General features: G+C 32.8%; 1 protein-coding gene across 1 annotated transcript; it reads left to right on the forward strand.

Moving 5' to 3' along the window:
* Positions 1-20,427: 20,427 nt before the first annotated feature.
* LOC140444644 (alpha-2C adrenergic receptor-like) lies at positions 20,428-103,192 on the forward strand. Its single transcript, XM_072536407.1, has 4 exons — positions 20,428-20,579; positions 54,699-55,073; positions 91,289-91,532; positions 103,052-103,192. The coding sequence occupies exons 1-4, from the start codon at positions 20,428-20,430 to the stop codon at positions 103,190-103,192; spliced, it is 912 nt and encodes a 303-aa protein (XP_072392508.1).
* Positions 103,193-114,625: the final 11,433 nt, after the last annotated feature.

Here is a 114,625-nt window from a genome sequence, read left to right on the forward strand (position 1 = left end):
TTATCAATGGCGGTTATTGTTTTCGAATACAAAAACGATGCGATAAGTTGAAATGTTCGTTTATGTATTTCATTACTGAAGATAATAACTTTTTAGTAATTTGAGCAGTTTTTTTACTTTCAACTTAAATTACTTTACTTGATGTTTTGATATACTTTGAAAGCGTTGATATAAGCTATTAATCATTCGCTGCATTTTAAATGCAGTACAAAAAAATAAAAAAAAAACTTTTGTAGAGATAATTACGATTGGGGAAATTCTAAAACTGTTTTTTTATGGCATGTTTACACATTAAATACTATTTTATATGTGATTAAACCTTTAATAATTGTAATGAGTATTATATTTTTTGATTGTTTTGATGTTTATCAATTGGCTCTGGGTGGTAAATCAAATTTTACAATTGACTTACTTGCAGACCTTGAGACCTCAATATTAAATATTAAGATCTTCCTGCATATCCTGCATGAAATGTTAAGCATTAGAAAGCTGTCTGTCTGCGCGATGAGTACCACGTTTGCTCATGTTGAAATATGCCACCTCGGGGGAATAACTAAGGGTCTAATCACCTTCTGATATTCCCAAGTGCTCTGTAGAGGGCTTCAAATATACTGTCGAGAGCTCCTCTACTTAAGTCCATTTTCGGGTTATGGACTTGGAAAATATTTATCTTCGGTGTCTTGCCTTGAAAAAAGCAAGATATTTCTTACATGACAATTTGTTCGTCGAAATAAAAAACACCAAGTTAAGTTGAAACAATTCTCAGCCACAGAGTATGGAAAATAAATGCAGGAAGTAGAGTCCCGAGAGCACTAAGCTCTCGGAGAGCCCGTGAGGGACTGACTTGGCTGACCTGAAAATCGCCAATATTTATATGCGCTGTTCGAGCGATAAATAGGGATTTCCAGGTCAAGAGCCAATGGGAAAATTCAAGGCGGGGCGATGTGCATCGAAATGCGTACTAGTCCACAGACTATCGCATTCGATGACAAATAGACCCCCTCACAGCAGCGTTTGCACTTGTTTAAGCTTAATCTGGCGAAGTTACTGTATCGTTTTGTGATCGTTTACCAAATATGGATCCACTGGTATACACCAGAGACCAAGGAACAGTCCAAACAATAAACTTCACGCGGACAACGTGCTTCGAAAAAGACAAAATCTGTTGTATCGGGTGGACAAGTATTTTTTTATGTTTTCTGTGATTTAGAAGGTATGATATACATCCGCTACCCGGAGAAGGGCAACATGACAAAAAGTGGCCTTACAACAAAACAATGCACTATTGGTTGAATTGGGCTACGAACTGCTGATCCATCCACTGGATTCCCCAGATTTGGCCCCGTCCGATTTAATCCAAATTTAAAAAAGTCACTAGTCGGGCAGAAATTTGACTCGACTGATGAAGTCATCGCCTTCGCAGAGGTCGACTTTGCATACTTCGAGAAAAAGTATTTTTCCGACGTATTTCGAGGGAGAGAAAACGGTTTAAAAAAAGTTTGAGCGCAGGAGACTATAATATTGAGAAATAAATCGTCATTTATGAAAAATTTTAGGATTTTGGAAATACCCACAAGATAACAAAGAGAGACTGGTTAAAAATTAGGCTACTTATAAGAAATTAAAGATTGTATCAAATAAATAAAAGCAAATTCAGGCGCTGACATAATAATTATTATATTCTGAAAATTTTATTAAAAATCCTTTATAAAAAGTATATAATTTAAAAAACCCAATCGGGCTATATCACAAAACGTTTTCTGAATCCATATTCAATCATCAGTGCACCTACAAAGCATATAACTACAAAAAGAACGTGAAATTTAAATTTTGACCAAGGTTAATACAAAATGTGGTTAATACTTACTAGGTATACATATATTGAGCCACTAAATATGTGGGTAAATATGTCCTGAGACGATGTGTCTACGAGGACTTGATAAAAGCAACTGATTGAAATGACAATCTTGACAAGTTAGGACGGAAGTCCAAACAAAGCAGTCAGTGTAACTTTATGTGTTAGTCTAGTTAAGACAGAAGCCAACGCTACTTAAAAAATAAATGAAATGAAAAAGTTAAAATTAAAATAATGTAACAGTAGTAACCATCAATGTTGTTGTTTTAAGTTGTTAATTTGTCAAATTAAATAAATATATAAATATAATATAAATATAATAAATAATTAAATGTAAATAGGAAAATAGATATATTTTATATTTGAAGGTGGTGTTGAGTGAATAAAATAAAAGCTTGTGCAAAATAATGTTCATCTAATATTTAACTTATAACTTAAGCATAGAAGGCCCTGTATGTTAAAAAGCAACATTTGGTACCTGGTAAATGTAAAACCTTTTAAGTTACAAGTTTATAAACGTAAATAACTGATTAGGTGTTCACGGAAGAAGTTGGTTAGTTGTTTTGTGTGTGTTGACAAATATATGAGATGAACAAAAATTGATGGTTGGGACTTGGTTTTTGTAATATGATGATCGTACAGTACTCAACTTATAACTTAGAAGAAAAGGCCCTATCAGTTATAAAGCAACACTAGGTACATGAGAAATATAAACGGATAAGTTATAAGTTCATGAGCTTAATAGACTATTGGTATATCTTGACACGAACTGTTAAAACGAAATGGTTGTGGGTGGCCCTGTTAAATTTAAGTAAAAAAGAAAGTTGTGATGTTTTTAAAATTATGAGAAGAGGAAAGACTACAGAAGGCTGAGGTCTCCAGAGATCCGAAACCAAACCCTGAGGGTGATCTGTGGATAAGTAAAATGAGAACTGAATAGTTTAGGAGGGGGATGACGAATAATCTACTCTGAATTTAGAGGTGTCGAAAAAAAGCATGAAAAACATTAGGTATAGGGGTCAGACTTGAAGTTTAGGTTGGATAGAAAGAAGTGGGGAAAGATTTAGAGTATGATGTATTGAAAGAGAGGTTTTGGAGTGAACTAAGGAAGATGTATAATTAACGAACGAATAATAATAAATATAGATTTTGTTGTAAGAATAAATTATGGATGTGGGTTATAAAAATATTTGGCGATGGAGAGGGAGGAAGTTTCGATTGAATGTGACATGACGATTAACACAATTTATTTTTTTTCTTTAAGAATTTTAAGGTCTTCATATAAGTCTAGTCTGAGGAAGTTTTTTGGGGGATATTGTGAATAAGTGAAACGTCTTCTGGGATATTCAGGGTGTCGTTGTGTTCTTTGAGATGTTGAGAGAAAGTGGAAGTGTTTTCTCTTTTTGTGTGCTCTAGAGAGCATGAAACCAGTGATCTACATGTTCTACCTATGTAGGTGACATCACAATTTGAACATTTTAGTCTATAAACACTACTACGGTTCATATAATTGATGGGATCTCTGGAATTATATATATATGCTGACCCAAATTATTGGGTACTTTAAAGGAAACATGGATATTTTCAACCGAACGTTGAATAAGATTTCGAATATCTCCAGAAAGACTTTCGTGATGGTACGGGAGTGAAACGTAATTGGGTTGGGTGGTAAGGTCTCTGGGAAACGCAGTCTCCTGCCAGGGTCTTAAGGCGTCTTTTGTTGATGAGTTTGTTAATGATGTTGTGATCATATCCATTGTTGACTGCTATTTGTCTGAGTATGTTAAGTTCTTTTTTGTAGTTTAAATCTGAAAGTGGAATGGTTTCTAGGCGATGAATGTAACTATGAAAAGCTGCGTAATTGTGTGACATAGGGTGGTTAGATGAGAATGGTATTACGTGTTCAGTCTGTATGGGTTTTCTATAGATACTGAAGTCGGTGATCATTTAATCTGGTTGAATTATCTACGAGTTCCGTTCGAGTTCGGGGTCTCAATCTGCCTACTCCTCTCACTCGTGAGGTACCAGTATCGGTATCATGTTCTGTATAGATACAAGGACCGTCAAGCGGTACTGAAGTCTCAATCTTCCTACTCCTTAGTGTCGAGTAAAATACTAAGACATAAAATTTTTGGATAGAAAGAGAGCTTTAAGAGTGCTATTAAATACGATTTATTAGACATAAGTTGTAAAATCGAGCCCAGTTCCTTAGTTTAATTTAGAGTTGCTGTTCTTCTTTAACATTAATTACAAAAATTATTTGTAGTAAATGCAACCCTGTGTCACAACTATAAAAAAGTACTTAAGCCGACAATACATGAGATAACATCGGTCATTAATCAAAATCTGGTTTGAATTTTAAATAGTTGCTTAATGCTCCTTCTTTGTTAAGATACTGTCTAAATTGGTTTACCTCTAATAAATGAAGTAATGTATACTGACTTACAGAGCTTTTGAGTGAACTTCCATGCAGAAACTTCAGCAACCTTTTCGAGTAATTTTTCAACTTTTATTTCTCACTCAAAATTCACCTAACTTAAGAGCCGATGTTTTACTACTTTACTGGTTAACTACCAGTTCAAGAATCTGTTTTAATCTTGTAGTACTACTATTTTTCCATTAATGTGAAACAAAATTTTCCCTGAAGTGTTGATATTTTATTAAAGTAACTACTAATTTACAAGCATGCTAAAATTGGTTAAACATGTTTTAAATATTATATTATAAAGTTTGGGTTTACAACTAGTAAGAAGAAGTAGCAAGTAAGAGTACAACATCAAAAGAAGTGTGCAAAAAAAGAAACAAAGTAGTACGATTTAACAATAAAAGAGCAAAACAAGTACAAAAAAATATACAAAATTCTATGCAAAATGCGGTACTACGAACAAAAGAGTTTAAATCTAGGGAAAGTTTTTGTAAGGATACAGAAGGAAATATTCTGACTGATGATGAAAGTATTCTAAGCAGTTGGAAAGAATATTTTTATAAGCTTATAAATCATAACTTCTTGTAAGTGTTTATTCGCCAATAACTTTGTGTGGTAGATGTGAATTATTGTATGTATAAAAAAAATTGAAACCTATTTTTTTAGAAGAAGTTATTTGTTTCATATATTAGAAATTCTGTATTTAATATTACCATATTTTTCGTAAAATTGTTAATATAATGATAAAGTTGTAGCCTGCAAAATCACAACTCATGTGTAATAATCATATAATGCACAATTTCTAATATTTGCAGTTAGTAATAAATTTGTATAAATGTTTAATAATAAATATGTTTACACAAACATAGAAATTTGCATTGCATGTATTTATTTTGGCATATATCATTGTTTATTATGAAATAAAAAATTATGTAAATGTGTTCAGCGAAAACCTTTTAGCTTTTAATAACATTATTCGAGTAGAAAAAATATAGTTTATTTATACAGTGTGCTCAGGTAGGTACTAATATAGTTGTTTAGGCAGTTATATTTGTTAACATTTATGATTAGCACATCCATTTTTATATACAATGTTTATACCATATTTGAAGTAAGACATAACGTCTCGTTCTATAACTAAACAAGTTCATCTTCTGGTATAGGTGCCCTGAATTCTGGCTGTCATTATAGTATATGAATCTCCATTTTGTATGATTTTTAATGTAAAGTCTGTAATTAGTATCTAAATGTGTATCTACGTCTGTCTTGTCTCTTACGTTTTGGGCTGAGAACATTTTATTTTTCCAGTTTTCTCTCAATATTTTTAATTTCTTGGTTTGGCGGTTTGTTATAAATAAAACACACAATTATTGATTAAAATTTGCCATTTTGCCATGGCCATTTGCTATTTTTGATAAGCACTTTAATTATATTAACATTACATAATACACTTTATATTTTTGATGTCTATACTATTTGGTGGTTTTACATGGAATGCAGGAATGGTATTTGGCCCTGAAATACATATAGCAGGTACTTTAAAATACGAGTAATTCAGGATCGTATTTTAATTATCTGCCATGGTATATTTAAAAAACAAATCAATGTATTAAAGTGTGATACATATTGGAAAGATCCTTGATGTCAGTCTTATTATTGATGGAATTTGGATTTTTTATGCAAATCATCTCCAATATGCATTTTTCATTGTAGTTTTATTATTTTTCCAAAATCTGAACATTTACAAAATAAAAGAATCTATTTGCCAGAAAATGCTCGGCCAAGGCTGTTGTGTTTGATTTGTTGGTTTGTATACCATCTTTGTGTGCAACGACCCTTCTATAGAGATATTGGCGTGTTTGTCCAATATATGTTGAATTGCAATCTTTACAATTTATTTTACAAATACTATTTGACTGATCTTTATTAACATTGCGTCTACATTTAAAACAATATTTTTTGGAGGTTTTTGACGATTTATGTCGAACATTTTTATTATATTATAACTTTTTCGACATTTGTTCAGATAATCCGTTAATATAGATTCGGATTTTCTTTTTTTTTATTACCAGTGGTCTCGTCTAACCGACAAGACGAATCTCCAAGCTGAAGGCTGAGTCTCAATAAATCGCAGCGTGGAAACTGCTCTACCAGGTACAACACCCTGCCAGGTACGTAAGTCGTCTACAGACAATTCCAAGTTCCAACATCGAAAAGATTATAATACCCATGTTCGTCCGTCTAAAGATCTGGTCTACTGGCAAGGATCGATCCCACCGTAAACCGATAATCTCAACGGAAATAAGGGCTCGTGCGACAATTGTAGCGAACTACGATTGCCTAGTAAAGTCACATTGTTTTGAGCCTTTTGACTCTCGGAACTCCAAGAGATATCGTTGCCACCTTTGACTAGAAAGGATACGGCCTTAGAGGCGTTACTATCGCAACGACGAGTCATCAGTAGGGTAAAACTAACCTGTCTCACGACGGTCTAAACCCAGCTCAGGTTCCCTGTCTATGGGTGAACAATCCAACGCTTGGCGAATTCTGCTTCGCAATGATAGGAAGAGCCGACATCGAGGATAAAAAAGCGACGTCGCTATGAACGCTTGGCCGCCACAAACCAGTTATCCCTGTGGTAACTTTTCTGACACCTCTTGCTGAAAACTCTTCAAGCCAAAAGGATCGATAGGCCGTGCTTTCACAGTCCCTATGCATACTGAACATCAGGATCAAGCCAGCTTTTGCCCTTTTGCTCTACGCGAGGTTTCTGTCCTCGCTGAGCTGGCCTTAGGACACCTGCGTTATTCTTTGACAGATGTACCGCCCCAGTCAAACTCCCCGCCTGGCAGTGTCCTCGAATCGAATCAGGCTGGAGGTAAGTTGACGCTCGAAACGAAGCACACGAACGCTAGCCGGGTATCCGAAAGACCGGATTTTTCTATATCTTAGGGGGGTTCCCAAACCTTCCGGTCCCCGAACTTTTTTGTAGTATATTACTAAATTAAAAACGAGACGGGACGTCAATATATCGAATTTTTTTGGTGTGATTAGGCCGGCCATCTAACAAATTTAGAAGGTTCTAAAAAAATAGTTCTGTGAAAGAGTCAATTGATCTATAAATGCAAAGAATGTATAAATTAAGATTCTTATTATAAACTAACAAAATATAACTTTTATTTAACAGAAAGTCATATTTTGTTACTGGAGAGAATTCCTTATTTGTATAAAGAATTAGGGTGCCACCAATTGTGGTATATTTTTCTGCAAAAAAGGCTCGTTGACTTCAAGTCAGTGCTATATAACCACAACTATTGGTTGAAATCCTAATTTTTATAAAAATAAAAATAATTTATCTGTTTTATATAATAGAGATCGAATACTAATTAGAACCATGCAAAAGTTGTCTCTTTTAGCTGTTTCGTTACCCTGAACATTTCTCTTCTATTTACAGAATCGTGGGCCGCATTGTAGTCTATAAATATATGATATGTGTCTATGCCAAATTCCAGTGTTTTTTCTAAAATTTGTCTTAGGATTTCAATCCAACGAATTCTCTATTTATTACTTCTAACACCAGCGTGGTATATTTCTGTTATTCGTTCTGCATACGATGCTCTACGGTGGTACAATTTAGTGGAGAATATTATTCCTTTTCTAAAATTCTTCTGTGGTTAGAACATTCAAAGATATCTCATTTTTTGTGTATAGTGCATAGTATTTAAACATTTCAGTCACTGTAAGTAAAAACGACGTAATAGAGCACCAATTTACAGCTAACAATAATGAAATTTGAAAATAATCGACAAAATTACATACCTTAGATGCAGCCAAAATAAGAAATGGGATCACTCACATGAAATAAGATGTCGTATATTAAAGGCGACAGCTGTCTTCAATCGCCTCGGGAAGATTTTATGTAATATGCACCTGAACATTGATATAAGAACACGAATTTTGAGATGCTATGTATTTTCTACCCTTTTATATCTAGTCGAAGCCTGGACCTTGACGGAGGAAATATCCAAGCGATTAGAAGCCTTCGAAATGTGGTGCTTCTGCCGCATGCTCAGAATTTCCTATATCCATCATGTTACAAACAACATTGTGATCCAATGTATGAATAAAGATCTGGAAATTATGCGTATCATGAAAATCAGAAAAATGACATACTTTGCTCGATATGATAGGAGATGTGATGCGCAATGAGAAGCATCAACTAATTTTACAAGGCAAGATGGAAGGCAAAAGCTCTCAAGGGCGCAGAAGCACGTGGTTAAAGAATATCAGACAGTGGAAAGGAATGACTACCATACATCTATTTAGAGCAGCTCCCAACAAAGTTGTATGGACCAACGTGATTGCCAACATCCACAGAGGATGTAGCGTTTAAAATTTTTCTTTTAACTACGAAATATTAATATGTTAAAAATTTCTAAAAACTCTCCTGTTTGTTTGTTTGCAACGAAGTTAAAATTCCCCATTTCGTACATGTTATTTCTAACTATAATATTTCAAGATTTTTTTGTCGCTGAACAAAGATTTGTTTACATTCAAATCCCCCAAATCTCTGAATACATTGTGAGGTAGAAAAATCAATATAATACGTGTTATTTCTTCATATTGGGAAGTAGTTTGTTTGAGGGTCGCTTTGTAACATATTTGAGGCCTGTTTTAAAAACAAGAAATTTATGTTATGGACGTAAGAAGGGTCGCCCACACTAGTATTAGATTTAGGTCAAGAGGGGAATTCAAGTTAGGTTGAGAAGAGCAACGAAGCAGGCAGGTTGTATAAGGCAGCTCGAGTTGAACATAGCCGGTAATTTTGTTTAATGGGTTAATAATCAAGACCGGTAAAAAGTGGAAATCTACTCTCTGTAATATGGCAGATTTATAAAAGAGTAACCACTTGAATAGTTAGAAGATTTGTGTAGTATACCAGAACATGGTACAATTTTAAAACAGTACATAGGGTGTGCCACCAGCTTCGTTTGTCGTCTGTTTGCCCCAACCTCGTTCCAATCCAGGATTCCAGGCTATAGAAATCGCCTTCCTTCTTTCCCGTTGAGAACTTGTCCAAGTAGCTTTCCCATAGATGTCTAGCAAGTTTCAAAGTTAAGTGTAAAAAATGTGAATTATAAGGTAACATTCAGTATATTAATTTTAAAGTAAAGACAGACATTTTTTTGCTAAAGGGATTTTGTAATAAATAATAAATTGTAAATTTTATGGTTTAACGTAGCTGTCATTTTAATTGTTTTTTTTTAATTTAATGTTAACATATGGCAGCTAGCCTTATTTGTTTTGTTTGTATAAAAAAAAGGTTAATCTCTGTGCGATAACATTTGTAAGTTTTTGTAGTATCTCCAACCATTGGAGTTTGTAAACGGGCACATTTTGTAAGTTTTTAATTCTGTATTTTGCAACTATTTATATAGTATATTTTTGGTGCAATCTGTATTTTTGATAACTGTTTGTTAGAGACACAAATAAATGTTTAATTTATTACTCCAACCATTTTGTTTATTTTAGTTTAGAAAAATCTCCTAGCCTTTTTTGTGTGTTTACTTTTTAGGAAGGAAGAGCCCTTTTCTTCTTTCCTCCAGCAAGTTTAGGATCCTTCAAAGCGGCGCCCTTATTATAAATTGCTAGAAGCCTTTCCTTGTTGTTTTATGTGCCCAGTTGCCCAGGAGATTTGTGTAAGTACCCCTTTATTTCATTTTTTGTGTAGCTGCCCCAATCCGACCCCTTTTCTTTTACTTACCCACGACCCCAGCTCTCCAGCAACCCCCTGAGTGCCGTTCGCATACGTAACGATTGTTTTGCTTGCCCTATCTTCGCCCCCATAGTTTCTGTCCCCAATTTTCTACCCCCATAATCTTACCTTATGGTAGGCAAAATAATTTCGTTACAAGGATAGGCATCAAAAGAAGAAGAATCTTATTTCTTTTTGATCAAAAATAAAATTGTAAGGTCCATTTAAAAGAAAATATATTTATTTTAGACGTAGTCATATATAAATCTGGCTTAACCTGAGTTAAATATTAATGTGTTGTATATAATTTATTAGTGTAGCGTACATAATAACATATTGTCTTTAGAAAATATTTGACTATATTCTAGTGTTCATTTTAAAGTAGATCTTTTGTTAAATACAAACATAATAATCTAAGATAAAAGATTAATGTCAAACTAACTTTGTTAGTATAACGTAACTTGTTTTAGTTGCGTAGCGAATGTGTAACTACTTCAGTTTTGTTAAGTAAATACTGATTAAAATGTATCGTTTTAATATAAGAAATGCTTTGAAGATTAGTAGATTCATTGTACTTTTGTGTATTAAATTAAACGGTTTAAAAATATTAACTCTTATTAAACTTTAAAAATATTAACATTTAATCCACTTCTTCTTCTTATAGTACCGTGCACCTATAGTGCGTTGGCGAATTATCTTAAGGCCAGACGTCTTCTGCGGCATGCGGCATCCACAAGCCACAAGATTAAAGAAATAAAACAACAAAACACCAAAAACGATCCAGAAGTACTTAAAAGGGATTTGAAGACCGCTAATACCATATGTAAAGGACGCATTAAAAAATAAAAAGGATGGGGAGTAAATATATCACAAGAAAATCCAAACTAAACCAACTCAATGAGATTTAAACAAGAGAAATCATAAGATTTCCTACTTGGTGAAACTTAATTCAAATATTTACCACTGTGCTTTCTACAAGTTACAAAGCAGACAGATTGATGAAATAGTCGGCAAGGGAATTTAAAATATGTACTCTAAGCAGAGTAAAAAAAAAATAAAACATAATGATGATATTAGATTTCTGTTTCGATGTAGGAGCACCAGAAACTGAATTCACTACGAATTTTGACAATGATGAATGGCATGTGAAATGTATATTTTAGATTCCCTTGCTGACTAATTCGGATAGATTTTGTTTCGATTCAGAGCAGCAGCATAAGCCGCTTTGATGAGACCTAAAGAGGTTGAAATACGTATAAGCGGCTTGCCACTGCCCTGCATCGTAATAAAAATCTAATACCGTCATTATGTTTCATTGAGATTTATTTTTTCCAAAACCAAATTGAACAACACACAGGAAAGATCAAAGAACTGTTACTATAAAATACCTTGTGAATGCAACAGTTTTTATCTGGGAGAAACTTCAAAACCAGTTAGTGTTAGAATAAATAAGCATGAATCATATAATAAAAACAGTGACCTTAAAAAATCCCAGATGTTTTGTCTAAAACTAGAGGTCACTGGTTAAATGAAATTAAAATAATAATGAAGAAAATCCAATATTTTGACTGTAAATAAATTAGCGAAAATAGCAAATATTAATTGTGAATAAATTACAATAATTAGCTGGCTTTACTTATTACTGTTATCTGTACAAAGAAAAAGACTTATCTCTGAAATATTGGTGTATTAATCGTAGCCAGTGGCGTAGATTTGTATTTGCCGTCGCCCGTCGATCAACTGGATGATTACTGTACGCTGTCTCGATAGGAAGTGTCTTGAGATGGTCAGAAAAATCATCTGTCCGTTTTTATTTGGTCTATGGGACAGGTTATCCCCCATATATCAACGCTACTGTATGGCCCTTTTGAATGGCAATAATCTAACTTAATAAGTCAGATTTTTTAAACTTAAAAATAGACACATGTGTTTAAGAAAGTTTAACAATGAAATTTTACTGAATAGAAAAATTAACAACGCCTATAATGCCATCAGTTAAAAAGAATAGCGTCGAATCAGTAGAATTTTTGGATCTACTAAAATAGGAAGGCTGTGTCAAGCAGAATACCGTTGGCCACTTTTCCTGTAACAATTCCGTGGGTTGCGAAACAGATAATTCAATATTGTTATTAATTGGATGACACTTACATTTTGACAATCGTTGCGAATGAAATCTTTTATTGAAAGATATTTTTTTAATTTTCTACTTCTCATTTAATACCCATATTTTGTTAATCATTTCTTATGTAGTTTTGAATTGAAACCTGCTTAGAATAAAATATAATGACTGGAAACGAAGTTATCGAGAGTATTAAATCAATGTGAAGCACCACTATTTTGTGACGTTACCCGTGACGACGCCATTTTGTAACGCTAGTTCCTTGACGCTCACCTTAGCTTTTACTATAAAGAAAAAAAAGTAATACAGCTCAAGTATAGAAGTTTTGATTCAAAAACCTTACTCAAATTTCTGCACATGTACACGCCTCAATGCTGTGCACTAATTTGTCCTGTTGTATTATATTAAAAGAAGATTTACCCGATTGAAAAAGTTAAAAATTTTTTGTTTTAAATTGTCTCATATAAATTACATTTTCAAGGAGCCTCTAAATAGGATTCATTCTTCTAAGCATTCACCTATTTAAAAATTTTGCCACGAAGCAGATCATGTAATCAATTTAGGGTAACAACAAAGCCTTTAGATTGAATAGAAGTGGAGGTTTTATTATTTACGAACGAAGAGTTTAGAGTAAATGGGGAATGAAACATTCCTTGAAAGAATGGAAACAAGTCGTGAATGACAAAAGGACGATAAAGACTTGAGGTCGAGGATTTCCAGCGATGCCATGATCAGATAAAGAAACTCTGTTTAAATTGTTGGCAAGAATTAATACGGAGACATTCTTAAATAAAATCGTGTCGTTGTAGGTTGAAAAAGATAAAGTAGGGTCGATTTTTTGTTACGCGATAGACGTAAGTCAAGATTGTCTAGACAATCGAAAAACGTTATAATAAATGATATTATTTTTCATAATTTATAAAACAGAATATTTGATCGTTTAATGCGGGTTTTTATTGTTATTTCTACTTTTTATTAAGTACGCAAAGAATTCTACCAAAAATTATATGAGGATGTACCAAACTTTATACAGAATAGCTACAAAAATAGGCAGAATCCTGTGAATTGGATTTACATTGGATAATGAAATAAAATTAGAATTAATTTAACATAATACTATTATATTATATACAAATATAAAATTTATAATACATGGTTTCAATAATGTTACCGTACTTGAGGAGTTTGGTGTAAGAAAGATGCAGCTCCATATTTAGACCGTTTTGGGTGAAAACATATTCCATAATTTAAAAAAAATTGGCGGATTGACTGGTATGAGAATGATGCAGATCCGGTAATAAATAAAGGAATAATACGTCTTTATGGATCTGTCTCCTCACTCATTTGGTGCAAGAATGGTGCAGCTCCGGACCTGCATTCTTTTTGCACCAAACGGTTGTGAATGTTTGGTGATTTTCGTGAAATGCAAGGTCATCTTCTATTGGCGCTGGGCCGTCAGTGCAGCTGATTTGTTTTGACTTGTTAATCGCTATCATTATTGCGTGGCGTGCGTTTTCATGCGGTTTAATTGTTCGTGTAAAAATTTAACGTCTTGTAAAAATGAGTGGAACCGAGTCGGATCCGTTTAGCGCTAGTGAGTCAGACTATGAACCTACAAGCTCTGATGAATATTGTTTTAATAGTGATGCCCCAGGACATTCAGCTAGGAGAGCCCCCAGTTGTTCGTGTAATCAAAAATAGAAAAAGTGCCAACCCCACTCTTTGGAAAAGAAATATGAAAAAAAAACTATTGAACTCCCGTCAATTCTATTTATTTCCAGATCTAAATGTAAGGAAGATGCATCAACTCTATTTGGAACTTTACGAACCAGAAAGTGTTAGCAATCCTAAATATAAACCCAAAGTTTCTTATGACTTCTACAATCAATACTTCACAGAGAACTTTAACTACAGGTTTGGCTCACCTCGATCAGATAAGTGCAAAAAATGTGATGTCTTAGATAACAAACTCAAAGATGTGACCCTCAACGAAAAATAACGAGAAGTTTAAGCAGCGAAAAAGAAGTTTCAATAAATTAAGGCCAATTTAAGCTTTCTACAAACGCCAGTTGTGGACATACAACTTCTGTGTCCATTCTGGCAAGACCAATCAAGCACACTTTTATATGTATGATGAAACTACGGCTCAGAAGTCACCAAATGAAGTAATGTCATTTTTCTACCACTGTATAAAAAATATACTCTATAAAAATGTTAAACTTTTATACCTTGTCTCCGATAACGCTGCTGCGCAAAACAAAAACTCAGTAATGATTCAGTTTCTTATTTGCTGGTGAGAGCTAGGTCTACTGACAAGATAGAGCACCGCTTTCCTGAGCCAGGACATAGCTTTTTTTCCCTTGATCGCTGCTTTGGAGTTATTGAGAAGTTTTTAAGGCAGAAGGACTACGTTTTTGGTCCCCAACAAGATGCTGATTTTGTTAAACAATCATCCAAACAGTTTATTTCCATTCTGGTAAAACAAAATATGATTCTCAACTTTAGTGGTCACTATAAAGGACATTTTAAAGCAGTTATCTCAGACGCAGAGAAGCAAAGATACCAGATTTCCAAATACCGAATTTTCCAATACAGAAATGAACATTTAGATGGTATTAAAGTCAGTATATCTACTGGCCTTCCGAGTTTTCACTTATTCCAAATTGTGAGAAACCTTGACAGCGACCTCTCAGTTTCTTCTGATATTCCTGTCTATTGCAATCCTATACCTGTCAAAAATGCCAAATATGCAGTAATATTGCAGTGGGCAATACTATTCGTTCCTATGGACCAAATAGCTTTTTACACCCGTCTCAAAAGTGATGTAGCCATGGCAGAGAACCAGAAAAACGAATCATTTGGAACGGATGATGACGACCAGGTAGATGAATGAAGGATGTATTTGCCTGTGTGTGTAATGTTTTATTTTTTTTCTGAATGCTATTTTTTTGACACCAACCTCTTCCTTTTTACAGATTTTTTCGTATTTGTGTAGTAGGCAAACCATAGTAGTTTGATAGTTGTAACCGAATAAAAGAGTTTTTGTTGGGAATTTGTTTTTTTTTCTCAAAAGTGATGGTAAAGAAGCATTATTTGACGTGTTTGGTGCAAGAAAAATGCCGGTCAAACTTTTTTCCATTTTATTTCTTATTTTTTCAAAAATTATTTACTTGAAATTAGTCTCAAGTATTGACTAAATCTGTCATCGATTGATATTATGTCTTTCATGTTAATATAAAAACTTTTATTAAAAAACAGTTTTTTTCAATTTTACAACAATTATCAAATATGGAGCTGCATTATTCATACAGTAAACTCCTCCATTTTGAAATTATCCTCATAATTTTATTTACAGTAATCAATAAAATATTAAATGGGTTTTCTATACAAAAATTTTTCAAGAAAATAAGTAGACTCTATACTGCCCACACTGGCCACGAAATTGCACAAATACCAAAGTCTCACCCATCCTAGAATGCGACAGAAACCTATATAGTGCCTAAAATGTGTCCTAGGTATCTTAACAGATCACTTTGATGTTGGTAAATGAAGCTCTGACGTACGGTAATACCCAAAGTAACTTTAGATGGTGCTGAAAACCTAACTTGATTTTTAATAATTTTTAGAAATTCCTTTGTCGTCGCAATTATTCCAACAAAGTTTTAGTTCTTGACATGCGAAGCATTGAGAAATTTTTTAAAACAACTAAGCCGCATTTGTCAACAAGAATCTTTTGTAAGAGAAATTAAATCATCAAAAACCAAAAAATTGGATCCCTCCAATAGCCTGTCTACTTTAAATCCTTTATAGATGATTTCAATATACTAATAGTTGGGGGACGCTTGGATAGATCTAATTTTAAGTATAATAAAAAACATCCAGCTATTCTTCCAACAAATCATCATCCCACTCAACTCTATGCCAAATTTAAACATATTGCCCTTCTTCATTCTGGACCTCAACTCACATTATTTGCAATTCTTGAAAAATTCTGGATTATAAATGGATGAAATTTAATTAAACAAATTGTGCATAATTGTATTCGATGTTTTCGTTTTAATGCTTAAACTGTCAAATATCTGATGTTAGACTTACCTATTGATCGAACACAACCTTCTCGCCCGTTTTCGGTATGTGGAAATGATTATGCAGGTCCATTTAAATTAGGCGATAAAAAAACTCGCAATTATATAGTGTTAGAATGTTATATTATTTGCCTTTTCGTCTGTTTTAGTACAAAAACCGTACACTTACAACTGGTAAGTAACCTTACTACTGAATGCTTTATAACCTCACTTTGTTGCTCTAAAGCACGACGTGGTATTTGTACAAAAATATTCTCAGATCATGGTACCATTTTTTAGGTTGCAAAAAATGAATAAGAAAGGTTCTTTGAAGTCAATTCAAATGAAATTCTAAGTAAACTTAGCCTGTGATTCATTCCGCCTATTTCTCGCACTTCGGCGGACTTTAAGAAGCCGGTTTTAAATCGGTTAAGCATCATTTGCGCCATAGTATCGGCGAAAGTATTTTAACCTTCGAGGAGTCCTCAACCCTGTTAACTCAAACAGAATCTTGTTAAAACTCCCCTAATTTCTCCCCTATCTGATGGCCCCAATGAGCGTAATTCTTTAATACCTGCGCACATTTTAATAGGAAAACGACTTTTGTCCATATCAGACCACAATTGGCTTGATGTCACTAAAAATCGGCTCAACCGATATCAGTTTATCCAACAAAGACTTCAATTATTTTGGAAGAGATGGTCCTTCGAATACAGATTATAACTACAATCCCGAAACAAATGGAAGAAAGCAGAACCACAAGTACTGGTCCCAGATACACTTGTCCTAATCAAGGAGGATGGGCTTTCTCCCCTCAGATGATCTTTAGGTCGTGTAAAAACAATCTTTCCCGGACGTGATGGTGTTGGTCGTAGTGCAATGGTAAAAACAGCAACTGGACTAGGGATGGGAAAAACCTACCGGTTTTAACCGAAAACAGGTTTTTTTACTTCGCAATAACCGGTTTTATCGGTTGTTTTTTTGTCCCGGTTATAACCGGTTTTTATTTTTAAAGTAAAAACCGGTTATTAGGTTTTTACGGTGATTAGGATTAGGTTAGGTATTATTTTGGATCAAAATCATAATTATTATTCTCAAGTAATTATTACAACCATAATTCAAATTTTATTTTATTTTATAAATACAGAAGCAAACTGAAAGTGCAAACTTCTAACCTATCGGATTAAAAAAACCGAAAACCGCTTTTTGGAAAAACCGGTTTTTTTGGCCGGTTATAACCGCCAGGTTAAACCGTAAACAAAAAAAAAACGGTATAACCGAAAACCGGAGTTTTGTCAAAACCCGCCATCCCTAAACTGGATTTACTCATCGTCCACTAGTTAAATTGTGTGTATTGCCTTGCTCTTAAAGGCATATTAGCCTTCAAGTGAGGCGGCTATGTTAAATATTGGATAGTTAGTTTTATCAAAAGCATAGCAACACCGAATCATTTCACGGAGCAATCAACCGATGACAGTGAAAGAAACATGTCCGATGATAGCGACGATTACTAACAATTCGCCATTTATACAATATACTTGTACGTCATAAAAATTGTAATATACATTCAACAAAATAAAGTCTTATAGTTACATAATATCTAAATTAATAGTCCTTAGGTGGCAATAAAAACAAAGATTAAAAGGATACAATTACAAAAGCTGCTGGACTGAACCCTTTTATTCCCAGACAGATCTCCAAATGCATTGCTAAGTTAAATCGATTTTATGGCATAACATAAATAGCGGTTTGATATAGCTAATATAGTTTAAATCATAATGAACACTGATAAACACTCAATATTTTTACTATAACCGGAAATATTACTAAAAAGGAATGCATAATAATAAAGTGATATGTTCTATGGCTGTTTATCCGAATATCAAAACGGAACTCTTTATCCATACCTGTTTAATCTGCATTTATGTAACGATTTCCTGTTTTGCGGAAATACCACTTTATGCTCACTAAAATCTAAATGCATCCATAAAGCAGACCGTTCGGTGGCCGCTGAAAAATTATTTTTATTTGTGATTTCATGTTTGATAGATAAACGTGGCAGGTTGCGTCGACAAATTGATGCGGATGGTTTCGAATAGACGATATTTATGATGAGGTAAGGCGTACAGAGGGATTTCAAAAATTTTTTTAATGCAAATTGAATGTTTTCGGGTCGAAAAATTGCTTTCAGATCTAAATTTAAAAATACACACATTTATTCGCTACAATATCGATAGTATTTAAATAAAATTGAATTCGCAACATTGAAGTTATTTTTGGTAAGGGTGTTTAAACGTTATTGGTAATATTGTTGCGAATTTGTCATTAAATTTTTACGATTAAAAAATTTACAACCACGTGTATTATGAAAATTTGTAATAAGTGGGTGATTCAGAGAAATAGTACTGAAATTTTTTGTACTAATCCAGATTTCGAGAATTGAACACAAATACACAATAATTCAGGACTGTTATGCAAAGCAGTATTAAGAGAAAGTAAACTATGTAAAAAGAACTAGAAGTTGTAATTTACTAGTTAGCAGAAGCACTTACAAGTGCTATTGATTAACTCAACTGATTTTTAACTCTGCGCTTAATGGTATTTTGGAAGTACATTAACTCGTTTCCGGGATTAAAATTATTAATTATGCTATAGTTATATAGTTATAGTGGGTAGGTATAAACAGAACTGTTCGCGGTCTCCAGAAACATTTAAAAAATAAAAATATAAAACGTGCAGTGAAGCTCAATATATACAATACCTTAATAAGACCGGTTTTAATATATGAAGCTGAAACGTGGACCTTCTCTCAAAATGATGAAAGACTTTTTGGTATTTTTAAGAAAAAAATTTTCAGAAAGAAAGACTAAGATGGGCTGGACACATTACTAGGATTTCTGATCACGAATACACGATTAGATTTACATTTTTAAAACCAGAGGGCACAAGAAGTAGAGGACGACCACAAAAGAGATGAATTGATAATGTGAAAGAAGACCTACAGATTATAAGGGTCAAAAGAAGGAAGGAAATTGCCAGCAATCGACAGGAGTGGCAACTTCTTTGTGAGTAGGCCAAGATCTACAACGAATTGTCGAGCCACGTATGATAATGATTTTCCAATTTCACTATTTTTGTTCCTGTAATCAGGAACGAGGACCAGATTTTGCCTACTATTTTGAAATTTGGGAAAACTGTTCTTATGTCGTGGTGAATGGCTATTTCAAAGTCTGCCACAATAATTTCTGGGTTCAGATTGAATCCCAAACTTATGATTTTAATTTGCAAAGGTTTAAAATGATTTGTGTAAGAACATTCCTTCTTCTTTGTTATTAAACAAAAAGAAAGTGGAATCTAATATCCATTTTCCAATATATAAAGCTTGAACAACTGCAAGAAATGATCTGGACAGTAGCGGAATGTACTATTGAAATAAAGGGTGATTCATTTAGAGGTACTTTTTTGGTGGGGATTTGATTGGAAATCGTGCATGAATACTGTCAAACTGACATTTCGCTTTTGTTCAGTATTGTTTGACATTTCATGATGGAAAGACTTAGCCCGGCACAGCGTCTAGAAATTATTAAGTTGTATTTTGAAAATGGGAGTTGTGTGAGGAATGTGTTTCGTGGGCTTAGAGCAATTTATGGTCCACATAATCAGCCTACCAAACGTACAATTCGCTTTACGATTATTAAGTTTGAAAACCAGTTTTCATTATTGGATAACACACGACCAAATAGACCACATTCAGCACGTACTGAAGAAAATATAGCGGTGGTAACGGATAGTGTACTCAAAAATAATGAAGAATCGATTCGTCGTCGTTTTGAATAGCTTGGCTTGTCATACGCAACAACTTGGCGTATTTTACGTAAGAATCTTGGTTAAAAGCATACAAAATTCAATTAGTGCAAGAGTTGAAGCCGACCGACTTTCCGAGTTGTCACCGTTTCAGTCGATGGGTTCTTGATAAGCTTTCAGAAGATCCAGTGATTTCGAGAAAAATTTTGTTTTCAGATGAGGCCCATTTTTGGCTTAGTGGGTACGTTAATAAACAAAATACCCAAAAAGGTTTAAGAGTAGCAATTACAGCCTGAAAAAACAACTGTTTGGTGTGGTTTATGGGCTGGTGGAATCTTTGGTCCATATTTCTTTAAAGCAGAGGCCGGCCAGAATGTTAATGTAAATGAAGACCGTTATCATGCTATGATAACGGACTATTTGGTACCTGAAATTGAAGCTCGTGGTCTCGGCGACATTTGGTTCCAACAAGATGGCGCCACTTGCCATACAGCCCGTAAAAGCATGGCTTTCTGCGAGAACGATTCGGTGAACAAATTATTTCACGCATTGGACCAGTGAATTGGCCGTCTATATGCTGTACATCTTACCTCTAGACTCTTTCTTTTGTGTCTATCTAAGATCTAAGGTCTACATGAATAAACCAGATACGATTGAGGCAATGGAAGCCAATATTACTCGAGTCATTGGTGAAATACCAATCGAAATGCTGGAACGAGCCATCGAGAATTGGAACTTCAGAATAAACCAACTTAATCGTCGTCATTGCCAACATTTAAAAGAAATTACCTTTAAGAAGTAATTGTAAAGAATGGTTCTTTTATATGATAATAAATATTTTCAAATATAATTTATTTTTTTCATTGTTTTTTCTTGTTAAAAAAAGTACCTCTAAATGAATCACCCTTTATAATTTGCTAACTTTGCAAGGCAGGATAACATTTTATTAGACATGAAAATACGATAATTTCTTCAATATCGTCGGTAATGAAAACAAAGTTTTTATCTTTTATTTTCTTGTAATATTGCTTTGTAGTTACGTCTATAAATTAAATAGTCATTGTGTTTATAGACGTTATACCGTCTGTTTTACTTAATTGTAAAACTGCTAGAGTTTTTATTCTGTTCCTATAAATAGTGTTGCGAATATACTGAATGTCTTTTGACTGTTAAAGTCTTTAACTGAGCAAGATTTTGTCCTAAAAAAGCATATATATTACCTTGCAAGGCTTCTTACAGATCTCATCGGTTGCTTTATGTTTAATACCAACACTCACTATCTGCCTATTTAGTTTTTTAAATTTTTATTATAGGTATGTTCCTTCACTGCTCATAATCAAGTAAGTTTTTGGCACCCACAGTATACATTTTAGCTTTATAGCTACACCCTTTGTCACTTTATAGCTCTTTATGTCTTGTAAATTTCTGAGGGTTTCCTATTAATACAGGTTTTCCACGTTCACTAGAACTTTTAGAGCATTCCATAATGTTTTGCTTGCAACTAGTTCTTACAAAATGAAAGTAAAAATAAATTTAAATTTTCTTAAACTCAAGTTAGTTTTTCCAGAAATTATAATCCTCTGCTCCCATAATTAACACTTTGATTGCGCATGGCTCTCATGTGAGCCGCATCGTTCCTTTGTCAGATGGGCATGGCTCACTGGTGAGCCATAAGCTCGTTCAAAATAAACACGTTAGTACTTTAACACCAATAAAAGTACGTGTTTGTGAATCTGTAAGCGTGGTGTGTAGAACCATAACCTACCTAAAACTACAAGCCGTTTTAAGTTTTTCTTTCTTTTTGAACTAAATATGGATAATGATGTAGCAGGTCCATCAAAAGCAAAAAAAAAAACGTAAAATACCTTTAACACAAGAAGACCTTTTAAACACATTGCAGAATTTCGATAACGATGATGATTATTTAAATTTTCATAGAAGTGGTCGGGACTGCGATTGGGGTGAATCAAATTCGGAAGAGCATACAGATGACGAAGAAGGTAATATATACTAGGTAATTGATTTTTATGGTTCATTATCATCAATTAGCCTATATTTGTCCACTGCTCAACGTAGGTCTCCCGTAAAATTTTCCACCTATTTCTATCTTGTGCTTCTTGCATCCAGTTTGTGGTGATGCGCTTGATATCATCCGTCCATCTAGTTGGTGGTCGTCCTCTGCTTCGATATGCCTCTTGCCTTGGTCACTATTCCAGAATCTTTCTGGAATAGTGACCTGTTCTATCGATCATCCGTTAATCTGGCAACATGTCCGGCCCAAGCCCATTTAGCCATGGCTATTTTTTCAACTGCATCTGTGACTCCTGTTCTTCTTCTTATTTCTAGGTTTGGTACTTTATCTCTGATGGTAATACCTAATATTGATATTTCCATAGCGCGTTGTGTAACTCTTATTTTATTTATTGTTCTTTTTGTCAGAGTCAGTGTTTCTGCACCATATGTAAGAACCGGTAAAACGCACTGGTTAAAAACCTTTCTTTTTAAACAAACTGGGATAACAGACTTGAAAATGTTATTCCATCTACCAAAGGCAGTCCATGTGAGACTTATCCTTCTTTGGATTTCAGTTGTCTGATTATCTCGGCCTAAGCGAATCTCATGCCCTAGATATTTGTAAGCTATTACTTGATCGATGCTATGGCTATCAATTAGAATTTTACCGCTGACTACAAGGTTGGTCATAAATTTTGTCTTTGAGGTGTTAATTTTAAGACCAATTGTTTTTGACACTTTATAGAGCGTGTGCAGCATTTTTGTAGCTTGATCAACTCTATCAGATATTAAAACGATGTCATCGGCAAATCTTAGGTGGTTCAGATCTTCCCCATTTATATTAATTCCCATATTATCCTCTCGTTCCATTTGCTTGAACATATATTCAAGAACAGCTGTAAACAATTTAGAGGAGATAGTATCACCCTGTCTAATTCCACGTTCTATTCGAAACTTCTTGGTATCTTTATGAAGGCGGACACAAGCTGTACCAGTTTCGTAAATACTTTTAATCAATGCGCTATATCGGTAGTCAATGCGGCAGTCAGCCAATGCTCGAAGCATTTTATGATGATCTATAGTATCAAACGCCTTTTCATAATCTACGAATATACGAAAGATAGGCTTGTTATACTCTGTACACTTTTCTGTGAGCGTTTTTATAACTTGTAGATGATCATTTGTTCCGTATCTGGAGCGGAACCCAGCCTGTTCACAAGGTTGGTAACTATTCAGTTTATTCACAAGCCGTTTTGTTATTATATTCATGAATAGTTTGTATGTATGGAAGAGCAAACTAATAGGTCTGTAGTTCTTTAGGTCTGAAATGTCACCTTTTTTGTGCATTATGGTTATTATTGCATTATACCACTGGGAGGGGGTTACGCCTCTTGTCAAACAAGTATTGAACATCTTTTTCAACACATTTACTAACGTTCCTCCTCCTTATTTGATTTGTTCAATGACTATCCTATCTTCTCCAGGTGATTCTATCTTGAAAAACCTATCGATTTTTTTAGATGTTTGTTGATGATGAACTAGTAAATTTATTTGTTGAGGAAACTATTCGTTATGCTATAGAGCTTTTTTGTTCGGAAGGAATTACGTAGAAGTCCAGAGTTACACAATGGTAATTTGTTACATTCGAAGAGATGCTGACTTTCTTAGCACTAGTGTTGCATACAGGAACAATAAAATTAAATAGATTATAAGATTACTGGAAATCTGTTTAATATAAAATGCTTTGTTGAGCACATGAGTCGTGACAGATTTCTAGTAATCCTGAGATGTCTACATTTTACCAAAAATGACCAACAAAATTCCACAGATCGTCTGATAAAAATCAAACCAATCTTCAATTTTTTTAACAAAAATATGGGAGCCACTTAATATCACGGAAAAAATTTGTCTCTGGATGAAACAATGGTACTATGGCGTGGGCGTCTTATTTTTCGCTAGTACATCAAAAACAAACGCCATAAATACGGAATAAAGTTATACATGTTAACAGAACCAAACGGTTTAATTTTAAACACTTTGGTATACACAAATCTCCCAACAACGAATACATAAGCATTTTTACAAAAACACTCTTTCGCACCAGGAATACATTATCACCAAAAAGTGTGCAGTAAAGTGTTAAACCAAAAAAAAAGTTTAATCTTCTCTGATTTTTATGAATTTCATAAAGGATTTTCTTAATTAGAAGTACATGTATAAATATTTGAATTTATATTGGGAACATCTATAGTTTGAATAGCAAGAAGAGCAGAAAGTCAGTAAAAAATAATGCAGATGTATTTCTAGATTCTTTAAAATATTGTAGTGCCTCAATAAATTTCTACGGCTTCCGCACTGAAGACAGAAAAATAATTGCCTAATTAAAATCATCTTAGAATTTTCTCAAGTTGTTAGAGCTAATATCAATGTTTTCATGGTAACTATTATCAATTTAACTTTATGTAAAAAATAATGAAAAATTCTCTAAAAGTCTAAAAGTTTAAAGCGGTCAAATAAGTTATAATTACAATTAAATTTTGGCAGACTTCGAAAAGCCTCACAAAGTGGAGGCGAGTTTTTGAGTCTCCAGTATTTATTGGTTAAATCTGCTACATTCAGCTTGTTAAAATTGTGGTAAACACAAAGTGGAGGCGAGTTTTTGAGTCTCCAGTATCTATTGGTTAAATCTGCTACATTCAGCTTGTTAAAATTGTGGTAAAGACCGATATTTACGTATTTACGAATTTTATTTAAAAATTTCTGGCTAAGATATTCTCTTTTTTTTGCTATATTTAAGTGGAGTTTTTAAGTACATGCAAGTACAAGCTTATGCAAGTACAGCCTTATTTGGAGTGGACATAGCTCACAAACAACGAAGTCCTAAGTTTGTACAACGTCTACTCTGTTAGAATATATTTAGATAGAATATATTTAGAAGCGAAACCATATAGAACAACATAGAACCATCAGAAGATACATCTATAATCAATTGTAGATCTAATATATATGATCGATGGAAAAGCAGGGAAATTTCAACATTAACTCCCCACCACGTCTTTGAAACAACTATCGCTATTCGGTCCGTGCGTGACCATGGTACGGGTACTTTGAAACGATGCCAGCGTGCGTAGCGGCGAAATATGACAAAATTGGACCTACCTTTTCACGCATAAATTTTATCAAAAATGTGTGCAAATACATATTGCGTATTTAATTGTGCTAATAATAGCAAAAATAGTAAGTGTAGTTTTTATAGGTTCCCAAAGATTACATATAAATTAGAGAAAAGAAAAAGATGGATCCGTGCTATTAATATGAAAAAGTAAATATCACATAACTTCATTTTTATGCAATTGAAATGGGAAAAATTTAAACAATTTACCTTAAATGATATTTTATAAGGTAAAACACATAAAGATAGGACGTCTGAGGTGGGTAGGCCATGTAATGCGGATGGAGCAAACCGACCCAGCTAGAAAAACGCTCCTTGATAGACCTATTGGTCAAAGAAGAAGAGGAAGACCCAGAACAAGATTCCTAGATAACATAGACCAAGATATGAGAAATATGGAAATACGTGCTTGGCGGAGGAAGGCGATGGATAGGGACGACTGGAGAAAAATTCTTGGGGAGGCTAGGACCCACACAGGGTTGTAAAGCCAAAATGATGATGATGATGATATTTTATAAGGCTTCAAGCTAACTGCAGAGTGCCTGATGACTTTAGCTTTTATATCATAACTTTTACTATTACTGTTTTTAAATATATGCTTTTTCACGTGAAAAACTTGACTTGCCAGTACTAGATTTTTCCCTTTCTCTTCCGTTTATGGTTGAAAAGATATATGTATTATGATGAATTTTGAGAAACCCAGTTTTTAATACTACATTTATTTTGTACATAAACTGAAAAAATATAATTAAAAAGTTAATTAGTAATAATTGTCAATTTCGCGTGTATTTAAAAATGTCAAACATATGTCATATGTTTAACCTGAAAACTGGTAGGTCCAAAACTGTCACATGAAGGCGGTAGGTGTCGCGTCAGTCACGCACGGAGCGAATATCGCTATGATAATAATCATGATTATTTTATATTGTATAATATAATATATTATATTACAATACAATACAATATAAAACATTATTTGTTGTTTGAAAATAGAGAAGTTTTTTAGTTATAAATAACTTAAATAATAAAAAACGAAAAAGCCGGTACTTGATAAAGCGTTCACTTTAAATATTTCAAGAAACGAGTGCTTCCCAAAATCCTCAACTTCTCAAACTTTGCTCTTTGATGTACGTCACTCTTGTGATGTTGACAGGGTAGTATTAGCTTAGAGTCTCGCTCAAATTTTATTAGTAAGCAATCTTTTAATACTAAAATGATGGAAATATTAATTTGATGCTAATATTAACATTTAAATTCTATTATTATTTCTAATAATATTTTATAATTTAGGTTTATTTTATTCTAGTAAGTGAATAACAAAATACTTGGTTTTGGACCGTTTTATCCATATAGTCAAAACCAGGTAAGATGGTCGGATTGGGATTAAGTAATTAACAATGAACAAAATTTAATTTCACGACACTTTAATAGTACGATATTTAATTTACTATTAGAGCGTGAGTCAGGCTCTGAGCAAGTAGGCAATACCCGGCTGGGAATGATGCCGTACTGGAAATAAAAAGGGTTTTCCACGCGCTATCTGGAACGGGGATCCTCTGAAAAAAAGCGAGCTTTTGGGGCCAAAATAAGGGAAACAGGGAAAAGTAACAGTCTGTGGATAATGGAGATAATGCTTTGGAAGTTGATGCACGGCCTTACAGCGGTCATTCCTTTTCCAGATCGCTGGATGGCAGAGGAGGGTCTGGTTTAGCATGTAGGCGTTCAGCGTAGACTAGGCGATGATCGGGCATTTTTAAGTATCTCGGGAACTACTATCGCCGGGACCATGAAGGACGAATTCTGCACTAAGGATAGTCAGGCAATGTCCTGGACAGAGATGTCTTTTGAAGTCTTTTTTGATGTCCCTTTTCTTCGCGTTTTGAAGAATCCAGACCCTTCCTCTATATTGACAAAAAAAAAGTATATAAAACAACGATAAGCTACTACTCAAACTTTATCTAATAAAATTTAAAATAATACTATCCACCATCACAATATAAAGAGATTCACAAAATCAAACATTCAATGATGTAGAACAAATACCTTAAGGTTATACTTAATCGCATTTTATCATAAAAAGAGTATTGTTTGATATTAAAAGATAAACTGTGAATCACTAAAAAAAAAATTAGAGATTTAGAATGAAAGAGACTCCATAATCACTAGTCCACAGCATAAAGACTCAAATCAAAGGAAAGCTTTTTCCTCAGATTAATCTAAAAATTAGTAAAGTAAGTCCAGGGTAAAAGGGCAAACGATTGCCACAATTATTTAATTTGTACCCCCAATATTTTAGGAGGCACTATGAGAAAGAAGGTGTACGGATTGGAGGAAGCATAATTTTATTAACGTAAGATTTGCAGACAATACCACAATCATGGAAGAAAATATAAAAGATTTACAAATTCTTATAGAAATCCTTAAGATAGAACTTACAATCTTCTTCTTCTTCTCGTGCCACTCCTAGCGGAGATTGGAAATCATCATGGCCACTGCGACTTTGTTAGCAGCGCGCCTAAAAAGTTCAATCGAACTACACCCGAACCATTCACGTAGATTACGAAGCCACGATATTTTTCTTCTTCCCACACTTCTTTTGCCCTTAATTTTGCCCTGCATGATATTTCTTAAAAGTTCGTACTTTTCACCTCTCACAATGTGCCCCAAGTATTCCATCCTTCTAGTTTTTATCTCATTTTGAAATTTCGCATCTTTTGTCTAAAGTTTGGAGTACTTGCGTGTTAGTGACGCGGTCCATCCATGATATTCTGAGAATGCGCCTATAGCACCACATCTCGAAAGCTTCGATGTTTTTTGTGGTCAACTGTTTTAGTGTCCAAGCCTCTACTCCATACAACAGGGTAGAAAAGACATAACACCGCAGCATTCGTATTCGTAACTTTATATTGATATCACGATTTCAAAAGAGTTTGCGCATTCTATTAAAGACTGATCTAGCGATTTCTATTCTACATCTTATCTCTTTTATTTGATCAGTATCGAGATGTTGTAGTTCTACTAGCGTTCCCGTTAGGAGAACCGTATCGTCAGCATACCTTATATTGTTGATCGTCTCACCATTTATTATCAGACCAAGATCTTCTTCCTCGAGTGCTTGTTCACAGATAGCTTCACTATACAGATTAAATAAAAGTGGCGACAAGATGCATCCCTACCGGACTCCTCGACGGATTTGAATTTCTTCTGTTAGCCTACCCTCAACCTTCACATTTGCTGTTTGATTCCAATATAGGTTGCATATAATTCGAATATCTCGGCTGTCTATATTTTTCTTTATTAGAATTTGTCTTAGTGGTTCATGTTGTACTTTGTCAAAGGACTTTTCGAAATCAATAAAGCAGGTGTAAATTTCTTGGTTCATGTCTAAGCATCTCTGTGAGAGAACGTTCATTGCAAACAGAGCCTCCCTTGTACCTAGCCCTTTTCTGAATCCCATCTGAGTGTTACTGATGTCTACGTCTAATTTCCTATAGATCCTATTATGGATTATTTTCAAGAACAGTTTTAGAGCATGACTCATCAAAGCTATCGTACGATATTCGCTGCATTCCCTTGTATTTGCCTTTTTTTGCCAGTAGTATAAAGGTCGAACGGAGCCATTCCCTAGGTATTATTCCAGTTCTATGAACTTACAATGAATGTAGATAAAACCAAATACATGATGTTCTCGAAAAGCCCTGTTGACAGCATATATCTGACATTGGAGGGTTAACCGTTAGAGGGTATCGACAAGTATAAATACCTTGGAGCACTTATAAACTCACAGTTAGATCAAGATGAGGAGATAAAGGTTAGAAATGAAAATGATTTATAAAATACAAGTCAATGTCTACAGATCAGAAATTGAGTATGGTTATCAGATTGAAGTTCGAAGTATATAACTGCTATATGGGGTAGAAGCTTGGACTCTGTAAGCCCAATCCGTAGAAAAATTAGAGCCATTCGAAATATGGCTATATAGGCGTATTCTAAAAATTACTTGGACTGCAAAAGTCTCAAACGAAGAAGTAGCAAGACGAATTGGGCATGGCAGAAAGCTTATGGACACAATTAAAATAAGAAAAATATCGTATCTGGGCCACATACTTCGAAACGATAAATATTCTCTTCTACAGGTCATCATGTAAGGAAAAGTAGAGAGAAGAAAAGCCTTGGAAAGAAAGAAGAAATCTTGTCTAAGGAATATCATGGATTGGACTAACCTCAGTGTTGAACAGATATTTCACGTTGCAAAAAATAGGAAAGCGTTTAAAGAAGTGATCGCCAACTTTCGTTAGAAGACGATACAATAAGAAGAAGAAGAAGTCCCGAAAGCAGTTTTGAAGTACTAGCAATACGAGTAACAACCTCAGTTTTATAACTGTGGTTTCTGTTTATATTTGTAATTTTTAAATTAGTATTATTCAATGAATATCTTTATCAACGTCTGGCTATGTCTTGCAATTTTTAGAAGGCTCCAGATTAAGGCAGTTATCTGAATTGTGTTTCGAAACTATTTTACGGATTTATTATCAGATGTCGCTATTGCGTCCATTTGCGACGATTTGTACGTGAAATGAAATCTTGACTGTCTTTTTAATTTTATTTTTGAATATCTTTGTATTTAAATCACCATTACAATGTTGAAATCCTAGCATTACGGTTCTGAATATTTTTTGAGCCCTCGTCAAAATTTTAGTCTTTGAGTTCTAGAAATTTTATTTAGTATAGATTTACCACATCCACAATTGTACCCAACGAGTTCAAGAACTTCAAATACGACGTAGGTAAGTTTAGGGTCTTATTGAATTTTTTTAGCGGTACATAAAGAATGTCGTCTTTTACGATGTGACCAATAAAATTAAGGGCCTTTTCGTGCATCGTTCCTTAAGGAAATGTTGACGCAGTTGGGAAATAAATTTGGCGGGAATAACGTGCTGATAACGATCAATAAAATTTTAGGGAAGTATCGTTTTGAATCAGATAAGGCCGTAAAATGTATATGTTTTCTTTATGATCATACTGACTTTACAGCGACACAACCACTATATTTGGCTAATAGTTTTTGTAGTATTCAAATTGATCCTAATTGAGGTTTCGGAAAAGTTTTTCTACAAAGGCAAAAAAAAACAAAACAACATTTTTTGTTCAGTTTTTAGATTTGTAATAAATATTTTTTCAGCATAAATTATTGTACGATTATATACATGGAATATCACATAATTTGTCGTATATAAAGTATCTTTTTTATGTCCTTATCTTGTATTATTGCCTATAAATATTTGGATATATAATTTTCTTATTTTATTCAACCAATTTTCATGTCGAGCTATTCTTTTTCTAGCAATTGATTTGGAGTAATTGCGGTCGAGCAATTCACTGGTAACCCACTTCGGCATAGGGTAGATTTTGTTTGCTGATGCATTCCCTGCTTACTGTTAAAATTTTAAGAAAATCGAAGCATATTGATGAAATTTGGAGTTAAAATCTTTTTACCCCTACCTTTTTAGGACTAGATATGTTTTATACCCATTTTTAGACTTTATGTCTGTCATCTAAAATTAAATTAAGCTAACAACATTTTTCAGATTTTCTTCCTTATTTATAAACGATAACAATAAACATTTGTTAACATCTGTTTTATTAAAAAATGATTATTCTTTATCGTTTATAAATAAGGAATTTTTAACAGTCGACGGAATAGAACAGAACAACTTAGAACGAGATCCTACAGCATACACAAGAAATAATACGAGGAAAATAACAATACCATACATAAAAGGATTATCAGAAAATCTTAAAAGGACAAAAAATAAATTCAACATTTCAACAAAATTCAAAACAACAAACACATTGAGATCTATTCTGTCTAAAACCAAACCTAACAATGAACAAGAAAGGACAAATAATTGCATTTATAAAATTCCTTGTGAATGCGAACAGTTTTATTTAGGTTAAACATCAAGGCCATTAAATGTTAGAATAAGTGAACATCAAACTTATATTAAAAATAGAGAATTTAATAGATCTCAAATATGTAATCACGCATGGGATAATGAATATAGGGTTCAATAAAATGATTCAAATATAGTCCTAAAAAACATATGGTAAAAAGAGAAATAATCAAAGAAGCGGCTCTAATTATGCTAAATAAGACCAATTGTGTCGCAAATTCCTCGGCAGAATGTAGTAGGATCTGATAACCCATAATAAAAGAGGAACTTATTAAAAGGAAAATACCAGTATTAGTCATTCGGTAACATATAGAGGATACATCATTTATGTTTTTTAAATAACAAACAAAAAAAATCAGAATTTGGTGTTTATTAAAAGTAAACTAAATGCACGACCAAATACTTACCATGTCGGGATAGTATTATGAGGTTTTTTTCCTGGTTTTTCGCCCATAATTTACTATACAATCACTAACAGAAGATTTTTACTGTCATCATGGCATGTGTTTGTCTTTTTAAAGACGAATTACATGCTATAATTTTTTCTGACGGATATTCTCAAGTTAAAGTTGATTTCATGTAATCGAATGAACTATCTTACAAGTAAAGTCGTCCCAGGAACGCAACTCAACAATATTGGAAACAAAATTTGTTTAATTTACTAATCTTTGTATTTTGAGAAAGATTTCCGAAGTCGAAATTGAAACGTCAATAAACGTACTTTAACCTTTAACTGTGGCTTATTCCCATTTAAATAGTAATTACTTTTCCTTGAAGTAGTTGAAGGTTGTTTATTTAAAACGACACTGTGGTAAGAAGCATTATCCATTACAATCAATGATGGCTTTTCTAAATTAGTTATTTATTGTATTCTTATCCACTGAATATAAAGTTCGTTGTTTATTTTCCATGATAATCAGCCACGTTAGATTTTGAACTTGCTTCCGAAACAGATCCTTTGCGTGAACAATTACAAAACGTTTACCATCATAACTTCCTGGGTTTCGGACACTTTTGGCACTATTGTCTTGTTAAGAATTTGTTTTATTTCCTTTAGAGTAAATCCAAGTTTCATTCAAAAAACAACTTCTCTTGTAAATGCACTATCAAGATTTTCCATATATTTTTACGAAGGAATCTGGCTCTTAGAGTAGCAACATAGTTTGCTAAATTAATGCTCGTCAATTACCGTCTTTTTTAATTTCAATCCTATGTCCTTTAACAATGTACTAAGCGATGATTTTACAATATCCACTACTTCTTTAACCCTTAGTTGACAGGTCAAACTCCGCAGAGCACCATGCTTCTCTAAAAAAAAAAGAATTCATTATCGTCTTTTATAGCCAAAAATAAGTAGATAGAACATTTCATAAGTAAGAAAATAAAGTAAGAAAATGACACGAATACCATATGGGAGCGCATAAAATCACGATACTATGCTATGCCGATGATGTAGTACTAATTTTTGATAACGAAGATGACCTACAAAGGCAGCTCCACACCTTCAATATCACAGCTAACAAGCTTAATATGAGAATATCAGTAGAAAAAGCTAAATTTATAGTGATCAGTAAAGAGCCGCGTAGATGCAAACTAGAAATAGACGGCAAAATTGTAGAACAAGTAACGAAATTTAATTACCTAGGAGTAGAGATCACTAGTGATAGGGATATAAGAACAGAGACCACAAGGCAAGCATCAAAAGCGGCAAGAGTAAGTGGTTGCCTCCGAGAAACCATATGGAGAAACAAATATCTGACCACAGAAAGCAAAAGGAAAGTATACAAGACAACAGTAAGACCAATCCTAACATATGCACCGGAGACAAGGACCGATACAAGAAAGACGAAACAACCAATCAACAATATCGAAATGACAGTATTAAGATCAATAGCGGGCATACCACTAAGAGACAGACAAACCAACAGAAGTATACCTGAAGAATGCAAAATTCAAAATATTAACAGGTAGATAAACAAGAAAACAAACATGGGACAAATATGTAAACCGAATGGGACGATAGATTAGCGAACATCTGTCGCACGAAGAAGAAGAAGAAAATTTCATAAAAATTGAAGTACTTACCCAGGTTCTTGTTTACCGTAAAATTCACACTGAAAAAATCAATACCTACTCTGTTGATACATATGATACAACGTATTCCGTACTGCCATTTTTGATGCTTCGGGCATGTCAGTCGTCTCACTTTTAAGACGACGTCTATTTGTGCCTGGTTTTGAAAGGACGCGATTGTTATCTTTTTTTTTATCAAGTATATTGTCCGCCGTGATATTTTTAAAGCAGCGGCAACTCTCTTAAAAAATAATTATTTAATAGTAACTGATTAACAAACATGCATTTAATATTTTACCTCTTAAACATATGTAAGAGGCTCCACAGTTCCTTCATTACTTCTTTCTAACTTAAAATATTCATATAAATTCAACACAAGTTGCTGCGCTTGGGAATTTAGCGATTTTTTAGTCATAACTTAAAAATAATAGTAATAAGTAATCTCGAAAATATACAAATAAGTTTCCGTTCGACGGAAATATGGCCAAACTTATGTAGTATAATGAGAATTTGTAGATTAGAAAATATTACTTTTCTCATTACCTTAAAAATAAATACTTACCGGAAGTAATGAAATTAAGAGAGGAACAGTTAGTCGTTCCACCAGTAATTATGCTTGAAAATATATAATTCAAATGACATACCCAAAGACTACAAGTTAAATAATTTTAAAAAACCAAAAAAAAATAAGTTCAAATAAATCAATAAACACGACAAATGAACTAATGTCACTGTCAATGAAAATTATAAGCATTAAAATTTATAGTCACCAAGGTATCAAAGATACGCCATATTGTTGATTCTTGTTTATCTTATTGTGATTTCTATGGACAAGCGGCTTAATTTTGCAATACTAGTTTCTGTGAGTAAAAAAAGAGACCTAGTATAAAAAGTAATTCGTGAATAATTTCATGCATGAGAAAAGATCGAGTGGACGTACTATACCTACTTTAGAACATATTTTATTTATTTGTTATAAGTTGTCTTAAGTAAATTGCGTAATTTAAAAAAGTGTTCTTACAATATAACGCAAAAATTAATATCCATTCATACATTATTTAAGTTTTTTAATACGAAAGTTTATACACAATGTAAATACAACTTCTGAGTTACTCTTTATTCAGACCTGTGGATACCAGCTATTATGATTGAAATACTTATCAGAAGCATTCGGATCAACTTTTAGTAAGGCCATTACCCATTTGAAGTAATAAAATACATTTTATGGCACCGTATATTCAAATCACTTAGGCTAATGCATGCGAGACTCAATAAAGATACTTTCTAAAGGTTTATGCAGTGAATGGTGGGCTTTCTAGGGAACTACATTTTAAGGATATCGAAGCAATAAAAACATTTGTGTATTGTGAAGCCGTCGAAAGCAAGTCTTAAAAAGGTAATAAGGAGTTGATTAATGTTGTTTGAATAAAAGTTTGACCAGAAAATACGCTGATGTGATAAAATCGGCGAAAAACGACTTCGGGGTAAATAAGGAAATCAAGACTGCCAAGCTTTTATGGATATATTTACATACGAAAATATACGTACACTGCTTGGACACACTAACATTCCTAAATTACTATAAACTGAAAAAACTATAAACTGAAAGGAAAAGTCACGGTGAAAAATTAAGTTCGAAATATATTTTCTATAACACTTATTTATGTGACTTCTATATCTCTATATTGTTATGATTGTTTATTTTGAGTTCAAACTTAGTTTATTGAGCCAATAAAAAGGAATTATAACTTATTTGTTATCAAAAGTAAAATAATCCTTATATTACCTGTGTTCGATGGATTCAAAAGATCTTCTAGTTGTCTTTTATCGGGTAGGGAAGAAAAGGATAATAATACAAATATATTATATTACAAAGATTTACGTTTCTTTATTTTATATGAACGAATAAAACAATTATTAAATTCTGTCGTTATCTTATCAATCAGCATACAAGAAAATAAATCAAATTACTATGATAATAAGATTATAAAGCTACATACATTTATATTACGTGAAAAACCAATTTTACTTAAATTTTTCTTTACTTAAAAAAAGAAACCACAAAACTTTAAACTTTTGATTAGCCTAACAAAACCTCAGTTCTTAAATTTTAATGCTAATTACCATGATGTCGAAACGATCCTTCACAGATATAAAATTCAATTGTACAAACACTTACAGTTTATTTTCTTCTTGATTTGTATGTTAGAACATACCCAGAAAAGTCCAGTCTCCTCAAAGATGTGATCTCCCCTCTTTGGCACCTCGGCTCCTTCTTTACGTCTCTGCAAACCTCCTTCAGACTACACAAAAAACACCTGATTCACTTCTCCAAACTCCGCTACTTATTTATGACACCAGGACCTCCTTTTGTCAACTTGATGCCGTAAGAATACTTTCACATATACTTTATAAAATGCCCACGGTAGATACAAGGACCTCTTTTAATCTACTTGTGATCTCCTTCTTCAAACTATTCACTTCTTTTCGTTACGCCGGTATCCAAACTCACGAACCACACCCTATCTTGAGAAAAACGACTGTTTCCTTTCGATGACCAAAATATGACTGACTTCTCCTGTCTCATCATCGACCCCCAAATTCCCATTTAAAAACGACCGTCCAATCAAAAAGCTTAAATTGTGTTTACTATGATTTTGGAAAAGCCTAATTTCGGTTTCAGAGAAAACTAAATAACTGACTTTAAAATTGGTTTTTTTTTCAATACATCATTTATACATATTTCAAAAGATTAGAATATGGTCATTTAATACTCGACTCTACAAACAATGAAAAGATTAACTTACAGGTAAAATGTCTTCTAATTCTAAATAAAGGTTTTTTGATAATTTTGTTTGCAACGGAAAAGGTCGTTTGCCCAACAAATTTCTATTCTTATCTACACTAAATCTTATCTTAAATTAATATATACATTTTGTTTATAATGATTTCTTGAAATTTTATTTCGATGGATATTTTTATTTATTTTTCTTTGTTTGGGAAAGAAGAAACATAACAATATATACATATCTATCTATATAAAAGACTATAATGACAATTTACATCATTTGTCTAGTAAACTAACGACGCCATCTAAGAAAGAAATCTGAACTACCATCTTTTGATATTTCAATCATATTTTGTTTTTGAAACGATACGATTAATTATTAATACTGTGTTAATTACATATTAATTTAATTAATAATTAATTTTAATAATGTTTTTGAGGTAGAATTTATTACAAAATAATTTAAAGTTTTATGTTAGTTTAGATTTAAAATCCTAACGCCATCTGAATAAAGAACTCTAAACTACCTACTGACATTTCAACCTATTAGTCAATCATATTTTGTTTTTGAAACTATACTTTTAATTAATAAAACAAAAAATAAGAATTACATATTAATATAATTATTAAATAATATTAAAAATATTTTCAAATTACTGTAATAAGTAATTCTATCTATCTAATTAGCCTTCTTCGGTCCATCTTTGGACATAGACCTCCCCAATCCTTTTCCATTCTTCTCTGTCTGTCGCTACAGTCATCCACCTAGAGCCCACGTGCTTCTTGATATCATCTGACCATCTCATTTGGGGCCTTCCTCTGCTTCGTTTATATTCCCACGGTCTCCAACTTATAAGAATTTTGTTCCATCGGTTTTCTTTTTGTCTTATATTGTGTCCGGAAAATCTCTATTTCAATTTTGCAACTTCTTGTCTAACATCCCTCACTTTTGTTTTCTCTCTTATCCACTCGTTTCTCTTTTTATCCATTAGTCTTATGTGCAACATTTGTTTTTCCATTGCTCTTTGGGTTTTTATGATTATGTCCATGGTTGCTTTTGTAAATGTCTACGTTTGGGAACCATAAGTGAGAACAGGGTACGCATTGATTGTATACTTTGGTCTTAAGATACTGTGGATATCCTTCGTTTTTAAGAATGTACTTAGAGTGTACTTAGAATGTACTTTAAGAAGAATCCTAAACTTGTTCTTTTTCATCTTGTCCTGCCCTGAAGACATCATTGTGATGTCTTCATCTGTATTTTTTATAGTTTTGGTCTTGCTGTAATTCATATTAAGGCCTATCTTTCCAGCTTCTACGTCCAGTTCTTTCATCATTTTAAATAATTTTTTTTATCGGTTTTCAATGCGATGACATCAGCATACCTTAGATGGTTCAAGCGTTGTCCACAAATTTTTATACCTTTTTCTTCCCATTCTAATCTTTTAAAAATATCTTCCAGAGCCTGATTGAAAAGTTTCGTTGATAATTGTGTCACCCTGTCTCACGCTTCTATTTATTTGTATTGATTTTGTTCCTTCATATACTTTAATTGTTGTTTTGGCTTCCTTATATATAGTGTCTATTAGTTCCGTATATCTGTGGTCAATTCTGCTGTTAAACAAAAAACTTTTCACTGCCCAATACTTTTCACTTCACCCAGTTTTCGTACTTAGTAAATGGTCACTTGTGCTGAATCACTTTCTAAAACCAGCTTGTTCTTTCGACTGGTATACGTCGAATTTTGTCGTCAATCTATTGGTTAAAATTTTTGTCAGGACTTTATACATTACATTGAGGAATGTTATAAAACGGTTGTTTTTTTATATCTGCTTTATCCCCTTTCTTGTGTAGGATGATGGTTACGGATTCCTTCCAGTTATTTGTGATTCTTTTTTCTTTTAATATCTTGCTAAAAAGGGAATGTAGAGTATTAATTACCACTTTTCTACCATATTTCAGCATCTCTGCAGTTATTCCATCTTTTCCAGGCGATTTGTTGTTTTTCATTTCTTTCAATGCCTTCTTTATTTCTGATTTGCTTATTTCTGGCTGTAGCTCTGAGTTGATATTTTTTATTTTAGCCTTAAGTTGATTTTAAATTTCTTCTGGTGATTCACACTATCACACTCCATCTGGGTGTGACATTTTTCAAGATATTTCTGAATAATAATTTGACCACTTTTTATAAAAATATTTAGAAGCGCGTGGGAAAATATAGAGTTTACGTTCTGATAACAGTACCCATCAGACCAGAGAATAACAGGTAATGTTTGGTCATTACAGTTTTCTTCAATATGGTGTATAATGAAGGAAGCAATAGTAGATGCACACAGATATCCTTCTGTTTCATCCCACCAATAAATAGAGGCTTCATGATTTTTTAAGTTATACATAGTGAAGTTGTGAACTGTTAGTTTCTTTTTATAATATATGGTACTTGCTTTTAAGACGGGGCAGCTTTTTACAGCTTGAAGGTCCACTGTAAAGTGTAATTTTCGTGGTTGATAGCATCTTCTTTATCTTTGGCTTTCTCTCCCCTTGCTAGATTTTTTCTCTCTATGTGTGATGCGTAAGCAAACTGGTCGATATTCTTAACTTTAAATGCGCTACAGGTATCACACCAGTCTTTTTTTGGCTGGTACAAACTTAGGTTTAAGTCGCAAAATATTTGGTCAAAAATAGCATACGATAATTTAACCAGACTGTTATTATCACAGTGCTTTAAATACTCTCTATATAATTGAGTTTTGGTCTGAAAAAATGTCTCTTAAAAATTTTCCTTGTGTCTTAGCGATAATAATGAAAGGCCATCTTAGGTAGCATGTTAAACTAACCAACCAGACAATTTCTTTTTCCTTTAATAAAATTATTTGATCTTCTTTGATCCGCACTTGTGTTTGAATTTTCTTCTCGTATACAAATAAGCCCATGCTTTGTCTTTTTGAACCAATCATAAACCATGTCTTCTTCTAAATCGAACGTATTAAAGAACACTTTCTTGCAGACTCTCTTTTTTTCATAAGTTTTGTTCCTTAAAGAATAGTAATAGGTTCCATTTCTTCTTGATGGTTCTTCACCCTTCGATGACCTTTTTGTTTTTGTGTATTCCATATTCCATATTCCATTACAAGTATGAGGCGTATAGAAGCCTTTGAGATGTGGGTTTTTTGAAGAATGCTGAAGATCGCTTGGACAGAGCACGTGACCAACAACGAGGTGCTAAGAAGAATGGGTGCTGAGAGAGAACTTCTAAATATTGTAAAAACAGAAAAACGAATTATCTAGGACATATTTACAGGCGAGAAAAATACAACTTCCTACGACTTACAATGGAAGGGAAAGTAAAAGGAAGAAGAGGTCCAGGAAGAAGGAAATGCTTCTGGTTGAAGAATGTAAGAGACTGGACAGGCTTGGACACATTTGATACTAAGAACAGCTCAAGATAGAGAGCAATTTGCTGTAGTTATTACCAACCTTCAGTAATGGAGAAGGCACCTTAAGAAGAAAAAGTATTCCATATTACCTGTTATGTATACATTTTTTTCTTGCCAGTCCATTTTGCCCTAAAAAGTTCGGAACATAAGATTCCTCTCTTCCTCCGAGAAGGACCCACAGAAATGCTTTGTAGACTTCGTACATGCTAAAGATATACAACTGTCTCTCATATCTCTCACTGGTCGCTTTACTCCGTAGGATACTTTACGATCCTTATTTCTTTGGAAACCAGCGTATTCCACATGTATTTCTTCATTTAGTTTATCTTCATCTAAGCTCATCGTACTGTCTGTTTTCTCTTCATTATTAACAGTTTTATCTGAAAAATCGGAATGTTCTTCAAGGATATAGTTTTAGTCGTTTTGATTGGAATTCTCAGAGGTGATGCTTGAATCGGTGTTAAAGTGCAAATTGCCTATTTCCAATAAAGGAGTTTGCTTTAAATAAGTATCTGGATTAGTATTTTCTGTTACTTTATCTGTTTCTACAAGGTGATTATGTGTACACAGGACTTCATCTTGAAATCTTTGCGGTTGAATTTTGCTCTGTTCTAAATATGCAGGACTTGAATTAGTGTTTTCTGTATTTTTATCAGTTTCTACAAGGTGCTCATGTGCGACTTCACCGAGGAATTCTTCTTGAAATATTTTCCGTTGAACGTTGCTCAGCAAAATGGAGTTATTTTTAGTATCATGCCAATCAGTAGCATCTCGAAATTCTCCTTCTATCTTCAGACTTATACAGAAATACGAGAAATTTTTATGCGTTTGTCTTCTGACGAGCAATACGGAATATTAAATAAAAGCAATTTCCAAGACTTCCCTATTTTTTGTATGATACAGGGTTTTGACACAACATGCTAGGCAACCCAACAAACATAATGCAATGAAACTCTCAAAATCTCAAAATTGTCAGATACGGGGTATTGCAGTTAGGCTATCGAACGGCTTCTACATGAAAAAAACATAAAGTAAAAATACCTTTCACCGTTTACAATTAAAAAAACTTATAAAACCCGGGATTAATGAAGTTACAAGACGATGTGTATAATAATTCATAAATAAATCAAGAGTTTACGACATTCAAGGAAATATAGTAGGTAATACCAAAGGTTTAAATTTTTGCATTTATTGTAAAACATAAAAGTTACTTTTCATTTAAATAAAAGTCTATACATCCATATAATTATAAAAGCCTATATTTTCGTTTACTTCATCACACCATTTTGTATTTTGGTTACGAAATTTAGCAGATGGCGTTTCCTAATAAAAAATAAAAAAGTAATTCATAATAGTCCCATTCTTTTTAAAAGCCACGCTCATAAATCAAGCGAAGGTGACTTTTTCCATTAGCTTTCCTGCGTGTAATAAAGTAATAAGAAGATGTAATATGATATACCATTAGTATGGCTCTACATATACGGTATGTTGGCTCCTTGGCACCGGTTTATCGATCATTGTATACTTCAAAAATGTTCAACAAGATGAAATTAATTTATCAAGTAATTCTATTTAGTAACAAGCTTAATCAATAGTTAATTTGGTAGTTTCAAAATTTAAAGCAATCTGGGTTACAAATAATCATCATCATCAGCCGTTTTGAGTCCACTGCTGACCATAGGCCTCCCGTAAATAATTCCAACAAATAATCAAAAAGTAATAAAAAACAAATAAAAAACTGAGTAAAAAAAGCAGTAAAACAGTTTTTATTTATTTAGAAGAAAATCAAAGAAACAAAGCTATCGAGTATTTTTCTGAGATGAGACAGTGGTAAAGAAGTAATGCGTTAAGAACAGAGCTAAAATAAAACGGTTAATAATATTGTTTTTGTAGGATGTATTGAAAACAGCTAGTTAATAATCAAAAATATTAAATAATTGAATAGAGTATTGAAGTGAAATACCTGAAGTAACTCAGTAAATGTTATCGATTCGTGAAAAAACTTAAATTTTGTGAGTAGTGTATGGTAGAATGATGAAAGGTACCTTATGAGATCGACGATGACGTCGCAATGCAGAATGGCTCGGTGGTACCACCAGTGGTACTACCAGAACAAATCATCGTGAAGCTCTGACCATTTTGAATACTTGTCAGCTACTGATTCTCCGGTTTGTTTTTGTATGTAGGGATAAAAATCCTTACCTTAAAATATACAGGGGTGGTCTGTAGATTTAGTAAATTTGATATTTTAACAGTTTCCGCACATATATGGGAATTAAGCAAGTGGTTTTCCAGAACTTGACATGCATTAACATGTCTTAGCCACTTTGAACGTGGGAATTTACAAAATAATAAAGATATTACTACAATGAGAGTAAGTACTTAAAATATATACCCTAAGTGTGCGTTCGGGGCGACAGACTCAGTAAAACACAGGTTTGAAATAAAATCTATTTAGTATATATACAATAAATAAAAAATAAAAAAGGAATTCTACGTTGTATACTTATAAAACAAAAATAAAATGAATTCTACGTTCCCGCCTGGGTCCCGCGATGAATGAATTCCCCGGCGAACGTCTATAAAAGAAAAGAAACTAATTATTACTAATAAAGAAATGAAATAGCAGACCCACGGTAATGTTCAATACACAATACCGATGGGTTCCGCTTGGCTAAGGACAGAGTACGATCCTCAATACGGAAATCTCTCTGTCCGGCTTGGCTCTGTGCAGATCCACGGTAATGTTCAATACACAGTACCGATGGGTTCCGCTTGGTTAAGGACAGAGTATGATCCTCAATACGGAAATCTCTCTGTCCGGGATGGCTCGCAGGTTCACTACACCTGCGAGTCAGGGAGCCTAGAGCGCTAGCTACAAGACTGTCTAATTCCGCTATTCACACGCCTTAATTAGCCGTTCTGAATCCCACTTCGCCGTCACGTTGTAGAAGTAGATCCGCAAATATTGACACTCCCACGGTTCGAACTGTTAAACGATCAGAGCATCGTTACAAGTGATATTATAATATGATAATTTATTTTAAATATTTAAAAGATATATAACTAAATAGGGTTATATTTTTAATAAAATAAACAAGGTAATAAAATCAAAAGATACAACCTACATACTAAATACTTTTGCAACAAAAAAATCGATAAAATCGTAAAATAATAAAAAAAAACAATATAAAGAGGCCAACTAAACTAGGCACAAATAAAAACTAAAAAAAAAACTACAAATCCTAAGTAGTGAAACATAATTGCAAAATTATCTAAATTGAAAAAGCCAGTTAATCCAAATATCAATGTAAAACAATGGAAGAAAAACTTTTCCGACTTTTACTAATATAAAATGATAATACAATAAAAGGTGATACACATGAGCAAAGATCCACTACAAGGAATTTAAGGAGATCTATAAAAAAATAAAGTATAACAGAACTGGTTGGGATGAAACATGCCTAAAAAGTAGGAGGTATATGGTATGAAGTATGGTATGAGCCTATAAAGTTTAACGAATTTGTCCTCCTAGGCCATATATTTAGACAGAGGACAGAAAACGATATTATTAGATCGTTTTCGTTCATGGCCACCAAAGCAGGTGGCACCTCTGTACGCTAATCACTGCAGTGGTCAAGTTTTGGGTGACATTCGTTGGACTTTCCGAGTTTTAATTTGTATCAGCCCGACTGTCTGATGAAGCAATGATGCTGAAATTAGTCATAACTCTATTGATACCGATTATATCACGGGTAGTTAAACGAATTTGTCCTCCTAGGCTTTTGCTAGGCCTTTTGCTAAAAGATTTAATCTTCATAAATATAAACGCAACGGAGAAAATTTTGGTCAAATTCAAAATATTTCAGTTTTTTTATTTTTAGACATATTTTAATGATTTCTTTAGCATTCTGTGTAAAAATTTATATATTTTAATTAGGTATAGTGAGTTTTTTTAAAAACTGTTGTATTTGACTTATACCGGGTTAATCAAAAGGTGGTTTTTTATCCTAAGTTTGAAACATCCTGTGGAATAATTTCGTGAGCGGATTTTTACAAAACCTAGTTTTTCGATTGCGATTATGTCTTTTTAGTATTATGTATATTATTTTCTGTTTCATGTAAAAATATGAATTGGTTCATTTTAAGAAGCGAAATAATTTTGTTATTACCATTATCTTTTGTATTAATTTGTAATACGATGATGAAAGCTTTCGTGAATGATATCAAAAAAATGTCATATTGACATCCTAGAAACACTATATTTAAATAATGATTAAAAGCAACGACATGATCTTGGTTTAAATGAACTATGATAAAAATAACAATATATAAAAAAAACAACTTAAATGTAATTTAACGTAAGTAGGCAAATAACAAAGAAAAGCTACTAAAAAATAACTTAATACTTTGTATTGCCTCCGCTAGCCTCTATAACTGCCTGTATAGATAGCGGATCATGCTGTCTATGAGGTTGCCAGTATCATCTTGCTGGATTTTTTGTCATTCCCCTCTTAGAGCCAAGCGAAGTTCGTTAACTGAGGCTGGTGTGACTTTGAGACCTCTAATATTTCTACCAAGCATGTCCCAAATGTGCTCTATTGGATATAGATCTGGTGAACACGCTGGCCAGTTCATTTTGTTATTACCAACTTCCTCTAAATATTGTCTAATGTTGTGTATCATTCCCATCTGATGAGCGAAGACAGTATCTTGACTCATCCGTACAAAGAACATTACTCCATTTTCCCAAATTCCAATGTAAATGTTCCCTGAAAAATTGTAGTCTAGCCACTCTGTGACATGGAAGTAATTTGGGACTAGTTGCTGCTCTGCAACTTTGCAAACCAAACTTATGTAATCTTTGACGAACTGTAAATACACTTACATTATTCACTCGAACCTCTTGAAGCTGATTTATTGTTTGCAGCGTTTAAAACGATCATCTGTTGTATTATATGGTTATATGGTTATTTTGCGCTTCCTGCCACTTCCCACTTTACGCTTTGTTCCAGTACGTATAAAACGTTCCACTACCCTGTGGATGGTAGAGCGATGAGTGTGTAGTACTCTAGCCACAAAGCCACCTCGTCGTATTACAAAATAACTCCAAAATAATCATAATTAAAAAAGTCCTATATTGTGGTTGGCAAATTTATTTGGCTCTAAAAAATGAATCAAGGCATATTTTGCCATAAAATAAAAAGCACAATGCTAAGGAGATACGGTTGCAGCCAAAAAATAAGGTTTTACGAAAATGTGCAAACGGGATTATTCCAGAGGATGTTTCAAAATTAAAATAATAAAACCACTTTTTAATTAACCCCGTACAATAAGTCAAACGTAAAACTTTATCAAAACACTGATTATACCCAAATTAAAATTTATAAATTTATACACAGCGTGCTATAAAATCATCAAAATAGGGCTAAAAATAAAAAAATTGAACTACTTTGAATTTGACCAAAATTCTCCCCCTTGCGTTTTTTTGCATCTGAGTATATAATTTAGAGTTATACTTTTCGACCACTTTTGTACAAATTTTTAGAAAAATTTTAGAATGTTATTTAAAAAAAAAAGTAGCCTATAGCTATTTTTTAGCCCTCTATATGCACCTTAGCCTAAAATATGCTCCTCGAAAGGATCAAAACTAGCCCTTTTTGTTCTATAATTAAAGAGTTATATTTTTAAGCCCAGTAAACGATTTTAAACCACTGTATCTCATTTTATTTGTTATAATGTTATCTTTTTGATGAATTAATTTACAAAACTTTTTACGAAATAATTTAATTTTACAAAAAAAAAAAAGTTTTATTTTATAGTAAGACCGAAAATAAAATTTATAAAATTGTATGATTTTCAATTACTTGTCAAAATTTAACCAAACGAGAAAAACATTGGAGATTTAAATGAGCATTGTTAAATTTCGATCCATTAGCTGGATTTAAAGATACAGAGTTTTAAAAATAGACAAATATTATGCAATTTGACAATCTCAAATCCATAAAATTTAAGTGAAGATAGTTCTATACGTAAACAACAATTTTTACTTATTGAGTTTCTTGCCTTGGTCCCTGAACTACTTTTTTGTCCTCCTAAAAATTGAGTTTGAGCCGTTTACCCCATATTTGAAAAGCTTTGTCTCTGGTCCCAATAAACCGATTTTAACTCACAAAGTCTCATTCCTTTTTGTTATGAAGTCAACGTTTTTACACAAATATTTACACAAACCCCTACTAAAGAGGTCAAAAAGGTTTTCGGCAATAGTAAAATACCTGAAACATATTCACTAGGAGATGAAAAACTCCTACAGACAAGCAGGCAGGTTGGAAAGCCCCGCGGTGGCTTACTATTCGACTTACTGTGGCGACATAGTAATGTTGCTGATGACGTGTAACTAACTTTAAAGGATATAATGCATGTCTTTGATAGGCTCGTTAAAAAAAATCTGTCCTCTTATATTTATTTATGTCACCAATATTGTAGAAGAATCGCCATTAATGTAGCGTATTTGAACTGTGATTAAAAATGACTTTTTAGTTTGCTTCTTGTATAAAAAATTACCTTTTATAAAAGTTAATTTTTGAAGTTATACTTCTATACGCACGGTCGGCGTTGGAAATTTGCACGGGAGTGAATCTGTGAAACCATTACATATGTAAGATAATGACTAATGCGTAAGAGAGAGACATAAGATATATTTTCTCTCTCTTCCTCTCTCCAGAATAAAAATGTTCCTTTTGTATATATATTTAATATTATAAATATATTATATGTATATAATATTACATACTTATATAATATAATATATATTATTATTATTATTTATGTGATATGTTTTGTATTATTTATTAAATGTTCATAATTATTTTAGACTTTTGTATTTCAAAATAATCACTGTATGACAGACAACTGTCAATTTTGAAATCCGTTAGTATCATGTCTAATTGGCAAATCTTTTACGTGTTTGGTTCATACGCTGGTGTACGTAAGTTCGAATCCCAATATGAATTTCCTTTTTTATTTTTGAAATATTTAAAAACCTCACGTTAAGATTATTAAATATATGTAATATACGCAAAAATGCTAAATTTTAACATAAAATGAAAATTTACAACATAAGTTGTTTTTTTTTGTTACCGAGTTGTTTTTTTTTTATTTTTATCTTCGTAAGTTATATATATTGGCAGTTTTAAATACTTATGTATATTGCATTTTAATTTGTATTGTATTATTATATTGAATTATGTTGCAGTGTATTGTATTGTAATTTTTATATTAATAACAAAATAAACAATGAATTTTACTGCAGAGTATGTGTAAACAATTTTTTTGCATTCAACTCCTTTTATACATATATGAAAATAAAAATATATATTTTCATTAAAATATTGATACAATCCTTCATTTACTATACTCCTATTACAGGTCAAATATTTATATACAGCAAACGATGCACCATATACCTATATACCTAATTCTTTTTCTCTTTCTGCTCTCTCTTACCTATAGCATTAAATATGTAATGATTGTGCAGATTGACTCCCACATAAATTTGTAACGGCGAACGCGTGTATAACTTCTACCGGCAGTCCCACTGGACTGCCACACCCGTTTTTTTAAATTAAGTCATAATGCTCGTTTTAAAAACACTGGTAAGGTACATTTTTCACTCCTCATCTAATACTAACTGGAAACACTGTATTATCTGCATAAAATATAACTATTTTAAGACCCAACGTCAAGTACTAATATATCTTTATGTTTTAATCTTAATAAAAATAACATTTGTTTTTATAGAGTAATATATCTCTACTTTGTATCAGTGAAATAAACTTTTTTATATCGAAGCATAAAACAAAACAACGAACAGACTGATTACTTGTGCTGTAATATAACCCAAAAATACAGATGACATTCATAAGTTATAGCTTCGAACATGGAATGATCCATTTAAAAAAAATAACCCGTTGGATATGAAACAAACCTTAGTAAATACAGGTGGAAAACAGGTTATACGACCGATCGTGACTTTATTTCAAATTGTAAACATAAACAAAATCATGTGTTTTTGTCAAACAAGTAAAGAGATATTTTGCATATACTTTGTAGCTCGTATTTTATGCAGGTAATAAGTGCGAGTTTATATCGACATATCTTAACGATGCTACGATTAATAGAAAGTAACAACATTACAGTAAGAAAAAAGTGTAGTATAAAAAAAACGAATATTTTTTAAATTTATAAAATTGTAAAAGAAATAATAAATTAGACTTACTCACAATCAATTTAATTTAACTAATCAGACGACCGGTTTCGCTTTCTACAATATGCAAAGCATCTTCAGGTCACGATACAAAGTTAAATAAATGCTGAAAATAATAAACCCATATTAGGGTGTTGCCTAATAAAGATAAAATAAAGATAGATGATATAAATTATATAAATTACAGTAATTATGCCATTATTACATGTCTGTGGTTTTTCAAAATGAATAAGATGTTTAAGCAGACAAGGTAAGACCCACAAATTGGTAAAATGGTCTATTAAAGTGTAATGAAATAATAAATAAACAAATAAATAAAACATTACTTACATGCCGGTACTCTATTAATTGATGGTTGAAAGAACATGGTTCAAACTATCTTGTATTGTTGATTGGAGAACTCAAGTCAACTATTCTAATTGTTTAACAGTAAACAGGAAAGTTCTTAAGGAGACAGATTTTATCCAATGAAGTAGAGATAGGTGGAATGTAATTGTTTGTTTGACGAAAGTAATGTTCTATACCATTAAGTTCTTTAAAAGTTATTTATATTTATTCTGGAGATATATTTATGAAATGTGTGTTATTTATTGAGATTTTTATTTTTGTTTTGGAAGGTGACAGTTGTAAGACAATGAATAAGAATAGATGTACAAATTGTGTGGGTGTGCAATAAGATTAGCTTATAATCTTTATGAGACAATGAGTATCATTGTCTCCAAGTAAGAGATGTAGTTCTTTCAAATCCTCCTCCTCCTCTCCTCTCCTCCTCTCCTCCTCTTTTTAAATTTATTGTCTGTTTCGTCCCCCCGTTATTTAAGTATTTTTTAAGTGTTTTCTGTGTGTCTGAAAGTGTCTAAATTTTAATTTTTAACTTTGTATAGTGAACTTTACATCCATTTGCCACATATTACAAGATAACTCTATTAAAGAAATTTGATAATTACGAGCTAATCTTATTGCACACCCACACAATTTGTACATCTATTCTTATTCATTGTCTTACAACTGTCACCTTCCAAAACAAAAATAAAAATCTCAATAAATAACACACATTTCATAAATATATCTCCAGAATAAATATAAATAACTTTTAAAGAACTTATTGGTATAGAACATTACTTTCATCAAACAAACAATTACATTCCACCTATCTCTAGTTCATTGGATAAAATCTGTCTCCTCAAGAACTTCCCTGTTTACTGTTAAACAATTACAATAGTTGACTTGAGTTCTCCAATCAACAATACAAGATAGTTTGAACCATGTTCTTTCAACCATCAATTAATAGAGTACCGGCATGTAAGTAATGTTTTATTTATTTGTTTATTTATTATTTCATTACACTTTAATAGACCATTTTACCAATTTGTGGGTCTTACCTTGTCTGCTTAAACATCTTATTCATTTTGAAAAACCACAGACATGTAATATTGGCATAATTACTGTAATTTATATAATTTATATCATCTATCTTTATTTTATCTTTATTAAACAACACCCTAATATGGGTTTATTATTTTCAGCATTTATTTAACTTTGTATCGTGACCTGAAGATGCTTTGCATATTGTAGAAAGCGAAACCGGTCGTCTGATTAGTTAAATTAAATTAATTGTGAGTAAGTCTAATTTATTATTTCTTTTACCTTTTGAAATGGACTCACACAAGCAACACATTCATGATTTTATAAAATTGTTTTTATAAAGACATTCATAAAAATGGAAGAAATTTTTTTGTCTTCTAGTACCTCCCACAGCTTGGCTAATGGGAGATCGTGCGCCTTTTAAAGATCAAAGAGTATTATGTGTGTGTTATCATTGTGTTCTGTACTTTTTTATTGTTTGTTTTAGACAGAACACATTGTCAATACAAAAACAACCAGTACGAAAGCCACCCTGATCTTCAGCGTTTTCTCAATAATCTTTTTGCATATCACACAGTTTTAGTTGGTTATACTAAGCCTTCAATAATTCTTACAATACTTTCTTCTTCTTCTTAGTCGTTAACCTGATGCAGGTATCGTGATATCATGAAGCTATTAACTAAATTTCCCAATGTTCCTCAACGTTTTTCTATCTTCTGCCATTCTAGCACATTCTGACAATGGAGCGCCAATGGTAGCAACAATATGGTCCGTGTATCGTGTGGGAGATCTACCTCTATTTCTTTTGCCTTCTACTTTTCCCTGGATGGTAAGTTTTTCAAGACCATTTCTTCGAAGGACATGTCCAAAATAGCTTATTATTTGTTCTGATATGTGTGTTCTTAGTCTTTTCTTTATGTTTAGCTGGTCCAGTATGGATTCATTTGTTCTTCGGGCCACCCATGGTATTCTCAGCATTCGTCTCCAGCAGTACATCTCAAATACATCTATGTTCTTTTTGTCTTTCTCAGTAAGGGTCCAGCATTCCGATGCATAAGTAAAAACTGGAAAAACTAGACTTCTTACTAGTCTCATTTTTGTATCGGTAGTTATTTCATGGCTTTTCCAAATTTTTGTTAATTTTGCCATAGCGCTTTTTGCGATTGCTGACTGCCGCTTTATTTCTTCAGTACCGCCTCCTTTGTTGGTTATTAATGAGCCCAGGTACACAAATTTATCTACAACAGCGATGTTGTTTATCATGACCAGATGATTTTGATTGTTGTTAGCTCTGTCAATTATCATGATTCTCGTTTTATCTCTGTTTATTTTAAGACCCATCGTTAAGCTTACGTCTTCTATCCGTTGTAGCAGGTGAATCAATTCAGCTTCAGAACTAGCGAGGATAGTAGTATCATCTGCATATCTCAAGTTGCAAATCTTCTTCCCGCCAATGGTGATGCCACCGTTCCAGCCCTCAGTAGCTTTCCCCATTATCCATTCACCATAGATGTTAAATAGAATTGGGCTTAGTATGCAGCCTTGTCTCACGCCCTTTGTGACCCTGAAACTATCGGTTAGTTCCCCATTTATTCTAACTCTGGCATAATTGTTATTGTACAGGCTTTTAATTAGCAGTATCAGATGATTGGGGACTCCCATTTCAGACAAAACCTGCCACATTTTACTCCAGTTGACCAAATCGAAAGCTTTACTATAATCTATGAAGCACAAATATGTTGTGATGTTAAATTCTCTGGATTTTTCTACAATCTGCCGTACGTTTAAAATTTGTTCTCTAGTACCACGTCCGGGAACGAAACCTGCTTGTTCCTCCGCAATGTTAGGTAGTAAAAAGGGCTTTATCCTCTCGAGAATTATGTGTAAGAGTATCTTACTGCAATGCGCAATTAGAGCAATTGTTCGATAGTTACTACATAAATCTTTCGCTCCCTTTTTATGTATGGGAATATATAGTGATTGTGTCCAGTCCTCAGGCCATTTACCTGTCTCCCACACTCTTTGACAAATTTGATGTATTATATCCACTTCAACGTCATCTAGGGCCCAAATCATTTCAATAGGTATGTTATCTGGACCTTACAATACTTTATGTCACCTTTATTCCGGTTAAGATCGTGGTAGTCAGTTTTCTATTCTGGGGATAGCTTTTCGCCTTTTTAGAATAGAATGTATATAAGCCAATAGCTAAAATAGTTTATCAGGGCTATATTTAATCAGTTCTATGGTTACACGCCAGATCTTGAAGCCTTAGTTTTTATTATTACCTCTGGCGTTATTTCAGCTTCTTCCGTAGATGAAGTATTATGTTTTTCGAAACCAATATCTTGAAATTGTTGTCGATCTTCGGTCAGAATTTTTTTCTACATTACTCTACTCACGCTTTTAGCTTCCAGGGATATTGATTACACTTTATAGTCTTTAACTGAATAAGTTTAGAGGACAGAACTGTTTGTCTTAAGTTGATCATTCAGAATTATGTCTGTATTTTTTAATTTGCTGATTTCCATAGATTCTACTAAAAATAGCTTAAGGCCTTTATTTTGAATGTAAAGAATTTTCAAATTCGCCAATAAAAGACTGATTATAGTCTAGAAGGTGAAGTGCATACGTAGAGTCTGTTTTGCTATTATTACAGCCCTTTTATGTTTTGCTATATGTTAGATAAAAGTTCTATCAGTTTGACCGATGTAAATTTTTGTATACACCTCCACGCCACCAAATTTTGTCTGTATGTAATCTATGTGAATAAGCTATGTAATTCGCAAACATCCAATAAGAGAATTTTGATACAATACACTAGTTCTGAAGTTGGATGTAGACGTAAAAACGGCTTGCAGGAACAATAGCAACTAGAGACTCGGTATTTGTCACATCTAGCTCAAAACACAAACACTACACTCTGAAAAGAACATCACATCCAGACAAGCCTTCTATTTTAAACTAAACTGGTGACTTTATTTCAACTGTCTCCACGATGCTCTACTTCTCACGTTACTACCACAGCGTATTTTTCGGACTGTTCTGCTTTACCACAATACATCCATGAACATTGGAAGAAGCTATGTAATTTTAAATAAGTTTATCGCGTTCCTACAGTAGTAAATTCATACCCACTACAAAGTCTTTCCTATAAAGTATATCAAGAGATTTGAAAGAAATACATGATAAAAAGGGAAAGGCTATTGAATGTGGAAAGGTATTTTAGGCAACTAATATTGCTATGTAATTTTAAATGCGTTTCCCTCGTTCCTACAGTTGTTTCATGCATACCTTAAAGTTTTTCCTATAGAGCATATCAAGGGATTTAAAAGAAATACACGATAAAAAGGGCAAAACTATAGAAGCAGCTCTTATTTTACTCAATAAAGTAAACGGTGTAGCAAACTCTTCAGTAAAATAAAGCAGCATCTAGTATGCGCTACTAAAAGAGAACAAATCATTAAGAAGAAATACCAATATTGTTAGGTAATAACATATCAAGGCACATCAATTTAATTTTGGACTTATATCTTACACCAAACACTAACTATACAAAGAACAGCGAGTGAAACAAGTAAGTTTCAAATGCCATAAAAACTCACTTACCGTTAAACTCACAGAAAACTTAATATATTTATGAGAACTATTTCCGAAATGTAAATCGACATGTCGATATTACATAATTTTAACAAAAATGATTGCGGTTAATTTAAAAAAAAAAACAGCAACTGTTGCTTTCTGTACATACGATGATTTATATATAACATATGAGGCCTCCAGAAAGGGAGTATGAATATATACGTTTAGTCTAAAATTCGCAGATTTCTCTCGTTTGCATTGGGTATGTATACTGCCGTAAATAAATAAATACAAGAGGACTACAAATAAATAAACTATATTTAAATCAAATAAAAGCAAACAGAAAACATAAATATATTTAATACTAGTAAATCGTTTATATCTACAAATTAATTGAGACATCACAAAAATATACAAACCAGTATTTGTTTATAGCTAAAAATAATTTTACAAAGGGTATTGTACAGCTGGTTCCTAAAAAAACTGATGCGACTCTTAAAGCGTATTTTGCAGAAAATTGAGCAGTGTATTTTGTAGAATAAATACTTATTATTTACATACTGTCACTGTAAAATTTTAAAATTTGTCAGATAACTTATTCTGTTCAACCCCAAAAAAAAGCTCCAAATGCTAGCAAAGAACTAAAAGCAAGAATTGTAACGAAAGTAGAAGATCGGTGGTCACTATCTGTCCTACCGAACCATTTTAACGTAAGCAGAACAACAATGTTTAATATTAATAAAAGATGGAGAGAACAAGAACCTTGAAAGAAAGCAAGGCTCTGGAAGACCAAAAATATTTATTGATTATAAAGATAGTTCGCTTTTGGAGATATTAGAAGAGAATCCTTTTGGAGATGCGAAAACTGCAAGAATTATGTCCCAGTTTCCGCGAAGTTAGACAACAACTTGGCACAGAATTAAAACATCGCATCTTAGGTACCGAACTGCAAAAAAACAAGCTCATAAACCACAACAGAAGCAATATTTGTTTATTGTTTGATAAATTTTTTGCTAACTATGGTTGAGTAGGACAATGACTAAGTGCTGAAGTTTTTAGAGCTAAAGTTTTTAAACAATGTTGATTATAACTTGCAAGTTTTGAGCTCTGCTAATTTAATTCGTACTACCTGCATTTAGTTGGGATTTATAATCAATATTTAATCAAGTTGCGAAGTTTTAATAGCAATCAAAAGAACCTGTATTTTTCAAATCCTGTATTTTTTGGCCTCAAATTTAAGAAACCTAAAAGAAACCATATACCTACTTTTAAAACACTACCTTTTCTGTATTCGGACACCTTAAGAGCGTGGGCGCAAAATTTCGGGCCAATGCTTTTTAAATGCAATCATTTTTTTCAAATCATGAGAAAACTAACAAATATTTTTAAAAAAATTTAAAGCAGAATGAAAGATTACATTATTACCGAGGGCCGGTAGTCCCTTAGAACAAACAAAAAGTTTTTTTGAATGAGATATTTGAAATTAAAAATCACACTAAATTTTCTCTTTTTTTCACCCCTATGACTTATCACCCTTATGACCCTTAGTTTTCAGGGACTTTTGCCCTCAGTAATATTGTATTCTTTCATTCTGCGTTTAAGTTTTTCAAAATTACTAAAGTTTTTTTAGGATTCGAAAAAAATGAATGCATTTAAAAAGCATTGGCCCGAAATTTTGCGCCTACGCTCTTAAGTACTCTTAGCTTACTAACCAAATTGAGTACCATTCTTTATCGAACCTTTTCCTAGGAATCCATATGGCAAGTTTTTAAACTTGAATTTTGATTCCTTATTTGCTTTACTTTTCGTAAGGTTATTTAGTTTTTGCATTCTGTCTCTTTCAAAAAATATAAAAAAAACTTATATTGATTCAAATTACTTTATTCTGTTATATCTAAACAGCACTTTTATAATCGGTCGACTGTTCTACCGATTATTTAAATTACTAAGGAATGTATTGTATTTTAAAGTTAACTTATACCTTACTTCATTACATAATAAACTAATTTCCTTTTTTTATTTTCAGAACTAAAATGTCACTAGAAACTCCAACTTCAACTACACAACTACCAGTATGCTTTGAAGACATGTACTACCAATGCGAGGTAGACGATATAAACGGAAATTTTACTAACCACACCGTGTCCGTTCCGCATTATCCGAGTGGATACACGATCACGCAAATAGCAGTGGCATCCATTGTTGTTACCGTTTTAATGATCGTTATAGTCGTCGGCAACATGCTGGTCATTATAGCAATAAGTACGGAGAAAGCGCTAAAGAATATCCAGAACTGGTTCATTGCGTCTTTGGCCGTTTCGGATTTTTTTCTAGGATTAATAATTATGCCGTTTTCGTTAGCCAATGAGTTGATGGGGTATTGGGTGTTTGGCTTGTGGTGGTAAGTAAAACTATATTTATTATCTACAATTACATATTTTTATTATACATATATACACAAATTTACATGGACGCAGCCTACCATGAATTTAAAATCAATAATTGACTATTTCATTCAGCGTAAAGATTCTAAACTAAAAACGAAGGACGTGAAGGTGTTTAGAGGGCCATAATGTGGAAGTGACCACCATATGATTATTGCAAAAGTAATGGTGACATTTAAGAGAGAACAATCATGTCACAAAAATGATGAAGTAACAGACATAGGAACAAACATAGAAAAGATAAAATATAACCTGGAAAGCTTTAAACAAGATTCGACAAAGTTCTTATATAAAATAAGAATAGCTCAGAAAATAAAAAATATAGAAACAAAGGACTTAGACCCTGAAAGTCTGTATGAGGTAATTAAAAAATATATTCATGAAGCGGCAAATGAAGCACTGGGAAAAGTTGAAAATCGGAAAAAAGGTAAACCTGAATGGTTGTCAACGGAACTAGAAGAAAAAGTTCTCAAGAAAAAACAAGCATATCACACATGGTTTTACTCCAAAGACCCTCAAGACAGATAAATATACGCTAAATGGAATAGAGAAGTTAAAAAGGACGTGGATAAGGCGAAAAATATAAACTGGGAGGCTAAGTGTGATGAACTGGACAGATTTATGGGTGGAACAAAAGTGGTACAAGCTTGGAAAACATTAAAGCAGTTTAGGAAAAATGAGAAAAATGAAGACAACATTTCTCTCATAAAGTTAAATGAATGGGAAGAATATTATACGAAACTGCTGAAAGAGGATAGAGTAGAGTACAAATGGGAAAAGATAAGGGAATTAATAGACAACAGAGACGAAAAACAGGAAATCCCTATAATAACATTATCGAGCTTATAGAGCTGGTTAAATATGGGCCGACTGCACTTTTAAATTAATAGTAGACCTTTTCAATAAATGTATGTGTGGAGACCAGGAAATTTCTAAAGATTGGAATAAATCTTATATAAGCTCCATATATAAGAGAGGGAATAAAAGAGACTGTTTCAATTATAGAGGTATTAGTGTGACGAGCTCTGTGGGCCGGTTGTACGGCAGAATATTAAAGAAGAGGGTTGAAAGACAGATACAAGATATTGAAGAACAAAGCGGCTTTCGTACCGGGAGATCCTGCCTTGATAATATATTTATCCTGCGACAAATAATTGAAAAGCGTGTCGAAAGAAGTAAAGAGACCCATTTGGTATTTATAGACCTTGAGAAAGCATATGATAGTGTCCTGTTAAAGAAAATGTTTGAGGTCCTCGAAAGGTCCGGATTGGATTCGACGTATATCCGAGCGATATATAAATTGTACGAAAATGCAGTTAGTTGTGTAAAAATTGAAACCAGAACCTCAAATGAATTTAAGTCACTAAAGGCCTAAAGCAAGGATGCTGTTTGTCATCGACACTCTTTAAAATATACGTCCAAGAAGCATTGAGGAATTAGAGAAATAAATGTAGATTTATGGACATCAAAGTGGGACAAGAAACTCTGTATACATTGTTATTTGCAGATGATCAGGTGGTGGTTGCAACCGATGGGGAAGATACAAATTATATGAATCGAAAATTATTTGAGGAATATGCCAAATGGGGGCTTACTGTAAACATAAGCAAAACAGAATATTTAAAAATTGGAGGAAATACCACAGATCTGAGGCTTGAAAACGCAGTTATAAAATTCTGCAACCAGTATAAATATCTAGGAAGCATCATATCAGCAGATGGCAGAGTTAAGATATATGTACAAAACCGAATAACCCAAGGGAAAAAATGCATCCGAATACTGAATTCATTACTGTGGTCTAATAAAATAAAGATGCATACCAAACTTCGCGTATACAGAGCAATTGTAGAACCAATTACCACATATGGTGCTGAATGTTGGACGATGACAAAAAATGAACGAGATAAAGTAGACGTTGTGGAAATGGATTATCTTAGAAGGTCATGTCGAGTATCGAGAATGGAAAGAATCAGGAATGAGGAAATACGAAACCGTACAGGAATTAGAGATACTCTTTCAGATAGAATACAAGGAAGGCAATTACAATGGTATGGTCACGTGATGAGAATGGAGGAGGAGCGGTGGCCAAAGAAAGCCTTAATGTATGTTCCGCCAGAAAGAAGGAAAAGGGGAAGACCACCAAATTCCTGGAGAAGAAAAATTACAAAAACAATGCAATCTAGAGGGTTAGAAGAGTGAGATTGGAGAGATAGGAAAAGATGGAGGCTGAAATGGGGGAAGCGGCAATCGCCGTAGGACCCCCGTTATATGATGATGATGATGGACATATTTTTATTTGTCTATGTAAATAATAATGAATTACTGAGATGTTTGTACGCACATATCTTAACAACGACTCCCATACTAATATTAACAAAGGAAGCTTTCTTCTTCTTCTTGTAGTGCCTATCCGTTTCGGATGTTGTCGACCATCATGGCAATCTGTATTTTGAAAACTGCTACTTTGAAAAGATTTGTGGTTATGTTCAACCACGTACGTAGATTTTTTAGCCAGGAAATCATTACTTTCTTAAAGAAAATTTTTGCTCTTTTCGTTGGATAACCAATCACACTGACTCTTTCAATTTGCTGTTCCTTCTTAGAGACATTTAGTTTTCTTAATTTTCAGTGAAAGTCCATATATCAAAGAAAGGCTATGATCAAAGATACTCCCTGGTTTTAGTCTGTCAGTCAAAGAACTATATATTATATATACGATACAATACGATATATGATATAATTATTCCGCCTAACTATATAGAAAACAATTGTAACTGATGATCTCTAATTTCAAATTGATTTGAAATATACTGCTTCAACCATAAAGATAATTTTTCCAAGGTTTTATATACTCCATTTTTATTAAATAATATTTGGGAATCATAATTATTATTTTATCTATATAAATTGTTTCTCAAATTGTATATTACTTTTTTAATTTAGCTATCTAGATATAGTTTTATAATATTATCCTATCAATTGTGGTTAAAACCTCAAATATTGATATTTTGATTGGTCCTAAGAGAGATAAGGGTACATTCAGTTATTATTTTGTTTGTTAAATATAACGCTACATTCGTACCCGTTCGATTCTATATCAATTTTACATTTATACATTAATAGTCAATTCAGTGTCGGATCTTAAATTCTACAATGAAAAATACAAGAAGTAAAAATCTGGAAAATAACGCTTAAAATAATAATAAAAATTATCTTTAGATAGCTTTCTTAAATAACATTACATTATATTTGACGTTGTAACAATATTATATGCTTATAGGGGGCGAAAAAGGGGAACTGAACAATTACTGGGCCTAAGATATGGTAAAGAATTAAATTGAAACGTTTGCGAACTGCTACTCGTGTTTTGGTTAGAGAGCAAGGTCGTGGATAAGGATACTTTTATTTTTCATAAGGATAAGGAACTTTTTGGGGGAAAATGGGAGAACTAACTGCAAAAAGAAATTTAGAAATACTTACAGAAGTATCCTGTGAATATTCTTTTAAAAGAAATATTTTTTTAAAGTCCTAGCGCAAAAAGAAAAAATTGATGTTTATTTTTATTGTACATAAACAGTGATTACAAAAATGTACTGTATTACATAGTGCTGGTTCAAATAAATTGGGATATGTGGTAAAAGGTTATACAGATTATAGCAAATTAAGTTTATACAAGATCTTAAAAATTCTTCTGCTGCACCCACACTCGCGGTATTTTTAGGCTTTCACTCGCGGTTGTTCTTCATACAGGGAATCTGTCCTGGTATTGGTTTCTGAACACGTGTATGGCGGTACTAACACTGAGAACACGAGATATAACACATTTGCGTCTGTACACGATTTAAAACCGTATTTGCTGTATTTTTTGCGTAACTATAAGCGGTAGAGAGAGAATTAGAGTAGAGAGAACACCCCTGTTACCAACGACAGTCAACAGGAAAAAAGCGCGTCTGTTCTCAGCGATAGACAACAGGCAAGAGGGCCGTATTCTTGTTTGCTATTTTAAAACTGTCTGTATTTCTAATGAACTGGGGTTAAAATGTGAGTAGGAAGGGTTAAAGAAAGGGAAATAATTGTAAAATTGTGGTAGAATGGTAGTTATTAATACAGCGAAAAAATGACATAATTTTTCGCATGTGAAACAATTGAACATCATGAATATGTCGAAATAAAACTACTTAACTTTTCTGAATTATTAATCAATTATCAAAGTTTAATTTTATTTGAATAAACTAAAATATGACGGTTAGCTGATACATAAAACTTTATATCTTTATTTATTTATAAATTTTTAAATTGAAATGAGAGCAAATCTTTGTCTATCAACGATAAATATTTATGAATTAAGGGAAACTTTGTCGTTTTTTTTAATCACGAAAACGAACCTTATCCGTCCAGACTCCGTGCCAACATCGAAGTCCCTATGACCAAATTCGGACTTCTACAATAAAAGCGACCAAAAACACAGACCAATTTATTTATTATAGACATAATACAAAATGTTTAGATTATCAATCTCAGGGACGCAAAAAGACTAAAATTTTTTTTCGGTGTTTGATGATACACGGGGTGAAACGAAAATGCTGCAACATTGGCAGTAACTCTAAAAGTTTGTCTTTTTGTATTGCTAGGAGTCTCAATTGCTTTACGTTATTTCTTTATCAGTGCAATTAAGGAGAATACAAAATATATGACATTATTGAGAGATTGTGCATATTAGTGAGTAGTGAAATAAATTAAATTGTATATGAAATTAAAGACCACCATTAGGTAAACCTTAAAATCATAATTGTTTATTATTTTTATTTATTAGGCCACAATAATATTTTTAGTTGGTTTAAAATAAAACTAGATTATAATAATATACGTCTTAGGTTTGACTAATATTAAAATAAATAAATAAGAGAGCTGTTTATTAAATAACTGCCAAAATAAACATAAGTTATTCATTATGAAATATCAATGTAAAAGACACCGTCACTTTTCTTAGCTTTGTTGATACTGATCAACAGTTCCCATTGCCCCAAGACTCAAAAATCAATATTGTTTTTGACTTATAGAAATTTAAAACGTTGGTTCTATTTTATCCTATTCTGTTCTTTCGCCCTTGCATAGCTATTCTTCTTTAAATTTTACCTTTTTTGGTTTATTTTTACTAGATCTGTTGTTGATATTGTCAATTGTCAACTGTCTTGGTACACATGATCTACTCCTATATACAACCTCACTAAAGGTTCTAACTATAACTGTTTGTGTAGGGTGCATATTCTGTGTTGTTGACATCAACAAGCGTTTACTTTCACTTTTTTTACTTCGTTGAAATTACTGTTTCTGTTTTTTTGATCGGTGGTTTTTCCAGACACAGTTTTTTCTAAAAAGTTGATTCTTTGTGATAAGCTACTGGTTTTTATTTCCTTGGTTTTAAAATTAGTGACGACGGTTAACGCCCCATTAAAAACCAAATCGCAGACATAACTGATACACCTGCGCCAACCAATAAAACCGAGTAACAAGCTTTTCTTTGACTCTTAAATTTTTAATATTTTTTTTTAAAGGACGTAACAATTGAATATCCATTACATGTACTGCTCCAAAGGACGTTCCCTGGCAGAGGCGTGTCAAAAAACAAGAAGCTTTTGATTTTTAAAAAACATTTTAGCCAAAGAACCGGTGTTGGGATATGGGCAGCAAAAAGATTTATTTTTGACGTGTAATGCCAGTCCTTACGGGGTAGGTTGTGTGCTTAGTCAACGTGATAATGTGGGACATAAGTATCCAGTGGCATACTATAGTCGTTCACTATCATCTGCTTAACAAAATTTCCAAATCGACAAAAATAATAACAAGCCATAAACCATTCCTGAGTAGTTTTAATCTTTTTAATTTAGTTTTAATTTTTCTACCTTTAACAGATTTTGGCTGTCTTCGGATACTTTTACTTGATTAAGGTTTTCTACACTTTTTTCACAGCATTTTGTCAGATTATTCTAGCAAACTTTGAAACTATTTTTTTGCACAGATTGGCTGAAACACATTGTAACACAATTTGCATACTACTATTTTGCACAATTTTTTTATGCGAAATTTGTAATACTTTGGAAAATTATCTCCATCAACTGAACGCTCATCTTCTATATGTCTACTTAATTATTATATGTCTACTTAATTTTAGAAAATAGAACTGAAATAGCGGTACAATAAACAACAAATTACAATATTTATACCTATCAGAAATTAGTGTAACTAGTTTATCGTTCCCCTTTAACATAATTTAATTCGGATTAGACGTTAAATTTATATTAAGTCTACCTCGAGTCGCAACAGACTGTGCAGTTCGCAGTTGCCTACCTTTAATAATATCACTGCCTTTTGCGCTGCAAATTTTGATTCCCCCTACGCCTGATCTGATTAAACAAGGATATACAAATTGTAGACCCTTTGATGTTTACCCATTTATTAATTCTGGGTGTATTAACTTAGGACCAGCGGAATTTATTATGCATTAAATTTACGAGACTGTAAGGTTACGATAAACATACAATAAATATTTGATGAGCTGATCATTTGACAGCACATACCAATAATTCGAAAAGATATTGTTCGATTTATTTCTGTTGGGAAGTGCTGTCACGCAAATCAAATATATCGAGGGGAGTGTAATTCAGAAATGTGTTTGTTTTGTGGTTAACCGGGAGAAAGAATTCTTTTCATGCTTATTTTTTTAATAAAAAAATTATATGTATTAGATTGATTGAAAGACACTCCAGAAAGACACATAGAATGTCAATATTGTTTCCAATTACATTATTCATATTAAACAAATATACTGCACAATAGTTTTGTTGGATGAAAGAATCACAGGCAATGGTTCAGAAAATGAAATTAAAAATATATAAAATTCTTGACACTCGACAATGGTAAATATTCTAAAGCATTTTTTTTACTTTCCTTTGCTATATACTACAACTATCACATCAGAGCTCTAAACAGGTTTACAAACAATTATTTTTGTAATTATTTTTTTTTATAAAAGATTATATTGGACCTATTAAAAGACACCGGTGATCTTGTTCTTCTTCTTCTTATTTTTTTATGTAGATATGACACTGTCTGTTTTTCAATGTACCTTCAGTAAATTGTCGTTGCATTGTTTTCATGGTCTTCTTCCTGATCGTCTTACTGTTGGAGAACCGTCTTTCGCCGTGTTTACTTCTTTATCTACGGTTTATATAATTGTTTCAATATACTCTTCTAACTTTCATCTACGTCATATATCTGTGCTTCTAGTTCTGCCCAATAGTGTCTTACCATCGATTTTAAAGAGACTCATCTCTGCCGTTTCTTGCATTCTTTTTGTTTTTTTCTGTTATAACTGTTCTGTAAATTCTGCCTTTCTTTCTTTCCCGACATTTTTATTTCTTCGTATTATTTAATTCAAACATCCTGCGGCTCTGTTTGCTCTATTCTCTTGATCTCCAACTTCGGTTTTGGGAATTTCGTAGCTAGATAGTGTGATGCATATACAGGGTGGTCCTTAAGTAATTGTACAAAAAGAAACAGTAGATTCTACACTTTAAATATTACGATTTAAGCTAAATTGCTTTAATAAAATGTTGATATTAAGAAAGATACATTGTGTTAAAGTGCAAATTAAAAATTTTATTTTTGGCTATAACTTTCACGTTTGTAAACATTTATGCATAAAAATTTACAACTGGGTACTTTTAAATATGAGAAATTATAATTTGATGCACACTTTGATGTAGCGGATAGAGGGCGCCACATATGCCACATATGTAGCATAAATTTGCACTTAACTTTTTTGCTCTTTGGGTGAACTGTATTTGTGATACAAAATATTAAAGATACATTACTTCAACAAAAAAAAGGTATACCTGTTAATAACTTTTAAACTCAATAGTTTTCGAGATAATCGCATTTTACAAATCAGCTGCATATTTCTGAGTTAAGGCAATTACCCCAGGCAACGAAGGAAAAATAGACAAAAACATTAATAAATCTAAATTTTGGTATAAAATACCAATAACTAAAGTTAATAGGTAACGAAATATTAAATAAAATAAATATATCAGCAGGATAATTAATAATAGGATATGACAAAAAACAGAATAATAGGATTTTACATCAAACATTTTATATTTTATGTTAAATTAAAGTCGTAATCAAAACATTTTGTTTACAAACCAAATTAAGAAATAGTTAAACTAAATTACTAAACTTTTTGTTAAAGTAAGTGTTCGATATGTCTACCATTTTCATTAATTCATTTGTCAATATATTCCATAAAAATCATCTCATATTAAATAGCATCATTGGTTCTAAAGAAACTGTTGAAGTATTTATTTCTTCCCATATTTGGTTGCAAATGTTTATGGCATTCTTATAGACACGTTGTTTTAATACGCCCCATACACCAAAATCAAGCGGATTAAATTCTGGGCTACGTGGTGGCTATAATGTATAATGGACGAATCTATATCCAAATCTTATAGTATATTATGTCGCAAAGGTTAAATAATGTATTAAACTGTGATGTATCTCATTCATTGGTTACTTATATACACTCATATAAGCTTACGAGTAACTATAATTACATATCGAACAAATGGACTATTATGATAATGATGATAATATTATGAACTAACGAACTAATATTATGCTGAACTAAATTGCCTGTTTGTTTACTATATTTATTTCAATATCGGTTATTAGGCCAACGATGACGTTTTTGTAAAAATACTGAGTCTTTAAGGTAAGATTTGTAGCAAAAGTATTATGAAACAAAACACGTGTGTTATTTCATACCTGTGCTTTATTTTCCATTTGTCATAATAAAAATGGGTAAACAACAATTTACGTAATGAATAATAAGTATTATTTTGGGTTTTTTTATAAATTAAATAATTATATCAATATCTCACCACATTGCCAAGGAATATGACTGCCACGTCCAATCCAACGTTCAGAAAAGGTATATTTAACTATGTTCTCAACGCCTTCTCTCTAGAATGTGGTGGTGTACCATCTTACATAAACCATATATTTTGGTTTTTCAGCATTTTACAATAAGGAAAAAGTAATACAACGCCAGTAGGTATAGAAATTTAAGAAGCGATAGAAAAGGGAAATTGTATACATGATGACGGCCAGCGTCTGAATACGGACACGGCACCTAAAGAAGAAGATGAAGAATATTTTCTCCAATAAGACATTTAGCAGCCATAACAAAAATTTTGTAATGTTACATTATCATCTTTGAGTTGTTTTAATAAGAATAAACTATGAATTATGCTTATCTACAGGTATTGAGTGCTTTACCGCACAAATATCACAACTAAGAATTATGAGGCAGCTGACTTATAAAATGCGATTATCTCGATAACGGTTAAATTTTGAGGTTACTAACAGGTATACCTTTTCTTTGTAAAAATAATGTATGTTTAATATTTTTTAACACAAATAGAGGTAACTTTAAGAGCAAAAAAGTTAAGCGCAAATCTATGCCACACCTGTGGCATATGTGGCGCCATCTATCAGTAACATTAATTTATGTATAAAATTATAATTTATCCTACTTAAAAGCGTCCAATTATAAATTTTTGTCCAAAAATATTTACAAACGTAAAAGTTATAGCGAAAAATAGAATTTTAAATTTCCACTTTAACACCCTGTATCTTTCTTAATATCAACATTTTATTAAAGCAAGTTGGCTTAAATCGTAATATTTTAAAGTGCAGAATCTATGGTTTCTGTTTGTACAATTACTTTAGGACCACCCTGTATATTTAAATTTCATCATTTGTTCTATTTTCTGATCTTCCAGCTCCAATTTATATCTTTGTAGATTTTCTTAGTAGAGGTCTTCCTCTCTGACTTCTTCTTGGCGGGTCCCAGTGTGGCGGGTCGTTTTTCTTGTTGTTGTTTTCCTCTCATTTAGTGCCTTTTTCTCCTTTTTTTATTAAAATGATTTAAGGTTGATTGCTCGAATAAATGAACTTTGATCAAATGAAAGGCAGATATCGAGCACAGTTTATTAATTAAATCTTGCCCAAGTACTTTTGCTTCCTAGAGAATCTTTAGGGGCATTTAGTCAAAATTTGGCCTATCCAACAATGTCTGAGAATGTCGTAAACATAAAATTGTACATTAACACTACACGATACAAGGACAAACAGTTTAAAATTTTTTAAGAACGGGAGATTATCAGGAGAGAGAATGACATGACATATAGCGGTAACTCTTTGCTCAGTGCAAAGAGTTACATTGCATTTTTCACACATACATCTAACTCTCATGTGGCATTGGCGACATCTTCGAGGGTTCGTGGTTCTTTTAGGAAAATAGCCATCAGAGGTAATCCTATATAGTTTCCACGCATTGACAACTGTCACATTTATCATGTAAGTAAAGAGTACCCACCACCATTTTTATCCATGTATGCCGATTCTGTAATTATTTACCCCTTGATCAAGTAAGTCCACGACGCCTATTGATAAATTGTAGAATTGAAATAACTGAGGTTATGACACTGCTACTTTTTCTTTTTGTTTTGCACACCAACGCTTCACTTGTGCAAGGATCTCTATGGTATCGTAATTGGTACCCATGGTTACAGCACTGTTGTCGTTCCATCTTACAAATAATATAGCACTTTCTTCATCTGATACTTTTCATAAAAGCTCTGATACTTTTTTGTTTCAATGTCACTAAAAGTTTATAACTCGCAAAATAGTTATAGAAAAATATTATGTGATCAGTTGGAACTGTAATAATACTCGGGAAGTCTAAAACAACTTGTGATCTTAGTGGCAGTTTGGACTTTTTCGGTTTCATCTGTTCTTCGTTAGCTGAATGCTTGGCTCCGTAGTACGTATCAAAAGCATAACAGTAGCCAGTAGAACTGCACAACATCCAATCCTTGTAGCCAAAACGTACGGGATTTGATTTGATGAATTGCTTTACCGAATGGTGACCAAAGTATTTGACCGTTGCCTCATCGATGAATACATTTTCATGAAAAATGCCCCATTGTTGAAATTTAACATTCAGTAAATCCATAAGCGGCCGTAGTTTAGACATTTTATCAATTTTGTTGAGTTCAGTATTGTCTGACAATTGTATATACTTTTTAATTTCTGTAAACCTATTTCTGCTTATTCCGTTGGAAATAAATGAAATATTCAGAACTTTACCTAAATTCCAATACATCCTTTCACGGAGTAATTTATGTACCCGGTAAAAAGAAAAATTACAACAAAAATTTTGATCTTATCTTTGGTAATTATAAAATAATGATTATCGGAGGCTGTTGCGTATAGATTGGTTTACTCTACAGTATGATTTACAACTTCATCATCAAATAACTTTTCAAAACCTTGTAAAGTAGTTAGTTCTGCAAGCTTAGCTTTTACCTTCTCCATTCGTTTATAGCTTCCGTTGGTATCATTCATGCTTGTATTCACTGTTTAACGACACCATTTGGGATCTCTGAGCTTCTTTATTAAGTCCTTTTTTGGAAGTTTGTTAGCTGTCAGTTTCCTCTTTGATGATTTGTTTATAGCTTCCGTTGGTATCATTCATGCTTGTATTCACTGTTTAACGACACCATTTGGGATCTCTGAGCTTCTTTATTAAGTCCTTTTTTGGAAGTTTGTTAGCTGTCAGTTTCCTCTTTGATGATTTTATTCGTTTGGACAATGCAATGTCATTATCTGTTTCATCCAGGTCATCTTTATTATCAAAATCATCGTAGTTAGGACTATTCATCGTTCTTTAGTCATCCTCTTCTTCTGACTCGTCAGTAATAACTTCAAGTTCTCCAGTTACATCGTTAGGAATTTGTGTTGTTATCAAATCATCAAACTCCTCCTCATTCGTTTGGTAGTCAACATTTGGCGGAATTATTACCACATCTATTTCAGCACTATTGGTAATCTCTACACTTTCAATATCATTTAAAGCTGCTGCAAGTGTTTGATACCTGTTACCATAAAATGCAGACGTGGTTATTTCAGGAAGACTCATCGTAGAATTTCAAACCTAAAAAATATATATTATATTGTATTCACTTTTGCCCAATGTACCCAAGCAGGTGCAAATAAATTTAGGTTGATAACTCTCCAAGGTAAAGAAATATGTGATAAAATTATATATTCTCAATATTCTTACACATATAATAAAACAAATTTTACAATTTAATCTTAAATCACAACTGCAATGGCCTTTTCAAAGTGCTGTATCTTAAATCCACGCAAAAAAATACAGTAATCTGTTACACCGCCTGAGAGATGAAACTATGCAGAAGCGACTTGTGTCCCAGATATTGAGATTTTCAACCATAGATGGCGTCAGCAGAAAATATTATTTACCGTACCTGTGCAAGTACGCTGAGCTGAGTTAATAGGTTAACCATGAAAATCGATGGAAAAAGAAATTATAAGAAAAAAATGTTTTTCACGTTTTCTTCGTAAAACTAATATTTTTCCAGTTATACCCGGTTGAAAGTAACAGTTTTTTGACGAAAAAAATCGACTTTTGTAGAGGGTTTTTTGCGAATAACTCAAAAAATATCCATTTACTTAAAAAATCTGTAAAAATCTAAATTGTGTCTTTTAGAAATACAAACAAAATCCTTTTTTTATAATGTTACTATTAATAATTACGACCAATACCAACCGAGATACGGCATGTCAAAAGTTAGCATTTTTCGTCAAATTCATAATTTGAAATATTCAATCATCATCATCATCATCAATCACCCTCAGTTGTCCATTGTTGAACATAGGCCTCCTCTAGACTTTTCCATCTGCTTCTGTTCTGCGCCTCTGCTATCCAATTGGTCACGATTCTTTTGAGGTCGTCGGTCCATCGCGTTGGGGGTCTTCCTCGGCTTTGCTTGTCAGCCCGTGGTCTCCACTCAAGCAATTTTTTTGTCCAACTGTCGTCTTTCATTCTTGCAACATGTCCTGCCCATCTCCATTTTTGCCTTGTAATATGTTCGATAATGTCTTCCACTCCGGTTCGTCTACGAACTTCCTCGTTTCTTATTCTATTTCTTAAGCTTATTCCAAGCATTGATCTTTCCATCCTCAATTTTCAAAGCCAAAATACCGCGAAAACTTTGCAGTGTTCGAGGAAAACTTACAGAATCTTTTCATTGTACTAGAAGACCTTTTAAAAAAAATTTCACGTAAAAACTAATCGACTTATAATCAAAATAAGGTCGGTACCTACTTTTTTCTACGAAAAAATCAGTGAAAACAACCCCGTAACATCTCTTCTATATAAAATTAATATTCACCCTTGTGTAATTCTCTTTATATATATGTATTATCAGTATACCCAAGAAGTTTGATCTATTTAGAAGGCCTAATTTCAGAAAAATTTGAGTTTAAAGATAAATTGATTTTTTGCAATTTCGTATTTTTTTTCTGTTTGTGAAAATACCACAACCTAAACAAATCATAACTAGAAGTATACGAAGAGAGCTTATTGAGGAAAAAATTATTTCTTAAAGGTAAATAAAAATATAACTTTCAAAAAATTCTTTAGAAGCCTTTTTAAACATGCAAAATATTTGGGAATTTAGGCAGTTATTTAAAACAAAGCGTCTCCGTTTTTGCCCTCTTTCGCACAATTCACCAAACAATTTTGTTTTCAAGATTTTCCGTCTCAAACTTCTCAATTATAAACTTCTATCAGCAACAAAGCTTTTAACTAAAATTATTATGACTCCAAAAGCGAATGTTTAACTGTTTGTGTTAGTTCTCAACATTAAGTGTATCAAAAGGACTGTCCATAGCTTCGAGCAGTTGTAAACCCCATCCTTAGAGTCCTTCAAACAAGAGTTTTATGTTGCGGTATGGAAACATTCTACTCCAAAAGGTGTAGTCTTTAACTAACAAGGGATAATACAGTCCGAGGGTTACTAATTATGGTTCTATATATGTAATGGAGTTAAAATTTTCCTATTTGTTTAGTCCTTTCTTCTAGTGAGGTTACTACTTAGGCGAACGCGTAGTTAAATAATCCCTGAAAATTACCCTAATTATTGGTTTAATGTTAACCCCAATGTAATTTCAAGGCTTATTATAAGGGATAAGTAGTGCGGCAAGGTTGTAATAAATAACCAATAAAATTAATTAATTAAAAATTAAAATTAAAATTAATTAATATATATATATATATATATATATATATACATCTAGCGGTTAATGTAAGCTCCGTTCTAAAACGGTATTATACTAACTCCAGTAGAATATACACCGTGTATTTTATTATCTAAGTAGCGCTTTATGTAGACTCCGACCAACACGTAGGATTAAGTGGACTCCACAAAAGGATAAACCATTTTTGGGATCCGTATTTACGATATTGCTTATACTTCTAAACTCCTGCGATGTTGCCAATAATTGTATTAGTAGTAGATTTTCAAATTTTACAGCAGATACATTCTGGAACTTGAAATTTATTTAAATATCCATCAATTTAATCATGGAGGAATTTAAGGACTATTTGGCTAATTTATGTAGTTAAATATAAATTGTTAACCGCCATATACCTTTATTTTACTTTTTGGTTTTAATAAGCAAGGCGGTAATTTATATTACTTTTATATATTTTCAAACATAGGAAAGTGTGTATTATAAACTTGGAAAAGCGAAAATCTCCGTTTTTATTAATTAGTATTTTTTATTAAAATGCATTGGCACTAAAACATTTAGTACATACATGTACATATATCAAATAGAGTAATCGTGTAACAGTTTCTGAAATTAGAAGCCCCTTCGGTATGATTATAAAGTTTGTTACCACAAAAAATCTACTAGCATACACAGAGATGAGAGAGACCTACACAGAAAAAGATTTATTTTTAGCGAATGACAGGGCCATTTATGTAGCCAACCATTGGAAATACAAAATTTAAAGCTGTTGGTGTTCCGGACACGGAAAGTAACGTAAGTACAAAAAGAGGTAAAAGTAAAATGAAAAAAAAAAAACTAAAATACTTATATAATATGTAGACCTGAAAGTGCGCGGGAGGGTTTGAAATAAGAATTTACCTAAGGAATGAAATAAGAATTTACCTAATATAAAACAGATCTGAAAGAGAATAAAAAACAGATCAAAGAATTAATAGAGATTAAGTACATCCTTAAGTAACATATCTCAAATCCGCCTGCAGTTTTTTTGGGTAAATTGAGTAGCTCGACAGAACTGTTGCCGGTTCCAAGCCCAAATAAAGGAGGAGGGGGTCTACAGCCAGTTTAGCACCCTACTGATAGACTTTAAAACCATACAGCTCATAGAAACAGAATTATGCCTCGGGACAGGAATGATTTCATTACGACGACTAACGGGAGAAAGAGGACAACGAATTTGTGGTAAACGAGAAATACACTTCGCATCGGTGCTTTGAACGTAAAGTCTCTACAAGAGAGCAGAAAATTACAAAAGAGCTTGTAGAAAAAAAAATATAGACATGTGTGCGTTAAAAGATACAAAGAAAAAAGGAAAAGGGTCAAATTATTATAGATGACCATCTCATGATTTACAGTGGTGTTACCAAAGAAACCAGAGCCAAAGAAGGAGTCGCTCTGTTAGTACACAAAAATTTTTTACACCAAGTATAAAAATAGTAAGTGTAAAAATTATACTGGATGTTAAACCTCTGCATGTGGTAGCAATTCACTTCCAGAGAACAACAAAGATACCACCACAAGGGAAAACTTCTAGGAACACCTTCAGACTGTAATAAACGAGACCCCAAATGATAAATATATAATCATTATGGGTGATTTTAACGCCCGTGTTGGCAATGATTTAGTTCCAGCGATAAAACAGCGATATAACGAAAATATCAGAAATGAAAACGGAAACCTTCTAACGGACCTCTGCAGCAAAAACCAGATACGTAATAATAATACATTTTTCCCTCACAAAGAACAATACAAATACATTTTTGAAAACAGTAGAGGACAAAGATCTATTATAGACTATATTCTGTTGAATAGATAGCACTAACATCAGCAGAAATAGGAAGCGATCACAAATTGGTATTGTGCCGAATGAAAACACATATATGTGATAACAAAACACCGAAATACACCACAAAGATAAAAGTCGAAAGCTTACAGGATGACTCGACAAGATACCTATTCCAGAAAAGAAGAACCGAGAAAAACAGAAATACATATATCACAGAAAGTGATGGAGTCGAAGAAAGCTGAACAATACTTAAGTCTAATATCTTAGCCTCGGCCAAGAAAGTTCTCGGTAAAAGAAATATAAGTAAAGTGAAGGAAAAATGTAAAGAAAACAAAAAAGCTTACCTGAAATACATGTCAACCAAAACACAAGAGGCATAACATAATTACAAGACAATTAGAAACGTAACACATGCACTTATAAGAAAAATAAAAAATGGTCACTGGGAACGTTTTTCGAAAGAAATGGAACATAATTTTTCTTGTCTGCAAAAGGAAATATAGCGCTTCATCAGACGTCAAAGAACGGAGGTAAAGTAACTAATAGAACTAAAATACATAAAAAATGATACGTGGATTGACTACCTAAAAAAGCTATATACAGGAGAAGAACAAACGACGCTAGAACCGGAAACATCAGAAATTACAACATATAAAGAACTTAATATAAATGTACAGGAAGTTCGGAAAATACTTGAAAACCTGAGGAACAGAAAAGCAGCAGGTCAAGACGAGATACCAAACGAATACTGAAATATTGTGGAGCAGCAATGACAGAACAAATAACAATATTAATTAATAAAATTATAAAACACAATAAAATGCCGGAAGAATGGAGAAGGAGCGAACTAACTCTACTATATAAAAAAGGAGATAAAAACAGACAAAAAACTACAGAAGTATAAACTTGTTAAATACTACGCTAAAACTTACAACTAAAATTTTACAAGTGCTAATTAATCACAATATAAGTTTAGCACATGAACAACCGGGTTTTTTAAGTGGTAGATCGTGTACAGATGCAAAATTCGTTATAAAGCAAATTACTGAGAAATCACTGAAGTATAATAGACTAGCATTTCTGTGTCTGATTGACCTAAAGAAAGCGTTTGACAGAGTAAGACTGAAAGATGTAATCCATCTTCTGTATAATAGAGAAGCTCTCCTAAATATTATAAAAACTATCAAAAACATCGACCAAAACAACAAAATTGAAGTCAGAATAGAGGGACAACTTACAGAACCTATAGAAATAGGCAGCAGAATCAGACAAGGGGATTCGTTGAGATTGAGCCCCATGCTCTTCAATTTGATCATGGATCAAATCATCAAAAGCGTTAACAAACGAAGAGGATACAGAATGGGAAACAAAGAAATTAAAATACTCCGTTACACAGATGACGCAATATTAATAGCCCAAGATGAAGATAGTCTGCAAAGATTGGTCCACAAATTTAACATAAGAGCAAAAGAATTTAATATGACAATCTCATCTCAGAAAACTAAAACCATAGTAGTCAGCAAAGGACCACAGATGTAAAATAGAAATTGATGGCATTAGCAGAAACAAGACCCGACACAGCCACAACGCAAAGAAAAATGGACGCGGCAGAGATGAGAGTACTGAGAAGAATTACAGGAAATACTCTGAGAAATCGAAAAGAAAATGTAACGTATAGTGTATAAATGAATGGATACAAAATAGAAAAAAGAATGGAATAACCACATAGGTAATGGAAATAAAATACCTGGCATTATGAATTTATTATGACAATTTCATCTCAGAAAACTAAAACAATAGTAGTCAGCAAAGAACCAACTAGATGTAAAATAAAAATTGATGGCATCAGTATTGAACAAATAATGAAAATAATATACTTGAACTTTATTTTACTGTAGTTTTGAAATTTTAAACTTTCTAGTGGGTATCTTTATGTCTTTATTACCAATTGTTATTAACATGCGTTTACACAACGTTATAACGTTCTGTATTATAAAAGTATTCTATTTCTTTTTATCGTAGTAAGTCATTACTCAGACAAAATATTTTGGTGTCTTATGGTATTGGTAACTTGATTCTGTAATAAAATTCATGGCAGACGACAAGCGGTTTCATAACCACTAAACATATCTATTTCTTTATTGTTTCCGTATATATTATGTTTTACAGTTATGATAATATGTTCGGTCTAATTGTTTTAAAAACTTTGTCGCTTGTATAAGCTTTAACTTTAATAATAATTTTATAGACCTTAATCATTTAGAAGTAAATGTATATATAATTTTTTTTCTGTCACTTGGTTTAAATATAGTTCTTATTATATATATGAGCAGAAAATAATACTTATTTCAGTTCGTACGATTTGCGGTAATTTATTTAATGTTAATTCTGGAATTTCACGTTTATACTCAGTTTCTGTTGTTCCGCTTATTTATCTGAGAGATGTTACTTTTTTTTCTTGTTATTATTTCTCTTTATAAGCAATTTTACTTGTTCATTGGTGGAATAATACCTCTATGGAAGGTTATCACTTCATTTTTTGCGCGATCGTCCGATACTTCTTCTGCCGATTCGTGGCTTATCTCTTCCAATTTTGACGTCACGGGTCTCCTCCATTCTGCTTATGTAATTATTCGATTCTTTTTTTCTATTTTGTGTAAATTCATTTATACACTTTACGTTACATTTTCTTCTAATGTCTTCACTTCTCTTTAGATTTCTCAGAGTATTTCCTATAATTGTTCTCAGTACTCTCATCTCTGCCGTTTCCATTATTCTTTGCGTTGTGGCTGTGCCAGGTCTTGTTTTTGAAGCATATGTCATTATTTGTCTTACACTGGCTTTATAAATTGATATCATCTCAGTGTTAATGTGTCTGTTTAGCCATATAGTGGTATTAAGGCATCCTGCCAGTCTATTTGCTTTTAGTACTTGATCTCTCATTTCTTTGTCCAGGTCTCTATTAAGTTTTTTCTAATTCCACACTAATAGTCTCCTATTTGATAGTTGACCTATTCACTCAATCGTTATAGGTTTATTAGAAAAAAATCTGTATATCCTAATAATTAATATATAGCTTATACCGCTATAGTTTGTGCAGTACATTTTATCATCCCTTTTGTGTATGGGTATGCTTTTCAGCAAGTTGGTACTTACTCTTACTTTTAAATTGACAGGTTAGCTGTTTAACTGCCTATACTGAACTTTCTTCTTCATGTTGCAAATATATATAAAAATTAATAAAAACCACTCTGACATACCATTGACTGAAATATTGGAGACCCTATATTATTCAATCAATGGAAATACTAAGATCACACGGGGGGAATATTATGGGTTATTTCTGGTTTCGTCATAATTTACACTAGTAAGTAAGTAAGTTCGTGTAACCTTCTGGCTAAGGTCTAGTGTTAGGGTTTTCAGGTCGCGCAAGCGCCCCTAACATGACTTAACGACTACTTTCGTAGCCGGGACCGACGGCTTTACGTACCCTCCGAAGCACAGTGGCAGCGCAGTTAAATTAGAAATTGAAAATTTTGTCGGTGCCAGGATTCAAACCCGGGCCCTCCAGCTTGTTAAACCAGTAACACAGCCACTGAGCTACGGCTGCCACATAATTTACACTAAAAATACTAACAAGAGAGTGCTCTCACTTCCACATGTTAAAATTGATATATAGTACCAACAGATGCTAGTTATATACCATCAGTACTAATAAAATGGAAACTATTAAATTAATGTCAATTTCATTTAATCAAACGTACTAACCTTAAACATGGTCATTTAAGGAAACACCTCAAAAATATTGACAAAAAATTAAAAATAGCTTAAGCGTTATACAAGTAACAGAGCAGCAAAGCTCACAGCATGAGAATATTGCCTCGTACTTTTATATAGCAATTTGTTCTCACAATTTTATAGTTTTTCGAAAAATGAACTCCGATTAGAAGATTAAAACGTCAAACAAAATGTAAAAACCTATTCATATTTTGTGATACAAAATCTTCAATTTCGATATTGAATATTCTTAATAAATGTATAATCTAATATTTAAGCCTGTTTATGTTTTACAGACTTGGAAAACACTAAACAGACAAATATTTATTCCTTTATGTACTAGGTTCTAAAAAAAGTGTACTCAAAACAAATAAATATTATCTACCAAGTGTTTTATTCCAGTTTCATATGAAAGCACCAGATATTAGATATGTATTATAAATTTCGTCATAGGTGCAAATTTGAGATAAAAATCAAATGATAGAGCATATAGTGAAATATAAATATCTTAGAATACCTGTATCGAGCGAGGATAAGATAAGGTTATTGATGAGGAAAAAAAGACCTATCGCTGAGGAAGTGAAAAAGTAATTGGCAAACGCAAATGAAATATGCATTACAATCTATCATGATACACATATATTCGTACTGCAGAAACAAGACAATTAATAAACACGTTAAGGGAATCTTAATAATAAGCAAAATGTAACTTTTAATACACAGAAGAAATAATGATATGCAGAAGAAACACAAATTAAAAAACGTTATCCACTTATTGTACGCAAGAGAGATACCTCTAGGAAAAATCAAAACGACCGAAAATATATACCAAAATAACACAATAAAAGTAAAAGTAGAAGAAGAACCAACCGACCCTAATAAAGCTGACAATGGGATAAGGCAGGGATATTTCCTGAGTCCTCTATTGTTCAACCTGATTATGGATGAAATAATAAAAAAGTAAGAACTAAAAAAAGATACCAAATGGAAGAAAAACAAATTAAAATTGCTGTGCAAACGACGCAATACTACTCTTTCAAAATGAAGATGATTTACAATGTGTGCTGCACCAATTTCATATAACTGCCAGAAAATTTAACATGTTAATTTCCCCAAAAGAGACAAAATTCATGGTTACAACAGCAAATTTACTAAGATGTTAATTGGAGCTGAAAGGTCAGATAATAGAACAAGTGATGGAGTTTAAATATCTAGCCATCACATTATCTAGCTACGGAAAGCTCAAAACTGAAGTGGAAGATCCAGTGAATAGAGCAAACAGAGCCGCAGGCTGACTAAATGAAACAATATGAAGCAATAAAACTATCGGGAAAGAAACGAAAGGCAGAATTTACAAAACAGTCATCAGACCAATGACATACGCGGCAGAAACAAGACCTGACACAGAGAGGACAAAAAGGATATTAGAAACAGCAGAGATGAAAACACTTAGAAAAATTGATGGTAAGTCACTATGGGACAGAGCTAGAAGTACAGATATACGACGTAGATGCAAGATGGAGAAGATCAAGAACTGGTTAAGAAATAGAAGAGTAGAATGGAACGATCATATAAGCCGAATGACAACAAATAGAGTAGTAAAGATGGCAAGAGACGGTCAATCTGTAGGAAGACGATCAGTAGGAAGATCACGAAAACGATGGAACGGCAACTTACTGGAGGCACATTGAAAAATGACAGTCATGTCTATATAAATAGAAGAAGAAGATACACAGGATAAACATTAAAATTGCTGCAAGAAAGATAAAATAAATCAGTCATATTAATGTAGAATAGCAGAGGACAGAGTGTTTAGAGAAAATAATGAATCAGTCATATTAATGTAGAATAGTAGAGGAAAGAGTATTTGTCATAGCTTTGGACAAGTGCCCAATTAAAAAAAGAACACAGGTCGTTCAAAAAAGACGGAACTCGAAAAAGAAAATAGAATAGATTTAAAAAAATAAAAGCATAAACATGTCTTTTCCTACTTTTTTAATATTGAAAATACGTAAATAGAACATTGAATTAAAATGTAATCTTTGATAATCTCTGATAAACCCATCACCTGAACAGTGGCACCGATATATGTAGTTGAAATTGTTTACACTTATTTTAACTGTTTATTTTGTTATTATCTAGATATGAGTTGCGACCGATATCACAAACTTATTTATTTTTCACAAAGAGGCTCGTTAATACCTAAAATTATTACTATACAAATCTGATTCGAAATATCGTCAAAAAGTAATACACGGCATGTAAAATTTAAATTTTTAATAAAAAGTAAAAGATTAGACATTACTTATGGGATTCAAAGAACGCGCGTTAAGGAAGATTGAAGTACTAATAAGATCACCGCAATCGGGCATACCCCGGGTAATGATTAATTAATTAATCGGCTAATTCTTCAGTCACCCCTTTAATATGATTTTGTCAAATTGGTCCTTTTTAGAACCAACTATTCTAATAACATATGTCTATAACTGTTAAGGGTATATCTAGAGATCAAGAAACTTTACTTTACTTAAACTTATCAGACATATGAGCTAAACACGAATGTAACTTATCTCTAGTGCAGGAAACACATATAGGGTCTAACCTAGGGTATTTGGTATATAGCTGATCGCTGAAAACCAGATCATAGATATAGACATGCTATTTCTGTCGCAAAAGAAGCAAAGAATAACTTAAAGTAAGAAAGGACAAAACCAGTCAGCCGAGAGAACCTTTTAACGATGTTGAGCTTGGATCCACCATCTACATATTTAATGAAAAATAATACAACTACCGACATTGAGGATCTGAGCACAAAGCTTATTACGAAACCTGGACCAAAAACACTCTACAATGGCTTATCCGCATGATGAACAACTGTATTCAAATTATGGAGATAGCCAAAATTTAGAGACAAGCCAAAGTTGTTACCTTGCTTAAACTTGGCAAAAAAAAAGACGGGTACGAAAAATATCCGGTATCAGGGGTGGTATTTTTCAATCTAAATGCCGCTTACGACACCTTAAATTACAGAATATTTTTCCAAAAACTATATGATATCCCCTTAGATAACAAGCTCACTTACATTGTCTGCGTATGCCAACATAAGAGAATATTTTTTGTATCACTCACTGGTAAGAGTAGCAGATGAAGAACGGTCTCGCTTGGGGTAGCATAAAGGCACCTACACTGTATAACATTTACACAAACAAACGATCCATACCGGTAGATACTAGGACTTCTATTATATAGACGAGACACCTATTATTGCACAATAAAAATAAACTATGAATAAATTTTCAGCCAAAACCCCTGAAAAACTCGTGGGTACTCCTTCAATTTCCTCAACATAGACGTTTTCACAAAACTGAACATCCAATCTTGTCATAAAATCATTGAACTGTAGACTTCCTATAAATTCCTTGAAAATAGTTTGTATCACACCGGGTCAGTCATAGATTATTGTTTAAAACTAAATGGTAAATTGCAAGCTTGTCAGCTAAAAATGAGGCGCACGTCCTTCCGCCCTTAAAACATAGACGCTTGTACTATATGCTTCTGCTGCCAAATATACCTTGTTAGACAAATTAACCATTCTTTCTTTTTGTGCACACTACTACCCATTTTAACACAAAAATATCTATTGTAGCACTTAACCATATTTATTTTGAGATAACCTTCTATCGAGATATCACATGTAGTACACAAATAAGACCAGAACTAAAATATTAAAAAAGCTTTATACAATATATCGCAGAAGATTGAATAAAATAAAAGTAGTTTTTATTAATCAGATGCTTACATAAAATGTACAAAGACACTCACGTAAACAAAATATATTACGAAATTTCTGTAATTAAAAAAAACATCAAGTCCGGCATTGAACTAATAAAATTATATTAAATGAAAAAACAACATCTTTAAAAATACAGAAAAAATAAAATTTTCTATGCAAGCGAACATTCCATTCAATAATAAGCCCAAATCCTTTTGTATCTTCATACCTGTTTTTTAAAGAACCAGTTACATTTTAGTACGTAGTTATACCAGGTAATATGATATCCTCTGTTACACAGTGTTATGCGTATGACATTCCACTGTCTACAAACAGTAGATAAAAATAAGGAGCCCATATAAACCGTTCAGGGTATATGTTGAAAATATACGGTATCATCGCACAGTTGCCAAACTCTCAGAGCTTAGTTAAACCGATAAACGTATGGTTCAAATATACAATGAAGAAGATCTGAACGACCCCTATAATATATACACGTGAACTAAGCGATATACATTTATGATACAGGGGTATTTACGGGCTCCAAAAAATTTTTATAAATTATTAAACTCTACATTCTGATGAATCGACTGAACCAATATTACGGAATTGTCAAGTGAGCTCCGTATATCGGTATCCACTTGACCACGGAGCTCAATTGAACCTGAATTTTAACATGGGCGGAGTTCACTTAATGCCGTAGATATATATATATATATATATATATATATATATATATATATATATATATATATATATGTATAAATAGCTTTATGGAGTTTCATGAACCATACTATATTTAATATAAAATTAGTGTTTCTACGGTTTAGATTCAATAAGTGATATTCAATTTGGAACTAGATTTTATTGTCCATTTAAATTAACTTTTCGGCAGGAAACCCTTGCCTTTGTCAAGATTATAAAATGTACAAGTTTAAGAACCAAAAGTTAGTGTAAAATATGTTAAAAACTTACCAAAACGTAAAACGGAACACTTACATTAATGAATTGACAGAAATAAAAATTAATATCTGATATCTCTGTCATTAATATATAATTATTTGTACATGGGCGTATAGTTGTTGTTTTCGAAAAGGGTCAAGTGGAGATATGTTATGACTTTAAGAATCTTTTATGGTGTTATATTTATTGTTATTTAAATCAGTTTGAAATGTATTTTATTTAGGTTCTGTGTATCTTTTTTGTCATTGATTGATTTGGTATTTCTTTTTGTTTCTATTGATTCGAATCTCCCTCTTCTTCCTCGGTTTTTAAAATTTTGATGTTTTCGAAGTCAAATTTATGTTTCTTCCCATTTTCATGTTTTGTGACAATTAATATCTAAAGATATTAACTGTCATTTTACTATACACTAACATTCCAATTAAACTTGCCATTGACATCATTAAAAAGAAGTGGAATGACATAAAAGAGTACACTAACTAACATCCCATTGCAAGAATTCCAATCATCTGTAGAGTTAACATTACACATAACATACTTTTTATATAAGGACGAAATATACCAACAAATAGATGGATGTGCAATGGGTGCAGGTATTTTTAGTGTCATTGCTTAACTTGTTCTGGAAGATTTAGAAGAATCCGTCCTGAGTCATTTGGATTTTAATGTACCATTCTTCTACAGCTAGTTTAGATTACATTAAGAGAGGTGGCCTTTTGGCTTTTTCCACTGCGACCTTTTCAGATCTATTGTGGTCCTCTAGTCCTATATAATATTCTCTAGCCTGATCATTTTTATAAAGTCTAGTAGTTTCGAGACTGCACCTTCCATGTAGCTATTTGCCGGTGGATTTTCTTTTCCTAATTCAAAGAACCACACATTTGCCAGACTGTCACACTAACATAAAATGTGCTTTGCTGTTTCTTCTTCAAGGTGACAGAATCTGCACAGGTTATCATCTGATAATCCCATCAGCTTCATGTGCCTATTCAGCTTACAGTACCCTGTTAGAAGGCCTACTATGGCTTTGACTGTTTTCCTGTCTTTGCTTATTAGGTCTGCCTGTCTTTGTCCTGGTGAGTTTCTCCACCATTGCAGAGATTTGTGAGCTACCCACTTCCTTGTAGCCGTTTTTGTTACTGATTTTGCAACGCCGCAGAAGGGTTCTGGTCCAATGAATGGCATTGGTGAGCCTTGTTTGGCTATTTCATCTGCTTTTTCATTGCTCTTATGACTCCCGTGCTATGGTACCCAGGCTACCGTTACCTTGCTACGGTCTCCTAGTTTATTTAGGGCACACACGCAATCCCATACTAGCTTAGAATTGACCTCTAGAGAATTGAGTGCCTTAAGCGCTGCCTGACTATCTGTGAAGATGGCAACTGAACAGGACGTTCTTTCCTGCCTTTCTATTTCTTCCACGCAGTGAAGGATTGCAGTTATTTTCGACTGGAAAACTGTCACATCCTTAGATAGACTTACCGGGAAATGTATCCATTGATTTGTCCCCAATACTGCTATATCGATGACAGTATCTGTTCTATCCCAACAAATAAAATAAACGAAATTTTAGATAATTTTAACAGTTACTATCCAAAACTAAAGTTTGCCATACAATCTAAGTCCCCCGAGCCCACAGACACTACTTTACTGATCACTAATCAATGAATTACTGGTGCTAAAGATAGGGAATGGCTCATTTATACCGTCGATGGTGACGTGGCTTGGATGCAGGTTGGCGTAAGGGGCTAGCGCGGGGAACAGACGGTATTTGTTTTATGAGAATTCTCCAAGTCGAAGCTAACCGTATGCTGTCATCTCTTTTATTGAGACAATTTGCCCTTTTTTCCATTTCTATGATTTCTCAGGTAATTCTTGGTTTATAGAAGCAGATAGGGGCTATGGTTCTATAGTTTTCAAAATCATTTGTGACCTGTATGAAGATGGTGTTGACCTAGAGCTAAAATTGAGTCGGATTTGCGAACAGAAATGGAATGTTCATAATTCCTATTTTGGATTCTACGATTTGTTTGACCTATATAGGATTGAAGACAGTCTGCACAAGGAATTTCATAAACTTGGTGTTGTTTATTTGGAATGTTGTCTTTGATTGATAGGACAATGGATGAAAGTTTTGTTGGGAGATGAATATTGTCTTTATTCTTCTCAATTTTAGAGTTTTGTCAATTTTGTCAGTAACACTTTTGATGTAAGAAAGAAAAGCTTTCGTATGATGAGGGTCTGAGTATTTGGATTAACCTTGAATGGGAGATTGATGTCTTTGGATGCTCCTATTAATGTGATTTTAGCGGTAACCCTTTTGGATGAGGACTTGTTTTAAGCTAGAGAGCTTAGCAGGTCTACTTGCATCATTGCAAAGGCGTATTGATCTGGAGACAAGTGTATTAACGACTAAATTAATTTGTGATGGGGAATAAAGAAAGAAACGGTAGGGATGAATCAGTTTCCACCTCCATCGTGAACTGGATACCAAAGCGTCTCTGCTATGTTGCCAAATGACAAATGTAATGTCAATATATTGTAGCCAATATTTGGGTTTTAGTATTAATGTGGATAGTGCTCGGATCTTAAAGTCTTTCATAAAGATATTTGCAATTACTGGGGAGATATTGGTGAGCCCATTGGAGCACCATTTATTTGTCTGTAGAATTGATTTTGGAAGATAAAATAATAAGTGTTGGACATACAATGTTTAATGAGGGATAAGTGGTCTTGTTGAATACTGTATTTAGTTTTCAAAATGTTTAAAGTTTCGTCTATAGAAATGATTGTAAAAAGTGAAACGATATCAATACTTACCAGAATGTCTGACGATGAAATATTATATTGTTTAAGAAGTTCGATAAAATGAAAAAAATTTTGACCACGGATGAAGCATTTTCGACTTGTAGAGTTTTGGTCAAATACGTGGCCAATGGCTGTATCCACTGAAAATACGACGTAGCGGAATATCGGGTTTGTGAATTTTGGGTAGGCTAAAAGAACACATCGAATAACTTGGTGATAACTGTTAATTAAATGTGGCTTCCATGGACCAGTATTTTCTTTTAGCTGTCTTAGCTTGCTTGTAGATGTCTTTCATTTTTCTTTCAATAAATTAAGTGTCATCGATTTTAATAGTTGCTTTATATCTGAGCTAGATCTGATTATTCTGTCAATGAAGATAATTTGTAAGAAACCGCTATGGGCCCAGCGTTATTCAAAATTTTCGGAGATTGGAAATTCTATACAATAAAGTGGCACATGAAGGTAATTGACTGAAAGATTTTGAAAATTGATTTTAATTGGTGTACTATGGTTGCTCAAATATTTTACGTTTCACGGCCAAAGCAATGGGTTAATCAACATTTAATTAAGTTAGTTCAAAGCTTAATATTTTAAAGTAGAAAATCAACTATATGTCGATGTACCTTAAACAAAGCGTCAATTTTAACAAACAAAATTTAATTTATTTAACTAATATATTCCTGTTTACTCCTGTGATCAAAATAGAGGTAAATTAAAATAAAAATTAACAAAATACTGATTAAAATCGTATTAAAGTGATGAAACGAGCACAAAAAAATACAAACTTGTTTTTCTTCACCCCCTTTGTTCGGTAAACAAAAGTAAAACACTTCGATTCGTATTAAAAAATAATAATCTCCGAAAAACAAGAACAAAATTTAAAAAGCTTAGCAGTTGAGCGACAAAGTAAAAGCCTTTGTTTAAAATTGTTCTAAAGCTGCACTGAGGATAAGAAATCCCCACTCGTAATAAATCCCTTGCTTCTCTTTCAACGAATGTGCATATCAAAGGAGTCAATCTACGATAAAAAGAAATATTTAGGATACGAATTTGCATCTTTTCGTTATTATTATTGTGGACTGAAACCTCGTTATCATACGCAGTGGCTTCCGGTTCGAAAAGTTTAAGAGTTTTGTAGTTAAAAAGGTTTGTTGATTATGTTTCTTTGAATGTTTTTAAATAGACTATGATTCTAAAAATTCATTTTGCACGAATTCTTTTTAAAATTTTATTTAAAAAACTACTTTATAAAAGATATAATAATAAAAACCCTATCAGGCTACACCACAGAACGTTGTAGGAATAACTATTACATCCTCAGTGCCATCTGGAGGTACATGTTTAAAGCCACTAATTATATGGGAAGCCACATTTTTATTAAAGATAATTAAAAACTATGATGCTTAAGCTAAAAAGGGAATTAATCACGTGGCAACATAAGACTCCACTGGGGTTGCTAGTCCTTAGACAAAGTGTCTGTGAGGCCTTTTGTCTAAGGACAACTTTATCTTGACTAGTAGCAACTTTATCCTGACTTGTTGATACCAAGAAGCATATACTTAAATGATTTGGGCACTGTACCTATCTGCTAGTTTAAGAACGATGTGCGAGACACTTTACGAGATTACAGCAGTTTTTATGACCATATATTTGATTTTTTTATGAGACAATATTGCTACACCACTGACATGTGTATTGGACTCTTTATGGAATTGGTAAAACATACGTATAGACCGAACTATCCAGTTCATCTATGCTTTCAAGTGGTTTGAAGGTTCTGTAATTGAAACTAGTAATGTAAATATGTTGCTTTTGATGTGGGATTTAGCATCTTTCTGAAGACCAGATCCTCTTGTTTCAAAACTCATTTAGGACGAATTAGCCATAACTCACCAGGCTCTTCTTAAAAAGACGCTTTGGCGAGTATTGGTAAGGGATATAGGGAAGAGCAATATGTATGTATAGGATAATACCGGGGTTTATGCCTGGTTTCCTTGAAGTAGAAACTGCTTCTTCTTCTCGTGCCACTCCTAGCGGAGATTGGAAATCATCATGGCCACTGCGACTTTGTTAGCAGCGCTCCTAAAAAGTTCAATCGAACTACACCCGAACCATTCACGTAGATTACGAAGCCACGATAGTTTTCTTCTTCCCACACTTCTTTTGCCCTTAATTTTGCCCTGCATGATATTTCTTAAAAGTTCGTACTTTTCACCTCTCACAATGTGCCCCAAGTATTCCATCTTTCTAGTTTTTATCTCATTTAGAATTTCGCATCTTTTGTCTAAAGTTTGGAGTACTTGTTAGTGACGCGGTCCATCCATGATATTCTGAGAATGCGCCTATAGCACCACATCTCGAAAGCTTCGATGTTTTTTGTGGTCAACTGTTTTAGTGTCCAAGCCTCTACTCCATACAACAGGGTAGAAAAGACGTAACACCGCAGCATTCGTATTCGTAACTTTATATTGATATCACGATTGCAAAAGAGTTTGCGCATTCTATTAAAGACTGATCTAGCGATTTCTATTCTACATCTAATCTCTTTTGTTTGATCAGTATCGTCTGTGATCCAAGCACCTTGATATTTATAACAGGACACACGCTCAATCGTTGTATTGTCTATTACAAGATTAGCTCTGATGTTCTTTGATTTCGTGATTACCATAAATTTAGTTTTTTTCAAATTAATTTTCAAGCCGTAACTGTTACAGTATATATTGAGACTTTGAACGAGATGTTGTAGTTCTACTAGCGTTCCCGTTAGGAGAACCGTATCGTCAGCATACCTTATATTGTTGATCGTCTCACCATTTATTATCAGACCAAGATCTTCTTCCTCGAGTGCTTGTTCACAAATAGCTTCACTATACAGATTAAATAAAAGTGGCGACAAGATGCATCTCTGCCGGACTCCTCGACGGATTTGAATTTCTTCTGTTAGCCTACCCTCAACCTTCACATTTGCTGTTTGATTCCAATATAGGTTGCATATAATTCGAATATCTCGGCTGTCTATATTTTTCTTTATTAGAATTTGTCTTAGTGGTTCATGTTGTACTTTGTCAAAGGCCTTTTCGAAATCAATAAAGCAGGTGTAAATTTCTTGGTTCATGTCTAAGCATCTCTGTGAGAGAACGTTCATTGCAAACAGAGCCTCCCTTGTACCCAGCCCTTTTCTGAATCCCATCTGAGTGTTACTGATGTCTACGTCTAATTTCCTATAGATCCTATTATGGATTATTTTCAGGAACAGTTTTAGAGCATGACTCATCAAGGCTATCGTACGATATTCGCTGCATTCCCTTGTATTTGCCTTTTTTGGCAGTAGTATAAAGGTCGAACGGAGCCATTCCCTAGGTATTATTCCAGTTCTATATATTGTGTTAAATAGATCTAGGAGTATTTTAATAGATTCATCGTCCATAAGTTTGAGCAGTTCTACGGGAATTTCATCAGGACCGGGGGCCTTACCACTTTTCGCTTGTTTGATTGCATAATCTATTTCTTCTCTGATTATATCAGGCCCTGTATCATCTGTATATTCGTTTGAGATTTCTTGTCTATCTTTGTCATCAAAAAGTTGTGATATGTATTCTGTCCATCGATTCATTTTTTGTTGTAAATCTGTTATGAGTAAACCATCTGTATCTTTGATCTGTCCTGTCTGTGTTGTTCTTCTCCTTCCTGTCATTTCTTTAATCTTTTTGTGTACATTAAAAAAGTCATATTTGCGCTCCAGTTGTTCCAACTCCTGGCATTGCTCACTTAGAGATCTTTCTCTAGCTTCTCTTATTTTCTTTTTTATCAGTTTATCTGTTTCTTTGTATCTTATCGGATTATTTGTTTTGTGTACCCTTCTTTCACACATCAACTGTAGTATTTCCTCATTCATCCATTCTTTATGTTTCATTTCTTTCGGTGTTAAATTTTCTCTCCCTGCCAGCATTACGGCATGTTTAATATTCTCCCATTTTTGGTCTATGTTATCAGTATTTCTATTCAGTTTCTCTATATTTTGTAAATTTTCTTTGATGTTCACTATTGTTTTCTCTTTTATATGTTGTTCACTCAGTCTTCTCACGTCAATTTGTTTCTGTATGTGTTTTTGAATGATCTTTAGTTTTATTCTTAATGTGACTACTACAGGATTGTGATCCGAGCCTATATCTGCTCCTGGGTAGGTTTTAGCTGAGAGTATAGAGTTGCGGAATCTTTGTCTAACAAGGACAAAGTCAATTTGATTTCTGACTACTCTACCTTTGGTGTCACTCGGAGATTTCCATGTGTACAGTCGTCTGTTAGGTAACTTGAAAAGAGTGTTAGCAACTACTAACTCCTCCGCTTGACAAAATTGTACCATACGGTCTCCTCGTTCTTTTCGTTCTCCTAATCCATAGTCACCCACGTAACCGTCCACACATCCATGTCCAATTTTGGCATTAAAATCGCTCATTACTACTGTAGTGTGATGTTTCTTCATTGATTTTAGAATTTGTTCCAGATCGTAGTAGAAACTTTCAATTTCATCATCATCTTTATCAGCTGTAGGAGCATATACTTGTATAATATTTATAATTTGTTTATTTTGACTGAAGTTGTAGTGCCATTATTCTATCAGAGAAGGGAGTAAAGCTTGTTACACAGTTACTGATTTTCTTTGATACCAAGACAGCGACACCGTAACGATGAGTTGAACTGATGGTGGCTGAATAATAAAGTGTTCCACTATTATTCGTGCATTTTCCTGATCCTGGCCACTGTACATCACTTATACCTAGGACATCAATTTTCTAGGTTTTCCATTTCAAGGGCTACATTAGTTAATTTACCTGCTGCAAAGAGGCTTCTTACATTCCACGTCGCTATTCTTAACATCTTAAGGTGATTGATATTACTTACACAGGGATTTCGCTGGTTCACGACCTGAGAGGCCCTACGGTCTGTCTGTGGTTTTCCTCTCCTGCCGGATCTTGGGTTCCGAGGTCCATGATCAGTAACATGAGTGATTGATGTGACATTTGCCATCATGAATATACTAGGGAATCTTAAAGATCATTAATACAGTGGTTTCCCGTTGCCTTCTGTATCCTTACGCCGTTGACCATTCCTTGATTCATCCGCCTTCGAGACAGATTTCTCTGTCTCAGGACAAAAGAGTGCCCTACCACTTACCCACTCTTCTGCCCGAAGCCGTTGGTAGGTAAGTGGGGGATTGCTTATACCGGCAATCGCTCGGTGGAATTGTCGCCATATCTAGAAGTAGAAACTGCAGAAGACACTAAAAGCTCGCGTGGCAGAAACGCTTAATAAAATAATTTTACCCTCTATCGGGATCATAGAGGGGTACCTATCCGCTACCTCATATACTCAAAATAATAAATTATGGGATACTCACCTATAATATTAGTATTTTAAACACTTTTGTAGTTTTGAAATAAAATTCGTCACTTAAAAAGACAAGCTTAAGTCTAATATCTTAGCCTCGGCCAAGGAAGTTCTTGGTAAAAAAATATTAATAAAAATATATCGTTCCCAAGGCGAAAAACTTCATGGTTTTGTACAGAAGTGAAAGACAAATGTAAAGAAAAGAGCCTATTTCAGCTTACCTGAAATACATGTCAACTAAACACAAAAGGCATACCATAATTACAACACAATTAGAGACGAAACACATGTATTTGTAAGTAAAAATAAAAAATAATCACTGCGAATGCTTTTCGAAAGAAATGGAACATGATTTTTACGGTCTGCAAAAGGAAATAAATATGGCACTTCACAAGAAGTCAAAAAACGGAGGTAACGGAACTAATATAACCAAACACATAGAAAATAATACGTAGATTGACTACCTTAGAAAGCTCTATGCAGAGGAAGAACAAACGACGGAAAAACCGGAAATACCTGAAATTACCACAAATAAAGAACATAATATAAATTTAGGAAGTTAGTAAAATACTTGAAAAACTGAAGAACAAAAAAGCAGCAGGTAAAGACGGGATACCAAAGAAATTACTAAAATATTGTGGAGCAGCAACGACTGATCAAATAACAACATTAATTAATAAAATTAAAAAACACAATAAAATACCGGAAGAATGTAGAACGAGCAAACTAATTCTACTTCTCAAAAAGGAGATAAAAAACAGCCAGAAAACTACAGAGGTATAAACTTGATAAATACTAGTCTAAAACTTACAACTAAAATTTTACAAGTACTAATAAATCAGAAGATAAGTTTAGCAGATAAACTACAGGGTTTTTGCAGTGGAAGATCGTGTACAGATGCAATAATCTTTATAAAGCAAATTACTGAGAAATCACTAGAGTATACTAGACCAGCATTTATGTGTCTAATTGATCTAAAGAAAGCGTTTGACAGAGTAAGAGTCAAAGATGTAATCCATTTTCTGTATAACAGAGAAGTTTTCCTAAATTATGAAAACTATCAAAAATATCTACCAAAACAACAAAATCGAAGTCAGAATAGATGGATAACTTACAGAATCTATAGAAATAGGCAGCGAAGTAAGACAAAGTACTCATTGAGCTCATGCTGTTTAATTTACTCATGGATGAAATCGTCAAAAGCGTTAACAAAAGCAGAGGATACAGAATGGTAAACAACGAAATAAAAATACTCTATTACGCAGACGACGAAAATATTAATAGCCCAAAATGAAGATAGTCTGCAAAGACTGCTCCACAGATTTAACATAACAACAAAAGATTTTAATATGACAGTCTCATCTCAGAAAACTAAAACAACAGTAGGCAGCAAAAAACCAACCATATGTAAAATGGAAATTGATGGCATCAGTGTTAAACATAATACCATCCTATGGTCCTCGATCGGACCATAGGATGGTATTATATTATCATCACCACGTAAAATAAGTGCAATATTTTAAATGCGAGCGTTCACTGTCAGTGCTATGCTCTAGGCGAGGATACCATGCGATGATCTCCGGAGTGAACGCACCCTTACACTGTCCAGCTATGGAGACCTGGACAAAGAAGTGAGAGATCAAGTACAAAAAGCAAATAGACTGGCTCGATGCCTTAATAACACTATATGGCGAAGCAGACACATTCACACTGAGATGAAGTCAAGAATTTAAAAGGAAGTATAAGACCAATAATGACATATGCCTCAGAAACAACACCTGACACCCGAAATGGTAGATATGAGAGTACTGAGAAAAAGAAAGAGAAGTGAAGGCATTAGAAGAAAATGTAACGTACAGTATATATAAATGAATGGACACATGGACACAGAAAAAAAGAATGGACTAACCACATAAGCAGAATGAAGGTCTGCTTGTGTTGTCGTCAAAACAGCAAGAGATAAGTCACCAATCGGCAAAAGAGGTATCGGACGACCGCGCAAAAGATGGAGTAACAACCTTCCATAGAGGTATTAATCCGCCAATGAACAAGCAGAATTGCCTATAAAGAGGAAGAAGAAGAAAAAAAGACAACCTTAATTTTTCGACATGTGGATATCAACAAACTTAATATTACACTTCTTCTTTAAGTGCCATCTCCGCGACGAAGGTTGGCAATCTTCATGGCTATTCTGACCTTCGAGGTCGCTGCTCTTAACAATTGCCTTGAGTTGCAGCCAAACCACTCTCTCAAGTTATTCAACCAGGAAACGCGTCTTGTTTCTACGCTTCTTCTACTCTCTACTTTTCCTTGAATTATGAGTCTCAAGATGTTGTATCTTTCGCCTCTCATCACATGTCCGATGATAATATAATACCATCACATGTCCGAGATAATGCAATTTCCTTACTTTTATTGTATTTTTCATTTCCCTCTCTCTGCCTATTCCCCTTACCACTTCTGTATTCGTGATTCTATCTACCCATGGAATCCTTAACAATCTTCTAAATGTCCACATTTCAAATGCGGTAAGTCGATTTATTGTATTCCGGTTTAATGTCCATGATTTAGCTCCATAGTAGAGTACACTGTGTATATACCATTTAATTAGCCTTATTCTGAGGGCCAATGTCAGATTTTTACTGCATAATATCTTTTTCATTTTCACGAGGTTGGCACGTGCTTTTTCAATTCTGACTCTTATTTCTGCAGTATAATCGTTATTTTCTGTGATTATCGTTCCCAAGTAAGTATATCTTTTTACTTTCTCAATCTGCTGGCCGCTAGGCCGCCTACCGTTAATATTTCGTTTGTATTGTTGTTCTTGCTAATTTTTATGAATTTGTTTTTTTTATGTTAAGAGAGAGTCCATATTCTCCACTATATCTTAATATTTTGTTCATTATTTTTTCTAAGTCTTCCAAGTTGTCGGCTATTATGACTGTATCGTTGGCATACCGAATATTATTAGTTAAACTTCTGTTCACTTTTATGCCGACTGCCTCGTTTACCAAAGCTTTTTGTATGATTTCTTTAAAATAAGATCTTGTATGTATCTCTTCCAAATTTTCACATTTGATCGTTGGCTGTAGTATAAATTTGGTATCAATGTTACATCCCTCACATCCAGATTCTTGTTTTTAAGTACTATAGGTCGGTCATGTTTTACCTTGTCGAATGCCTTTTTGTAGTCTATAAAGCATAAATAAAGATCTCGATTAACATCCAAACATCTTTGGGTCAGCACGTTAAAAGAAAATAGTGCCTCTTTTCCGAAATTCAAACTGGAAATCACTAATATCTATCTCCAGCTTGATGTTTTACGTAAATTTACGTAAAGATTAAATTTACAATTATATTAGTAATACATGTTTTCCTTGCGATATTTTTAAATTATTTATTAATTATAATAAAATTCCATAAATTTTTATTTAGTAACGATTCTTAAATTTCAGGTGCGAAGTACATTCGGCGATGGACGTATTGCTTAGTACCGCGTCTATTATGAACCTTTGTTTAATTTCTCTCGATCGGTACTGGAGCATCACACAGGCCGTAGAGTATTTGAAAAAACGAACTCCAGTGCGCGCGATAGTGATGATAGCAGCTGTTTGGGTGTTGTCAGCGTTAATCTGCATACCACCGTTACTGGGATGGAAGGTAGCAAGACCGAAGGATGAACAATATCCTAAATGCCAGGTAAGTTGTACAATTAATAGAGTAAATTATAACGACATACACGTATCTTTATTAACAATATCCTAAGTTTGAAGAGTACAAAAGTGTAAGTGATTTACTTGACTTGTGTTGTACCTGGCTTCACCACGATTGTTTTTTTTTCTAAAATTTACGGGCAGTTTTTAATTAATACATTGTACTCCTGGCTTATAAGCTTACAAGCTAGGCATCGAACATACTTTTTCACACAATGGTGCAAATTTGTATTCTGCTGTTACTTAAAAGTTAACCTTGATAAAAGCCAAAATGATTAAAATATTTGCTGATTGGCAAAACTTATACAGTACGTTAAGTTTTGGATTAGATATTGCAAATACATAAAGCGCTAAAATCGGCAATATTGCATTGTACGAGATAATTGTAATATTTCGATTCCCTCAGCTACAAAACCTAGACTCCTAGACAGAAAATTGGAAAATATTTAGTAACACATAACAACGCAAGGAATATGCAACTCCGTTCGTCGATTTTTGTTTAGCTTACATACATTTGGTTCATTTCCTATACCATAAACTCGATAGAAATACACTGACCATTATAAGGCGATGCGTTTGTATCGGTTTTTAATATTGTGAACAATTTTTTGTGGTTGAATTTAAAATAAAAGCGCAATTCTTTAAAAAGACAAAACAAAAAATACACTCTTATTGAAAATAAAACATAATTCCTAATAAAATAAGAAATCATTCTTTATGCCCTACAGAAATTATTTAAATATTTGATCTTCTACGGCTAAACAGTATTTCAATATGTCATAAAAACTTCTGCAGACAGATGTAAGAGTTTCTGATGTAATAGAATTGGAGACTTTTCTTATTCGGTTTTTTAATTCATCCAGGGCTCTAGCCTCAGAATGATCGTAGATGATGTTTTTTAAATGTCTTCAAAAAAAAAAGAAGTAAATAGGTGTAAGATCTGGAGATCGCGCAGACCACTTAATATCGCCTGTTCTACTGATAACTCGATTCGGGAAAGTATTGTTTACCTACTTCCTAATTATTCGAGCGTTGTGAACTGAACAGCCGTGTGGATGGAACCAAACATTCTTTAAATTTACATCAGGAAGATTAAGAATAGCGAGGTATACTCTACTATTCAAGTTGTTCTCAATAAAAAATGGACCTATTATGAAGTCTCCTAAAATGCCAGTCCAGACGTTATCTTTGATAAGTAAATAAAATGTTTTTAATAAAATTGGGTTCATTATTAGAACTTCGCAAAACTCCATTATTCGAAAGAAGTCGTCTGGATAAAACTGCTACGTTTTCGTATATTTGAAATTCTTGTTACCGTGCTTTTTACACACTTTCGTTACAGTAACATTGCTAACATCTAACTCCGTAGCAACTTGAATCTACCTCGACTGTTGCACAAATTTGTGTATCCCGGTATTCTCTTTCCTTAAGTTTTTCTCGTGACACTTCTTGAGGGTGACATTTTCTGCAATTTTTGAGGCAATAACAATTCTCAAAATTTGTAACAATATTATGAACTGACTGTACGCAAGGAAATAAATTAAAAATCTACGCTGTTATTGCTTTAAAGAACCACTGTATAATGACATATTTGACGACGTGGCAACGGAGGTTTGCAGTGTTGATATTTATAGTGTGTATATCTAATTTCAAACTCACTGTATATTGTATTTATTAAAATATATTTTTCAGGCTTAATAAAGTGACAGTCACATATTTAAAAAGACAAAACAATATTAGATATCCGAAAGATTTTGTAGAAACTTCAAGATTGATGGTAATTTAAGAGGGGAGGTTAACATTGTTGCCAAACTTATTGTTTTTATTCGGCGTGTCGACTTTTTTAGCATTTGAAAAATAAAGTTTTCTATTTTTATTGGAAATAAGCCACAATTTAGCTTTAAAATAAGTTTATAAACTTTATTAATGTTATTGGATCTTGAGAATGATTTCCGAAGGAGAAGATTAATGTATTAATTAATGTTTTAGATTTTGCGAATGGTTTCCGAAGTAAAAAACGAAACGTCAAAATAAACTTATTTTAAAGTTAAATTGTGGCTTATTTCCAATTAAAATAATAAATTGTATTAAGATGCCATAAGAAAGAAGCTTAAGAAAAACAGCATCATCGTGCATCGCCCCTTTCTCGCCGTAATTCCTTCGTAGGGTATTTTCAATGTTACTGTGGAATAATAATTCAGTATTAAATGACCATTTTCGGGATATGTACTCAATTAAAATTAAAATGGACGAAAAATTACGCCTTTTAAATAAATTTAAGATATTACTTGGTATTTTCCAAACAATGTCTTTAAAGCCATAATTTTGTTTAGATTTTTTGAAAGTAGTATGCAAGAAAATAAAATAAGTTTAATAAAAATGATACAAAATAAAAAATAATTTCAACACTAGTGCATAAATTAAAAATAATTCGAAACAATTAGAAATTCTAAACCAAATAAAATTCCTAGCAAAATAAAAGTTCAAACCAACCACCACCTTGTGTCAGACGTAAACCAAATCTATTATACAACGCCTTTTTCATGACTTTAAGTTCATTTGCTAAGAATTTTAGGCTAAGCTCGACTGTCTTTTGCCATGCCTGTACAAATAGGTCTTTAGCATCCCCCAAAAATTAAAATCTAGGGTGCTCAGTTAGGGTGACCATTTTATTGACAAATTTTGGTTAAATTTATTTGAAGATGTTAAAGCGCAGGAATAATTTGATTTCGCAGTAACTGAAGATTTTTTACTGCGTTTCGATGAAAAGGGGACCAACAATATGATCTCCCAAAATTCCAATCCAAGCATTAAACTTTTGTGGATTCTGCGTACCCACAGACATACTCAAATGCTTATTTTCGTAAGACCAATAATGTTTAACCAATGGATTATATTTTTTTTTTAAATGTGAAGGATGTATTCTGTGTAAACAAAATATTTTTCAGAGAATTATTATTTTCATTGCATTTAGCCATCATAATTTCACAAAACCATATCCGTTTAAAATGATTATTAGGAAATATTTCTTGAATGGCCTGCACTTTACAACAATGGTAAAAGTAATTGTTTCTTTACAAAATATTCCTTACTGTTTACTACAAACTTCAATAATAAATAGTAAATATTTCTATTAAAACAAAAGACAGTTAAAAGTTAAGTTTAAAACATTGGCTGTATTGACTGGCCTTATGGACTTTTTATCAAGATAGCTCCGTCAAATATGTAATGAAACTTGTATCTTGAAACTTGTAAAAGATATGTTAATATCTATTTCTTATAATGACATATAATATATCTACTTGACATTGTGGCAATTAATGAGTTATTGAAGTATGCTAGATTTCAGCTAGATGGACCAAATAATTTATAAGTGATTTAATTTGTTTATCCCAAAGAGCGATTAAGATCTGAATATTTAACAGAATATAACTAAAGATCTAGTTTTTAAGATCTAATTTCTAGACTGCATACAAAGAGAAAGAGTAAAAACAACTAGTAAATTATATTATACTCGTCAAATACCGTCAAGTTAAAGTGGAGGGGAAAACTTTCTCAGCTCCTTTTTTTGGGTGTATACTAGTTCGCTCCCGCGGTCAGATTTTAATATCCCACAGAAAAGGGGCATAGGTAAATTCGCTCCGGCCATATATTTCTTAGAAAAGATATTTGAATAATGTCTTCTCAAACTTTGTATTTACCTATTAATACAAAACTACCATCATTGTTTAAAAAAGAATGAGTCTTTTTTAAACAATGCTACTATATAACACTACTTATTACTTAAAAAAATATTAAAATTATAACGGTAATATCACTAAAGTTTTATGATGCTAGAGCTCATATTCCATTGTTTAATATTTGATTGGGTTTTTCCGTATCAGAAGTTGCAATGGATATATTTTTTTCTAAAAGTTTATGATAAGAAATAGGGGTGGTGCGAATCTTAACATTAGTACTTTAGTTTCAGTGTGATTGTCGTTATACCTAGTTCATGATGGAGAAATCTGAAGTAAGTGAAAAGGGCAAGTCAATGTTAGTTATTGACAATTACAAGTATAACTTCCATAAAATGCTTCCTAATAATATCAAACGTTGGCAGTGTGTAGAAAGAAGTTGCAATGCATTTGTTAAAAGTTTAAATATTTTTAACAGTGTAGTCGAATGTAGTCATAAACATACCCATGAAACTGTGTTAATGTAGTGTGTGCATCCAAAATAGAGACAGAAGAAAGAATAGCATAAAAAATAAGACTACTGAAAAAACCTTTAGGGTTTATAATGGCTACTCATCTAAGTAAAACTAAGGGTAAAAATATAAAGTGATGCTTTTATGTATTTATCCGCCGGACTTATCCCGTTGCGTAATATATGCATGTTGAGTAAAATTTCAGGTTACAAGAGAATGTTAACTTCTTGTCGTGTCTTTGCAAAGAGTTGGTTGAATGACTGAAACCTCGGTATCGATTCAATGAATATAAAGATTATTCTTTTTTTAAGACAAAACTTTTCAGGCCTGGATAAATTCTAAATTCTCACTCGCTAGGTTTTGAATCAGTAGGATTAGTCCACTGCGCCATTAGGCTTTAATCTGTTAAATAAGAATTTTAATTAGGATTAGTAGCAAACAAAATAAGAAAGCATCATGGTCGAAAAAGTTTTTACTATATTTACCACCACTTATGCAATGTACTGTTAAGTTTCTGGTTCGTATCTATCGGCATATTTAGTCATAATAGAATATAAATTAACTTAAAACAAACAAGTAATTGGACTAAGTTAATTCCTTAATTTAAACCGCCCTATCCTATTTGTTATCTGAATTCGAGGTTATGCAAACTCAATTCGCATGGTGGGTCCTTTTGGTGATAAATTAATCGTGAAAATGTATAGAGTGTACGTGTGCGTTGCTGCTCTCTGTTTCGTTTGGAACAAAACAAATTTATACAACAGTTATCGCAACTCATGTGTATATGTATTTAAATTCATACTAATTTTATTGTTATCATCATTGCCAGTAAATTTACTTAACCAACCGCAAAATAAATCAAGTTACGCGTTTACGTAATACGATTTTATTTGTTGGCTCTCTGTTATTTTCTGTATGTTTACTGTTTACCCAACGGCCCAATAGATGGCCATAAATAAATTGAGTCTATGTGTATTTTTCACTCAGCCTGTTTGATACGTACTATGGAATGATGTTTGGTAAATTGCTTCTGATGGGTATGCAAATACGCGACCTGACATGAAATTTTTATGCTACAAACGAAACAAGATTCAACGCTAACAAAGTACTCCGCCATTAAAAAAATAATGCCTTTCGAGGGACAAAGAATTACCGTTTAAAAATAAACCAGAACTTGTTCATTTGCGTCATTGGAGCAAAAAATTCACAGGAAAGGCAAATTATACAATAAAAACGGCAATTTAATTAAACATAAATATATGTCGAAAAGAGCACAGCAAAAAAGGAAACGGATATCACAAAAAATTAAAATATATTTGCAATTTTATAAACCTGACAAAATAATAGTATTTTTTATAAGTTCTTAAAGAAACATTTAATCTTTTCATTTAATCTAATTCTTAATATAAGAATGCTAAGAAACGAAGAAATAAAAAACGAATTAAAAAATAATGTAAATGTTAATATGCAAAAAACACTAACTGACAACCAACAAATTATGGATGTAACTTAAAAGTGGTATAATATAAACAACACATTACTGAAACCAGCTCAAGAAAGTTTGGTACAACATAGGTCAGAGGCTAAAAAACAGTGGATGACAGACGAAATACTATTACAGATGGAAGAAAGAAAGAAATATAAAGGAAAAGATCTACAAAAGTATAAAGAAATACAACGAATAATTAAGGAAAAAATCAAAACAGCTAAGGAAATCTATTTGATGATACACTGTAAAGAGAAGAACTAGAAACAAAATATGATATGAGAAATATACACAAACAAATAAGAGAAGTGACTGGAATGGGTCGGAATAGACAGCAAGGACACATAAAAGACAAAAAAGGAGTACTATTAATAGATTTACCAGTGAAATTAAGACGATGGGAGGAGTACGTTCGAGAACTTTTCCAAGATGAAATGCAGAAAATGCAAGAAGTAAATTCTTTAGAGAGATAGAAGATCACGATCGATGAAAACAAATATGCTATCAAAACCTCTAAAGACAATAACGCAGCTGGATTAGATAAAATACCAGTAGAACTGTTAAAACTAGTAGAAGAGGATAACTTGGAAGTATTGGCAGATTTATTCAACACGGTGTACGATACGGGGATAATACCACAAGAGTGGCTGAAGTCAGCATTTAAAACCATCCCTAAAATACTAACAGCAAAATAGTGCTCTGATTATCGAACACTGATCCTCATGACTCATACTTTAAAAGTACTGCTGAAAGTAATACATAAGAGAATATACAAAAGGCTAGAGGAGGATATTAGCGAGACGCAGTTCGGGTTCCGAAATGAAATGGGTACTCGAGAAGGACGATTTGCCATCAACATATTGATTCAGCGATGTCGGGATGTAAACGTTGATCTACACTCGTGCTTTGTTGACTACGAAAAAGCTTTCGATAAAGTAAGACATGAAAAACTAATATCAATACTTATGAACAAGCGCATTGACAGTAAAATCATAAATTGCAAACATTATATTGAAACCAAAGTGCCATAGTTCAAATTGATGGGCAACACTCAGAAGAAATGAAGATCTGTAGTTAAACAGGGATGTGTTTTATCGCCACTTTTGTTTAACTTATATTCTGAAATTTTTTTCCAAAAACACGCTCAATAATATCAAAGCGGGAGTTACCGATAACGGAAAATTAATTAACAACTTACGATATGCAGACGACACTGTAATCATAGCAACGAGTATAGAAGATTTACAACATCTTATCGAAAATTTAAGTAAGAATAATGCTGAGATGGGAATTAATATAAACGCTAAAAAAACGAAGTACATGCTAATTACAAAAAGACCACAAAATATACATCACCTATTGACAATCAATTACACCAGTAGAAAAATATCAGTACTTGCAAACTTTGATCAATAAAACCAATGCTCATACTGCAGAAATAAACAGGCGAATAGAGATTGCCAGATCAGCATTTATACGAACGAAGCCACTCCTAACGTGCAAAAATCTCAATTTGGAGATCAGACTACATATCTTTCGTTGTTATATATTTTCAATATTATTATATGGAGAGGAGACTTGGACATTAAAAAAAATGTAATTTAAAAAGAATCGAACCTTTCGAACTCTGGTTATACCGCAGAGTATTAAAAATATCATGGACTGATAGAATTATAAATAAAAAAGTACTGGAGATGGTTGGCAAAGAAACAGAACTAATCACCACTATCCAAACCAGAAAACTGGAATACCTAGGCTACGTGATGAGGAGACCAAAATATAGAATTTTGAGATGCATAATACAGGAAAATATTCAAGGAAGAAGATCTGTGGACTGAAGGCAGAACTCATGGTTGAAGAATCTACGTGATTGGTATCAATGCTGATTGATTGATTTGTTTAGAGCAGCAAATTCAAAAATAAAAATAGCCATTATGATTGCCAACCTCCGTAGGTAGACGGCACTCTAAGAAGAAAGAAACGTTCAGAACAAAAAAAGTATGTGACTGAACGTAAACTTATAGTCTGCAGGAGAATTCGACATTAAGTTGCAAAAATATTTAGTCATTACTTTTAATACTATTACTAGTACTGAAAAATAATTGGGGTTTGTTTAGTAAACAATTTTTGTAACTCCATCCGATTTCAAGATACGGACGTTAAAGAAATCAAAAATGTTATACGTTTTTTACGATTTTGCCGAAACTATTGGCAACATCGTACTGAAATTTTATATAAATATGTTTTGGAAGGTGGTGCATCCCATGAATTTGTTTTTGTATCTGACTCTCATAGAGGTCGCTAGTTACAAGGTTTTTACCAAGTTTTATTCAACATAGCTTTTTTAAGGGTACAATTAATCAAAAATTCCAAGTGAACTTAAACATCATACCATTTCATACCAAACAGGTAATCTTGGTAAAACTCAGTACAGACTGTGTACTGTTTTCATAATATTTTGATTTGAAAATTATGAAGTAATAGTCAATGCTAGTATAAAATAATGATAAAGTTATAAATTAAAAAGAAATCGTAATATGAAAATTAAAATAAAGACTAAAAACATCCCATAGCATTTTAACCTTCATTTTTCTCTGTTTTCATCTCTGATGTTTCTAGCATTCTTCTTGTCCTCTCTGTCTGGTAGGTCGTGTTTCTGTCGCGCATGTCATTATTGATCTGACGAAGAATTAAACAAATAAAAATATTAATTTCAGAAATATTTACTATAGAAAGCTGTAACAGATGATCCAGAAAAGAGAGAAAAATTATAATGGTTCTTTAACCAAACGTAGTGCAAATATACGCTAAAATGTTTGTCTAAGATTCGAGTTTGATCTAAAATGGTATTGGGCGATATTAAGATTTGGTTGAATGAGGCAATAGTCAGCAAGTGATGTCTCTATTGCAACATTTAGGCAATTTCTTTATCAGAATTTTACTGGCGACGTGTTAAGACCCTGCTGACAGCTATAGATATTCAAACGCTACGTGAAGTACGTCCAAAATCTTCACAACTTGGTGTTTAGAAAACGTTTGGTGGGCCATTTATTGGATAAAATTGACAAACAACGACAGTGTGGTAAATTTGGCAAGTGCTATAAAATGCGCTGCATTAAATCTAATGTTTTGTTGTCAAAAATCCTTTGGCGATGACATAGTAGTGATTGAAGTAATCAAACTAGGTGGAAATAAAATTATCCAGGTTTTGGTCAAGCTTTTTACCGAATGCATCTACCAAGGAAAAACTCCTTCTTAATGGAACAGTGGAGTTATTATTTTATTACACAAGCAGGAAGACATAACAGATCTAAAAACTACCGTCCTATCAGTTTGCTTTCACACGTATGTAAACTTAAAAAAAAATATCGAAAAAAGATTAAACGCTAAATTAGACTTCTATCAGCCTAGAGAACAAGCTGCCATCAGAAAATGTTATAGACATTGACAGAATGCCGAATTAACCATCGCTACACTAACATAATCAAATATATCTGCCAAAATGCCATAGATAGCGTAAGACTATCTGAACAAGAAACAAAAAAATTCTTTATACGGCTAGGAGTACGGCAAGGAGAAACCGTCTCTCCAAAGCTATTCACGACGCTTTTAGGAGATACTTGTAAGAAGACACATCTGGACGAGCATGGAATCAACATAAATGGAGAAAAGCTCCATTAACATAAACAAGACACAAATAATGAGTAATTTGGTGTTAAATCGAGATATTGCTGTTGAGTAGACTACATCGTATAAATATTGGACATAAAATTTTGTTAGGCAGAGATAACCAGATATGTGAGCTCCCACGACGCATAGGGTTAGCCTGGGCAGCGTTTGGTAAATAAAACTATGTATATAAATCGGATCTACCCATATGCCTTAAAGGGAAAATCTTTGACTAATGTATGTTACCTGTACTCACTTATAAAGCGGAAACATTAACACTTACAAAAAAGATAGTAAATAAGGTTCCCGTGACTCAGCAGGCTATGAAGGACCAGATGTTGTGTGTCTCTCTGAGAGACCAAATCTCAAATGAAGAAATACTTCGTAAATTAAAAGCAACAAACACCATCAAAGAAATCGCGTTGCTAAAATGAAATTGGGCAGTACACGTCGCCAGATTATCAGACAACCGATGGACAAAACGTATTGTCGAGTGGAGATCAAGACAAGCAGCAGAGGATGCCCATCAACTAAACGGACTGACGACCTGATGCGTGCTGTAAATGGATGCTGTAAATCGATGCAAGCCACATAAGACAGAGACAGATGAAAAGAGCTGAGAGAGACCTATGAACAGCAGTGGACGCATACAGGTTGATGATGATGATTAATGTTTTGTGTCCTTTATTATCTAGCGTATATCAGACGCCAAAACACACAGTTAAAAAGAAAAAAAATGTAAATTTTACACATTTATATTAAAAACTACCTCTCTTTGTCTCTTTCTGAAGTTTTGATTTTATTTTGATAAAAATTTTATTTTTGGCACTAATGGGTTAACGAAGTTTAGGTTTACATGTCTCATAGCAAAATCGACTTTTTTATTACTTTGTATTGCTATTAAATTAAACAAATGATTAATACAAAAGTTAGAGAAATCCATTAAGTCGTTTTTTTGTTTTCTTAAACGGCGTTTGAAGAGATCTTAATAATTAATGTATTATTATGATTTTTACGTCTACAAAAGCTGCAGTGTCATAAGACACTTTTTTAAAAGCTTACTATCATCCAACTGTATTTTTCACGAGCGCTTCGTCCCTTTTTTCGAACGCAATGCCCGGATTTTCGGAGATAGTTCAGATATTCATTCCATCGTTTCCCTTTTATTCCTCATAACCTTGTCCTTATCTTTGATTCAACGTATGTAAGACGCAAAACCTCGGATGGGGGAGTTTTATTGCCCGAAACACTGCGGAAACTCTCTCTTCCAACAACACAACATATCCGCAATATCATAAACGCGTAAGAGACAAAATAACTTACTGGTAACATAAAATTTGAGAGCCTGTAAAGAAGGTACCTCAGTTCCATTTCGGAGCATTCCTTTTTTTTTGAAGTATATCGTTAAATTTAATTTTTGGTGTTGAAAGCTGTGCTTTACTTGCCCGTAGCATTTTTCTTATATCATCAGAGATAAAACGAACTTTATTGTACAAAACACTTAACGAATTTTAAAAATGTCGGCCTTTCTTAAATATTTTTAAGCATATTAACCAGCAATGTTACTTTTGTTTGAGTGCTGTTTGCCCCCATTTTTTTTATTATACCTTAAATTATTCAAATTGGAAATGACATATTAAAACTATTCCATTTTGATTTAACCCGATTTAAAAATGTATAATAGTACATATTATATGACAGAAGATTACAATGGTCCTTATATTCCTACAGATTTCTTCAATGCAGAAATATTAACCTTAAAATGCCCAAGGGTGGGTAAAAAATGTTAATCTAATGCGTATTTCCTTGTAACATGTTTAATACATGTTCCAAAATTTTTCAAAAGTTATTTCATGTTTAAAAGACGGCGCTTTATCTAATGTTAATTTGGTTTTACCGATATTTTTAAAACGAAAAGTAATACCTGAGTTAAATGTGGGTGAGTACAAAATGTGCACCCTTGGTAAAGCATGCTACGAAAGGTTTTGTTACAATTTCTCGTTGGCAGGAGTTTGTTTAAAGTTGCCACCCTTTTTAAAGGAATTGGACTTGTCTCCATTTGGCTTCGCTTCTTTGTTGTGTAGGAATACATAGAACCTGTTAGTGCTTGTTATATGTTATATGTTGTATTAGAATGGAGTAAGTGCAATTGATTCAAAAGTTTTTGTCAAAACGCGAGTTGGAATTAGAAATAGGGAAGAGACACGAAAGTGCTAGTGATTCATACATTGACTATGACGATAATGATTCCGATGTAAACGGATTAAATGATTGTATTTTACCAGATCCTCACAACATGTAACAAAAACAAATGAGGAGTGATGTAACAAAACAAATAAATTAAAGCTGGCTAGCTGAATGTGCCGGAGAGTGACTACTTAACACTCAAAAGAGGATTCGGCAAATTTGCATGCCCTACAGAGACCGTAGAATAAGAAAATGAATGACAAGGTAATAAACAATCTATAGGTATATAACTAAGGTAAATAAAAATGATTATAGAAGTTGCTCCAAAATGTGAGTGGGCGCCAGGAAAGTATTAACATAAACTTTCCAAGGTATCTTGTAAAGCTATTTGCTGAAATACAAAAAAAGGATACAAGTATGTAAATAGGGTATAAATTTACCCTAAAATACCCACCACCAATTATGTACAGTCAACTTAGTTAATTATATACAAAAAAAAATAAATGCCCTGGTTATACGCAACTGATCCTTGATGATCTAAATTTACCAATAATAAGATATAGGAAAAATTGTAATGATTGATCTAAAAAGGTAATTTACTTGCCTCAGTGATGCAACTCTGTACTTTGGCTTTCAATTGAAGGTTGTAATAAAGTAATGAGGACAATATCCTGAAGGGATAAATGTCCAACGGTTTGAAAATATAATAATAATAAAATCTCAATAAACAACTCTCTGATTAGATGTGTACACATAAAATCGCACAAACTGAGTTAAATGGGAGGATTTAAAACCTCGACCTGGACGTGACAATTTTAATGCTTATATATTTTATAATTATTTAGAAAAAATGACAGGTCTTTATTATTAAATGAAACAGTATGATTTAAGATTGGAAACAAAATATTAAAAACAAAATTATTAACAATTAATGAATAAAAAAAAATATAAAACATGAACAATGTTCCACACTCTAAATAAGGGAGGTCTTTCGGGCTGGTATCCTGAAGTGGTCCGAGAGTAGTCCGAGAGAGCTCTGGACCTCTGATGGAACAGACGGGCAAATGGGCAAATTCAAAAACGCAAATTCTTTTTCTCCTTGTAAAAAAAATCCCCAAAAATAAATGAAAAAAAAAAATCCTCGATCCTGGATTTAACTTCTTGGGGTAGGCTAAAAAGAACAATTGTGTTACAGTTCTTCCTTACGCTTAATAAAAAGAAGGGAAAATACAAGGTTTACTAACAAATGAAATAACTTGAAAAATAATACAAAAAGTTGCTGGGAAGCTTGTATCAAAGAAAAAAGCTGTAATGATTTTGTAGATAATGTGACCTTCGCATGGTCTGACAATATTTGATGTAAAATAAATTGATCAAATAGATAATTTTTAACGAAAACTTGCTACGGATATATTTTTGAATGTAAAAGAACGATATGAGGCAGAATATTTTTACAGATAGTCTTAATAGATAATAGATAGTTTTAAAAATGGATAATTATATGTTTTTAAGGCCGGGAAGTAAAATAGAAAATTGATATGATTTTATAACATTACTATATCTAAATCCAGAATGTTTCTTAATGAAATAATGTGATAAATGACAGATAGATATATCACTAACGAAGGGAAAAATGACGATATTATAGAAGTTAAAATGGCTGATGGTTTTTACACTTTTATTTATTATTGAATCCACTTACCGACTAGAAGTGGCTTATAAATCAACGGGTATACACTACGAAATAACTAAAAACTGTATATATTCTTCCTTCCCAACGAAATTAATATTCTTTAAAACAAATTTAGCCTTCTTCTGTTGCCTACCCTTTTTTTTGTTAAACGACTACCAAAAGTTAAACTACCTTGTTGTCTACCAAAAGGTTAAAACCAGAATGAGCGCTAATTGCTAGCCGGATAATCATGTTGCCCTAAATCATCGTAGGTGTCGCTGTTTAAGCCAACTTAGAAATTCAAAATTTAGAAAAGCATTAAGAGGATTGGGATTTTAAAATTGTATTTAAAAATGTTAACGGATTATTAAAGTAACGGACTCGTTACAAACAAAGATTTTAAAATTAATGATTCTCAGAATGACAACTTGGATGTAATTCCTATGCATCAGTATGTACGTTAATCAGGTATTACTCTCCTCGGTTTGGCTTACTCTCCAAGAATTAGTAGACGATCAAAGCAGAACATCTTCCAAAATCGAAAAAGTCTTTGTAACGAAGATATCGTTGCGTCAATAATTGCAGAGTCTCTTTTAAAATTTCTCCACGATGACATAATCGACGTAATTATCCGCCACACTAATGAGGAGGCTGAAAGAAAGAATGTAGAGAAAATCAACAAATATGAGTTACTGGCTTTTACTGGTATTTTTATTTTAATGGGTGTAAACGACAGAATCGGTCAGAACATCACCATCGATGACTTTAACTTTGAGCGCGTTAGAGAATTCAAGTATCTTGGAACAACAATAACTGAAGACAATAACGGATCACAAGAAATAAACAACAGGATCCAGGCCGGCAACAGATGTCTTTTTGCCCTCCAAAACGTTATAAAATCGAAACAACTAACAAGACGTACGAAGATACAGGTCTATAAAACAATCATACGACCCGTTGTGATGTATGGAAGCGAAACGTGAACGATAACAAAGGTAAACGAAAAGGGACTATCTGTTTGGGAAAGAAAAATCCTAAGGAAGATCTTTGGCCCTGTGCTGGATGAAGCATCAGGACAATATAGGATAAAAACTAACAACTAAGAGATCGAAGAACTTTACCCAGACGCCAACACGATAAAAGAAATAAAGTCAAGAAGACTCCAATGGATAGGAAACCTCAAAAGACATTCTGACGAATGAACAGTAAGACTGGTGTGGGAGGAAGTGGAACTGGAAGGAGACCACGCGGACGCCCTCGTCTCCGGTGGCGAGATAATATAGCAGGAGACCTAAGCAGTATGGGCGTGGAGAATTGGATGGAGGTTGCTCAAGACAGAAAACAGTGGAGGCATGTTGTCGAGTCGGCTAAAACCCACGAAGGGTTGTAACGCCACGGAGTAAGTAAGTAAGGTGTAAATGTGGGCACTTAGCTCAACTGCCATGATTTGCGGTCAAAAGCATTTGGCAGGGATATGTTGGTGCCATAAGCAGAAACAGATTTGTAGATTTGTTAAAAGTTTTGCGATTTGATGATAGAGAACTTTAAAACCACTAAGCTTTTCTTTAATTTGGCAAAATTTTTTGTTATTACTACTTTTTTGTCTTCGAATGAAAGTGTTGACAATGTTTGGTGACAATAAATGATGTAGATTGCTTAAGATGTTATTAAGTTTTTTTTTTTAATTTTTAGTCACTACTATCACTGTTAAAATCACCATCAATGTAAGATGAATAACCAGTTTCTGCTGAATCTAATATTTTCCATACTTTTTTATCACTGTTTTTAGAAAGGTGCATTTACGACTTCTATCACGCAATTTCATTGCCTTTTTGCTTTTATACGGTAAAGATCCATAGTTACCTTAAAATAAGTATAAATATATAGGGAACTAACAATTTATTTGAAATAATATATTTGAAATAACAAAGTTCATTACATTTCCAGAAAAATGGAAAATTCGACAACAATGTAAATACTACCGCAAGGTCGGTCGTATTACAAAACTCAAACATAAATTAATACATATATCGGGCAGGCTTTTTCCGCGATAATTATACTACCGAAAAACTGGAAATTTAAGAAGCCAAAAACCTTTTAACCAATGATATCACGTTTAGCAGGTGATTAGTTCGAGTTCAGTATTAACGACAAATAGAAATATTAGTAGGGAGTAATACAAATATATTTTTTACAAAAAAAAAAACCTTTAAATGAGGTATTTGATTCCAGTAATTGGTGACTGATAGCTTACTGCCTTCGGTACTAGTGACTAATGAAAACATAGGTACAGTGTAGTACCGCCCAAATAAAATAGTTTCAATGGATAATGTTTTTAAAATAGAAATTGCAGAAATTGTTTCATAATACGAACCTCATATATTTTTTCATACTTTCTGTAGGAAGCGAAGTTAATAGGTCTGTATGATTTTTTTTCCTCTGACGGATGTTTTCCACCCTTACAACTTAAATAAATTGTAAGTGTCTTGTGTCTTTTAAAATCTTGCCTAAAATGGAACTGATCTTGAACATAAAAAAACTGCAAACTTTTGTAAACAAATTTTTAAGACAATTATTCTAATTTAAGACAATATTCTAATATGTATAATGTTATATGTATAATCTAAGCTATACATAACTATAATTCCGAATTAATTCCTTTAATGAAACTAATATCTTTAATCTTCCAAATATAACAGTCTTTATTTATATATTTTTGATATTCTTTCTATACCCCTATACTTCAAATAAAATCTAAATTTTCGGTTGACTATCTCTGCATGAAAATGGTGTATTGTCTTGCCAATAAACATCCATTGATTTCGTGAAAAGCTTTCCAAGTCAATACTAAGAGTACAACTAAATTTTTGGCAACTTCTCCAAAAACGTTTTTCCTTGATAAAGAATTCTTACATGTGTAATTTAACTTTAGTTAGCTCTCGTTCTGTGCCAAGAAAAAGGAGAAATTTTTATATAAACACTATAACGCGATTTTATTTTGTGCTGGATCTGTAGTATAGAGCGAAGTGTTTTATATTTGATACAAAGAAGCAAAAATATTACTTGATTTTTTTTTTATATCTGAAAGGAATATTTGTGTTTGATGTTTTTATAAGATTAAAGTTTTTGGTTTTGATGAAACTTAATACTTTACGGAATTATGTATATTTAAAAAATCGAGATTACTAGGAAGTGTCTCTCCATAAGAACATGATAGGAAAGTTGTAGGTATAATTAACTTTATTACTGACTTAGGAATAAGGTGTTACATTGCCCATAGAGGAAGTAGGTTTTTTCCTCCTGTGGTCATTTTTTTTAACCCCTAACCTTTTAGTCTCAAAAAGTTGCATAGTACACGCATCGGAATGTGAGTCCGCATATTGAAATAGCAAATATAAAACAAACTAAAAAATTCTTCTGATAAAATAAAGTGATTTACCATTACGAACACTCTTGAAGTCTCTTGTATGATTTGTATATTCGACAATAATTTTTAATATATCTGTATTAAAAAAGTATTTCCAGATTTCTAGTGGATCTTTCAATATTTTAGTTAAAGTTTTCGGACCAGATAAATGTTTCAATAAATTTGCAGATCAAATTTTAACAGTCTTTGATGGTGCGACTTTTTTCCACTTGGTAGATTCGTTTTTGCCAATAAAAAATGCTTCTGCGATAGAAGATACTTCCACTTCAATATCCGAAATATTTTATTATCATTCTTAATTACATAATCTCATTCTTTATGATCATCGTTATCACTGAAAGAATTTCTCATTATCTAATGCCTCCTCCATCAACTTTTAAAAGCGGCTCTGCCCTAATTCGTAAGACGCCATCTGAAAAAAATAGACTTAGTAAAAAATTACGTTTCCTTCTAAATATTTGTAAATATTATTTGATGCGTGTAGATACAAAATCGGATATGTCACAGTTAAGTAGTTTAGAGAAAAACGCAAAAAACTGTAGAATAAAACTGGACGGGTATTTTTAACGTTTTTTTTACTATGACGAAGATTGCACAAAAATCTTTATAACCGAAAAGAAGAATTAGCCTATCTTTACTGATTAATCATCTATACGGTTATTAAGGTTACTTGCGTCCAAGTTTGCAACAAAAATTTAGATATGTCCTGCTTTGAAACTTATATAACAAAGCGATGGGAAAACTAATAATGAGATTTTTTTACTATGACAGTTTATTCTATTAAAAGGGCAAAATGAATAAGATTTTTTTTTTGTTAAAAAAGAACAATTTTTATATTAAACATGGAATATTATTTTTCTTCTAAATATTCGCATGGTGCATTGTTATCATCATTATCGTTATGTTCAGTGGTGTATTGGTTTTGAGCACTATCGAGAATGTTTTTGTAAAAATCACATTCAGGCATAGATGACCAATCATTACCAAAAGGACACCATAATAATATGTCTCGATATCCTTCTTCTTATTAACATTTAATAAAACACCGATTTGCAGTTCTGCTGGAGTAATTTGGGATATTTTTTTTTTCCTTTTTTAGTAATAGGCAATGCATTTAACGCAGAAGAACAATAATTTATTTCTTCCATTGCAAGAATATTGTTTTTGTTTTGGAAATGTAATGAACTGGGTACTTTATTGAATGCATCAGCTTTTTTTCCAATCTTGGACAATCCAGTCTTTTTTTAGTATAAACAATATTGCCTGCTCCTCAAAAACTGCATATTATATATCAGGAGTTGTTATGGTGTCTATCTGTCTAAGTTTTTTCTCACTAACACCAAATTCTCGATCAGGAGGTATATAGGAATGACCTGTTACCGGAAATATGACCTGAAGTTCAGTTACGTTCTTGGGAGCTTTCTGGAGCCATTTTGCACACATAGTTAATATTGTACAGTTTTTGTTTTGTCCAGGACATCCATCGGATACAAGACGTACAGTATGAATGTCAGTCATAGTAGACCTTTTCAGACAATTATGTACTGCTGACGCAATTTAATTTGATCCTTTGTATCGTTCATGTTCCATCCAAGAGTAGGCATATACATTATTTTTGTTTAAGTTTTCCTTTGAAGAACCTTTAACAACGATAAAATTATATAGATAAAGTTGACGACTATAGTAAGCCCTTTGGTCAGGTACTTTGGGCAGCACCAAATTCTTTTCACAATCGTATGAAAACATCAATAATCCGTCAGTCTTCTCTTTCAAATGGTCCAAAAAAGCTTTGGCGCATCTTGAATGAAGTTCTTGTTTAATCTGCAATGCTTTCTTTTTATCAAGATCATTTTCGACTTTTATTCGTTCCTATTCGTTTTAGGACTTCTAAAGCCCACGTTAATACGTTGTGAAAATAGTTGAACTTGACTTGGGTAGCATCATCAGCGTGTTGTTTATACTTTTTGTATAACTTTGTACTATTTAGTTCTACAGGAAGGTACTGTCTTATAGCTGATTTAACTCTGCAATAATTTCCTAATAAACGTTTTTACTGCCTCTAATTTATCCTTTTAAAGGTCTGTTCTTCTGTCTTCTTTTCTCTTTTAAATTACCATCGACTTGAAAACGTGTTAAAACACCATTGACGCGGTGCTTGGTAATACCTGGCAATCCAAGAAAAGCATCTCGGCACACTTGGACTTCTTCTAAATTTCGTTTTCGAACAAAATAACAAACTGCTTTTTTCTTCGGTTTTGTTGCATCTCTAGGTCGCTGACGTTTTGGTTTATGAATTATACAAAAGCGAGAAATGAACTGATCTTGTAACATTTTTTTTAATTAATATATTAAATTATTTTTAATTCATTTTACCCATGCGGATCATACGCTGATGGTCGTGTTTACGATCAGAAATTTTTATTGGGAAACTACCGAAATATGACTGAAGAATCTACCTCAGTATTTATTTAGAGACGCCGGTTTGGCTAATCCTTAGTCAATCTTTTTCCGGGTTCTTTGTCATAAATTCGGTAATTGTCGTTTTTCGGGAAAAACCTAATCTAGGAGATTTGATATTTCATCACGTTGGTAGGTAGAAGTATACCGTTATGTTAAATGTTAGTTAGAACTTTTTACCTTCTCAGAAATACATACAACTGGCCTATGATTTTTGAGTGGAAGGTACCCTCACGTTTTCTTGGGTACCTTGGTAAAATTTTAGAGGAACCAAGTTACTTATCGATGGGCATTCATCGAGTTAACACGCTTAACTCACATTATCGTATCTGCTACCTTACCGTCTCTGTGCATTTTCTTTATAAGTGTGTATACACTTGGTTATTAGAGTTTTTTTATCTTACACTATATTAGATTAAATATAGTTGTAAAGCACCTTTAAGGGTAATTAAATTCAGTGTTTAATACCAGTACAGTATTAACTTCAGTGACTTAATGCAGCAGTCGTCAGGAATTACCGTAAGTTAGCATAATCTTTGTTCTCCACTTATCTTGGCGAGTAACATGGTATGGCATCATATCATCTTCCATTATCTGGACGTATCTAAAAGTCATACATGTCTTCAAATGTAGTTGAGAGTAACTACTGAATTTTACCTTCAATTTAAAGAACAGTCAATATTTTGTTACGAACCAAATAATCGACTTAACCAAGTGCGGTTTGGTTAAATCTTTATGTTTTCATTTCTGTAACCTTTCTGTATTTTTAAACTTAGATTTTAATAATTTTTGTTATCTTTTGTGTTTGTTATAATTTGTATTCAATTTTTTTTGCTGTAATATCTCGAGATACGCCAAAACTTTATTTGTGCATGACTGTATTGTATATTTTTGTAAAGGTATTTTCTAATTATATTTCTGCTTATTTTTATATACATATACCACCATTTCATAGTTGTTGGTGTATTTTTATTATGTGTGTTGCATTCAGCAGCGTCATAATTTTGTTGTTGAATATATTGTTATTGTTTTATGTATGTATTTTATTTGTCGACTCCTAACAAAGTTCCCTGATATAACCATAACTCTGAATATTTGCTTTTTACCTTTAAATATAACTATACCTTTGACCAGTAGAAAGATCAGGCTGATTAAGTTTCGTAGGTAAGTAAGTGTAATACCTTATATATTTATTTTTTGTTTATGTAGGGTGTTGACCAAATTTATTCAATAACTAACTGTTGATATCTTTTCTTGTGTTTGATCTCTGAACCTAAATATCTTTTCTTTTCTAAGGTTTCTTAATTTTCTCCTTAAACCCCAAAAAATTAAGTGGCGCCCTGTTCCCTATCTTATCTTATCTTTGGTAATTTTACCCATCTATCATTTTGTTTATTTCTGTATCTTTTCCAATTTCCTTTTCCATTCCTGGTTCCAAAAGCTAGTTTCGAACCCACGACTCGCTCTCCACCAACCATCTGGCTGCCGTCCGCAGTGTCTCCATTGGTGACCTTTCTAGCACCATCCAAAAAAGGTTTCCGAGGTTACAACCTTGTGTTAGTTTATCTGCAGTTTTATAAAAATCTTCATGGAACTTTTTGACATCCTGCATCGAGAGTGTTTTGCTGCTGAATGCTTACACTTTGGAAATGTTGGTATACCTTTAGGCAAATACCTAAAACAAAACAAAAATGGCTTATATTGTATTTTGCTAATCGCATTTAGGTAAAGCTTTCCGAAATACTTTTTGTGTACGTTTTTTAAGTTTTGACTCATTAATACATAATGCAATTTTTGAGGTTAGTTTTTGCATTCTCGAGAAATTAATTCACACACCACGCACTTTATCGCTATACTATTTACCTGTAAACTTTAGCTTTAGATCTTCATTCTGCTTCCTGTACTTTCTTCTTTCTTCCAGAACCCATGCTAACCTCACTTAAGAAGGATTTATTCATCTCTAAAATTGATTTCTATTGTAAGATTATCTAGAAAAAATATTAATTTACACATGAATATTATGAGAATATTTGCTCACATACTAACTAGAATAATATATGTTGAAAAATATATGATCTTACCTTTTGTTAATTAAATACTCCAATAAATATAAAACTTATGCCAGTAAAACCAGTACATGCACGCGGGCTCTCAATCCGCATTACGTTAACGTACTCAGCCTAGGCTTACATAAAGCAGCCGAGTGGATGAAGACTTACAAAGCGGCTACAGACACCTAACCCTCTTATCTATGGCTACAGAAAATAGTGCGAGGTATGCAAGAAATTTTATATTTCAATCAAACGCGGATTGTTAAATGAAAAATTTGCCACAAACATTTCGTCGAAACACTTTTATAACCAAAGATGGGATGGAACGAGGAGAAGAAGCATGCCTTGAGCAGGATTTAACGACTAGGTAGACCGCCTACTGTACCATCTTTTTTTTTATATTTTAAAGGGTATTTTCGATTTTAGGAATAAAATCTAACCTGGTTTAAAACGTTATACTAAAGCCAATAAAAAATATGTTCCATAAATAAGGCTCTCCCTATATACTTATATGAGAATAAAACAGTTTGATTTTTAAATTAAATTTAATGTTTAATACTGTGTATTGGTGTATTTCAAGTATCAAAATGAATTAAAATAGTTTTTTGTAATTACTACTTTAACAAAAAGCATTTTGGTCCATTAGGCCTTTTTATATTTGAACTGCTAGTATTTTTATGGTTTCGGTTTAGCCATTACAAAGCCAGAAATGAAATTTTCAATAAACGCTTACAAAAGCAATATTTGCAGTGCTTCAATGCATGTATCCAACTACAAACCAGCGCCAGCATATACGAAAAATCCCAAATATCTGTTGCTGGTAAATGGAAGTGGTATTTTCAACACGTAGTAGACCCCTATATAAGATTACAAAAGGAGTTATAGGGATGGGCTCTCAAACGTGAAAACTAGGTCAGACCACCAACGTATTCAGGGAGAAACGAGAGATGACAAACAGCACTGGTTAATAAATTTTTTATTGAGCCGTTCTTATGTTCTACTCTTTACGACGTATTCATGCAAAGGCTTTTTTTAAAACACTAACTGCTTAAAAGCAATGACACATTTTCGTCCTAAGAAAAACACAGCAAATACAAGGGTTAGAGATCGTACATAAAAATATATTCCATGCAAGTATTACACGAAATAAAAGTTTTTTGCTAAACTAAATAAAAATTTTATTGTACCTAAATAAATCAATCATTAACTAAAATTAAAATTATATTGCTATAATACTCAAACTCGTTACAAATAATTTTTTAACTACACTCACAATCATAGACGCAATTTACTATTTTTATTAGGAATAAGCCACAATTTTAATCTAAAATATGTTTATTTGACGTTTTGATTTCCACTTTCAAACAAAAAATTTAAGTTTTGTATTTTGGGAACAATTTTCGAAGTGGAAATGGAAACGTCAAATAAATTTATTTAAAATAAAATTGTGGCTTGTTCTCAATAAAAATATATTTTTTTATTTAGCTTTTTAGTTTAAATAAATTACATTAACCCTAGATTGCCACCATTACCTGGTAGTCGCTTGTTGTCAGGCTTACGTAAATTTTATGTGTAATGGTTAATAATAATAATAATAATAGCGTTTATTGTCCAACAGAATCCATTTATAGGACAAAATACAATACTAAAGTTAAATGATATATTAATAATTCATAAGTACTACCTAAATAACACATTTTTCGAGTATTTTACCTTAACATAAAGAAACTACTCAATCACCTAGGTAGATCTCAGCCATCCTAGTAAGCTGCTTTAAACTGCAGTAAAATATATCGCAGTAAGCACTTAAGGAATTATAATAGTTGCGCATGAGAAATAGAGGAGAATTTAACATAAGATTAGTTCTAGCTTGTGTATTTCTGAACGTAATCGAATTTCTCACTGGATAAGATGGAACGTTAAAATTTATTTGTCGAAGAA

The sequence above is a fragment of the Diabrotica undecimpunctata genome, chromosome 6 (genome assembly GCF_040954645.1).
Source record: "Diabrotica undecimpunctata isolate CICGRU chromosome 6, icDiaUnde3, whole genome shotgun sequence".
NCBI lineage: Eukaryota > Metazoa > Arthropoda > Insecta > Coleoptera > Chrysomelidae > Diabrotica > Diabrotica undecimpunctata.

Coding starts and splice junctions, on each gene's coding strand:
- LOC140444644 (XM_072536407.1), top strand. CDS start 20,428: ATGATAACGGACTATTTGGTACCTGAAATTGAAGCTCGTGGTCTCGGC. Junction 20,580..54,698: donor TTATTTCACGCATTGGACCA/GTGAATTGGCCG, acceptor TTTTATTTTCAG/AACTAAAATGTCACTAGAAA. Junction 91,533..103,051: donor AACAATATCCTAAATGCCAG/GTAAGTTGTACA, acceptor TTGATTCAAAAG/TTTTTGTCAAAACGCGAGTT.